The 144,179-nt window shown below is 46.2% G+C and overlaps 2 protein-coding genes across 8 annotated transcripts; one reads left to right on the top strand and one right to left on the bottom strand.

Moving 5' to 3' along the window:
* Positions 1–41,793: 41,793 nt before the first annotated feature.
* Positions 41,794–48,625, bottom strand: LOC141087566 (uncharacterized). The gene is made up of 4 exons (XM_073573152.1): positions 48,414–48,625; positions 44,044–44,170; positions 43,805–43,952; positions 41,794–43,460 (listed from the first exon to the last, which is right to left on the bottom strand). The coding sequence occupies exons 1-4, from the start codon at positions 48,453–48,455 to the stop codon at positions 42,674–42,676; spliced, it is 1,104 nt and encodes a 367-aa protein (XP_073429253.1). The 5' UTR covers positions 48,456–48,625; the 3' UTR covers positions 41,794–42,673.
* On the top strand, positions 48,593–104,578 carry GTF3C3 (general transcription factor IIIC subunit 3). 7 transcript variants are annotated; one of them, XM_073573144.1, is made up of 19 exons: positions 48,593–48,709; positions 49,413–49,564; positions 52,372–52,480; positions 53,036–53,226; positions 57,067–57,190; positions 58,556–58,747; positions 58,904–59,069; positions 67,501–67,648; positions 80,353–80,419; positions 82,899–82,993; positions 83,538–83,709; positions 83,933–84,135; positions 84,693–84,794; positions 88,357–88,492; positions 88,687–88,924; positions 97,475–97,665; positions 100,814–100,938; positions 104,085–104,237; positions 104,340–104,578. In XM_073573144.1, exons 2-19 carry the CDS (start codon positions 49,463–49,465, stop codon positions 104,460–104,462), a joined length of 2,637 nt encoding a protein of 878 aa, XP_073429245.1. In that variant the 5' UTR covers positions 48,593–48,709; positions 49,413–49,462; the 3' UTR covers positions 104,463–104,578. The 7 variants fall into 7 exon arrangements, with proteins under 7 accessions (XP_073429245.1, XP_073429251.1, XP_073429248.1 ...); XM_073573150.1 differs by having other exon boundaries at positions 48,638–48,656; XM_073573147.1 differs by lacking the exon at positions 48,593–48,709 and adding an exon at positions 48,738–48,920.
* Positions 104,579–144,179: the final 39,601 nt, after the last annotated feature.

Here is a 144,179-nt window from a genome sequence, read left to right as displayed (position 1 = left end):
CAGGTCATTCCCCTTTGACTATTGGGCCGCTAAACTGGACACCTGGCCTGAATTGGCCCAATATGCCTTACAGGAGCTCGCTTGCCCAGCTGCAAGTGTGCTATCGGAAAGAGTCTTCAGTGCAGCTGGATCAATCCTGACAGAAAAAAGGACCCATCTGTCAACCCAAAATGTGGATGATCTAACCTTCATTAAAATGAACCACGCATGGGTTTCCAAGGATTTTGTCCCACCTTCCCCTGATGACACATAGGGTGACAGAAAAATGGCTTGCTTTGGTCCACCTCTTCCTGGTACTTCACCTATTTCGCCTTTTGCATCAGCTGAATGTCCAACATCAACATATGCCACTTTCTAAAACTCCCTAACTGTGCTGCCTCCCCCCCCATGGCCGGGGTCACCACCTACCGCACGACACCGTGCGAGTGCCGTTGCCCTGGACAGGTGGGTAGGCCGACTCTTGGGCGCGGGCACTGGCACAGGGTCCCTCATAGTGCAATCAAGTGTCTCTGACGGTGGTGGTGCACACCCGCCGTCAGACACACCGCTGTACTATGAGGGGCCCAGTGCCAGTACCGACGCCCACGAGTGGGCCCCCCTTGCTTGGGCAGGGCCCCAGCATTTGCAATCTTTACCTCTCCCTGCTCCTCCGCTGTGTAATCTGGGCCGTCAAATCCATACTGTGCCTGACACCGTCTGAGCCTGCCTCCTGAGACATATATTTTGAATGTGTACGCTATCCATACATGTTATCCAGGGATACGGTACCCTTTCTAACCTTTGTGCAATCACGTGCAATCCATACTGGGCCTAACACCGTCTGAGCCTGCCTCATGCTGTATAGACATATATTTTGAATGTGTACGCTATCCATACATGTTATCCAGGGATACGGTACCCTTTCTAACCTTTGTGCAATCACGTGCAATCCATACTGGGCCTAACACCGTCTGAGCCTGCCTCATGCTGTATAGACATATATTTTGAATGTGTACGCTATCCATACATATTATCCAGGGATACGGTACCCTTTCTAACCTTTGTGCAATCACGTGCAATCCATACTGGGCCTAACACCGTCTGAGCCTGCCTCATGCTGTATAGACATATATTTTGAATGTGTACGCTATCCATACATATTATCCAGGGATACGGTACCCTTTCTAACCTTTGTGCAATCACGTGCAATCCATACTGGGCCTAACACCGTCTGAGCCTGCCTCATGCTGTATAGACATATATTTTGAATGTGTACGCTATCCATACATGTTATCCGGGGATACGGTACCCTTTCTAACCTTTGTGCAATCACGTGCAATCCATACTGGGCCTAACACCGTCTGAGCCTGCCTCCTGAGACATATATTTTGAATGTGTACGCTATCCATACATGGTATCCAGGGATACGGTACCCTTTCTAACCTTTGTGCAATCACGTGCAATCCATACTGGGCCTAACACCGTCTGAGCCTGCCTCATGCTGTATAGACATATATTTTGAATGTGTACGCTATCCATACATGTTATCCAGGGATACGGTACCCTTTCTAACCTTTGTGCAATCACGTGCAATCCATACTGGGCCTAACACCGTCTGAGCCTGCCTCATGCTGTATAGACATATATTTTGAATGTGTACGCTATCCATACATATTATCCAGGGATACGGTACCCTTTCTAACCTTTGTGCAATCACGTGCAATCCATACTGGGCCTAACACCGTCTGAGCCTGCCTCATGCTGTATAGACATATATTTTGAATGTGTACGCTATCCATACATGTTATCCGGGGATACGGTACCCTTTCTAACCTTTGTGCAATCACGTGCAATCCATACTGGGCCTAACACCGTCTGAGCCTGCCTCATGCTGTATAGACATATATTTTGAATGTGTACGCTATCCATACATGTTATCCAGGGATACGGTACCCTTTCTAACCTTTGTGCAATCACGTGCAATCCATACTGGGCCTAACACCGTCTGAGCCTGCCTCATGCTGTATAGACATATATTTTGAATGTGTACGCTATCCATACATGTTATCCAGGGATACGGTACCCTTTCTAACCTTTGTGCAATCACGTGCAATCCATACTGGGCCTAACACCGTCTGAGCCTGCCTCATGCTGTATAGACATATATTTTGAATGTGTACGCTATCCATACATATTATCCAGGGATACGGTACCCTTTCTAACCTTTGTGCAATCACGTGCAATCCATACTGGGCCTAACACCGTCTGAGCCTGCCTCATGCTGTATAGACATATATTTTGAATGTGTACGCTATCCATACATGTTATCCGGGGATACGGTACCCTTTCTAACCTTTGTGCAATCACGTGCAATCCATACTGGGCCTAACACCGTCTGAGCCTGCCTCCTGAGACATATATTTTGAATGTGTACGCTATCCATACATGGTATCCAGGGATACGGTACCCTTTCTAACCTTTGTGCAATCACGTGCAATCCATACTGGGCCTAACACCGTCTGAGCCTGCCTCATGCTGTATAGACATATATTTTGAATGTGTACGCTATCCATACATATTATCCAGGGATACGGTACCCTTTCTAACCTTTGTGCAATCACGTGCAATCCATACTGGGCCTAACACCGTCTGAGCCTGCCTCATGCTGTATAGACATATATTTTGAATGTGTACGCTATCCATACATGTTATCCGGGGATACGGTACCCTTTCTAACCTTTGTGCAATCACGTGCAATCCATACTGGGCCTAACACCGTCTGAGCCTGCCTCCTGAGACATATATTTTGAATGTGTACGCTATCCATACATGTTATCCAGGGATACGGTACCCTTTCTAACCTTTGTGCAATCACGTGCAATCCATACTGGGCCTAACACCGTCTGAGCCTGCCTCCTGAGACATATATTTTGAATGTGTACGCTATCCATACTTGTTATCCAGGGATACGGTACCCTTTCTAACCTTTGTGCAATCACGTGCGATCCATACTGGGCCTAACACCGTCTGAGCCTGCCTCCTGAGACATATATTTTGAATGTGTACGCTATCCATACATGTTATCCAGGGATACGGTACCCTTTCTAACCTTTGTGCAATCACGTGCAATCCATACTGGGCCTAACACCGTCTGAGCCTGCCTCATGCTGTATAGACATATATTTTGAATGTGTACGCTATCCATACATGTTATCCAGGGATACGGTACCCTTTCTAACCTTTGTGCAATCACGTGCAATCCATACTGGGCCTAACACCGTCTGAGCCTGCCTCCTGAGACATATATTTTGAATGTGTACGCTATCCATACATGTTATCCAGGGATATGGTACCCTTTCTAACCTTTGTGCAATCACGTGCAATCCATACTGGGCCTAACACCGTCTGAGCCTGCCTCATGCTGTATAGACATATATTTTGAATGTGTACGCTATCCATACATGTTATCCAGGGATACGGTACCCTTTCTAACCTTTGTGCAATCACGTGCAATCCATACTGGGCCTAACACCGTCTGAGCCTGCCTCATGCTGTATAGACATATATTTTGAATGTGTACGCTATCCATACATGTTATCCGGGGATACGGTACCCTTTCTAACCTTTGTGCAATCACGTGCAATCCATACTGGGCCTAACACCGTCTGAGCCTGCCTCCTGAGACATATATTTTGAATGTGTACGCTATCCATACATGTTATCCAGGGATACGGTACCCTTTCTAACCTTTGTGCAATCACGTGCAATCCATACTGGGCCTAACACCGTCTGAGCCTGCCTCATGCTGTATAGACATATATTTTGAATGTGTACGCTATCCATACATGTTATCCGGGGATACGGTACCCTTTCTAACCTTTGTGCAATCACGTGCAATCCATACTGGGCCTAACACCGTCTGAGCCTGCCTCCTGAGACATATATTTTGAATGTGTACGCTATCCATACTTGTTATCCAGGGATACGGTACCCTTTCTAACCTTTGTGCAATCACGTGCGATCCATACTGGGCCTAACACCGTCTGAGCCTGCCTCCTGAGACATATATTTTGAATGTGTACGCTATCCATACATGTTATCCAGGGATACGGTACCCTTTCTAACCTTTGTGCAATCACGTGCAATCCATACTGGGCCTAACACCGTCTGAGCCTGCCTCATGCTGTATAGACATATATTTTGAATGTGTACGCTATCCATACATGTTATCCGGGGATACGGTACCCTTTCTAACCTTTGTGCAATCACGTGCAATCCATACTGGGCCTAACACCGTCTGAGCCTGCCTCCTGAGACATATATTTTGAATGTGTACGCTATCCATACATGTTATCCAGGGATATGGTACCCTTTCTAACCTTTGTGCAATCACGTGCAATCCATACTGGGCCTAACACCGTCTGAGCCTGCCTCATGCTGTATAGACATATATTTTGAATGTGTACGCTATCCATACATGTTATCCAGGGATACGGTACCCTTTCTAACCTTTGTGCAATCACGTGCAATCCATACTGGGCCTAACACCGTCTGAGCCTGCCTCATGCTGTATAGACATATATTTTGAATGTGTACGCTATCCATACATGTTATCCGGGGATACGGTACCCTTTCTAACCTTTGTGCAATCACGTGCAATCCATACTGGGCCTAACACCGTCTGAGCCTGCCTCATGCTGTATAGACATATATTTTGAATGTGTACGCTATCCATACATGTTATCCGGGGATACGGTACCCTTTCTAACCTTTGTGCAATCACGTGCAATCCATACTGGGCCTAACACCGTCTGAGCCTGCCTCCTGAGACATATATTTTGAATGTGTACGCTATCCATACATGTTATCTGGGGATACGGTACCCTTTCTCACCTTTGTGCAATCACGTGTAATCCATACTGGGCGTGAGAACGGCTGGCGAGCTGTTAAGCAAGCTACAGCACCTGTCCAGACAAGTACAGGGATTACCTAGCGAGGAGACTTATTTGATTGTTTTCAATGTTGGGACAGCAATTTTTGGGGAGCACTATACTCTGGAGAATGATAGATGGGGCCCACCATACACTGGAACATTCCAAAGGTGGACATCAGACACTGGAGCAGCATTTACAGGGCCCATTATACACTAGAGCATTAGAAATGGGGCCCATTATGTTTGGAGCATTATTTGGGCCCATAAGACAGTGGAGCTTCATCCATGGGGACCAACATATACTGTAGCATTATGTGGAGCTCATCATATACTGTTTCAAACATTATATGGGACCAATGATTCTGTATGGAGAAATAGATGGGCCTCGTCATGAGATGTAAAAAGTGAGGTATTTTTCATTGTACTATACCGCTATTTCTCTGCCGTATCGGAGCATGATGAGTTGTGGTATGTGTTAAAGGGGCGCTCTTTCGCCCAGGGCACATGAAAACCTGCAGCCAGCCCTCCCCCCCCCACAACTTTAGCTAAATAACCCCCATTTTTCAGTGCGTAACTTGTATTATGAAGTTAATTAAGGTTGACAAGCTTAAGAAAGAAGAATTGATGCTTTTGGCATTCAAATGGGCAATGTAGGTGTGTTTCCTGTCCTCCTCTCACTGCCGACTTTTATTCCCCATTGACTTACATTGGGTTTCGTGTTTCGGGACGACCCCGACTTTTCCCTATAATCGGACGATCTTGCTCGACCCGACTTTTGGAAAAGTCGGGTTTCACGAAACGAAACGCGACCCTAAAAAAACAAAAGTCGCTCAACTCTAGTTGGTACACATGCAGAACATAAACACATGTTCACATTGGCCACAAAACATATAAAACCTACATCGGAAAAAGTGGGCAAAAACGCTGCTGTAACTAAGTAAATAAAAAAAAGTCCTTTTGTCTGCCCATATTCAGACACTGATGTCAACATTGACACATGGTAAGGATTTAATATTAGACAGTGTAGGCCTATCCTGATCAGAGTTACCTTGTCGTGGTAGGATGGCTTTTACACAATTTTTTTTCATCAAAAAAAGTAATACTAAAAGCTCTCTATTATTTAAATACACTTTTTGCTTTTTTTAATTTACTTAGTTACAGCAGGGTTTTTGCTCACTTTTTCTCTTGTAGGTTTTATATGCTTTGTGGCCAATGTGAACATGCGTTTATGTTCTGCATGTGGACAAACTCAAACCAAGCTCAATTTTTGTGCTTTTTTCTTTGTATTGTTGCATTCTGTGCAACCGGGGTGTGGCCTCCCTCTTCTGAGCTGGAAATTGTATATAAGGCTTCACCAGACTGGTGTCCACTGGTTGGACCCAGTCCTTTGATCTGCCCTTATTCACACACATTTTTAATATTAGACAGTGTAGAACCTTGTGGTGGTGGGATGGCTTTTATGCTATTTTTTATTTAAAAAATAGTATTACTAAAAACTCTGTATTATTTAATTGCACTTTTTGCTTTTTTTAATTTACTTAGTTATAGCAGGGTTTTTGCTCACTTTTTCTCTTGTAGGTTTTATATGTTTTGTGGCCAATGGGAACATGCGTTTATGTTCTGCACTTATAAAAGCATGACTTTGTTACTCAAATTTAGTTGTTTTCTATAAAGTAGATTCTCCATATCCATAACATGTAAGGGAGATTATGTTTTTTGTTAACCTCCACATCTCTGTGATATAGGGGCCCGGATTGGGGGGTGGTCCACTGCTTACCACGACCAGACGATGCAAAAACGAGACGTAGGCAGATTCCAATTGTAACAGGCCCGAGTTTATTGGCCGTCCTCCTGACGACCGTAGCCATACACCGCAGCACGTTTACAGCTCTCCGTTTCCAGGCCCGGGTACCTTCACCTTTCCTTCAGTCGTGATGACGTCCCTCGCGGATCTTTCGCTGGGGCTGTCCTAGACCAATCTACCGCCAGCGCTTCACCTGCTTGAGGTCGTCGTTCAATCGGTACCCCCGGGGCCTCGTCTGTCCTGCGGTCCATTGTGTCAGGGCCACCACCCTGACTGTTTCTTCCTGTCAGTCCCCTGGTCGAGCTCTTCCACCGTTCTCAGTCTTCTGTCCTGAGTCTTCTCCTCCTGAGCTCCTCCCGGGACTAGCCTAGCCTAGGACCCTACCCTGTCCTATTTATCCCCTCTCTCACTGGGAATTTCCCTCCTGGGTTCCTAACTCCCCGCCCCCCCATGACTAAGCAGTTTCTATAGCTGTAAGCTGATGTCAAGTCCAAAACTACACGCCCCCTGCCATCTTGTGGTCAAATCTCGCTACTGCACTCCCTTTTCTGTCTTTCCCTGCTGTTACATTTCTGTCATTGCCAATCTCCGTCTGTAGCGCACAAATCGTCCCCTCCTACTTCCAGTCAAGTCTGTCCGTTAAGTCACCTTCCCCACATCTGTTTGGGGTGTGTGCTCTATGTATGTTATGCAGGGTTGGACTGGGGTGCCTAGGGCCCACCAGGGGAATTGACTCTAGGGCTACCATAAACGGTTTTATTACGTGTTCATTTTTTGGCCTCTCCCACTAAAATGTGTGCCTTTTAGTAAACTATACAGTGTGCAAAAGAGAACGCTCTCAGCCTCCTATATATCATACAGACCACACTCTCAGCCTCCTATATATCGTACAGACCGCACTCTCAGCCTCCTATATATCATACAGACCGCACTCTCAGCCTCCTATATATCGTACAGACCGCGCTCTCAGCCTCCTATATATCGTACAGACCGCGCTCTCAGCCTCCTATATATCGTACAGACCGTACTCTCAGCCTCCTATATATCGTACAGACCGCATTCTCAGCCTCCGATATATTATACAAACTGTACTCTCAGCCTCCTATAACATACTTTCTATAAGAGGTTGAGAGTGTGGTATGTACAGTATATAGGATGCCGATATTGCGGTATGTACGGCATATTGGCCTCGTATATGACATACAGGCTGTCGGCCTCCTATAAGACATACAGACTGTCGGCCTCCTATTAGGCCTCCTATAAGACATACAGACTGTCGACCTCTTATTAGGCCTCCTATAAGACCTACAAAGTGTCGGCCTCCTATGAGACACACAGACTGTCGGCCTCCTATGAGACATACAGACTGTTGGCCTACTATTAGGCCCCCTATAAGACATACAGACTGTCGGCCTACTATTAGGCCCCCTATAAGACATACAGACTGTCGGCCTACTATTAGGCCCCCTATAAGACATACTAAGTGTCGGCCTCCTATTAGGCCTCCTATAAGACATACTAAATGTCGGCCTCCTATTGGTCTCCTATAAGACATACAGAGTGTCGGCCTCCTATAAGACATACAGACTGTCTCCCTCTTAGATACTGTACAGACCGCACTCTCTGCTTATGTACGGCATACAGGAGGATAATAGTGCGATCTGTACGGTCGATATACAGGCATCATATGACATATTAGGCCATATAAGAGTGTGGTGTGTGTATCTTATATAGGAGGCAAAAATGGGGCCCCAAATGCGAACATATTGCACATCACACAGAAGCATTCGGTTGTAGTTAAATGCACTGAGTTCAGGACGCTAAATGAGTGCGATCGACAATATTGAAGTTGTTTCCCGGTCTCTTTCCACCGTCTGAGAAAGAATGATGGGGACAGAACAATCACTAATGGATCAATCTGTCCCCATACAGTATCATGTTATCAGCAGCACATCTAAAGTTTACACCCCATAGTCCTCCATATAATATAATGTGCCCCATAGTTCTCCATATAGTATAATACACTCCCCTTAGTCCTCCATATAGTATAAAACACTCCTCATAGCCCTCCATATATTAAAATACACTCAGTCCTCCATATAATATAATACACTACTCCATATATTAAAATACACTGCTCAGTCCTCCATATAGTATAATACACTCCTCATAGTGCTACATATAGTATAATACACCGCCAGTCATCCATGTAGTACAATTCACTTCCCATAGTATAATGCATCCCATAGTTCTTCATATAGTATAATGTATTCCCCATAGTCCTCGATACAGTATAATGCAGCCCACATATAGTATAATGCAGCCACCCCATAGAGCATAATGCAGCCACCCCACAGAGCATAATGCAGCCCCGCCATACAATATAATGTAACCCCTATAGAATATAATGCAGCCCCCCTCATATAGTATAATGCAGCCCCTCCATAGAATATATGGCAGCCCTTTATATAGTATAATGTAGCCCCTCCATAGAATACAATGTAGCCCTCCTCATATAGTATAATGCAGCCCCAATAGAATATAATGTAGCCCCCTCATAAAGTATAATAAAGCCCCCATACAATATAACCTAGCCCCCCATAAAATATAATGCAGCCCCCCATAGAATACAATGTAGCCTCCTCATATAGTATAATGTAGCCCCTTCACAGAGTATGATGCGATCACCTCCCATAGAATATAATAAAGATAATACAGCCCCCCCATAGAATATAATATAGCCACAAATAGAATATAATACAGCCCACCTCCCCATAGAATATGATGTAGCCCCCCATATTACATAAAACAGCCTCCCCAAAATAATATAATGCATAATGTACCCCCCATGGTATATAGCACAGCCACATAGTATATAGCATAGCCACAAAGTATATAACACAGCCCACATAATATATAACACAGCCCCACATGGCATATAACACAGCCCCACATGGTATATAGCACAGCACCACATGGTATACAGCATAGCATCAAGGTATACAGCATAGCCTCACATGATATACAGCACAGGCCCATGGTATACAGCACAGCCCCACATGGTATACAGTCATGACCAAAAGTATTGACACCCCTGCAATTCTGTCAGATAATACTCAGTTTCTTCCTGAAAATGATTGCAAACACAAATTCTTTGGTATTATTATCTTCATTTAATTTGTCTTAAATGAAAAAACACAAAAGAGAATGAAGCAAAAAGCAAAACATTGATCATTTCACACAAAACTCCAAAAATGGGCCGGACAAAAGTATTGGCACCCTCAGCCTAATACTTGGTTGCACAACCTTTAGCCAAAATAACTGCGACCAACTGCTTCCGGTAACCATCAATGAGTTTCTTACAATGCTCTGCTGGAATTTTAGACCATTCTTCTTTGGCAAACTACTCCAGGTCCCTGATATTTGAAGGGTGCCTTCTCCAAACTGCCATTTTTAGATCTCTCCACAGGTGTTCTATGGGATTCAGGTCTGGACTCATTGCTGGCCACCTTAGAAGTCTCCAGTGCTTTCTCTCAAACCATTTTCTAGTGCTTTTTGAAGTGTGTTTTGGGTCATTGTCCTGCTGGAAGACCCATGACCTCTGAGGTAGACCCAGCTTTCTCACACTGGGCCCTATATTATGCTGCAAAATTTGTTGGTAATCTTCTGACTTCATAATGCCAAGCACACGGTCAAGCAGTCCAGTGCCAGAGGCAGCAAAGCAACCCCAAAACATTAGGGAACCTCCGCCATGTTTGACTGTAGGGACCGTGTACTTTTCTTTGAATGCCTCTTTTTTCTCCTGTAAACTCTATGTTGATGCTTTTGCCCTAAAAGCTCTACTTTTGTCTCATCTGACCAGAGAACATTCTTCCAAAATGTTTTAGGCTTTTTCAGGTAAGTTTTGGCAAACTCCAGCCTGGCTTTTTTATGTCTCGGGGTAAGAAGTGGAGTCTTCCTGGGTCTCCTACCATACAGTCCCTTTTCATTCAGATGCCGACGGATAGTACGGGTTGACACCGTTGTACCCTCGGACTGCAGGGCAGCTTGAACTTGTTTGGATGTTAGTGGAGGTTCTTTATCCAACATTCGCACAATCTTGCATTGAAATCTCTTGTCAATTTTTCTTTTCCGGCCACATCTAGAGAGGTTAGCCACAGTGCCATGGGCTTTAAACTTCTTGATGACACTGCGCACGGTGACGGTAGACACAGGAACATTCAGGTCTTTGGAGATGGACTTGTAGTCTTGATATTGCTCATGCTTCCTCACAATTTGGTTTCTCAAGTCCTCAGACAGTTCTTTGGTCTTCTTTCTTTTCTCCATGCTCAATGTGGTACACACAAGGACACAGGACAGAGGTTGAGTCAACTTTAATCCATGTCAACTGGCTGCAAGTGTGATTTAGTTATTGCCAACACCTGTTAGGTGCCACAGGTAAGTTACAGGAGCTGTTAATTACACAAATTAGAGAAGCATCACATGATTTTTCGAACAGTGCCAATACTTTTGTCCACCCTCTTTGTTATGTTTGGTGTGGAATTATATCCAATTTGGCTTTAGGACAATTCTTTTTGTGTTTTTTCATTTAAGACAAATTAAATGAAGATAATAATACCAAAGAATTTGTGTTTGCAATCATTTTCAGGAAGAAACTGAGTATTATCTGACAGAATTGCAGGGGTGTCAATACTTTTGGCCATGACTGTATAGCACAGCCCCACATGGTATACAGCACCATGGTATACAGCACAGCCCCACATGATATAGAGCACAGGCCCATGGTATACAGGATGTAACGGGGTCTTCTGTGCTGTAATACCTCTTACATTACCACCCCATGTTTCAGGAGGTCCACTCTGCTTTTCCTCACTTCTGGATGAAGGACGCTGGCTTGAAAGGCTTTGTAACATGGGAACTTATAAAAGATCACTGCTTCTCCACGTATTTCCAGTGTGACAACATTTTACTCACCGGTCTCAGAATATATATACATACAGAGGACAGGATAATCAATATGTGGCAGGCCAGTAGATAACAGGCTCCAATTAAGACGCCAGACGAACATTACCATAGCCGCAGGTGGCCGGCAACCCCCGATCATTTACCATGGGATTTACAAAGGTGGGGGGAGGTCAGAAGTGGGATATTTCGTTTACCTCTGCCCAGGGGTCGCAGCAGGTCGGTTGCTGCATTAGGGGTATGCATCTCACATTGCACCTATCATACATGCATCTCCTATTCGGGGTGCTGGGGGGTCTGTAACACGGCTCCCCCTTTTCAGCGACGCGATCGGCATACACAGTCTGATCGGCTTGGGGATGACCGAAGTCTATGGGGTTGGTACAAGTTCCGTTTGTCGACATAGTCCATCGGCATTACCATTTTGTTTGCCGGGTCTGTAGTGGATGGTGAAGTCTAGAGGTTGTAGGGCTAAACTCCACCGCAGTAATCAGGCGTTGTCTCCAGAGACCCGATTAAGCCACACTAGGGGATTATGGTCCATTAGGAGGGAAAACTGTCATCCATACAAATATGATTGTAACTTCTTGAGTGCCCATATTACTGTCAGGCACTCCTTCTCAATGGCCGCATAGCTTACTTCGCGGGGCAGTAGTTTCCGACTCAGGTAAGTGTTATGAGCTCATTTTCTGCTCCAGCAGCTGGGAGTTCTCCTTCCGTTCTCCCTCTGGTAGTGACAGGAGGTAGTGAGGTTAGTTTAATTGATAATGGTCTGCCACCTGACGAGGAAGATAGTGATTGGATCTCCGGAGTATCAGACTGAATATAAGACAGCCAACGCCCTATCCTGTTGCTGGTGATTCAGTCTGTTTCTCAGGTCTTGGACTTCAGCTCTGCTCCAGTCATTTCAAGTTAAGTTTGTTTTTTGCTAATGTTCACACTTGCTCTTGTTGGTCAACTCAGTTTTTGTGTGGTCAGCCAGCCCGGCTGGGCTGTGCTGAATTTCCACTCTTATTTATCTGTGTTTGCCCATTTGCCTTTTTGTCCTTTTTATAGATTAGCCTCTTTTTGCTCTGTCTCAGAATATTCCAGAGTGCTGATATAGTGGGAGAAGTCTAGTGACTTTAGGGTTAATTTTGTTATCAGAAGCGTTGGACATTATTTTTGGTAGGGTTTTTTGGCAGATTGCAGATAGTATCTTTCCTTTCCTGTCCTTTCAAGTTAGTTTGGCCCCATCGTTTGCTCAGCCTATTTTTCTGCCTTTGTTTGTGTTTTCATCTTGCTTCACCGTCAATACATGTGGGGGGCTGTCTTTCCTTTGGGGTCTGCTCTGGGGAGTAAGTTTTCCTCTTTTCTTACTTTAGGCTTATTTAGCTCTCCGGTTGTGACGAGGCGTCCAGGACCACCATAGGCATGCTCCACGACTGCTTCTAGTTGTGTGTTAAGATCAGGGCTCTGCAGTCTGCATAGTTACCAACCTCTCTGGTTTTCTGAGACTTAGCGTGTTTTGCTTTTTTCCTCCTCGGTGACCCTTTCATAACAGGTAAGCTACCGGGTGGTCTTGACCGTCCGGCCTGACTTGGCTCAACACTGCCCTCAGTCCATACATAGAAACGTCTGTGTGAACAAGGAAACGTTTAGTTGGATTGTGTGCGGCCAATACCGGGGTATTTATGAGGGCGTCCGTTAGCTGGCGGAAGGCTTCCTCACACTAGGGGGTCCAGGTTACCTGGCGGGGGAGGTTCTCACAGGTCAGATCAGTGAGGGGTTTGGCTATGCTGCTGTAATTGGGGACACATTTCCTATAATACCCTGCTGTCCCTAGAAACGCCATGACCTGGGTTTTAGTACGTGGGGTGGGCCATTTGGCTATGGCCTCAATCTTGGCTGGGTCTGTTCGCTGTTTCCCACTTCCCACCTAATGTCCTAAATACTGAACCTCTGCTTTGCCCACGTGACACTTGATGGGGTTCAAGGTGATTCCGGCCTTGTGGATCCTGTCCAATACTGTCTCTATATGATTTAGGTGCTCATCCCATGTCGCGCTGTAGATGGCGATGTCATCCAGGTAGGCACAAGCATAATCCTGGAGACCATTCAGAAGCCGGTCAGCCAGCCTCTGGAAGGTCGCAGGGGCATTCTTCATCCCGAGTGGCATAACTCGAAACTGGAATAAGCCGAACGGGGTGACAAATGCAGACTTGGAAATAGAGTCAGGACTAAGGGGGATCTGCCAATAGCCTTTGCATAGATCGATGGTGGTCAAATACTTTGCCCCCGCCAGCCGGTCTAACAACTCATCCACACGCGGCATGGGATACGCATCCGTCACCGTTTTCTCATTTAGCTTGCGATAGTCTACACAAGACCGGGTAGTCCTATCCTTCTTGGATACTAACACTACGGGGGATGTCCAGGGACTGACTCTTCAATGACCCCTAAACGCAACATCTCTTGTATCTCTTGTCGCATCCCTTCTCGTACAGACTCAGGGACGCGGAAGGGGCAGTTGTCTCAGGGGGGTCTGATCCTGGGTCTCAACCTTGTGTTGTGCCAGGCGGGTGTACCTCCGGTTTCTCTGAAAACATCCTCTGTCGCTGCCTCAACAACGCCGGCCTGCTGTCTCTCCCGGGGTCCTAGGTTTTCTCCCAAGTGTACCTGGTCCCATGTTTTAGACTGAGTCCTCTCCCCTAAGACATCAGGCAAGGGGAGTCCTGCTAACTCTTCTGCTTTGGGTGCACAGATGGCCACTACCTCTTCAGGGCGCTCCCGGTAGGGCTTCAGCATATTCACGTGGAACACGCGGATAACCCTGGGGTCGTCACAATCGGCGACATTGTAGGTGGTGTCGGCTATTTTCCCCACTACCTGGTAGGGCCCCTGCCATTGAGCTTTGAACTTGTTCTGCCTAGTTGGTTCTAACACCAGGACCTTCTGTCCTATCTCAAAGGTGCGTGTTATGATGAGTCACCGAAGGAGGAAAAAACAAAATACCAGCTAAGTCCAGAAAAACCAGAGAGGTTGGCAGCTATCGGATTGCAGACCCCTGAACCTATCCACAACAACTAGCAGTAGCAGTGGGGGGTTCCTACGGTGCCCTAGACCCCTCCATCACAGCCGGAGAGCTACATAGCCTAAAGACAGAAAGGGGAAAAACTAAACTGCCCCAGAGCAGACCCCAAAGCAATAGGCAGCCCCCAACATATAATGACGGTGAAGCAAGATGAAAACACTAACACAGATAGAAAGATAGGTTGAGCAAATGATTGGGACCAAGCTAACTACATAGGACAGGATAGGAAAGCTGCTGTCTGCCATCCGCAAAAACCCTATCAAAATGAGCCAACCGACTGATAGGAAAAACAGGCCCTGAAGTCGCTAGGCTTCAAAAGACTATATCAGCACTCAGGTATATTCTGAAGACAGAGCAAAAGATCAACAGATCAGAGACAAAAATGGAATTCAGCTCACCTCCGGCCGGGGATGGCAGAACTCCCAAAAAAACAAGGCAAACAAAAAGAAAACTGAAGAGTACAAAGCAGAGCAGAAAAACTTAGCTTTGAGACGCAGGAATCAGACTGGTCTCCAAGAATCCAGCAGGAAAATCACCAGCCAGGAAGAAGGGCGTCGGCAGCCTTATATCCAGTCCTCAATTCCAGCCACCCAGTTATCATCTAGCTGCCCAGGTGTTTGGTAATCAGTCTCACTAACTTCCTTCACCAGAGGAGGGAGTTCATCAGACCTCTATGGTGAAGGGAAAAATGAACTCACAACAGGTGCGTTCTCTAGCCCTCCGATCATACCACATGTGCTGGGGCCGTTGGGCCGCCTTCATGTTCCCACGTACAGCCTGAGTCAGTTCCTGTAGGTGGCCCCGGAATTACAGCACATAGGGCACAATAGGTATCCCTTCTATGGTTCCCTCCCCAGTGTTCTCGCACTAAGTCTAGGGGTCCCCTTACCCACCTCCCATATAACAGTTCGAACGGGGAGAACCCCGTGGATTCTTGAGGCACCTCCCGATAGGCAAATAGGAGGTGTGGCAAGAATTTCTCCCAGTCCCCAGTAAAAACGTTCACACAACCCATTGGTTTGCGGGTGGTACGGGGCGCTTCTTATGGACTTTATGTCGCACAGCTTCCACAGTTGGTTGGTCACCTCTGCTGTAAACTGGGTACCCTTGTCTGAGATAACCTCCCGGGGAAATCCAACCCGTGAGAAAACCTGGAGCAGTGCAGCCGCCACCGTCTCTGCCAGTTTGATAGGTAATGCAACCGCCTCTGGATACCGTGTGGCATAATCTACCACTGTCAATATATACTTTTTCCCTGACGGACTGGGTTTGGCTAACGGCCCTCTCAGATCGACCGCTACTCAGCTAAATGGCTCCTCCACAATGGGGAGGGGGTGTAGTTTGGCCTTGCAGCGATCTCCCCTCTTGCCAATGCGCTGGCAACTGTCACAGGTCTGGCAGTACTGACGAACATCATAGGTTACCCCCGGCCAAAAGAAGTTTTGTGTCAGATGATGCCTGATGCAACTGACGCCGAGGTGCCCGGCAAAGGGTATGTCATGAGAGATTCGCAGTAGCTCCTGCCTATACTTCTTGGGCACTACCAGCTATCATTTTATAGTGGGGCTCGTCCCTGTGTGGCGCTGCTCTGTAACCCAGTAGAGGAGTCCCTGATGCCATACAAACTGTTCCCCTTCCAGTATTCCTCTCCCCTCCTGTGCCTTCCCATGATACCCCTGTAATGAGGGATCCTCAAGTACCTCCCTTTTAAACTCAGCTGGGGTGGCCCAAGAAATGTGTCTGGCTATGGGAATACGTGTAGGGCTGGGGTGTCTGGGCCTCCTCTGAGTGAATCCGCCTCCGCAGCTTCAGCTCGTCTCCGGGTGGTCACAGGATAGGTCTCAGCCAGAGGGGCAACCGAGAATGCAGACAACATGGGCCCCAAGTAATTTCCCAGCAAGACGTCCGCAGGCAAATCCTCCATCAGGCCGACCTCAACAAGGCCATCCCTGACTCCCCAATTCAGGTGAATCCTGGCAGTGGGCAGTCGATGTATGGCTCCCTCAGCTACACGGACCTCCACTGTCCGGTCCATTTTCTCTTGGTCCCGGACGAGATGAGGCTTCACAAGGGTCAAAGTTGCTCCAGAACCTCTTCTTCCCTGCATACGTTTCCCATTAACCCACACCGCCTGTCGATGCTGTTGTCAATTATCTGTGCCGGCTGCCTGCACGGGGTCTACTTCATGCAGCACTTCCTCCATCTCTTGCATCCCCGGATTAGTCCTAGCCCCCAATGCCGGGTGAGCTTCGCCTTGGTAGTAGTGTACAGCGGCCCGGTTGACGGTAGCCGTTCCCGCCTTTGGCCACTGGGTACGCTGAGTCCAGTTGGGACATTGTCTTTGCAGGTGCCCCAGCTGATGGCAGGTGTAGCATCGCACCCAAGGAGGACTCTGGTAGGCCGGGGTTTTAGCTGGTCCCCTGACAATCTTCTGTGGTTTAGGGGCCTCCAGACCCATGGAAGGACCCCTAGCGACAGTCTTTGATCCTGGCAACTGAGACCTCTTGGCATCATGATGTTCATCGGCCAGACGAGCGGCCTCCTCAAGAGTCATTGGCCATCTGTCCCGAAGCCATTCTTGTGTCTCGGGGTTTAGTCCAGTAAAGAATCGCTCTAACAAGAAGAGCTGGAGGACGTCCTCCTTAGTGGTTGCTTGGCTCCCTTGTACCCACTGTAGCAGTGACCGCCATAGTTTACAGGCCCATTCAGCGTGGGTATCTGTTACCTGTTTTATAAGTGCGCAGAACTTTTGGCGGTATGCCTCTGGTGTCAGCGCATACCGGGCCAAGATCACTTCTTTGACCCGCTCATAGTCCATGCAGTTCTCATCAGGTACCGTGCGATAGGCGTCCACTGCCCGTCCTGTCAGCTTGCTGGCCAGAACCTGAACCCAATCCTCCGGCTTCACTTGATGAAGGGCACACTGCCGCTCAAAGTCCTACAGAAAGCCATCAATGTCTTCCTCTGCCTCCCCCAACTGTCGGAAGGCGTTATACTGGATTTTTTGTGGCTTACTGCTGACGGTACCTGGGCGGAGGCCAGAGCTCCCCCTGCTCGCTGACTCTCCTCTCTCCGCTCTGCCATCTCCATCTTGGCTAGCTCTATTTTGGTCCGCTCTGCCATTTCCATCTTGCTAGCTCTATCCTGGTCTGCTCTGCCATCTCCATCTTGGCTAGCTCTATCCTGGTCCGCTCTGCCATCTTTTCCTTCAGATCAGTACACACATCAGCCATCACCTCTCATACGATCTCTACTTCAGGGTTTGGGCTTAGAACACCAGTCTGCTCTTTACCTCCCTCTGGATTTCAGTCTCTTCCACATTCACATTGGGAGGCGCTGCACTGTCGTGTTCCATGATGGCTACTATCAAATCTGCTTTTGTTTTGTTGCTGGCGATTAACCCTCGAGCTTCCACCAGGTCTTTTAATGTATTCCTCATTAACTTCTGGTAGTTGTTTTCCATTCAGTCCTTTACTCCTATAGACGGGGTATCATATCCTGCTGCTGCCACCAGTGTAACGGGGTCTTCTGTGCTGTAATACCTCTTACATTACCACCCCGTGTTTCAGGAGGCCCACTCTGCTTTTCCTCACTTCTGGATGAAGGACGCTGGCTCGAAAGGCTTTGTAACATGGGAACAACATTTTACTCACCGGTCTCAGAATATATATACATACAGAGGACAGGACAATCAATATGTGTCGGGCCAGTAGATAACAGGCTCCAATTAAGACGTCAGACGTACATTACAATAGCCGCAGGTGGCTGGCGACCCCCGATCATTTACCGTGGGATTTACAAAGGTGGGGGGAGGTCAGAAGTGGGATATTTCGTTTACCTCTGCCCAGGGGTCGCAGCCGGTCGGTTGCTGCATTAGGAGTATGCATCTCACATTGCACCTATCATACATGCATCTCCTATTTGGGGTGCTGGGGGGGTTCTGTAACACAGCACAGCCCCACATGGAATATAGCACAGCACCATGGTATATAGCACAGCCCCGCAGGGTATACAGCACAGCACCACAGGGTATACAGCACAGCCCTACATGGTATACAGCACAGCCCCACATGCAGTGGCGTAACTACAAAGTTAGAGCCCTGGTGCAAACTTTCAAATGGGCCCCCTCCATGCCAAAATACACGCACATCTCTGCTACATACACCTTGTACACGCGCGGTTCTGCTCCATACACCTTGTAAAGGGGTCTACCAAGCTGGGGTACCTCTTTCAGTACCACCCCGTGTTTTCGGAGGTCGGCTCTGCGTTGGCTGGAGTCTGAATGAATGACGCTTGCTGGAATCCCTGGGTTACATGGGAGCATATAAAAGATCACTGCTTCTCCATGTATTTCCAGTCTGACAACACTTTACTCACAGGACGCAGAATATATCACACAGATACAGAGGGCAGGCCAATAGAAAAGCGGCAGGCCAGACATGCATTACAAAAGCCGCAGGTGGCCGGAGCCTGCCAATGTTTATTGTGGAAATTACAAATGTGGGGGGAGGTCGGACAAAAGGGAATGCTGATGCATTAGGGACATGCATCTCACATAGAACCTATTATCCATACATATAACTGCACAACATATTCTGGGTGCTAAGTGGTTCTGTAACACGTAACACACCTCGTACACATGCGGCTTCGCTCCGCACACACGCGGCTCCGCACACTTCGTACACATGCGGCTCCGCTCCGCACACTTAGTACACACGCGGCTCCGCTCCGCACACTTTGTACACACGCGGCTCCGCTCCGCACACTTCGGACACACGTGGCTCCGCTCACTTCATACACACGCGGCTCCGCACACTTCGTACACACGCGGCTCCGCTCACTTCGTACACACGCGGCTCCGCTCACTTCGTACACACGCGGCTCCGCTCCGCACACTTCGTACACACATGGCTCCGCTCTGCACACTTCGTACACACATGGCTCCGCTCCGAACATCTCGTACACAGGGTTCGAGGCAGGGTGCGTGCTAGGAGACACGCCAGGGTTCAAGGCAGGGTGCGTGCTAGGAGCCACACCAGGGTTCAAGGCAGGGTGCGTGCTAGGAGCCCCGCCAGGGTTTGAGGCAGGGTGCATGCTAGGAGCCACGCCAGGGTTCTTCGAGGCAGGGTGCATGCTAGGAGCCACGCCAGGGTTCAAGGCAGGGTGCATGCTAGGAGCCACGCCAGGGTTCGAGGCAGGGTGCATGCTAGGAGCCACGCCAGGGTTCGAGGCAGGGTGAGCGCTAGGAGCCACGCCAGGGTTCGAGGCAGGGTGAGCGCTAGGAGCCACGCCAGGGTTCGAGGCAGGGTGCGTGCAAGGAGCCACGCCAGGGTTCGAGGCAGGAGACATGCCTCACTGGCCAGTGCACCCGGCTGAGACAAAAGCACGCGGCACGACTAAGGCACAGGAGGCAGGCAAGGGGCACAAACAGGAGACTAGGAAGGTCAGGCGCAAAGGGCACACGAAGCAACAAGACAAGGCAAAGCAAGAAACAAGGCAACGCAGGGAGTGCAACACGGAGAGGAACGTAGAGGCAAGTCAAGGCAGGGAGCGGAACACGGAGAGGAACATAGGCAGAAACACAGAGTGAGGTCAGAGAGAGAACAGGGCTAGCAGCAGAGCGTAGGCCGAAGCCCAGAGCCAGGCCAAGGCAGAGCCTTGGGACTAGCCAGGAAACGAGACATAGAACTAGCAGCGGAGCGTAGGCCAAAGCCCAGAGCCGGGCCAAGGCAGAGCCTTGGGACTAGACATAGAAATGTGCAAGAGAGCACAAAAGGTCAGAGAGGAGGAATGGTGCGTGTGCCAGGAGACACTACAAAACAACACAGAAATAGAGCGAGGCAGAACAAGCAAAGACTGAGTACAATAGGATGGAACACAAGGCAGAGCATAGCGAAGGCAAGACATGGCAGACACAGGCAAAGCAGAGAAACAGCGGAAGTACTACAAGGAAAAGCAAGGCAAGGACAAACATGGCACGAGAGACAATACAAGACTTGGCTCAAGACAAAAGACGGAGTACAAGCACGGAGCGTGTGCAGAGGCACGCGACAGGGCAGAGTGCAGGGGCACAGAATACAGGGAGTGACCCAGCAGGCCAAGCAGCCATGCATGGAAGCAACACAATAATCAGGCCCTGACCATAGGGAGGGGCGGTCTGATATAGCACCATAGCACCAGTACTTCCGGGAGGGACTTTGGGTTCAGATCCTCCAGGATCATAAAGAGCATCGCTAGAACAGCCTGGGTAGAACCATAGAGCAGGTCACATGATCAGAAGTTCCTGGAATACAGCGGATTGCAGAACCAGAGCAGGGCTGGAACAAAGGAAAGGTCACATGATCAGGGGTTTCAGGAGTACAGCGGATTGCAGAGTCAGACAGAGACGGATGGTTACCCAGCAACAGCATGCAGCCATGAGGTAAGGCGCACGTGCACACTGCTCCAGGCAACTTGCGGCATAACAGACATGGCGGACGTGACAGTTACAATGTGCTAAGGAAAAGCAATTGTGGACTGTGGATGACTGGATGAAAGTCATATTCAGTGATGAATCGCGAATCTGCATTGGGCAAGATGATGATGCTGGAACTTTTGTTTGGTGCCGTTCCAATGAGATTTATAAAGATGACTTCCTGAAGAGAACATGCAAATTTCCACAGTCATTGATGATATGAGGCTGCATGTCAGGTAAAGGCACTGAGGAGATGGCTGTCATTACATCTTCAATAAATGCACAAGTTTATGTTGATGTTTTGGACACTTATCCCATCAATTGAAAGGATGTTTGGGGATGATGAAATCATTTTTCAAAATGATAATACATCCTGCCATGGTGCAAAAACTGTGAAAACATTCCTTGAAAAAAGACACATAAGGTCAATGTCATGGCCTGCAAATAGTCCAGATCTCAATCCAATTGAAAATCTTTTGTGGAAGTTGAAGAAAATGGTCCATGACAAGGTTCCAACCTGCAAAGCTGATCTGGCAACAGCAATCAGAGAAAGTTGGAGCCAGATTGATGAAGAGTACTGTTTGACAGAGCCACTGCCTCCGAATACAGGGTAGCATAGTCTACCACAGTAAGGATGTACTGCTTTTCAGAGCTGCTGGGTATGGCCAGTGGTCCCACAATGTCCACTGCAATCCTCTGGAAAGGCTCCTCTGGAAAGGCTCCTCTATCACTGGCAAAAAGATCTGGGGAGCCTTGGGAACAGGCCCTGACTTCACCACTCTTTTACAGGTGGTACAGGAGCGGCAGTAGTTTGTCACATCTGTCCCCAATTTGGGCCAATAGAAATGTTGAGACAGCCAGGCCTTAGTTTTGCTGATCCCCCAAGTGTCCAGTGAGTGGAATCTCATTGGCAATCCGTAACAACTCACCCCTAAATTGGTAGGGGACGACCAGTTGTCTTTCTCTCAACCAGTCGTTTTGGGATTTGCAAGGAATTGTCTCCCGGTACAACCTCCCTCGCTCCCAGAACACCCTCTCCTTATCAGTCTCGGAGGTGGGCTGCTCGGCGAGGTGTCCCAAGGTTTCCAGGCTCGAATCTGAGTGCAGAGCTGCCTGAAACTCCTGGCTGGAGGCAGCCAGAAGTGACATCAAGATCCCTTCCTCACGAGAACCCTCTGGGACCTGCTCTGGGTCCATCTCTGGTTCAGTCATCCCTCTGACTGAGGAGGGTCCAGAAGGCAGGGCATTACCTACATTCTGGGCACTCTAACTGCGGGTAACAGCGGCTACGTAGGCTGTCTCCCCAGGGATTTACACAGTCCCATCAGCTGGCACTGCTGTGGGTACTACCTCCCCATCCACCCCCAATACCTCAGAAGCAGTGCTATATATGGGGCAGATACCTTCCTCATGATTCCGTGCCTCTCCTCATTTCCGTTAGCACTGTCGCTTGCTCCTGTTAGGGGTTCCTCAGCCATCTCACCCCGCAGCGTGACGTGGCTGAGGAATCCTGTACCTTCAGATACATAATCATTATCAGATAAAGCATTATCGGGTAGATCACTGTCAGGTAAAGCATTGTCAGGTAAATCACTGTCAGGTAAAGCATGCATATTCACATCATTATCATTATCCTCAGCATCAAACTGGGGAGGGGTGTCAGGGACATAATACACGAACATCCTCCCCAAATTAGTCCCTAACAAAATGTCAGCGGGCAAATTTTCGGACACCCCCCCTTACTTCACCCCGCTCCCGGTACCCCAATCTATAAAAACCTGGGCCACCGGCAAGGGACAGTGGATGCCCCAAATCACAGTGACAGTCAGGGTTTTCCCCGTAATAATCTCTTCAGGGGCCGCCTGCCCAGGTCGGATGAGGGTTCGTTTGGCCCCGGTGTACTTGAGGCCTATAGCGCCCTTGCTCCCCACGGTGACGCGCTACAAATTTTTACAGATCCTCCCAACCGTGCCACCCACACAAAGAACTGCTGCCTTACGCCCTGAGGTCTTGGCTGGGGGGTTCTTCTTCTGCTTCTTCAGACAGGTGGTGCTGAGATGTCCAGTTCGATTGCAGAAATAACACTTGCGGGAATCGGTTGTAGGCCTGTTGTTGGCAAAGGGGACAGGGCTTCCGGTGAGTCGGCTGGCAAGGGTACTGGGGTTGGTTGCTGGCTTATCCCCTTTCCAGCTGGTGGTAACTGGCTTCTGCACTTCCGGTTTACGGTTGGCCTTGTAGGTGTCGGCGATCTGCGCTTCTTTATCCGTGTCTTTTGGCTCCCGGTCCATCACGAACTGTCGCACTTCAGTTGGGCAAAGATGTAGGAACTGGTCTTTTATCATCAGGTCCCGCAGCATCTCAAAGGTGTCCACTGACAGTCCTTGGATCCACTGGTCAAAGTGGGTTCTGAGTCCATGTGTCACATCACTGTAGCTGTCGTGTGGGCCCTGTTGGAAGTTTCGGAACTTTTTATGGTAAACCTCAGGAGTCTGTTGGTATTTATTTATCAGGGCCTGCTTGATGGCCTCATAGTCTCTATCATGGAGGGAGAGAAGCAAATGCCTCCAGAGCTTTTCCTTTGAGCCCTGGGGTTTGATATCGGGCCCATTGGTCCCCTGGTACTGTCTGCAGGCTTTCTCAAATCCCAACAGAAAAATGTCCAAGTCCCCGACCTTTTCCATCACAGGAAAGTGCTCTGACCAGGATTTAGGGAACGGAGCATTGCTGGCCTTACTACTGGGCTGGGACGAATTCTGCCCCTGGATTCGGGCTAACTCCAGCTGGTACAGTCTCTCTTCCCGCTCCCTCTGTGCTCGGTCCTCTCGTTTTGCTTGGCCCTGTGCTCGGCTCATGGCCTCTTGCTCGGCTTGGGCCTCTCGCTCGGCTCTCTCCTGTTATTGCTGGATTAGCTGCAGATGTATCTCCTTATCGTCTGCGTGTAGTTCCAAGGCCATCTGGACGTGGGGGTCCACACTACCCTGGTTGTGAGTAGGGCTGGCAGTCTACCTGCGCTTGGGCCAACTTCTGGGTCACCAGGGCTCTGGTGACAGACTGGCTCTGCGGCACATTGCATCAGTGCAGCAACCAGCTGGGCCCTGGTTTTGCCCGTGGAGGCAATCGACTACAATGTGCAAAGGGCAATAAGAGTGTCCTTGGAATGCTGCCTATACCAGCCTCTCCCAGCATAGCCATAATTGCCAAATAAAAGATAGGACAGAAAAACCAAGAAAAGGGAGGGGGTAACCGCTATATACACAGTATTGTCTCAGCACTAATAAACACTAAGTTCGTTCTCCAAAACTTTTTGCACAGGGTCCTCCCAAGAACCGTGCAAGTTTTTAGTGAGAGGAATGATTGCTCAAACCAGATCACTAATGCAGTGTTAGGAGTCAGATTTCTGTCCTGACTATGCAGGAATCTAGACCCTCACATTCTGCAGTCTCCTGCGCTCTGTCCACTGCAGAAGAGATTGCAGAGAAGATTGCTTTGCAGCAACTCTCTCCGGAGGCTAAGTCCTTCATCTCATCCTCTGAGCATGCTCGTAGGACGATCTCCCATTGGAGCTCAGGAGTCAGCTGCTCAGGTCCTGCTCCTGATTCCATTGGTCCAGCTCAGGGTTCTGGAGACTTCCGGAAGGTCCCGTTGTCTATAAAAAGTGCGCATGGCTGTTCCGCCATGCGCTAGTATAGTCATACTTGCTGCTGTGTGTTTGCAGATGGGTGCATGATCTGGTGAATGACTCATTGGAAACCCCTACCCTCTGATAATACGAATGTGTGAGGGAATGTGTTAGAGCCAGTATTAGCGCCGGCGCGCCATAGCTCCACAGCAACACCTGCTAGCGCCTGACATCACGCCTGCGTTTGTAGCGGTTTCTCTCTGCGGCATCTTCCTCGCCGCGCTGCAGTTGCAGCCTATTTGTGCGTCCGCAGTTGCGACGCTCCGCACACAAGTGCTACGGTAGGTCCTTCGGAGATAGTGCCATTATATTTAACTACTCCGGTGACCATCTACTGTGTGTGTGCAGCCGAGTCTCTGTGCTGCTAACAGGCTCAGCGTTTCCATATCCATTATTTGTTATAGCAGCTCTGTGCCTACAACAGAGACTGCTTGTTGCACCTGGGTGATATTAAACCCTGTGCACATTACCGCCATAGTGCTCTGCTACCATCTAGCAGCGGTTTCTACAACTACAGCACGGTGGACCCCGAGCGGCGAACACGCTTTATTTATATTTTTATTTAGCGTGTGCCGCTGTTCATAACAGGGTGGATACTCCCTTTTTGAAAGTTACTAAAAACTTATGAGAGCCATAACTCTGGCTGCGAGGCTTCCAGAGTGACAACAGAAGTATTATATGTCTTCTTACAAAATTAGCTTTCATTTAAGACCAAGCATCATATATCTAGGTATTACCAGAAGGCAGAAAACATTTACTCGCTTTCTGGCGGGCGGAGACATCGCCAAATGCTGTGGTGAATAGCTTTAATGATGTAGATCTCAAAAATATAAGTTTCCTGCCTCTATCAATATTCCGTGTTATTATATTTGATCCAGAATGAACAAAGGGACTTCCAAAAGCATGTGCTGCAGACAGACCGGATTTGCCTTTTCAAAAGCCATATTCCCGAGGGAGGGGAAAGAGTGGGGCAGAATTACACAGTGCCGGCAGAGAGACCTGCAGCTGTGTGCCTGGAGAACAGAAAAGGGAGGGGGAAGGGCAGCATGTCCTCTTACAAACCAAGGAGATGCAGCAAAAAGCATGGTATGTGTAATCAAAATCATGAAAAATGAGTCATATTTGACTGACAACCACCATGCAGTGTCTGTATAACACCACCATACAGTGACCAGATAACACCACCAAACAGTGACTGGATAACAGCATACAGTGACAGGATAACAGCTCCATACAGAGAATGGATAACAGAACCATATAGTGACCGGATAACACCACCGTACAGTGACCAGATAACAATGATAACACCACCATGCAGTGTCTGTATAACACCACCATGCAGTGTCTGTATAACACCACCATGGATTGTCTGTATAACACCACCATACAGTGACCGGATAAGAGCTCCATACAGAAACCGGATAACACCAACATACAGTGACTGGATAACTGCTCCATACAGACACAGGATAATACCACTATACAGTGACTGAATAAGAACTCCATACAGAGACCGGATAACACCAGCATACAGTAACCAGATAACACTGATAACACCACCATGCAGTGTCTGTATAACACCACTATACAGTGACTGGATAACATCACCATACAATGACTGGATAACACCGATAAAACCAGCATACCATGTATGCATAGCAACACCACACAGTGATTGGATAACACCACCATACAGTGACCAGTTAAAACCACCATACAGCAGAATGGATAACACCACCATACAGTGACTGGATAACAGTTCCATACAGAGACTGGATAACACCACCATACAGAGACCAGATAACACTAATAATATCACCATGCATTGTCTGTATAAAACCACCATACAGTGACTGCATAACAGCTCGATACAGAGACTGGATAACACCACCATACAGTGAGCAGATAACACCACTATGCAGTGACCAGATAACAGCTTAATACAGAGAGCGGATAACACCACCATATAGTGACTGGAAAACAGCTCCATACAGAGACCAGATAACCCCACTATACAGTGATTGGATAACACCACCATACTGTGATTGGATAACACCACCATGCAGTGATTGCATAACACCACCATTATGTGACTGGATAACACCACCATATAGTGACCACATAACATCACCATATAGTGACCAGATAACACCACCATACAGTGACCAGATAATACCGCCATACAGTGACCAAACACCACCAGTAACCAGATAACACCACCACTCTGTGACTGGATTACACCGCTATACAGTATAGTGACCTGATAATGCCACCATGCAGTGATGGAATAACACCACCATACAGTGATTGGATAACACCACCATATAGTGACCAGATAACACCACCACACAGTGACCAGATAACACCACCATACAGTGATTGGATAACACCACTATGTGACTGGATAACAACACCATATAGTGGCTAGATAACACCACCATATAGTGACCAGATAACACCACCATATAGTGACCAGATACCACCATACCGTGATCGAATAATGCCACCATACAGTGACCAGACAACCTCATCTGTGGACGTCGGGCACTCAGATCATCCTCATGGAGTTGGTTTCTAACCGTTTGTGCAGACTCATGCACATTTGTGGCCTGCTGGAGGTCATTTTGCAGGGCTCTGGCAGTGCTCCTCCTGTTCCTCCTTGCACAAAGGCTGAGGTAGGGGTCCTGCTGCTGGGTTGTTGCTTTCCTACAGCCCCCTCCACGTCTCCTGGTGTACTGGCCTGTCTCCTGGTAGCCCCTCCAGCCTCTGGACACTACGCTGACAGACACAGCAAACCTTCTTGCCACAGCTCACATTGATGTGCCATCCTGGATGAGCTGCACTACCTGAGCCACTTGTGTGGGTTGTAGAGTCCATCTCATGCTACTACGAGTGTGAAAGCACAACCAACATTCAAAAGTGACCAAAATATCAGCCAGAAAGCATTGGTACTGAGATGTGTGTCTGTGGTCCCCACCTGCAGAACCACTCCTTTATTGAGGGTGTCTTGATAATTGCCAATAATTTCCATCTGTTTTCTATTCCATTTGCACAACAGCATGTGAAATTGATTGTCAATCAGTGTTGCTTCCTAAGTGGACAGTTTGATTTTACAGAAGTTTGATTCATTTGGAGTTATATTATGTTGTTTAAGTGTTCCCTTTATTTATTTTTTGAGCAGTGTATTATGCAATTGTTGTCCCCAGTGCTGCCCCCCTTTTTGTATTTTGTTACCACCCTTCCTTATGGTTGTTTTTTCACCAGTAAACTTTTTCTTACATTTATCATAGGACATTTTTTTGGTTCTTTCTTCGTATGTTTATTATGTGCTTATGCAGTGTACACACAGAAATCATTGGGGAGTGGTGTTATACAGAGGTTATGAATTTGGAGGACTACCTGGCAACAGGGTTACTTGTCCTCTAGCAATAAATTCCTGCTAATAACAGTGATTTTTATCAAAACTACAGCAAGCAGCCCAGTAAGTGACACATCACTGGAATCAGGGTCTTTGTATCTACATTATGCTGCTCTCAGATTTGATAAGTGGAAGATTCCCTTTGAGATTAGCATTTTATGAGCCCAGCTTGAGATGGACTCTTATAATTCTTAATGTAACATTAGGCTGGATAATTTTCAAAAAGGATTATACAGCCGTCCTGCATGAATTCTCCAGATAAGATCACCCACCTCATCAGGTCTAACAGATCTATTTATTAATGAACACAGTTTGTAGTGTGAAATCTGGTGGTAAATCCACTTAACAGTTGTGCCACCAGGTGGCGGTGTTCACCCACAGAATTCGCTCACATCCTGTCTGTGACTCTGAACACTGACAGGCAGCACAACACCACTGAGTCACATCATAAATGCCACAATGTGAAATAACAGGTAGAAGTAATGAGTCAGAAAATATTAACATGTATATTATTTAAAATAATTAAGACTTAGCAGAATAAATGTTATGCATTCTCCATCAATGAATACATAAAATGTTCTGCAAATAGATTTATTATTTACCGTATGACATATAAAGATTAGATTATAAATAGTTGCTGTATTGTGGTAGATCGGCTCACTTGGCTGCACAGAAAGGTAGACACTGGAATGCTGTCTCTTTAAGGCCGGCGTCACACTAGCGAATAAATCGGACGAATGCAGTGCGATTAAAAAATTGCATTGCATTCATCCCAATGTTATTCTATGGGGCAGCTCCCAGCATCCGAGTTTTTTTTTGGAACGTTTCGTCGGACCGAAGGGGTTAATTCGTTGAAAAAAATTGCAGACCCAGTGACGTCAGCGGGAGTCCTCGCAATTTTTTACAATGAATTAACTCCTTAAATTAACCCCTACAACTCCAACATTTTACACACAAACCCTCATCTAATTACTAGTGATAGACATATAAAAGAAAACATGAAATTAAATGGTTAACTGTATGTAAACCATGTGTCATTTCATGTCGGGTTGGGGAATGATTTTACAAATTGATTTAGTGGCTATTCTGCTATGAAGAACTCTGTGAAATATAAATATATATATATATATATGTGTGTCTCAATGACATGTAAATATATATATATATATGTATTCTATGTGTCTATATCTATTCTTTCGTTTATTTATTTAACCTGTCAGTGTGATTTTACTGTATTGCTAAATGATTTGCCGGCTTTTTGTAAAGGACACCGGGTACGATTTTATCGCAAGTCACACATGAAATGGTTAACTGTATGTAAACCATGTGTCATGTCGGGTTGGGGAATTATTTTACAAAAGCCGGCAATTGTTTCAGCGGCTATTCTGCTATGAAGAGCTGTATGAATTAGAATGTATATATATATATATATATATATATATATATGTGTCTCTATGACATGTATGTATGTATATTTATATATATATACTATATATATATGTTCATTCTATGTGTCTATATCTATTCTTTGGTTTCTGTTAGAAACCCTGTCATAGGGCTCCATTATATGTCCATTTTGCAAGCCTGCGAGAAAATCTCGCCATACGGATGCCTAGATGCAATTAAAATCGCATCATCACAGGAAATTCGGATGACAGACGGATCACTGGTCAAGAAACCTTTCTGCGATTTCGGACCGTAAAAATTGGACCAATTTTTTTTATCGTTGTGTGTGACTCCAGCCTAAATCTTCACCCTGGTTTACTAAAAGTGCTATATAAACCAGTGCAATGTTAGGAAAACAAACATGGCCTTTCTGGCCAAACAAAAAAAAAACAAATTAATGGCACAGTCTGTATTTCTGCGGTGATCCGCTCGCTCGGGAACAAACAACACAAAGTTCTGTTTTCCTGATCATGAAAACACAGGGATGACGACTTTTTTCCTATGTAAACAAAAACATGGGAGCAGCCTGCACTGGTTCCCGGCAAGTGCCGGTAGGTGAATATAGTTTTGCTTGTTTTTTCTGAATACATCATGTCACTGCTAAAATGTTACCCCTTGGCAAGCTGCCAAACAGCGGTGGAGGCATGGTTACACAGAAAATGTGAACTAAAAGGCACGTGACACCTAGTCCTGCAGTGATAATCTCCTGCTGATAAAACACTGATTGTATTGAAACTATAACAAGTTGCTGAACAAGTAACACATTTCTGTATTCAGGGTCTCTGACTCTACATCATGCTCTTCTCAGATTGAATAGTAAAACCTGGTGACAGATTCCCTTTAAAGAGATTGTTTCAAAGTAAAAAAGCTGCAGTCAAGCACCAATACATCTAAAATGATAAAATATAAACTTCATGTAACATTACTATTACGAGTATATATACTCGAACATCACTACAGTCCCCCTGCCCACCCCCCGGTATAATTTCTAGAGTTTTCAACTTACTGTATCACATTTTTGTGATTTTTTTAATTGAAAGGATTTGAGACTTTTGGTGCTAAAAAGTCACAAAAACTGATGAAAGACAAAAAATGAAGAGCAGTTTTGATTTAGCACCAAATTCATGAGCCTCAGGCACCACTTTGAAGAATTTGGCATAAAAAACATCAGTGAATTATGAGACAGTGATGGGAATTATATGCTATGGCAGTTGTGTATACCCCAGAATGTGTTAGAAGCATGCTGAACCCGCTGGAGAGCATTGTAATCACAGTCACGGCTGTGGGTCCCGTGCAAAAAAAAAAAGTAAGTGTGGACTGGGTCAAGTTATTTAACCAAATCTGTTTAGGAAAACCTGTCTTGGGCTTTTAATTTTGGAGTGATCTGGATCTCTCCCCCCAGTCCGGGTTTTGCAAGTGGCCCATGGCCACTATTTTTTATGACCTGCAGTAAAGGTTAGGATGGGTCAGTTTTTGTGTTTGGTTTCACATGTAGCAGAGCCGAAGGTGCTGTGGTTGTATGCCTGGCTGTCTGAAGCTAACACAGGCCAGAGTTAGCGACGTGGACATACACGGTAGCGCTGGAGAACCTTACGGGGATCCAAGTGCCAGTGACACAGACCTTTATTTTTCATATTCCCCGCTGCGATTCACAGATGAGCCATTGCATGTATGCATCATTTGGATAATAAAGGATGTTTACGTAACTTGCTTGGGTCACTGTCTCACTAAAATTCACTGGCAGAAATGCTTTACATAATACAAGACAAGAAAAGTAATGTGACTCTGACTAATCACTTTTCACGGACAAGTTGTGAGACAGGGAAGAAAAAGAGTCCTGGATAAAAGAATAGGAGTGTACATCAAACGTAGAGGGTAAGACAATCGAACAGTCAAATGGCAAAGTCCAAGGTCAGGCAGCAAAGATCAGAGTACGTCATAGACAAAGGGGCAATACACAAGAACAGTCAAATGGCAACATCGAGGTCAGGCAGCAAAGATCAAAGTAAATCAAAGACTAAAGGTCCCGTTACATTTAGCGATGCACCAGCGATCCCGACAACGATACGACCCAGTCAGGATCGCTGGTGCATCCCTAAATGGTCGCTAGTGAGCTGCCAAACAGGCAGATCTCACCAGCGATGCAGCAGCAGTCAGCGGTCGTCACTTACCTGTCACAAGCAGCGAGGGTGACGTCTTCCGCCCGGGTCCATGAAGTCACTCGTCGGCGCCAGCAGGAAGCCGACGACGAGAAATGGACCAGGACGATCTTGCACGATCAGCGATATCCAGCAGGCAGCCGGGTCGGAGATGAGTGTCACATGTAGCGAGATCACTAGCAATATTGCTGTTGCGTCACAAAATCGGTGACGCTTTAGCGATATCGCTAGCGATCTCGCTATGTGTGAAGGGGGCTTAAGCGGCAATACTTACAAAATGGTCAAAAGGCAAAGTCCAAGGTCAGGCAGCAAAGATCAGAACAGCAGAATACAGAGAACAAAGAAAACACACCATCGAGCAAAGCTACAACTGGTAATGGTCTGACCATTGTCGGCCAGCTAAATAGCCAGGCAATCACCTAGAATGGGTGACACCTGGAGGAAACTCAGCAGGCCCAGACTGATCTGGCTGCTGGACAATCCTTAATTTGCGTGGGGATAGCCCAGCACACCCCAGCCCTTGATTGGGTGGCCAGGCTAGTCCTTTCACAAAATGGACAGCACAGCACGGCCATGAAATCCATAGAGCTGTCACTCTCTGCGTCCCTAGGACACAGTTAGTGCGGAATCATGACAAGTAACTTCAATAACTTTGATAAATCAGGCCCATAGTCCCTAAATTCATCATTTTTTGCGTTATTGAAGTCACTTTTCTTTTCTTGTGTTATTCGCTGACGTTCTTTCACTGCAAATTCTTCAAAATGATGTTCACTAATTCAAAAATGCTCTTTACTTTTGCTATATAACCGAGGATAGAATAGAAGAAATTGAATAGAAGAAATTCAGCTTCCCGTTCCTGGAGAAATGTCCTTTATTGGACAACATATATAAAATCCAACTTCATATCAGCATATTGTCACTGCCGAAGGTGGGACAGAACAGACGCGTTTCGATCTTAGCAGCTCTTAATCATTGTAATGATTAATGATTGCATCTGTTCTGTCCTACCTTTGGTGGTGACAACATTCTGATATGAAGTTGGATTTTATATATGTTGTCCAATTAAGGAAATTTCTGCAGGAACGAGAAGCTAGATTTCTTGTATTCATTTGGACATTGATCCTGCTGCACTGCAGGTTTCCGTGTTTGCGCTCCTCGATTACCAGAGGGGTGAGCCCGGAAGAGGAAGAGCTGATCTGTTGATGTGGAGCAGCTGAATGGCCGGCAGGCTAGGTTGGACAAACAGGCAGGAAGCAACTACCTGCCTGTTTTTAGGCTCATAGTAGAAAATAAAAAGTCCTGTATAAACCCTTTAAGCCACTAATAATGGGCAAATTTCACCATAAAAGTGGAGAAACAGCAATGATGAATCAGGACCATTGTCTGAGCAGCATACTGAACAGGAGGGGTGACGCTGCAGTTTATTTCTTTTTTTCTGAGACTGCATGCAGTGAGAGGGGAGAGGGAGCTGCAGGGTAGAGAGATATCGTCTTTCTCTGGTGCTCACTATAGTAATGTCATGAAAGAGAAAAGACTTCCTACATTTTAATAAAAGCAAGCAAGAATATGGGAAAAGTCCACAAACAAAAAACTAAAGAGAACGATTCCCCTCTCTGAAGCTAAGTTGCCCTAATAGGGTAAATGCAAAGGAGTTTCAAAGCGGACAGACCCAATCTAGTTTTGTCAAAATTTTTATATGTTACTTCAAATAATAATAGTAATAATAATATATGTTGGATGCATTGATAGCATGGAAGTACAGCAAGCATTGCCAACCAAAATAGATTGGAAGCCGGAGAAAGGCATTATATGAAGCCAGTAACATGTGCAGGGATCACATCGTGTTTGTTTAGAGCAGAGAGAATATACAAGATGACAGCTAATATACACAATTATTAAGGGATATTTATTGCAGATTGCATTTTCTCGGTATGTATAAACATTTCTGATCTGGAGATTGTGCAGCTGGAGCCAGCGTTCCCGATGCAGCCCTCCCAGCACCGGCCCATCCAGAACACTTATATGCTGATTCTGGCTTCATATGTTGTTCCAATTACCTTGTTTTTTTTAAGGCACACTAGCTCCACTTAAAACAATAGTTTGGAGAATAAGGGGAACCTGTTACCTGACATCTTGCCCAGGTCTCCCAAACCGAGACCATGTATTTCTTGCTATGTGAGCACCCCGCCTAATATGCTTCATTTATTGTCTGATTATTGCATATTGCAAAAAAACGGTAATACTCTTTTATAGAGTCCACGACAGCACCCACTGAGAGAGGGGATCCGCCCCTAGGAACAAGAAACCTACAGAGAGATAAAAGGAGCGGTCCCCCTCGCTCCCTCAGTTGGATTGCAGAGAACAAGAGGAACCGCCATGCATGTGTTAGTCAATAGTTAAGTAAGCGACTCAAATCTACATATCTTATAAGTTTGCTACACATATTTACATAATAACTTATAACTCAACTCTCCACCACAAGAGAGAACCATGTGTCAATTAAGGGAGGGAAGTGAGCGGGTGCTGTCGTGGACTCTATCAAAAGAGTATTACTGGTAAGTAATCCGTTTTTTTCTCTTCGCCACGACAGCACCCACTGAGAGAATTTCGGAGATAATCACTTGGGCGGGCACACCGTGTTAAGGACAGATCTACCAAAGGCCAAATCCTCGGAAGAGGATAAATCTAGTCTATAGTGACTATAAAAGGTAGATGGAGAAGACCAGGTTGCAGCCTTACATATTAGCTCAATTGGGACGTTCGCCCTCTCAGCCCAGGAGGATAATATGGCTCGAGTAGAGTGTGCCTTTATACCCTGTGGAGGGTCTTCTCCTTTTGCCAAATATGCCATCGTGATCGCATCCCTGGTCCACCGGGAAAGTGTGCCTCTCGTAACAATAGACCCCTTCTTGTTACCCTGGAAGAAGACAAAAAGAGCCCTGCTCTGCCTCCAGGGACTGGTCCTATCTAAGTAGGCTATGACTGCTCTCTTCACGTCTAATGTGTGATATCTATCCTCCTCTGGTGTTGCTGGGCTCTCATAGAAGGAGGGTAGGCAGATCTCTTGGGACCTATGAAACTTAGTAGCCCGTTTGGGAAGATAAGATGGGTCCGTTTTTAACACTAGTCTATCCTGGACTACTGACAGGAAGGGGGGATCTACCGATAGGGCTTGTAGTTCACTTACTCTCCTTGCTGAAACTAGCGCTACCAGTAGAGCCGTTTTCAATGAAAGGCATTTTATTGATGCTGAGTGTATGGGCTCAAAAGGGGCCTGAGTGAAGGCATCAAAGACCAAACTAAGGTCCCATGTCGGAAGCTGAGGAATGCGGACTGGATTTGCTCGCTGACGAGCTGAAATAAACCAGGCCACCCACTTATTACCTGCCACATCGTAATTATATAAGGCCCCTAGAGCTGATACATGGACCTTCAGAGTGTTAACTGAGAGCTTTAACTCTTGGCCTTCTGCAGGAATTCTAAAATGGCTGCAATAGGCACTTCGCTGGCGAGTGTTGCTGGGTGAAAAGCCAAGAATTTTTTCCACACTCTAGTATAAATTCTCGTCGTGGATTCCTTCCTACTCTGTAGAAGGGTGTCAATCAGATTATTTGAGAACCCCCTCAGCTTTAATAACCCCCTTTCAAATTCCATGCCGCTAGGCACAGGGCTTTGACTTGAGGATGGTAACAGGGTCCTTGTGAGAGAAGGTCCCGATGTAGTGGGAGAATTCATGGGTCGGTTATCGACATGGCCCTCAGCCATGAGAACCACGGCTTCTTTGGCCAAAATGGGGCTATTAAGATGACCTTTGCACCTTCTTCCCTTATTTTCCTGACCACCGTTGGCAACAGTACCATTGGAGGAAAGGCGTAGGCCTGCCGGAATGTCCAGGGTGCTTGGAGGGCATCGAGCAAGTCTGGATTGTCCGCTCTGTATAGAGAAGTGAACCTTTCTACACGCCTGTTGGCTCTTGTTGCGAACAGATCTATTTCTGGTCTGCCCCATCTGGCCGCTATCATCTCGAAGATGTGCCGGCTGAGCACCCACTCCCCTTGATGCAACGTCTGGCGGCTGAGAAAGTCCGCTCTGGAATTGTCCACTCCTCTGATGTGGAGCGCAGACAAGGAGTGGACATGCGATTCGGCCATCTCCAAAATTTTTTCCGTGATATACATGAGCGGCCCTGATCGCGTGCCTCCTTGCCGGTTTATGTAAGCCACTGAGGTTGTGTTGTCTAATTGGATTCTCGTATGGGTTCCCTGTAGCTGTGGGAGAAATTTAGATATAGCATAATATATCGCTGTTAGTTCTCTCATATTGGATGAATTCCCCATTTCGGACTCGGACCATTGGCCTTGCACCATATTTTCCTCTAGGTGGGCCCCCCACCATGAGGTACTAGCGTCTGTAGTGACCCTCACCGGTGAGGTTGCCTGCGTCCAACCACCACTCTAAGGAATCGATCACTTCTGATGATAGTGATATTCTGCCTTCCAACTGCCCGTGCAGTCTATCTGCTTCTTGTAAAACGGCCCACTGAAAATTTTCTGGAATGAAATTGAGCCCACTGGACGGCCAGGATGCATGATATTAGGGACCCGAACAAGGACATGCCTTCTCTTAAGGACATCGTGGGTTTATCCACTGCTGTCTGTACCTTATTAATTATGGCTCATGATTTTGTTTCTGGCAGGAAGCATTTTTGACTTACAGAGTCTATTTGAAGGCCCAGGAACGTCTGACGGGTTACTGGTTGTAGTTTGGACTTTTCCCAGTTGATCAGCCAGCCTAGTGTCCGCAGGGATGAAATAATATCAGCTATCCTGCTTTTGCATTGGGAAACAGAATTTCCTACTATGAGCAGGTCGTCCAAGTACGGACTATTAAGGTATCCTTCAGCCTTACATATGACATCACCTCTAGCATTAGCTTGGTAAATACGCGGGGTGCCATGGATAATCTGAACGGCATTGCCGTAAACTGGAGACGTCGTATTCGGCCCTCTAACATGACTGCCACTCATAGGACTTGCTGGTGCTCTTTGCATATAGGGAGATGGTAATAGGCATCTTTTAGGTCCAAGACTGCCATATGGCACCTAGGAAACAATAGTTTTATTGCCGAACGTACAGACTCCATTTTAAAGGATCGCACCCTCAATAACGTATTAAGCTTTCTTAAATTAATTATGGTCCTGAAAGAACCATCCAGCTTTGGGACCAGAAACAGGGGAGAATAAAACCCCCTCCCAATCTCTTGGAACGTCTACCAGAACGTTCTTAGATAAGAGGTCTGTAATCTCCAATTGCAAAGCTTCCTGTTGCGCCAGAGACATCAAAGAAGTCAATAGGAAGGAGTCCGGGGGTACCGAACGAATTCTAGTCTTAGGCCCGACATAACAATATTAATGGCCCATGGGTTAGATGTTATTTTTTCCCATTGGCTGCTGAATTTTAGTAGCCTGCCACCTACCAGTGAATTGGTGCTACCGGAATCTGTCCCCAGATCTGAAGAGACGTTTCCCAAATAGGTTGCCTCTTTGCTTGGGATCTTTATTTCCCCAGCGGTCCTGAGGCTTGAAGTCCTTCTTTTTGCCGAATGGAGGCTTTCTGAAGGCCCTCCTGTTGAAGGGAACATACGGGTTAGGGAATCCTTTCTTTCTCTCACCCGCTTTTGTCAGGATCTCATCAAGCTCAGCGCCGAACAAGTACTTACCCTGACATGGCATGGTGCAGCGTTTGGTTTTTGTCTGCGTATCGCCTCTCCACCCCTTCAACCACAAGGCCCGCCAGGCTGCGTTGATTAATCCTGCCGCTCTGGCAGATAGACGGAGGGAGTCAGCTGAGGCGTCAGATAGGAAGGCTGCTGCGCCTTTAATCAGGGGGATAGAGGAATGGAGCTTGTCTCTAGATGCTCCACTTTTTATTTTCTCCTCCAGCTCATCCAACCATATTATCATGGACCTCCCTGTGCATGTGGCCAATATTGCCGGCTTAAAGGCCCCCGTGCATGCCTCCCAAGATCGTTTGAGGAAGGTATCCGCCTTGCGATCTAAGGGTTCAGATAATGTTCCCGAGTCCTCCACCGGCAGGGACGACCGGCAAGAAGTGGAGGCCACTGCCGCATCCACCTTGGGGGCTTTCGACCAAGATGCTAATTCGTCATCATCGTACGGATATTTTCGTTTTGATGTTAAAGGGAGAAAGGTCCTTTGCCCTTGCTTCTCCCACTCTTTTTTCACCAGCTCTTTTATTGCTGGGACTACTGGAAAGGCCTGGACTTTCTTTTGGGAGGTGCCCGCAAACATTATTTCCTGCGGGGTTTTAGGGTCTTTAGAATCGGATAACCCCATCGTATTGCGCACAGACTTGACCAAATTATTAACTGTCCGTGGGGAAGCAAGCCTGCTCCGCCTCCTCTGAGGATATGTATTCCTGGGATATATCTCAGTCTATTTCCCCATTTTCTGAAGGCGATCTAGACGCCGGTGAGATTAACCCCTTGCTGGAGGTTTGTCTCCCTAGACTACTGGAACCACCTGAGGCCCGTAGTTCCTCTCTAATAATTGTACGTTATCCTCCGTTTTCCCCGAGGATTCTTCCCGTAGGTACAGCTTTGACACAACCTCTTAGGGTAACTATCCGGGAGAGGTTGGGAACACAAGGCACATTCTCTGTGTTTAGACTTATCTGTTCTTTTGGCCTAAGGAATACATAAGGGGAGAAAAAACAGAAAGGGGACGCCATCAGCTAGAAGCATGCCTAAAAACAATCACCCGTGAATTTCGTCAGCATAGTACCAGCTGCGGGGTTTGAGACTCAGGCTGAGGCGAGGCGTGAGATGGTTTCTTCTCCGTGGGCTCGTTCTGCCTAGAGCGCCCGCTAGTATTCCTCTTGGAGCTGCTACTCCTCCTGGTGCCTTCGCTTCTCCTCGTGCTGCCACTTCTCTGAGTACTGCCATGGGGGGATTCCTCTGGCCGTTCTATTTGAAGCGAAACCGGGTCGTTTGTGGAGGTCATAGCTGCGCACCAGTATGCCTCTTGCCAGTGTTTTTATGCAGCTTCCTGGTTTTGCCTTTTTTTTTCTCTTCTTCCCCTACTGCAGATGCGCGGCCGCCTGTCAGCGATACCGCGATCTTTCGCCTGCCTCCCCCGGAAGTTGTTGGTCTCCACTTCCGGGTCGCCTTGCAGCAGAGGAACACTGGTCTCCACCGAGCATCTTCTGCCCACTGCCCCTGCGAGCATATCGCTGACCGCGTCAGGTATGCCATTCTCTCCTTCAGCGCTGTGGCACTCCATTGCGTCCGCGCGAGCTCCCGGGGCCTCCATTATTACCAGCCTCGCCCTTATCTGGGGGGGAAGCACTACAATAGTAGCCCCGACGCTGTGCCACGCTCTGTAATGCGGCGTCCCTAGAGTAGCCCAGTGCCGGCTCTCGTCGCCACATGCACCCATAAGTGAGCCCCGTACATATCGCCAAGGCCTCACCCGCATTACCAGCTGAGGGGAAGTTGATCTGGTGATCCTCCCGACACTGCTTCCAGCTCTGGGGCCCCGCTGCTCATATAGTGCTACACGGGCAGCTACCAGGCCAGGAATCCTCTTCTATGTATGGATTCCTCAGGAATAGGAAACCAACTAAGGGAGCGAGGGGGACCGCCCCTTTTATCTCTCTGTAGGTTTCCTGTTCCTAGAGGCGGATCCCCTCGTTGCAGAGAAAAAATCTAATTAGTGGGTGACTAGTTGTGGGGACGTTGTTTTCCCCAGACTAATCATCACGCCCCTGAGGGAGCGAGTAACATGATTTGCAAGAGTGGCGTCACCGGACATTGAGCTTGCCCAAGGAGGCAGTGGTGACATAGGATTCCAACAGCTGTCACCGGCATGTCATTGGCATGCACAGAACGACGGTGAATCTAGGGTATGTACACCCTGCTTGTATTGCATTGTAAGGGAGGCAGAAAGTTGCAGAGAGCCGGCGTTGAAGCCGCTTTTGTAAATCATGTTACGATTAGTGGAATGATGCATCTGGGGAAGTTAACGCTCCCACAACTGGTCACCCACTAATTAGTATATTGCCACCACAGTTATACAATAGTTTTATTGTAATTTGCAGTAATATGTAAGACAATAAAAAGGGCTGGCAATGAGGTTGTTTCCACTGCTCGAGACCAGTGGGGGTGTATTTTACACCAGTCCATCAGACGCTTGCCATTGTGCTTGGTGATGTAAGGCTTACAGCTTGCTGCGCGGCCATGGAAACCAGTCTTGAATCTGTTGATGCATAGTTTTTGTGATGATGCCGAATCAAGACAGTGTGCAGTGCACACGATATTCCGATTCCCTGGTATTACTGGTGCAAGCGGGTGATCAAGTAACCGCAATATATGTACTGTGCAGACTTGCAGTCAGATGGGATCACTACAGACCTGTAATGACGACGCTGGGCACTACAGCCCTGTAATGACAGCACTGGTCATCTCCCCCCTGTATCAGTCTGTGATTGAATGTTTACTTTAAGTGACATCTGTAGTTTATATGTAACCCCTTCTCACGTGCCAGCACCATGGAATCAATAGTGCTATATAAATAAATAGTAATAATAACGTACCTGATGTGGATGAAGGGGGGGGGCGTGAATTGGCAGCGGTGCAGGTCACAGGAGCCGACTGCTGCAGCTAACACCATGTCCACTGTTAGAGAGAAATGAATATTCACTGCACCCCACGCCCATAATCCCTCCCAAATCTATGCACTGAAGCCAGTGCTGAGAGGTGTGAGGGATTCTGGGAGTGGAAAGCAGTGACTATTCTTTCTCTTTAGTGGCGGACAGATGTGATCGTCCAGCTGCTGCAGGAAGCTGGCAGCTAACAGTTTGCCTGCTATTAAACAAGACGAATATTCACTGCTCCACATGACCATAGTCCCGGGCGTGGGGAGCAGAGTATTCCGGCAGCTGTTCTCTGCTTGGAAGCAGCGCATGTTGTCACTTCCATGCGCTTCTTACAAGCAAAATCAGCTGCTGGCATCAGAACAGGACGCTACGAGGGCACGCAAGTAGAATCGTTTGTTTTTGTGTGAGCAGCGTGATGGCATTCCATATAAACCAGGATGGTGACGAGGGGGCCCATGTATACCAGGATGGAGGACATATGTGGGGGCTCATACTGTATATAGGGTTATGTCAACATACTTAATTTTGCTCAATAAATTATGCAAATATAAAAAAAATAATCACAATTAATGTTAATATTGAGCAGAATTATTATCAGCCAGTTGTTTTGGCCTTCACAATAGTCACGGTCTCTAATATGGCCCCGTGAGATAATGAATGTCCCACCCCTGTATAGTGATGAATAACAGAAAAATGTACGGGCCACGTAGCGTGCTATCTCAGTGGCTTTCCATCTACAGATCTGCTGCATGTGTGTGTGGCCTTTTAAACTTTCCAGGGCTCTGGCTACTTTCTCTTAATCTGCCCTTGCATCTGATAATCACAGAAGATAGCTTGACATGGTTACTGTCCATGGCAGTAGATGACCAGAGGCTGCTAAAGCAAAGGATTAAAGAAGTCCTTTATTCTGGGATCAGAGTACCTCCAGTGAGGTGCCGGACAGACTCAGTTGTAGAGGAACAAAAACCTTTGTTGTGGTAGTGGAGGGGCAGTTGGTAATAAACCAGTTGTTCCACTCTGTCCTATCAGCAGAGATATCAAAGGTACATCATAGCTCTCTGCCAAGAATGGGGGTGTGTAAACTTAGTAAGTGGAGAAAAATAATCATCCCCTACACCTGTAATGCACACAACCACAATGCTGGGCTTCAATTTAACGAAAGGTACAAAAAACAACAAAGTTTTTTTCTGACAAAAATAAACAGACTCGTGCAAGGGCAAAACAGTTTTTTTTAAATTATGGAGGCTACAAATAACATTCTTGAAAGCAAAATACCAAAAGGCCTCTTCATCCAAACATTGGAATAAAAAAAATATAATCACTCGACATACAATAAAACCTCAAAACATGAACAATATAGCGGTTGGCCCGTGAAAAGACTTTAGTTCTTCACAAGATAGGGGTTCAAGTGGCCATCTTTGGGTTTCCTACAAGTCAGACCCACAACTATCAGCAGAATCAAGAACTTTTATCCCTATTGTAATGGCGAATCTGTGATCCATTCATCCTCCATAGGCCTTCTGAGGACTGTGCTTGACTTCTTACAGCAGCAGCCACACAGAGAATGAAGGTCCAACCTGACACACCATTTCATAACCACGGTTCCAAAACGCAGTCTAGGAATCTGGTTACATCAGTGTGCCATGCTCCCAGTTTGGGGCGTGATGCAAGATTTTTTTCACCCAGACTTGAAACCTTCATATATAATAATTAGGGTGTGAATCTGGGGTCTGGAGACCTGCAGACACTACATGTTTCATGGTCTATTCCCTCCACATTCCCCTTTAATCCAAGGGCTTACATGAGGTTGTTGTGGTCACGTGAGCTCCGCATCTAACACTGGACACTGCTGGAATGGCGCCATCACCTGAGGTGATGGCGCCATTCATAAGGGAAAACGTGGATGGAGAAGACCATGAGGCATGGAGTGTCTACAGGTCTCCCGACCTCAGCTTCACACCCTCATTGTCAAACCAGGCTGTCCATTTCAAGACCGGATAACCTTTTATAACTCTGGCAAAGCAAGACACACACATGTAACCCCATGCCTTGCATCCATGTACAATGTAGCCACAAATGTACCAACAACCTTTAATGAAATGTATGGAATTGTGGAGGTGATTGGTGAGATTGGTTTGGGTACGTAGTTGTGGCTGTAGTGTAGCCGACGGCGTTGGAGGGACTTGCCAAGTTTCCTAAAAAATTATATTGGGCACTGGAATCAGTAGATAAAGGGAAGTGAACAGAGGAAATGAAATTAGAAGGATGTTCAAAAGAAGAAGTTGAATGAGGAGCGGGAGCAGAACACATAGGATATGAACTTGTAGGATGGCTGTTGGTCTGTTGGCTTGAATTTCTGACTCTGAGGTCATATGGTGAGACTGGTGGGTGGCCTTGTGCTGCATCGTAAATTGTCCTCAGAAAATCTGATAGATTCAGGGGGCACTGTGCTCTGGTAAAGATGTCCAAGACTCCAAAGATCACAGTAGCACAAGGTGTTTGTCTGTCATGTGGCAGTTTACGTATACCTTCAGCAATGGCTGCGCAAAAATAGTCCCATTGGTCTCTGCTGTTTAGACGTCTTATTAGAGCGAGTGCCTCCTCAGCCATAGTCTGAATGGTTTCCCTTTGGCGATCAGCTCTTCGTAACCCATGTGTGTGAATTGCTGAGTCGCCATGGGCTGCGGGTCTGGAATCTATGAGGGCCATTGACTGCTGGTGGTCTGGGATAGACTCTTCACTTGAGGCTGCGCTAGAGGTGTCTCCTTCTACTGGCTGTGAATCAGAGGCATAACTCTGATAAGTGTCACTTTCTGCTTCAGTCTCTTCTTGGCTTTCAATGTTTCCATTGCTTGTGGGTGAAATGTTGCCTTTGATTCTAGGGGGAAAAAAAAAAAAGGGTTCATACATTACAAAGTGTTTCCAATTCAAAGCATTCCTAATCCAAGAAGATCTCAGAGATTTGAAAAATCCACTACGAGGTGATAAAGCTAAACTTTATCACAATGTTCTTGAGAGCAACTGATCACACTTCGCTATCTGCCAAGTCATTGACAAGACTCGCTACATATAAAAAAAATCTGATCCCATCCATTTACTGATCACTGTGGAAGAAAGAAATATGTCACCATCAATGTGTATGTCAACAGCGCAACAAAAATTTGTTTATTCCCTATGTTTTGTTTTTTTAAATATGATGTTAATTTTTTTTTTTTAACTTACTGTCTTAACTCGGGGGTTTTGAGCAGAAACTGTAGCTCCTTGTAATAGGGACATTTCTTCGCCTTGGGTGAGAGGGCACTTTGCTTATCTTCGAGCATACGTTTTTTACAGTGATCCTGAACTGGCTGCTCAGTTTTCACATTGTTCGCTAAAAAGTAAAGACAAAATTTTTTTTTTTAAAATGTTTCTAAAGTTACATATGTGTCCTTGAAGGGCCAAAAAACCCCCAAACAACTTACAGACTGTTTTTTGATCTTGAGTGTCGACTCCATACCAGTGAGGGTACATTAGATTTACAACTTCCACCCACGCACCCGTTCTTTTGTTTCGTTCAGCTTGATCACAAAGAACGGGTCGGTCATGAACCTATAGACGTAAAACATGAATATTTATTTAAATCGACGAGCTGTTTTAAAATGTTGCATGAATGTACTGTATATTTTTTTATGATATATTTGTAAATAATAAATATATGCAATGATCTGATCCCTTGAGATATATTGTGAGCCCTCGCAGGCAGGGTCCTATCTTCTATTGTGTCAGTCGGTGACCTGTTTTGTTAAAGATTAGTGTATTTTTTTTTTTTATTATGTATAGCCCTTTTCACATGTAAAGCACCATGGAATAAATGGCGCAATAATAATATACAACAAGCGGTCAGACCATTGCAGGTTTAGCTCCCAAAGGGTTAAATGCAGTAAAAACTTAAAAAAAAAGTTTGGAAAACGGAAAAAAAAATAAACTAAACAAAGGCTCACTCAAATTTGCGTATATATAAAAAAAAATTGTTCCGACGATGCTCCAGAAAAGTTGAATCTGTATGGCTGAGCTTATGTCAAGAGTGCAATGTGAGCGTGTGGTTATTTTCTCACCTAGTGTCCATAGGACATGCAAATGCAATGAGTTTTTAACATCATATTTACATACTATAGCCAGTTGTGAAAACTAATAAAGCAATCATATAAAGATAGATGATAGAAAGATATTAGGTATATGATATACAAGACAGATAGAAGTCCTGTAAATACATACAGTAATTTCACAAGGCCCACTACATATAATAATCTAACACTTTTTAGTGCCTTTCATAGGTCACTAAAGGGTGTTTAGTCTTATTTAACTTGATAAATAAAAAAAAACCAAAACATTAAAGAAGAACTCACACAGACATGCTTTCCCCACCAACTTTTGATAACCAGCAAAGGTAAAGCTGACAGTGGTGGGCTTATATTATTGGGCTGGGAAGGTCCCTAGTTATTAGGCCCATCCAAGCCTAAAAGTACTAGACGCCCCAGAAGGTGCACATCACATTAGATGCTCCAATTCTAGCAGGTTTACAGAGTCAGCGAGTTTCGAGGTTAACGCAGGACCCCTTCATCAGGACAAAAACCTAGGTTTTTGTCCTGATGAGATCCTGCATTGACCTCAAAATGCATTGACTCTAAACCTGCTAAAATAAAGTTTTCAAGGAAAATATTCGTTGGATATATTTACCAGCAGCGCATCAAGTGACACTTCACACTGATATGATCTCACTCGAATTCCTTAGGATTCGTGTTCTGCAGCAGCTGATACATGTGATCGATCCATGTTGATTAGGTGCAACACCACCAGGTGAGCAGATTCATATTGGTTTCTGTGCCTGTTTTACAGTTAAAACTATTTTGCGCTCTTCTACTCCCCAGTTTTCCAAATTACTATGCTTCAATTCTGGCACTTCACTTTCGCTCTTCCCGATTGCCCTGTTGCAATGGCAATCGGGGTAATGGTAGTTGATGTCAGCTGCGATTTATCAAAAATCACAAGTTCATCAAGTCCTGGGGTTAGAAATTGAGAGGTTATCAGACACCCCCCCCCCCATTATTAACTAGGTAACGCAAAATATGAACACACACAAAAAATTGTTTATTTCAACAAAGATTCCCTCACAATATCCCTGGTTCACCAATTTATTGAAAAACAAACAAAAAATAAAAACCCATGTAAGTGCGTTATAGTTCTCTAAATCCGACAGTCCACAAGTGAAAACATAAAAACAATACACTGTCCCTCGTTCACCAATGTATTCCACAAAAATTGTTCCCATACAGATCAGGCATAGTCCAGTGTTCCCTGAATCCGTCTCCGGTGAGTGAAAAAAGTAAGTAACGTTACTGCTATTCACAGGCGTCGGGTACTAACATCACCGCCAGACAAGGTGGCTCTGAACAGATAGTGACGTCAGTAACTACACCGCTCAACAGAGTGGCAGAGTCACATTGCCCTCTATGAGACTTGGCGACTGATGAACGGTGTGGTTACCGATGTCACCGCTATTCAGAGCAGCCAGGTCTCGAGGAGCGGTGATGTCTGTACCCGGCCCCTGAGAACAGCAGTAACGTTACTTTCTGCTTTTACAGTCGCCGGATTTGTGGAATGTTGGACTACAGCAGACCAGAGATGCATGGGAATATTATTGTTTAAATAAATTGGTGAATGAGGGACAATGTCTTGTTTTCATTTTCTCTATGTCTTTCAAGTTTCCATTTGTGGACTACAGCGGACTTGCATGCTTTAGTTTTTTTTTTTTTCGTTTACAATAAATTGGTGATTTTTGACTGATTTAACTACCATTACCCCAATTCCCACCACTCCAGGGCAATCGGGAAGAGCGAAGGCGAAGCGCCAGACTTGGAGCATCTAGTGTGAGGCTCCACTTCTGGGGCGGCTAGTATTTTTAGTCTGGGAAGGGCACAGTAACCAGAGACCTTCCCAGCCTGATAATATAAGCCCATAGCTGTCTGCTTGACCACGGCTGGTTATCAAAAATAGGGGGGACCCTAGGTCATTTTCTTTTATTTATTAGGTTATACACCCTTTAGTGCCACATGAAAGGCACTAAAAGGTGCAGATGTATTACATGTAGGGGGGTTGTGAAATGATATACCTACAGGATATCTATATATCCTATTTGACGGAAAAATACCAAAGTTAAGGCTATTGAAAAAAAAGGCAAAAAGTAAACAGCCTGACCATAAAGAGGTTAAATAACCTTGCAGAAACAACTATAAACATATATAAACTCACACACACAGCTAGACAAAGACTTATAATAATTTACAGAGATTAAATATTTGCTTCCTCGAAAAAAATAATATACAATTTCCAGCATAATGAGCCTATTTACCTTAAAGGGATTGTCGGGTCCAAATCGATAAGTCTGCAGTCACTCTGTGTGACTGCAGACTTATGAATCCCTCCAGAGCACGCACTGTGTGCAGCGAAGATTCGCCGGTCACTCGACATTCCTGTACCCAATGTACAAGGGGCGAAATATCATTGGTGCAACCTGTGCAGCTGCACAAGAGGTAAGGAGGCCCATTTCTACCTCCAAAGCAGGTGCAATTTAGCTTTTTAGGATCTCTTGGGCTGCAAAGGGCCCATATATTGTTCTTGCACAGGGGCTCCCCTTTTCTGTCTGTGTCAGCCAGTGCAATGTATTATATATTTTAGGAGTCAGAGTCGGTCCATTTTATACCGACTCCATAGCCATGATTATAAGACTCAGTTTTCCTTCAAATACATTTTAGTATTCTGTATACCATGGGTGGCAAGCTTATTTTTGCAAGCGGCCACATGAGACTGTTGTGGAGGCTGAACCAATAGGCTGAAAGCAATTCTGCCCAATATTAATAGTTTGTATTATTTGTATCACTTAATACGTAATCCGCTGACTCACTGATACATGTTACATAGTGGTCATAGGAACTTGCATTCTTAGGCTAGTTTCACACTAGCGTTTATTCGACGCAGCGCACGGCACCGCCAAGCCCCGCCCCCTGCCGGCTCCCTGCCCGCCCCATCCGGTCATCGCCGCCTACTATCGCACATGGACGCTTGCTATCTGCGCACCCTATCTTTAGCATAGGGTGCGCAGATCGTGCGCTGGCCGTGCGCTAGTAGGATTTTGGCGTGCGCTGGGCACTTTTGCAGCGCACGCCAAAATCCTACTAGCGCACGCCCAGCGCACCCTATGCTAAAAATAGGGTGCGCAGATCGCAAGCGTCCATGTGCGATAGTAGGCGGCGATGACCGGATGGGGCGGGCAGGGAGCCAGCAGGGGGCGGGGCTTAGCAGCACCGCGTCGAATAAACGCTAGTGTGAAACTAGCCTTACCTGCAGCAGTGAGTGGGCACCACATAATTCACGGCTTTGTTTATTAATCATTTTCTCCCGTTATTCAGCCATTGTACCTTGATAAACAGTATGATGACCCCACCGTCCTCCCATCCCGAGATCTCTGCCCAGAGTATGAGTGATCTCACAGCCCCCCACACAGTGATGGCACGCTCAACATGAAGCCCCATGCGAGTAACATCACTCTAATCACCAGCATCACTCCCCCTTCTCGCCCCCCATCTTCTCCGCACAGCCCCTCATCCCTCCTTTTCTCCGCACAGCTCCATTCAAGTAACATGAACCCTTTTCCTGTGCCCCCTCCTTACCCCAATAAGGAGCCTCTTACAAGGAGCAGCGGCCATTTCCTTGTAGACCCCTCCAACACGCAGCCCCCGTATAGTAACAGCGTTCATCTTTCATTGCCCCCAAAGTACACCCTCAGAGCACTCACACGGAGTCCTGTGTCCTCACTGCCAACGTTACGCGGCTCCATGGTGCAGAACTCCGTCTCTTAGGGTCTTCTCGTCCTCGCCTCACTCTCCCGCTTCACACACTGCCTCAGCAGCACGCTGCTTCCTGTTACCGGGTCAGCAGCACAGGAACTGGCGGAGACCCCGCCCCTTCCGGTGACGTCATTCCCTCACACTAGCTGCTCCTCGTTGCACGTGACGCTGCAGTGTAATTGGTGCTGGAGGTGGGAGCGTGTACAGTGACCGTGTACCCGGGGGTCATTATACCTCAGGATATGTACGTATGGCTGTGGTGTTAGTGTGCACAGAGGCCTGGCTGCTGCGGTTATTGTCCTCTCCCCGGTGTCTGCTTGTAGTATACACTCAGCAGTGTGCTCGCAGCACCGGGAAGGACAGGGCGGGGCTTTATGTTAATCACGTGATGGACGGACCTGAAAATAATGAAAGCATGGAATATTTTCCAAACGTCTGGATTTCTTCAGTCTGGAGTATGTGAGCGCCCCCTGCAGGAATCCTCAGCTGCTATCAGTGAGGTCATTAATGGTCGCGTGAGGAAGGTTCTGCTGCGCTGAACGCACTTGGGCAAATCATCAAGATCCGCTGCTGGCAGCTTCTTTTGCAATTGCTGACTAATGACGTCCCAGATTTGCTGGATGGGAGACACTGCAGCTGCAGGAGCAGGTTTGGGCCACCCAGTTGCTCACAGCACAAGCAACATGTGGCCTGGAATGTTCTGAAATAGTAATTTCCAACATTAGCAGATTAGTTATGGCGTGACCACGGGATGCACGGACACGCTACGGGGCTTTCATATTGCATTCTGTGTCCCCATCGGGGCATGCATCCCAAATACCAAGTAAAACGGGCATGTCTGGCTGCTGTGCAGGATGTGATTTGTTTCTGTATTGCACTGGCATAATCCTTTATGTTCATGCTGGTACTGTACGCATTAATCAGATCTGTATCTTTACATTTTCAAGGTGAAAGTCATGAATATTTCTAAAAACACTTGTCGTTGAAAACCAACGAAATGTCAGGCTTCAGTCCGGAGCTCATTGATTACCTGGACGGTAAAATATCTTTTGAAGAATTTGAGACACGCCGTGAGGAGAGGCAGGCACGTGAGAAGAAGGTACGGGAGAAGAGACGTGCTGGAATAAAATGCTCCACTCCCCGCCGCTGTATGTTATACAACCCCTGCATGTGTCCAACAGCCGCAGGGACTCGATCATACTTTTCGAGCATGACGAAGTCACTCGGCACCCGAGCATGCTCAGATAACACCTTATCCGACCACACTCACTCATCACTAATTAATAAGTATTAATATCAAGTTATATCTATACCTGCCCAGCTAATAAAGGGTTATTACTAGAATTGCATCATTTTTCACAAATCGTAGTAAATGTAAACAGGTTGTTAGTATACCGATGACATTTCTTTTTCTTTGTTCCTTTGTGTCTTTTTTTTCATCTGTCTGCCCCTCTGTGTATCTAGATTCTCGTAGCAGAATGGACAGTCCTATTCTTACGCCTCTAAAATTATAGGACAAAATAACTGAGAACTTCAGTATGCATAACTATTCACCCCCCTAAAGTCAGTACTTTGTAGAGCCTCCTTTTGCAGTACTTACAGCTGCAAGTCAGTTTGGATAAGCCTCTATGACCTTTCCACATCTGCCCACTGGGATTTTTGCCCATTCCTCAATGCAAACCTGCTCTAGCTCCTTCAAGTTAGATGGTTTCCTCTGTTGAACAGCAATCTTCAAGTCTGACCACACATTCTCCATTGGATTAATGTCTGGGCTGTGACTAGGCCACTCTAAAACATTTGCACATTTCCCCATAACCCACTCGAGTGTTGCTTTAGCAGTATGCTTTGGATCATTGTCTTGTTGGAAGGGGAACCTCCGTCTCAGTCTTAAATCGCTGACAGACTGAAACAGGTTTTGATCAAGAATATCCCTGTATTTCACACCATCCATCTTCCCCCCGACTCGGACTATTTTGCCTGTTCCTGCTGACAAAAACATCCCCATAGCATGATGCTGCCAACACCATTTTTCACTGTGGGGATGGTGTTCTTGGGGTGATGAGATGTGCTGGTTTGGTGCCCAGATATAGCATATACCTTGGTGGCTAAAAAGTTCAGTTTTGGGGAGTCTCCCACATGTCTTTTAGCAAACTCAAAACAAACTTTACCATTTTTGTGGGTAAATAAAGGTTTTTTCTGCCCATTCCACAAAGGCCTTTTATATAGAGTGTACGGCTTATTGTGGTTGTATGGACAAGATACTCCTGTCTGTGCTTGGTACCATGTTCTTTCCATTTGATGATAATGCATTTGATGGTGCTCCGGGGGATCATCAGAGAATGGGAGATTATTTATAATCCAACCCTGACTTGTACTTCTCAACAAATTTGTCCCTGACTTGTTTGGAGATCTTCTTGGTCTTTGTGGTGGTGTTTGGTGATCTCCTTGATCTTCATGGTGTAGTTTGGAGATCTCCCTTGTCTTCATGGTGATGTTTGGATTTCTCCCTTGTCTTAATGGTGTTGTTTGGAGATTTCCTTGGTCTTCGTGGTGGTGTTTGGAGATCTCCTTGGTTTTCGTGGTGGTGTTTTGAAATCTCCTTGGTCTTCGTGGTGTTGTTTGGAGATCTCCTTGGTCTTTGTAGTGGTGTTTGGAGATCTCCTTGGTATTCATGGTGTTGTTTGGAGATCTCCTTGGTCTTCGTGGTGGTGTTTGGAGATCTCCTTGGTTTTCGTGGTGGTGTTTTGAAATCTCCTTGGTCTTCGTGGTGTTGTTTGGAGATCTCCTTGGTCTTTGTGGTGGTGTTTGGAGATCTCCTTGGTCTTTGTGGTGGTGTTTGGAGTTCTCATTGGTGTTCATGGTGTAGTTTGGAGATCTCCTTGGTCTTCATGGTGTAGTTTGGAGATCTCCCTTGTCTTCATGGTGATGTTTGGAGATCTCCCTTGTCTTAATGGTGTTTGGAGATCTCCTTGGTCTTCGTGGTGGTGTTTGGAGATCTCCTTGGTCTTCGTGGTGTTGTTTGGAGAGCTCCTTGGTCTTCGTGGTGGTGTTTGGAGATCTCCTTGGTCTTCGTGGTGTTGTTTGGAGATCACCTTGGTCTTCATGAGGGTGTTTGGAGATTTCCTTGGTCTTCATGGTGTTTGGTTAGTGGCGTCTCTTGATAATGGTGTTGCAACCTCTGTGGCCTGTCAGAGAAGGTAAAGTGTATATACTGACATATATATCACACTTAGATTGCACACAGGGGGATGTCCTGTCACTAAACGTGACTTATGTAATTGCTTGCACCAGAAATTTTTAGGAACTTCATAGCAAAAGAGGTGAATACTTATGCACATTCCAATTTTAGTTTTTTGATCCCATAAATTTAATTTATGCCTATATTTTTCTGACTTCACTTCACCAACTTAGACTATTTCGTGATGATGCATCACACACAAATCACATTACAAAAATATTTAAACACAGGTGGTAATGTAACAAAATAAGTAAGAAGCCAAGGGGGATGACTATTTTCACAAGCCTCTGTACACTTCCTGTCAGCACCCTGCTTCTCCTCAGTGCTGCAGACCTCTTTTTCTCTCCTGTGAGTCCTGCAGATCAATTCTAATGTACAATATACAAGCTACTTGTAGCACATCACTGTATGTACATAGGACGTGTTGCCGAAAACAATGATATTCTGTGCGCACAGAACGATCATATTAATAATTGTATTTCATTTGGATAGATTCCTAATTCTATTTTTACAATCAAGATGCACCAATGTCTGGCCTACCTATTTTCTTTAGCATTCAGACCAGGGTATCTTTCGGAGGGTCTTCCACACAATTAACATGTCCCTGTTACTGTGTTGGCGTGTTGCATTGCACATTTTTCCCAAATCTGTATTATGTTTTCATTTAGGATTCTTCAAATCTAGGATTTTCAGAAAACACAGAATGTGAGATAGACGATCCTAATATTCCATCCACATCTTCAAAACTCCTCTCAAAATCTCATGACGACATTGAGGGTAAAGGTGTTGTAATTTCATAGCATCGTTTACTAGTTGCTGTGAGTGATTCAAGTTAATGGGGACGATTCAACAAAGCTTCTACACTAGAAAACTGGCATAAAAGCTTTGAAAAGTTGCAAAAATTTTGACTTTCTTTGCGTTTTCATACCACTTACAATCAGTTCTGCCAAAATGGGCAGAGCAGAGATGTAACCGTCTCCCATACATCGCACAGACAAATAGGGATTCCTTTTCTTCTTTGTCTGTAGCACATGAGATAGACACAGCACCGGCTTGGAGGATATTATACAGTAGCACTGAGCGGTGCGGCTGTGAGTTCAGCCCTGAAGTGAGCTAAAACAGTTACTTGTAGCTGCAGCTTCATCTGTCTGTCTCTCATAAGGGTGAAAAAAAGCACATTTGTCCACTAAAATATATTACAAAGTTTCTTATATTCATCTGAGTTGATTTTCACAAAATTTGTTGAAAAAACAGCAACTATGTAAGTAGAAAAAAAAAGTTCCAAAAAAAGTTTTGGATTTTCATGAATGTTTTACGTTGTGTTTTTGGAAGATGAAACCTCAGATGGTGTCAGCAAGTCGGTCCAAAGAGTATTTGCATCAATGATCGGAGAAGATGAGAATGATGATGGAGAGGATGAAGATGAGGATGATGATGGAGAGGAAATTTCTGAACATCCGTCTGTCGGAGATGTTTTTGCCCTGGAAATGGAAATTAACAGAGAAAACAGAAAGATGATGAAGGTATTTTACAGATCAAACAATTACAACTCAAACTTGCCAATGTGCTCCTAACATGGTCAACATTACTGGCACCATTGATGATTTATGCAAAAAAAAAATAAAGCTTAACTTTGTTGTCTTTTAAAATTACGCTGATATATACGGTCAATTTTTACCTTTAAAAGGCTTGTCCAGGCCTTTTACATTGGTGGTCCTTCCTTAGGATGGTGTCACGATTGGTCTAGTGAGTAAACCGGGACCAGGGGCACCTTTCCTGGCACTGACCCTAAGGGGCACCCTAATTCCCCCTGTTGCAGAGGATACATTTTGTGAGGTAAAATATTGTTTAAAAACAGTCAGTGAAATTTTTTACCTCACAAAATGAATCCTGTGTTTTTTTTAATCTATATATACAGTACCTACACGTAGGTATGTTTCTATGGATTTAAATGTGTCTATGACATATATGTGAAAGAGATAATTAGTGTATGATATATCTGCTTAGAATATATATACAACATATATCAAGCTATGTATAGAAGTCTTAGAAGTCTATTATATATATCTATTGAGAATGTAACTATCATTGCAATGGTGTTTTTCCTCAGGAGTCTCATTAGCACGGCGTTGTTTTTGACGTAGTGCTAAAGCTGCCTTCCTTTCACTGGCATTGGCATACTTTTTGGTATGACTCATGTTGGCACAGGTAAAGGAGTCTATTTGGCAGTTATCTGACAGTGAAGAAGGCATCCTGGAGTATTGTAGTGTAAACAGATACTTATAGTACTTATAGTCTTCTTATAGAAGTGGGGTACAGCAAAACGGCATATAAATGGCGTGAGATAAATGACTTATTAACTGGTGTAATTATGCAGAAGACTTAAACTGGGGTCCTCCTGTAGTTATGCTTAACGTTTGAAGAAACTGGTGTCCTCCTAGTCGAGGCAAAATTGGCCCTGTAATTGCCCAGCAGTAGTTATGAAGTGGTAGTGGGAAATTGGCCCTGTAATTAGACACCAGCAGTGAACAGGCAGAGGAGCAATGCAACACGTCCGCACAGCAAGTCAGTGTGAGGTACATGCCGAAATTCCGCGGGATCCAAGATGGCGTCGGCGAAATCTTGAGTATCGCGGGATTTCGTTGATCCAAGATGGCGTCGCCGCAAGAACATGTCGCCGGCATAGATGACGTCTGGATCCAGGATGGCGCCGGCAGAAGAAGATGTTGGGGATCGTGCCGATGCCGACGGCGATCGTGGAGCAGCGGCGATGACGGTGTGAGTATGAGAGACGGAGTGAGAGAAAGGGTCGTATGTGGAGTGAAAGAGGGGGGGGGGACGTGAGTGGAGATGGTGAAAGGTGAGAGGAGTATATGTTGAGGAGGTGTGTGTGTTGAGGAGGTGTGTGTGTGTTGAGGGTTAACATGGCAAGAGGTGTGTGGTGACGGCTGGCATGGTGAGGAAGGTGTGTGTTAGGAAGGTATATGGTGTCAGGAAGTGTGCGGGGGGGCAGAAGAGGCACAGTGCTACCGCCAAAGGCAGCTTCTGTCTGGATGTGACGTCACCAAGTTACAACCGGACAGAAGCTGCTTAGCGCAATTATTATTATAGATGAGCCCCCACACAGCCTACTATATACAGTAAGCACCCCCGCACAGGTTCCTACAGTGGCATGTCAAAGTTTGGGCACCCTTGGTCAAAATTACTGTTATTGTGAACAGTTAGGCAAGTTGAAGATTAAATGATCTTTAAAAGGCCTGAAGTTAAAGATGACACATTTCCTTTGTGTTTTAGGCAAAAAGGAAAAACCATCTATATATATATATCTCTCTCTATCTCTGTTACTATCACCCTCTTTTGCAAGTATCACAGCTTGTAAATGCTTTTTGTAGTCAGCCAAGTGTCTTGCAATTCTTGTTTGAGGGATTTTCATCCATTCTTCCTTGGAGATTCCTCCAGTTCTTTGAGATTCCTGGGGCGTTTTGGATCCTCTGCTATTTTCAGGTCTTGCCACAGATTTTCAATGATGTTCTGATCAGGGGACTGTGAGGGCCATTGTAAAACCTTCAGATTGCGTCTTTTGAGGTCTATTGTGGATTTTGACACATATTTAGGATCAATATCCATTTGTAGAAGCCATCCTCTTTTCAACTTCAGCTTTTTACAGATGGTGTTATGTTTGCATCAAAAATTGTTGAAATTTCATTGAATCCATGCTTCCCTCTACCCAGGAATTGTTCCCTGTTCCATTGGCTGCAACACAACCCCATTGCATGATGGATCCACCCCCATGCTTAAAGGTTGTTGAGGTGTTCTTTTCCGGAAATTTTGTGACTTTTTCTCCACACATACCTTTTGATAATTGTGGCCAAAGGGTTCTATTTAGATCTCATCAGTCCACATGACTTGTTTCCAAAATGCATTAGCTTGTTTAGATGTTCTTTGCATACCTCTGACGCTGAATTTTATGGTGAGAACACAGGAGAGGTTTTCTTCTGATGACTCTTCCATGAAGGCCATATTTGTGCAGGTGTCTCTGAACAGTAGAACAATACCACAACTCCAGAATCTGCTAAATTTTTCTGAAGGTCTTCTGCAATCAAGTTGGGGTTCTGATTTTCCTCTCTAGAAATCCTACAAGCAGCTCTCACTGAAACTTTGATTGGTCTTCCAGACCTTATCTTGACCTCTACTGTTCCTGGTAACTGCCATTTCTTAATTACATTTCGAACTGAGGATAGAGCAACTTCGAAATGCTTTACTATCTTCTTACAGCTTTCTACAGTATGAGCCCCCCACACAGGCTCCTATGTACAGTATGAGCCCCCACACACAGGCTCTTATGTACAGTATGACCCCCACACAGGCTCCTATATACAGTATGAGCCCCCACAAAGGCTCCTATGTACAGTATGACCCCCCACAGGCTTCTTTGTACAGTAAGGAGCCTGTGTTTGGGGGGCTCATACTGTAAATATGAGCCTGTGTGGGGGGGCTCAATGTACAGTATGACCTCCCCCACACACAGGCTTCTATATACATCCCATACACATGAAAAAAACTCACATACTTACCTTGCTCCAATTTCTCCGGTGCTCTGGTATGGTGCACTGACTGTCCGTAAGCAGTCGCGATGTAATGACATAATCATGTCTGCTGTCTCACACGCTGATTGGTGGAAGAAGGAACCGGTGTCCCCGTCCTCCATATGTGTCTACACCCTGACGAAGGGATAGCATTGACAGTGGGTGGTGGCAGACACGTGAGGGCCTGGGGTGGTCCACAGGCTACTGTTTTCAGCCCTTCGGCTGTCTTGGTCCGTGGGCTGGACTAGAACAGCCAAAGGGCCAGATGTTGTCTGCGGGCCTCACTTTGCCCAGCTCTGCTCTAGACTGCTTGTGCTTGGTGATCATAGCAATTCTGGCCAGCTCACACAACTCTTTGCCACTTTGAACAAGGAAGAGAGAATAAAACGACATCATTGCCACTGTTCACAGGCTATTTAACGCTAAATGAGCACTGACAAGGTGCAGACAGGTGAGTCATTTCTGATTAATCACATATATATGAGTTTACATAAATTTGAGACATTTTATTTTAGGAAATATTTTGGAGTGCCAATAATGTTGACTGCAACTGTGTACATGGGAATATTAAGCAAAACATTTGTTCTTGTCTGATTAGTTCTGTCACTACGCATACATGATTTGTCATCCACATTATGGTTTGGTTTGAGGGTAGTCTGTGGACACGGAGCTTCTGTTTATGCCTTTAATCACGAGTGCGTTTCATCACTGTAATAACATTGATGGACTCTGAGGACTCTGCAATGTAACCAATCCCTTGTGCACTTTTCTGTCCAGGCAAAAAGACCTCGCAGTAAGCTCCCGAGAGCGCTCAGAGGTCTCATGGGAGAGGCCAACATCCGTTTTGCCCGAGGCGAGGCAGAGGAAGCCATATTAATGTGTATGGAAATCATTAGACAAGGTATGCAGTCATAGTAGGAATGTGAAGTCTGTGATGTCTGTGTTTTCCAGCACTACAGTGAAAGTGCCCATATGTAGTCGCATTGTGACTCCTGGAGTAGATCTAAATTATATATCCATTTATCCTATCTGTAATAAAGTTTGAAGCTGTGTTATTAAAACTAAAAACTCCAGCAAAGTTTCCAAAGTAATCCTGAAAACCTTATCTGTTGGGGGACGTGATGACGGGAGTTTGGGTTTAACTCCTGCTGTATTGTTATACACCTATGATACAAAAATTAGTGGATTGTTTTCTTTCTTTTTAAAATTACTATTTTATTAAAAAAAAATCCTAAAATCTTGTAATTCTTGCCATAGCCACGAAGCCGAATATTAGTTTATCACTTGCTTTTCTGTAGAGATCACTTTTCAGTAGTCATCTTATTATGATTATACAGAAAGGCTGTTATCTATGTGTAGATGGCACAAAATCTACCATTCCCAATGAGTGATGGCGGCAGCTCTCACCGTTCCTCTCCCCTCTTTGTACAATGACCTCTGCAGAGGTCACAGAGCATGTCTACAAAACTCTCCCACAGAAATCAGATCCTTTGAATTGCTGCTTATGGTCCATGTGGTTTTCTAGGAAACAGGAAATTAAAAAAAAAATCTACAGTCAAGATAAAAATATGTATCACAAGGGGGCTTTAGTAATTAAAATATGGGTCATATGTAATGGTTTTTGGTATATAAAAAAAAATCTGACCTTTTTAAGAATAAGAAAAGATTTATTATAGAAAAATAAAAAGTTTTGGCTCACATAGTATGGCCATCAAAAATAAATATATAAAAAAATATATATTTTGCTCAAAAGTAGTAAAACTAAAATGATTTGCAATGATGTAATGTTCTTGTCTGTTCCTTGTTCAAAGAGGCAAAGACGAGAGTTGTGTGAGCTGGCCAGAATTGCTATTATCACCAAGCACAAGCAGTCTAGAGCAAACCTGGACAAAGTCAGGCTTGAGTTAAACAGATGTGGCCCGTGGGATGCACTTTACACGCATCTGCTCTAGACTTCTTGTGCTTAATGATAATAGCAATTCTGGCTCTAGACTGCTTGTGCTTGGTGATAATAGCAATTCTGGCTAAATTACTTGGACAGTAGTTTTTGTTGTCATACACCATTTAAGGGGTTGTCCAAGTAGCGGACAACTCTTTTAAGCTCACTGAGAATGGCCCCGACTGTATACAGTTATATCCGCTTCTCCGAAAGGAGCAGACAAGCCAGAAGGGATCATATAAGGAGAAGATTAAACATCCTTGTTTTTCAGTTCCTTGGAAGGCATGTCCCCAGGTGTTGCAGAACTGATCTCAATTTTATTTTCAGCTCCACTGGCCTACGAACCATTCTCAACTCTTGCAATGATATATGAAGACCAAGGAGACATGGAAAAGTCCCTGCAGTTTGAGCTGATCGCTGCTCACCTGAACCCCAGTGACACAGAAGAATGGGTCCGGCTGGCGGAGATGTCTCTAGAGCAGGACAACATCAAACAAGCCATATTTTGCTATTCCAAAGGTTTGTTCACTGTCTTAGAAAATGAGTTCAGTTGATCTAAACCCCCATTTATATGACTACGTCGTTTCAATAGCAGAAAGCAGCGCAGCCGCTAGATATTGCTACGATCCCGCTGACACGGACATCTGTGAAGACCCGGTTTGTGATCTCTTCCAGCTCTGAAGTATAATGCCACCAATGTTCGATATTTGTGGGAGAGATCCAGTCTGTATGAACAAGTCGGGGATCATAAAATGGCCATGGATGGATATCGGCGGATCTTGAATTTATTATCTCCGGCTGATGGGGACCGTTTTATGCAGCTGGCAAGAGACATGGCAAAGTAAGTTGTATTTTACCACTCTTTGCTCATCTTTGATCATCCCTCCATAGAAAGACGTGGTTTAATATGATGACCTTTATTACTGATAGCAGTTCAGTTTCAGTCACAGTAGACCAGAGGTGGCCTGGTAATTTTCCCAGGGGCCACATGTGAGACTGTGACTATTGTGGAGGCCAAATGAATAGGCTGAAATTATTATATTAACTATAATTAGTTATATTAATATTGATTGTATCACTTTGTATTGAGCAGAATTATGCTGACATCCCCCTATATACCGTATGAGTCTCCACACAGCCCCTATATACAGTACGGGTTTTCACATAGCCCCTGTATATAGTATGATCCCACAAACCGCACCCCTATATGCAGTATGAGCCCCCACACAGCCTTCCTATATATAACATGAGCCCTCACCTAGCCTTCACACAGGTCCCCCTTATATACAGTATGATTCATCAAACAGCACCCCATATATACAGTATGAGTACACACATAGCCCCGATATACAGTATTATTTCACACACAGCCCCCTATATATAGCAGGAGCCCCCAAACAGTCCCGCCATATAAAGTATGATCTCAGACACAGCCTCCTTTATACAGTATAATCCCACAAACAGCACCCCTATATACAGTATGAGCCCCCACACAGCCTCCCTATATTCAACATGAGCCCCCACATACAGGTACCTCCCCTTATATACAGTATGATCCCACACCCATCCCCCTTTATACATTATGATCCCACACCCATCCCCCTTTATACAGTATGATCCCACACTCATGCCCCTTTATACAGTATGCTCCCATACCCATCTCCCTTTATACAGTATGATCCCACACCCTTCCTCCTTTATACAGTATGTTCCTACACTCATCCCTCTTTATACAGTATGATCCCACACCCTTCCTGCTTTATACAGTATGTTCCTACACTCATCCCTCTTTATACAGTATGATCCCACACCCATCCCCTTTATACAGTGTAGTTCCACACCCATCCCACTTTAGACAGTATGATTCCAAAAAACAACACCCCCTATATACAGTATGAGCCCTCCCACAGCCTCCCTATACTCAGCATGTGCCCCCACATACAGGTACCCCCCTTATATAGAGTATGATCCCACACCCATCCCCCTTTATACATTATGATCCCACACCCATCCCCCTTTATGCAGTATGTTCCCACACCCATCTCCCTTTATACAGTATGATCCCACACCCTTCCCCTTTATACAGTATGTTCCCATACCCATCTCCCTTTATACAGTATGTTCCCACACCCATCCCCCTTTATACAGTATGATCCCACACCCTTCCCCTTTATACAGTATGTTCCCATACCCATCTCCCTTTATACAGTATGTTCCCACACCCATCTCCCTTTATACAGTATGATCCCACACCCTTCCCCTTTATACAGTATGTTCCCACACCCATCTCCCTTTATACAGTATGATCCCACACCCTTCCCCTTTATACAGTATGTTCCCACTCCCATCCCCCTTTATACATTATGTTCCCACACCCATCCCCCTTTATACAGTATGTTCCCACACCCATCTCCCTTTATACAGTATGATCCCACACCCTTCCCATTTATACAGTATGTTCCCACACCCATCTCCCTTTATACAGTATGATCCCACACCCATCTCCCTTTATACAGTATGATCCCACACCCATCCCCCTTTATACAGTATGATCCCACACCCATCCCCCTTTATACAGTATGTTCCCACACCCATCCCCCTTTATACAGTATGTTCCCACACCCATCCCCCTTTATACAGTATAATCCCACACCCATCCCCCTTTATACAGTATGATCCCACACCCATCCCCCTTTATACAGTATGATCCCACACCCATCCCCCTTTATACAGTATGATCCCACACCCATCCCTCTTTATACAGTATGTTCCCACACCCATCACCCTTTATACAGTATGATCCCACACCCATCCCCCTTTATACAGTATGTTCCCACACTCATGCCCCTTTATACAGTATGTTCCCACACTTATCCCCCTTTATACAGTATGCACCCATACTCATCCCCCTTTATACAGTATGATCCCACACCCTTCCTCCTTTATACAGTATGTTCCCACACCCATCTCCCTTTATACAGTATGATCCCACACCCTTCCTCCTTTATACAGTATGTTCCCACACCCATCTCCCTTTATACAGTATGATCCCACACCCATCCCCCTTTATACAGTATGTTCCCACACCCATCCCCCTTTATACAGTATGTTCCCACACCCATCCCCCTTTATACAGTATGATCCCACACCCATCCCCCTTTATACAGTATGATCCCACACCCATCCCCCTTTATACAGTATGTTCCCACACCCATCCCCCTTTATACAGTATGATCCCACACCCATCCCCTTTATACAGTATGATCCCACACCCATCCCCTTTATACAGTATGATCCCACACCCATCCCCCTTTATACAGTATGTTCCCACACTCATGCCCCTTTATACAGTATGTTCCCACACTCATCCCCCTTTATACAGTATGCTCCCATACCCATCCCTCTTTATACAGTATGATCCCACACCCTTCCTCCTTTATACAGTATGTTCCTACACTCATCCCTCTTTATACAGTATGATCCCACACCCTTCCTGCTTTATACAGTATGTTCCTACACTCATCCCTCTTTATACAGTATGATCCCACACCCATCCCCTTTATACAGTGTAGTTCCACACCCATCCCACTTTAGACAGTATGATTCCAAAAAACAACACCCCCTATATACAGTATGAGCCCTCCCACAGCCTCCCTATACTCAGCATGTGCCCCCACATACAGGTACCCCCCTTATATAGAGTATGATCCCACACCCATCCCCCTTTATACATTATGATCCCACACCCATCCCCCTTTATGCAGTATGTTCCCACACCCATCTCCCTTTATACAGTATGATCCCACACCCTTCCCCTTTATACAGTATGTTCCCATACCCATCTCCCTTTATACAGTATGTTCCCACACCCATCTCCCTTTATACAGTATGATCCCACACCCTTCCCCTTTATACAGTATGTTCCCACACCCATCTCCCTTTATACAGTATGATCCCACACCCTTCCCCTTTATACAGTATGTTCCCACTCCCATCCCCCTTTATACATTATGTTCCCACACCCATCCCCCTTTATACAGTATGTTCCCACACCCATCTCCCTTTATACAGTATGATCCCACACCCTTCCCCTTTATACAGTATGATCCCACACCCATCTCCCTTTATACAGTATGTTCCCACACCCATCTCCCTTTATACAGTATGATCCCACACCCATCTCCCTTTATACAGTATGATCCCACACCCATCCCCCTTTATACAGTATGATCCCACACCCATCCCCCTTTATACAGTATGTTCCCACACCCATCCCCCTTTATACAGTATAATCCCACACCCATCCCCCTTTATACAGTATGATCCCACACCCATCCCCCTTTATACAGTATGATCCCACACCCATCCCCCTTTATACAGTATGATCCCACACCCATCCCTCTTTATACAGTATGATCCCACACCCATCCCCCTTTATACAGTATGTTCCCACACTCATGCCCCTTTATACAGTATGTTCCCACACTTATCCCCCTTTATACAGTATGCACCCATACCCATCCCCCTTTATACAGTATGATCCCACACCCTTCCTCCTTTATACAGTATGTTCCCACACCCATCTCCCTTTATACAGTATGATCCCACACCCTTCCTCCTTTATACAGTATGTTCCCACACCCATCTCCCTTTATACAGTATGATCCCACACCCATCCCCCTTTATACAGTATGATCCCACACCCATCCCCCTTTATACAGTATGTTCCCACACCCATCCCCCTTTATACAGTATGATCCCACACCCATCCCCCTTTATACAGTATGATCCCACACCCATCCCCCTTTATACAGTATGTTCCCACACCCATCCCCCTTTATACAGTATGATCCCACACCCATCCCCTTTATACAGTATGATCCCACACCCATCCCCTTTATACAGTATGATCCCACACCCATCCCCCTTTATACAGTATGTTCCCACACTCATGCCCCTTTATACAGTATGTTCCCACACTCATCCCCCTTTATACAGTATGCTCCCATACCCATCCCTCTTTATACAGTATGATCCCACACCCTTCCTCCTTTATACAGTATGTTCCTACACTCATCCCTCTTTATACAGTATGATCCCACACCCTTCCTGCTTTATACAGTATGTTCCTACACTCATCCCTCTTTATACAGTATGATCCCACACCCATCCCCTTTATACAGTGTAGTTCCACACCCATCCCACTTTAGACAGTATGATTCCAAAAAACAACACCCCCTATATACAGTATGAGCCCTCCCACAGCCTCCCTATACTCAGCATGTGCCCCCACATACAGGTACCCCCCTTATATAGAGTATGATCCCACACCCATCCCCCTTTATACATTATGATCCCACACCCATCCCCCTTTATGCAGTATGTTCCCACACCCATCTCCCTTTATACAGTATGATCCCACACCCTTCCCCTTTATACAGTATGTTCCCATACCCATCTCCCTTTATACAGTATGTTCCCACACCCATCTCCCTTTATACAGTATGATCCCACACCCTTCCCCTTTATACAGTATGTTCCCACACCCATCTCCCTTTATACAGTATGATCCCACACCCTTCCCCTTTATACAGTATGTTCCCACTCCCATCCCCCTTTATACATTATGTTCCCACACCCATCCCCCTTTATACAGTATGTTCCCACACCCATCTCCCTTTATACAGTATGATCCCACACCCTTCCCATTTATACAGTATGTTCCCACACCCATCTCCCTTTATACAGTATGATCCCACACCCATCCCCCTTTATACAGTATGATCCCACACCCATCCCCCTTTATACAGTATGTTCCCACACCCATCCCCCTTTATACAGTATGTTCCCACACCCATCCCCCTTTATACAGTATAATCCCACACCCATCCCCCTTTATACAGTATGATCCCACACCCATCCCCCTTTATACAGTATGTTCCCACACCCATCCCCCTTTATACAGTATGATCCCACACCCATCCCCCTTTATACAGTATGATCCCACACCCATCCCCCTTTATACAGTATGTTCCCACACCCATCCCCCTTTATACAGTATGATCCCACACCCATCCCCTTTATACAGTATGATCCCACACCCATCCCCCTTTATACAGTATGATCCCACACCCATCCCCCTTTATACAGTATGTTCCCACACTCATGCCCCTTTATACAGTATGTTCCCACACTCATCCCCCTTTATACAGTATGCTCCCATACCCATCCCTCTTTATACAGTATGATCCCACACCCTTCCTCCTTTATACAGTATGTTCCTACACTCATCCCTCTTTATACAGTATGATCCCACACCCTTCCTGCTTTATACAGTATGTTCCTACACTCATCCCTCTTTATACAGTATGATCCCACACCCATCCCCTTTATACAGTATAGTTCCACACCCATCCCACTTTAGACAGTATGTTCCCACACCCATCCCCCTTTATACAGTATAATCCCACACCCATCCCCCTTTATACAGTATGTTCCCACACCCATCCCCCTTTATACAGTATGATCCCACACCCATCCCCCTTTATACATTATGATCCCACACCCATCCCCCTTTATACAGTATGATCCCACACCCATCCCCCTTTATACAGTATGATCCCACACCCATCCCTCTTTATACATTATGTTCCCACACCCATCACCCTTTATACAGTATGATCCCACACCCATCCCCCTTTATACAGTATGTTCCCACACTCATGCCCCTTTATACAGTATGTTCCCACACTTATCCCCCTTTATACAGTATGCACCCATACCCATCCCCCTTTATACAGTATGATCCCACACCCTTCCTCCTTTATACAGTATGTTCCCACACCCATCTCCCTTTATACAGTATGATCCCACACCCTTCCTCCTTTATACAGTATGTTCCCACACCCATCTCCCTTTATACAGTATGATCCCACACCCATCCCCCTTTATACAGTATGTTCCCACACCCATCCCCCTTTATACAGTATGATCCCACACCCATCCCCCTTTATACAGTATGTTCCCACACCCATCCCCCTTTATACAGTATGATCCCACACCCATCCCCTTTATACAGTATGATCCCACACCCATCCCCTTTATACAGTATGATCCCACACCCATCCCCCTTTATACAGTATGTTCCCACACTCATGCCCCTTTATACAGTATGTTCCCACACTCATCCCCCTTTATACAGTATGCTCCCATACCCATCCCTCTTTATACAGTATGATCCCACACCCATCCCCCTTTATACAGTATGATCCCACACCCATCCCTCTTTATACATTATGTTCCCACACCCATCACCCTTTATACAGTATGATCCCACACCCTTCCTGCTTTATACAGTATGTTCCTACACTCATCCCTCTTTATACAGTATGATCCCACACCCATCCCCCTTTATACAGTATGATCCCACACCCATCCCCCTTTATACAGTATGTTCCCACACTCATGCCCCTTTATACAGTATGTTCCCACACTCATCCCCCTTTATACAGTATGCTCCCATACCCATCCCTCTTTATACAGTATGATCCCACACCCTTCCTCCTTTATACAGTATGTTCCCACACCCATCTCCCTTTATACAGTATGATCCCACACCCATCCCCCTTTATACAGTATGTTCCCACACCCATCCCCCTTTATACAGTATGTTCCCACACCCATCCCCCTTTATACAGTATGATCCCACACCCATCCCCCTTTATACAGTATGATCCCACACCCATCCCCCTTTATACAGTATGTTCCCACACCCATCCCCCTTTATACAGTATGATCCCACACCCATCCCCTTTATACAGTATGATCCCACACCCATCCCCTTTATACAGTATGATCCCACACCCATCCCCCTTTATACAGTATGTTCCCACACTCATGCCCCTTTATACAGTATGTTCCCACACTCATCCCCCTTTATACAGTATGCTCCCATACCCATCCCTCTTTATACAGTATGATCCCACACCCTTCCTCCTTTATACAGTATGTTCCTACACTCATCCCTCTTTATACAGTATGATCCCACACCCTTCCTGCTTTATACAGTATGTTCCTACACTCATCCCTCTTTATACAGTATGATCCCACACCCATCCCCTTTATACAGTATAGTTCCACACCCATCCCACTTTAGACAGTATGATTCCAAAAAACAACACCCTCTATATACAGTATGAGCCCTCCCACAGCCTCCCTATACTCAGCATGTGCCCCCACATAGCCCACTTACAGGTCCCCTTTATGTACAGTATAATCCCACTCACATTCACACATATAAATAAACATAATCCCACAAACATACTCTCCTCGCTCGCTTCCTCTCTCTGCTTCGGTCTTTGCCGTGTGCACTGACTCTGCACAGCAGACGTAGTAATGTTATCTGATTGCTGTCTCAGTCACGCGTTGCATGGTGAAGAAGGAGGTGGTGGTTGCAGTGGGGACTTATTGTGACATTCTGGGAGACATCGGGCACAGGTCATGTGTGCAATGTATGCAATGTGATCTGATGCAGGAACAGTAGCGAGCTGTGGGTGTCAGAACGTATAAACATTTTTGACATTTTTAGAGTGGCATTAACACTTTTTTTTATAAAAAAAGTTATTTGTAGAAATCCTCTTTATAGGAAACCTGCCATCACAATCCCACTGCCCGTGCTTCAGAATCATGCTCCAAGTGCGCGAGTGCAGCCGGGTTTGTTGTACTCTGCAATGGTCCCTGGTGTCTCCCTGTGCACAAACATGGGGAGAGACCTGTCGATCATCTGGAACGTGGTGGGGAGACGCCAGTGTTGGACTCGTCAGGTCTCTCCCTATAGACCTCTTTCTGCTTTGCAAGCTACGTTTACTCTGAGACACTGGGGCATTTCAGAGTGAAAAAACATACATGGCTGTAATCTTGCCGGTGGTCAGGGCAGCATGAATCTCATGTCAGGTTCCCTTTTAAAGGACTTCCTTGGCTGAGCTGGGAGTTACTCCGACCATTGGAGGTAGAGCTTTGGAATCAATCAGGAGAGGGTCAGCTGCCCTGCATACACGAGTCACATTTATTTCTATTGAGATTCCGAATATGACGTAGCTGAGCGGCCCTCGGCTGTCTGTGTATCGCCACCTCCGGTGGTAGTAGCCTGGAGAACCTGATGCTTTCTGGTCAGTCTGCAGATTGCAGGAGAACAGCACAGACGATATTCTGAACATCGTCTGCATCCATACATATGCGGTGTGACATAGTCTTTCCTATTTTTTATTTTTTAGGATTTATTATGAAACCAATGATATTTCCTCGGCCATCGTCATAATAGAAGAAGCATTTTCCAAACATCAGAATCTGGTGGCGATAGAAGATGTTAATATCGCTGCGGAGCTGTACATCTCCAACAAACAGCATGAAAAAGCACTCGAGGTATTCATGTATTGTACGCATGGTTCACCTTTTTGGTTTTCTATAAGAAATTGATATGGTTACAATTGTCGTTAGTGTCTTTAGAGAGAATCCATAAAGCAATTTCCGATTACCCAGATTATATTATTGGCAATGACGGTGCTTATAGGATGTGTACATGGGACAATCAGGATGAATGATTTCCCAATGCACATGCCAAATGCAAGTGGGATTCATCCTTAAAGTAGTACCTTTTAAAGGCGTTTTAATACCTTACATATATGGGGAACTTAACTGGCATCGCTGGTCAAGGAACAGTAGTTGACCCTGGATATGACAGTCTTTTTTGAAGGAAGAGCCAAAATCTGTGCACTCGCGCAAATGCACTGTGCCACCTCGCTGCTGGTAGGAACTCAGAAGTGGATAAAAGGAAGGTCTGCTTCGAATCAATTTGCAGTAGTCGGTCCAGCAGCCATGCCAGTAATCTTTGGATGCTGGATTGGAACCCTGAGAACCACCTCCTACCTCCCGGTATCAGCAGCTCCTCTTTTGATTAGCTGACTTGGCACAAAATCATCATTGAGGTGACGTTGCACCTGGCCGGCTAGCAGCCGCTTCTGTCTTGGACATCATGGTCTTGGCTAATGGCTGGAAGCAGATTGTCTTTACAGGATTGGCTGTGGCTTGGAGACCGCGAAGGGTGACGCAGGACCTCAGGAAGGATACATGGAGATTAGGGCAACCCATTTGGGCAAGTTTTTGGATGGAAAACAGTTTGGCTCCTTCTCTGAAGAAAGCTTGGTTCTCCAAGACCAGACAGCTAAATGCTGATTTATGGAGGAGGGCGCTTTTCTGTGCTGGAAATGTATAGGTTTAATGTCCTGTTAACCTTGGTGGGGTCAATGCTGGGGGTCTACTGTGGTTCTGGAGATAATGTCATACTGGAGGGAAGGGTGAGTGATGCAGAGATTAACTCGGTAAGTTGGGTCAAGTGAGAGGTGTTTGGTAGGAATAGGCAGGGTCTGTAGTGGATGTGACCTAACAATGTGGTCTGCTGTGTAAGACCGAATGAAGGGGATCTTAGTAATGTAGGGTCTGGTTGAAGATGTGTAACAACCCTTTAAAGTGAAGGGTCCGAACAAGCAGGAATATGGCTCTTGAAGAGAGTCAGGGCCCATAAAGTCAGGAATTGGGCAAAGAGAAGCTCTGACCGTGGAGGGTAGGGCTGAAGAAGAGATGAATCTGGTCTCTTAAAGGGGTTCTCCCGTCTTAGGGTACAAATAGAGTGACTGCAGACTTGGGAATCCTAACAGCACATACAGTGCGAGCTGTCAGGATTCTCCGGCGCTAGGAGCAAGTGATCACAAGTATGCGATTTGTATACTTCTGGCCACGTTCTGACTAGACATGTCCGGCCACATTCAATTCACTTCTATTGATAGAAACTGCACACATTGCACGCTGTGAGGATTCACAAGTCTGCAGTCACATAGTCATAGTCACATAGTCTGGCTGCTGATTTGAATCCTAAACCTGGATAACCAGGGTCATAGTGAGAGAACAAAGGCTAAGCCTATTGTGAGGTTCAATGCTGGACTAATAGGAGCGTAGGAGCTGGTCTGTGTACTACTTAACCACTTGAAGTTAACTGGGATGTGATTAGCAGATTGCGGCTCTGGGAAGTAACTCAGTCCTCAACCGTTTCTCCTGCAGAGTCCACACGAGTTTGAGACACGGGTCATGCAGTTGTTCAGAGTTTGCTTTATTTTTTTCTATTTTCCATAATCAGACCCCCATGCCAACTCGTGTGTTGACACCACCAATATGCTGTACCTCCTGTGAGAGTGGTGAAACCATTAAGCATCCTGCGCCTCAAAAAGTGACAGGAGCCAAAAAAGCTTCTTGTGCCACTGCATGGGAAATTGTGTTCAGCAAAGTTGATCAGTAGGACTTACCTTTACCTGTGATTGCCTTCTTTAAAGGACGAATCCCTCTGAGAGTGCTCCAGTCATGCTCTATGCACAATGTATTTGTGGCGTGTGATGCCATGGAGATAAAGTCTAGTTCATAGTCTTCTGACTCAATGTCTACCTTTACACATGATGCAGATCCTAGACCTAGATCTTTCATTCTGTGTGGAATTTCCTAATATATCTTGATGGGGGGTGGAGCTCTTTTTCTTGACACAAAGCTTCAAATTGTCTACATAGGCGTAAAATTAAGCTAAAATTCTGTCTGCAGCGGTTAATAACCGGAACTGATGAGCTTTCTGTACACTGTGTTATTATTGAGTTGAAAGGGAAACTGTCAGGTTTTAGTCATTTAATCTGAGAGCAGCATATAATGTAGGGTCAGAGACAATAGTTCCAGGGTTGTTTTACTTGCTCAGCAGCTTGCCATAGTTTCAGTACATTCAGTGTGTTTTATAAGCAAGAGATTATCACTGCGGAACTAGGTGTCACGTGCCAGGCAGTCAGGCTAATCTGTGTAACCCTGTCCCTACTACTGATTGGCAGTGTGCTGACAGTGTGAACAGGAAGATGCCAATCAGAGGTATGGGTGGAGTTTTACACAATTTAGCATTCTGACCATTGCTACACCTACAGCAGAGAAAACAAGGATTTTATCAAAACTTCAGCTAGCAGCTCAGTAAGTGATACATCGCTGGAATCAGGGTCTCTTAACCACAAAATTATGCTGCTCTCGGATTATATAGCAAAAACCTGCTTACAGATTCTCTTCAATGAATAAACACTATGCAGCATGCTCCCCCTACTGGTGGCAGCAGGAATATAGCATTTTTTTGTCTAATGGTATCAGGCCCTTTATATCTAGAAAATTATAATATGCATATGGGAAACTTGTAATCACTCACATTCTGTATTAATATTGGATGTAGAGTATAAACTTCCGCCATAGTTTATAATCTACATGTTCTATTTATTCAGAGCACCACATGTTATACGGTTGAGCACCCCTTTTTCCCTTTATTGTATTAATACTGGGTCATAATGTGAATTATATATATATTATAGTATACAGTGTGTCTGATACAGATGCAGCTTATATTCTGTTCTCTTTATTTTTATGCACCTTTTGTGGTTGGTTGTCAGTGACATAACTATAGTCCGGTGGGCCCCGATGCAAAATTTGGAACTGGTACTCCCCCTGCAAATTTGATCAGATGTATGAGCCCTGTGAGGTAGCGCTGTCATTCGGGTAGGGGATACTAGCTTGGCAGCCAATAAATCTCATCCAGCACAGGTTTTCCATAAAACAATCACGGTCCAAGCGGTTTATTTACGCAACATAAACCATGACCAGCAACATAAAGTTCATATCAAACGGCATAGCGTCCATGACAGAGCTCCACTCTGATTATCCTGTACTCACACAGTTTATGCAATGTCCATTGCGCAGGCTTTCTAGCCTCGCAGTTCTCACCCCGTCAGGGTTTTACCTCATGGCTGCTTCTCCATGCTGCAGACGTCCATTCCCTCTACGAATTCTCAGACACGTGCAGCCATTACACACAGGCACTTCAGGGAGGCAGACACATCTCCCAGCGAGACCTTCCAAATGGACCAACCAGGTCCCTGCATTCACCCCATGTGACCTACCCTGGCCACCTTATATGGTCCATAGCCACGCCCACTGGGTCACATGGCTATGACCTCACCACAGGTCCTTGAACCATTCTCACACACTTTACAATATCGTTCTCAACCACTACCCTGGGTGGATTTGTAGGTAACTAGTTCCGCCCGTCTCCCCAGCTACCTGGAGACTTCTCCCGGACACATTGAAACAGCACCTCAGCAGTATCACTGCTGATCAACACACACATAAGTCTCTATCTCAAGGCCACCCCCTTTGAGATACTCAACAGTCATTCAGTATTCTGCCATTCATCCTCTCTCCTAGGACATCCACACAGCTCCCCCTAGCGGACACAGTGGTCATTACACCACAGCCCTTGTAGCATTCTAAATCCTATAAGGATATACTTGTTGACCCCTCCCCATTATGTAGTAATGTCCCTCATACTGGGCCCATTCTGCTATACATGTCCCCCATCCTGGTGTGTGTGTGTGTGTGTGTGTGTGTGTGTGTGTGTGTGTGTGTGTATATATATATATATATATATATATATATATATATATATATATCCCCCATTCTGGTATATACAGTATATCCCTCATGATGGGGGTTATGATTACTGAAATTTATTTCATACTTAGTACAAAAGCCTTTGTTGGTGATGAAGCTTCAAAACGCTGCCTGTATGGAGAAACTAGTCGCATTCATTGCTTGGATGTGATTTTGGCCCATTCTTCCACACAAATACTCTTCACATCCTGAATCTCTTGTGGGCTCCTGCTATGGACTCTGAAATTTAGCTCCTTTCATACGTTTTCTATTTGATTCAGGTCCAGTGATTGACTGGGCCGTTCTAGCAGATTTATTTTCCTTCCCTGAAACCAATTGAGAGTTTGTTTTGCAACAATAAGGTTGTGAAGGTCTTGACACATCTCACTGGTTTTACCCTTCATGATATGTTTCTTGTGTAGCATCTTGGTAATGAGACACCTTTTTATAATCCATCAGTTGAATCTGTTGATATTATTTGGCACCAAGTGTCACAGTTGCTTTCTAATTACTAATAGATTTCAGCTGGTGTCATTTCTCCTTATTATACATAATTTATGGACAATCTGTGGTTTGATTTCTTTGCCTGTGTGTGTTTGGATGGGTTATTACCGACATATGGTGACAATTTCATGTCAATAGCACCTTTAGAAATACATTTATTTAGAAAATTGGTGACGTTTTCAGTACTTATTTCACCCACTATGTCCCTCATCCTGGTATATATGCCCCCCATGTCTGACAGCCAATGAAAACCCAAAAGTCGTTATCTTAGTAAATGAGAATAATTAATAAAAAACACCTGCAAACACTTCATAAGCTTTTAAAAAGGTCCCTTAGTCTGTTTCAGGAGGCGCCACAATCATGGGGAAGACTGCTGACTTGACAGATGTCCAGAAGGCAGTCATTGACACACTCCACAAGGAGGGTAAGCCACAAAAGGTCATTGCTAAAGAAGCTGGCTGTTCACAGAGTGCTGTATCCAAGCATATTAATGGAAAGTTGAGTGGAAGGAAAAAGTGTGGGAGAAAAAGCTGCACAAGCAACCAAGATAACCATAGCCTTGAAAGGATTGTTAAGAAAAAGCCATTCAAAAATTTGGGGGAGATTCACAAGGAGTGGACTACTGCTGGAGTCATTGCTTCAAGAGCCACCACACACAGACGTGTCCAGGACATGGGCTACAAGTGTCGCATTCCTTGTGTCAAGCCACTCAGGACCAATAGACAATGCCAGAAGCGTCTTACCTGGGCCAAGGAGAAAAAGAGCTGGACTGTTGCTCAGTGGTCCAAGGTGTTGTTTTCAGATTAAAGTAAATTTTGCATTTCATTTGGTAATCCAAGGTCCCAGAGTCTGGAGGAAGATTGGAGAGGCCACAATCCAAGCTGCTTGAGGTCTAGTGTGACGTTTCCACAATCAGTGATGGTTTGGGGAGCCATGTCATCTGCTGGTGTAGGCCCACTGTATTTTATCAAGACCAAAGTCAGCGCAGGTATCTACCAGGAAATTTTAGGGCACGTCATGCTTCCCTCTGCCGACAAGCTTTTTAGAGATGGATATGGCATTTTCCAGCAGGACTTGGCACCTGTCCACACTGCCAAAAGTACCAGTACCTGGTTCAAAAACAACAGTATCACTGTGCTTGATTAGCCAGCAAACTCGCCTGACCTTTACCCCAGAGAGAATCTATGGGGTTTTGTCAAGATGAAGATGAGACACCAGAACCAACAATGCAGACGAGCTGAAGGCTGCTCTCAAAGCAACCTGGGCTTCTATAACACCTCAGCAGTGCCACAGGCTGATCGCCTCCATGCTACTCCGCATTGATGCAGTAATTGATGCCAAAGGAGCCCCAACCAAGTATTGAGTGCATTTACATTTCAGTAGGCCAATAATCTGGATTTTACAATCATTTTTCAGGCTGGTGTTAAAAGGTATTCTAATTTACTGAGATAATGACTTTTGAGTTTTCATTGTCTGTAAGCCATAATCATCAACATTAACAGAAATAAACACGTGAAATAGATCACTCTGTGTGTAATGACTCTATATAATATATGAGTTTCACTTTTTGTATTGAAGAACTGAAATAAGTTAACTTTACTCTGTCGCCTAATTGGGGGACACAGAACCTTGGGTGTTATGCTGCTGTCCACTAGGAGGCGACACTATGCATAATCTGATAAAGATTAACTTTGGCTCCTCCTCTGCAGTATACACCCCTGGACGGCGTCAGCCTTCTCCAGTTTTTGCTTAGTGTCGCAAGGAGGCACACCTTTTTTCTTCCGTTTTTTTCCTTTTTTTCACGGAAATACAGATGAAGAAAAGTGGGTCTCCAGCGAGACTCCCGGCATGGCTCCCTCCTCGGTCCCCTATTAGGGGTACCCGGTTGAGGTCGAGGTGGTTTTTTCCCCATGTCGCTCCCTCCCCAGTCCCTCGGGTCCTGGTTCGAGGTCGAGACCCCCCTCCTTCCCCAACCCCTTTAAGGGGTCTGGGTTGAGGTTGAGGCGAGGATGAAGACCCCCTGACGGTGACAGACGCACCCTCCCTAATCCCCCGCAGGGGGTATTAGGTTGAGACGCCTCAGGTAGGGTCGGAGATCAGGCAGCATTCCGCAGCTTCCAGGGACCCCAGGCCGGCTGAGGGATCCTGTGGGGGTCGGGGGAGGGTGCGGACTGGATGGCACAGCAGAAACAGGGCTTTTGCTGCGTCCCTGTCTCTGCAGCAGCAGCGGCTCCATAGCCCTTCAGGGGCCCCCCATACAAAAACCGCTACCCCTGCTACCCCCACCGCTATCCAGTCGACCGTTCTGGGGGGGTCTGGTACAAATCCGCCCCCCCCGGACTACCGCGCCGCTCTGGAGCCCTCCTGGGCATCAGGCTTCAAATTTAGACCGCGGCTTCGGCCTAGCTGAAGCCACCGCCTTTTCCCCGCCCCCCGGATGACCAAAATGACACACTGGAGTGTCATAGAAGGGGCGGATTGAGGCAGAAAGGGGGCGTTTTTACACAGCCCAGCGCGCCCTTTTCAGCTCTCCGCCCCCTCCTCCCTCTCCTCAGAGCCCCGGTGGCCATTTTTTCTGGATGAGATCCAGGAGAGAAGCATCACAGCGGTCTCCGGGGGGCACAGAACTAGGATCTGTTGGCGCTGGACCTAGGGACACAACGGTGGGGTAAGCTCACAGCTGGGTTTTCATTACTCAGCTGTGAATCTATACTTCCTATAAGGCTCTCTGTGGGTTCCCTCTGCGTAGCCACCCCTGTACGATCCCTTATAGCCAGCCTCTGTGCACTATGCCGGGCTCAAGGAAGAGAACCAGGCAGGAATGTTTCTATGCATTCTGCACATCCTGCAAAGCCACGCTCCCTAGTGGCAGCACGTATCAGCACTGCCGGGACTGCATCCAGAACTCTGGGTCAGAACCCCAGGGAGTCCCTACTGACGCTTCAGTGTCACAGGCCACGCCGGAATGGGCAACTCAGATGTCTCAGTCTATGTCACAGTCCATAGACAACCTAACTGCTACATTGCTGCAAGCTCTGCAGAGTCGGGCCCCGGCTATGGACGGTACACAGCAAACGGACAGCTTGTCTCAGGAACATGCTGCTTCCGACTCTCACAGACGTTAGCGGACTCACAGGTTTCGATCACCTGAGTCGCACTATAGCACAAGGTCGTCCCCCTCTAGGGAGAGACAGCGTCATTCCAGGTCTCCTGGGCAGTCCCCTGCCACAGACAGACAGTGCAATTTACCACAGGGATCCCCCACCACAGAAGACCCCCGCCCCAGGTCGCCCTCCAGGGATCACCTTAGCGAGGCACAGGATTCGGAGGGCATCTGTGACTCCGACTCAGATAATGAAACGGTCAGGTCCGTGGTACCTTCTCCCCCTAGCAATACAGCGCTAGTTGAGGACATAATTTCTTCTATTCATCGGGTGCTAAAAATTCCAGAGTCGCCCCCGGAATTCCCAAAACATAGGATTTGCTTCGAAAATGTTCAAAAACCACCTAAGGTCTTCCCTAATCACGATGAGTTTGAGAAAATACTTACCAAACAGTTTGCGCAGCCTGACAAAAAATTCGCTAATCGCAAATATCTGGAAGCGAAGTACCCCTTCCCACAGGAAGACACCAAACAATGGGCAGATCCCCTGAAGTGGACCCTCCGGTTTCTAGGCTAGCAGCGCAGACTTTACTCTCTCTGCCGGATAGCTCAACCCTCAGGGACGCAGCAGACCGGCAAGTAGAACGCATGGCTCGTTCTATTTTCGAAGCGGCAGGCGCCTCTCTGGGCCCTGCGTTTGCTTCAGTTTGGGCAGCCAAGGCCATCCTAGCTTGGGCCAAAAGACTACAGGAGGGTCTTCAGGCTTCAAATCCTGAACTCTCGGACCAAGCGGTCCAGATGGCAGTGGTAGCAGACTACATGATTCATGCAGCCCTGGATTCCGCCAGAGGTGTAGTGGGAATAGCATCAAACGCCATCACGATCCGACGCATCCTCTGGCTGCGAGAATGGAAAGCGGATGCGGCCTCAAAGAAGTCCCTCACGCGACTTCCGTATTCTACTGGTAGACTTTTCGGCGAAAAGTTGGACACCATGATAGCCAATGCCACCGGGGGTAAGAGTACCTCTCTCCCTCAACTAAAACCGAAACGCACGTTTAAACGAAGAAACCAGACGCGATTCCGATCCTTTCGGAATTCCTCGGGCTGGTCCGTTTCGCGCCCAGTGCAAAACCGCAACCGTTCTCCACGCAGAGACAACCCACGGACGCAGCAGCGACCGGACAGGGCTTGGCAGTCGAAAGCAGGCCAAGCGAAACCCAAGGGAGGAAAACCTCAGAACTTCACTTCATCATGACTCGAGACCTCCGGAAGACACCCCACCAGTAGGCGGCCGACTTTTACTCTTTCAGCAAGTCTGGCTGCCTATAACAGACAGGTGGGTCAGGGAAATAGTGTCTTCCGGATTCAAGATAGAGTTCACTTCCGTTCCACCGAACCGGTTCTTCCTTTCTGTTCCTCCAACACCACCAGAAAAGGCTCGTGTTTTCCACCAAGCGGTTTCCTCTTTCCTTCAATCAGGAGTTGTGGTGCCGGTTCCAGCGAACGAGAGATTCCGAGGATTCTACTCAAATTTGTTCGTAGTCCCCAAGAAAGGAGGCGGCGTCCGACCCATACTGGACCTAAAACAGCTCAACAATTACGTACGGGTCCGTCATTTCCGCATGGAGTCCCTCCGGTCCATCATTGCATCCATGGAGCAGGGAGAATACCTCGCCTCCATAGACATACAGGATGCGTATCTCCACATACCAATTGCTCCCGCCCACCAAAGGTTTCTCAGGTTTGCGGTCAACCAAAACCACTACCAGTTTGTCGCCCTTCCGTTCGGACTCGCCACGGCTCCAAGAACGTTCACCAAAGTCATGGCGGCCACCATGGACGTCCTGCACTCAAGAGGCATTCTAGTCGTCCCGTACCTGGACGACCTCCTCGTCAAGTCTCCCACTTTCAAAGACTGCGAGGTCAGTGTCTCAATCACTCTAGGCACTCTGAGTCGCCTGGGATGGCTAGTCAACCTACAGAAATCGTCGACCATCCCAACTCGGACTCTAACATTCCTGGGAATGGTATTCGACACCACCAGGGGCCTGGTGCTCCTTCCCAAGGACAAGACACTGGCCATCCGTCTGGGAGTTCGCACACTCCTTCGCAGTCCTCCTCGATCTCTCCGGTTTGCCATGAGAATCCTCGGCAGGATGGCAGCAGCAATAGAGGCAGTGCCATTTGCCCAGTTTCACCTCAGGGTCCTTCAACTAGCCATACTCAGATCTTGGGACAGGAACCCCTTCTCCCTCGACAGGGAGTTCAGGTTGACGTCATCAACCAGGAGGTCCCTGCATTGGTGGCTCAAACCAACCTCGCTTACACGAGGGAAGCCATTCCTCTCAGGACAATGGAAGATCCTGACTACCGATGCAAGCCTGACAGGCTGGGGGGCGGTGCACCTACATCACAGGGCACAGGGCAAGTGGTCACCGAGGGAAGTGACATTGCCCATCAATGTTCTGGAAATCAGGGCCATTCTCTTGGCACTGAGAGCCTTTCATCACTTGCTTGCAGCCTCGCACATACGGATACAGTCGGACAATGCCACGGCTGTGGCATACGTGAATCACCAAGGCGGGACCCGCAGCGCCCAGGCGATGAGAGAAGTGGCTCATATCCTCCGCTGGGCGGAAGACACAAGGTCGGTACTTTCTGCGGTACACATTCCGGGTGTAGAAAACTGGGAAGCCGACTTCCTCAGCAGGCAAGGAATGGACTCGGGGGAGTGGTCTCTCCATCCCGAGATTTTTTACCAGATCTGTCAACGCTGGGGAACCCCGGATGTGGACCTAATGGCATCCCATCTCAATACCAAGGTTCCCAATTTCATGGCCAGGACACACGACCCGCGGTCGCTCGGAGCGGATGCCCTGGTCCAGGACTGGTCCCAGTTCCGACTCTTGTACATTTTTCCACCCCTCCCCCTAATCGCCAGGGTCGTGAGGAAGATCAAGCAAGAGGGAGTTCCGACCATCCTCATCGCGCCAGACTGGCCCAGACGTACTTGGTACGCCGACATCGTCCAACTTACGGCAGACGCCCCCTGGCGTCTACCCGACCGCCACGACCTTCTGTCTCAAGGTCCGTTCTTCCACCAGAATTCAGGGGCCCTCAATTTGACAGCATAGCCCTTGAAACCTGGATTCTAACCCAGGCAGGTTTTTCACCGGCAGTCATTGCAACTATGATCAGGGCAAGGAAGCCTGCCTCCGCCAAGCTCTATTATCGTACCTGGAGAGCCTTCTTTTCTTGGTGCGAATCTCATGGACAAGTCCCACTCCCTTATTCCCTCCCGAAGGTACTAGGTTTTCTTCAATCGGGCCTAGATGCCAAGCTATACTTAAGTTCGCTTAAGAGTCAGGTGTCGGCGCTTTCAGTCCTTTTTCAAAAGCGCATTGCTATTAAACCGCAAGTAAGGACTTTCATCCAGGGAGTTTCCCGATTGGTTCCTCCCTACACACGTCCGATGGATACGTGGGACCTCAATCTGGTCCTGACAGCATTGCAAGCTCCACCCTTCGAACCTCTTAGAGGAGTTCCACTCTCCATTCTGTCTCAGAAAGTGGTTTTTCTAGTGGCTATCACCTCGTTACGCAGAGTGTCGGAATTGTCAGAACTTTCCTGCAGACGACCTTTCCTAGCCTTTCACCAGGACAAGGTGGTTCTCCGCACGGTACCATCCTTCCTTCCGAAGGTTGTGTCCAACTTTCACCTTAACGAAGAGATTTCACTGCCTTCCCTTTGCCCGGTTCCGGTCCATAGAGTGGAGAAGGCTCTGCATACGCTTGACCTAGTCAGAGCATTGCGGATTTACGTGTCCAGGACTGCACCTTTCCGGAAATCCGATTCCCTCTTCATTCTTCCGCAAGGGGTTGCCGGATTCCAAGGCTACCCTTGCCAGGTGGATCAAGTCCACCATACATGAGGCCTACCGACTTAACAGTTCCCCTCTTCCGGCCGGTATCACGGCACACTCTACACGGGCAGTAGGGGCCTCCTGGGCCATTCGGCATCAGGCTTCGGCACAACAAGTGTGCAAGGCGGCCACTTGGACTAGCCTACACACGTTTACGAAACACTACAGTGTTCATACCCAGTCCTCAGCGGATGCGAGCCTGGGTAGACTGGTTCTGCAGGCGGCAGTACCCCAAGTCTAGGGGACTGTCAGCACAATATTCGTCCACTGCTTCCCACCCAGCGACTGCTTTGGGACGTCCCAAGGTTCTGTGTCCCCCAATTAGGCGACAGAGTAAAGGAGATTTTTGTGTACTCACCGTAAAATCTCTTTCTCTTAGCCTTTAATTGGGGGACACAGCTCCCACCCTGTTGCCCTTACGGGCCGTTGTTTCCTGTTGAGTTCTCATATTGTTCTTGAGCTCGTACATAGTAGCCTTCTTACAGGCATGGTTATGTTATTTGGTTACGTTCCTCCTTATGCTTTGGCACAAAACTGGAGAAGGCTGATGCCGTCCAGGGGTGTATACTGCAGAGGAGGAGCCAAAGTTAATCTTTTTCAGATTATGCATAGTGTCGCCTCCTAGTGGACAGCAGCAGAACACCCAAGGTTCTGTGTCCCCCAATTAAAGGCTAAGAGAAAGAGATTTTACGGTGAGTACACAAAAATCTCCTTTTTGATGATATTCTAATTTAGTGATAAGCACTTGTATGTCTCCCATCCTGGTATATATGTCAACTGTTCTTACACTGTTCTTTAGCACATAACATAAAAAAATCGTCTGGCAGCGCATGACGTCACTGCTATGCACCCCCAGTCATGGACACGCCAAAGTCAGCTGCTGGTCTCTGATTGGGCCCCCCTCCACCTCCGGGTCCAGTCACGACTGTGATCATTACAACCCCGCTGGTTATGTATATAGACATAAGTGTGAAATGTCCTAGGTTTTCTGTATTCAGACCACACATCAGACCCAGTGGTTTTACTTATCCTTTTTTATTTTAAGGTGATTACTCAGTTTTCTGGAATTACACTGAATAGAAAAGAAGGCTCCATTCCTGAAGATAGTTCAGGTAAATTAACCATTTAAAGGGGGTTGTCTCAAGTTTATAAGAGGCTAACATTGCAAAGTGCGTGCAGAAACAAGCTACTGTGCAATTTACCTCCCATCATAAATCGTCCTTCTTCTCTTGAATGGAGGGACTTTTCATTTCATAGTGGGCACCTCTTTCCCTAGGTTACTGGCCACCCTCTAGCAGTCTCAGAGTGGCGGGTCACCTAGTTAAGGAGTGCATGTCACTAGCACTCTCTATGCTTTACAGCTTGTCCGGATCTCAGTTACCCTGCGCATCTCCCTTACTATAACTATAGAGTCATAATTGTCTGTGCTGGCAGCATAGAAGAGAGTAGAGAATGGACCAGCGGTGCAACCGTGCAGTACTTCCGGAATAGCAAGTAGCTTTTTAACGGTGACGTAACTAGAGTCCGTTTGGCCCGGTACAAAATTTGGACCTGGTTCCCTCCACCCCTCCACATGTTGGTCATATGTATGGGCCCTTGCAGCATCCTAAATCCTATAAGGACATATGTTGTGAGTTCATTTTCCCCTTCACCATTGAGGTCTGATGAACTCCCTCTTCTGGTGAAGGAGGGTAGTGAGGCTGATTACCAAGCACCTGAGCAGGATGATGATGACTGGGTGACTGGAATTGCTGACTGGATATAAGGCAGCCGACGCCCTTCTGCCTTGCTGGTGATCTCTCTGAGGGATTCTAGGAGACCAGTCTGATTCCTGCTCCTCAAAAGCTAAGTTTTCTGCTCTGCTTTTTGCTTTTGTGTTTTGGTTTTGTTTTGCCTTGTTTTTCTGGATTTCTGCCATTCCCTGCTGGGGTGAGCTGAATTCCTTTTTGCTCTGTCTTCAGAAAATACCTGAGTACTGATATAGTCTTTTTTGAAGCCTAACGTCTTCAGGGCTTTTTTCCCTATCAGTCTGTTGGCTCTTGTTTTGATAGGGTTTTGGCGGATTGCAGACAGCAGCTTTTCTATCCTGTTCTATTTAGTTAGCTTGGGCCCCATCATTTGCTCAGCCTATCTTTCTATCTGTGTGAGTGTTTTTTCATCTTCCTTCACTGTCATTATATGTTGGGGGCTGCCTATTGCTTTGGGGTCTGCTCTGGGGCAGTTTAGATTTCCCTTTCTGTCTTTAGGCTACTTAGTTCTCCGGCTGTGATCGAGGGGTCTAGGGCACCGTAGGAACCCCCCACGGCTACTGCTAGTTGTTGTTGATAGGTTCAGGGGTCTGCAATCCGATAGCTGCCAACTTCTCTGGTTTTCTGGACTTAGCTAGTATTTCAGTTTTTGCCTCCTACGGTGACTCATTCATAACAGACATACATGTTGCACCCCTCCCCCGTTATGTAGTAATGACCTCCCCATCATGGGCTCCTTCGTGGTATATATGTCCACCATACTGGGCCCATCCTGGTTTATATGTCCCTATCATGGGCTCCTTCCTGGTATACATGTCCCCTACCTGCTATACATGTCCCCTACCTGCTATACCTGTCCCCCATCCTGGTATACATGTCCCCCATCCCACTCTCACACTGACACACTCACGCAGCCTCTTGCGCAGTACCACCAGTGGAACACTGTCGCACTGTGCCGGCGCGAATTCCGCGCAGGCGCAGTGAATCATTCGGCTTATCCCAACGGCAGATGCGCGACGTGTCTACAGGCACAGGAAGCCGGTCACATTAAAGGGGTTTTTCCCACGAACGAAAGTTAATTTTAAAAATTGTCTGTGTCTGACCATGTAGGGAGCATACCACATCTGGGCAGGGGAGGAAGCAAAAGACAATACTGACATTACAGCAGGGGATCACAGAGGATTCATTTTGTGAGGTAAAATATTTCACTGATTGTTATTAAACAATATTTTACCTCACAAAATGTATCCTCTGCGATCTCCTGCTGTAATGTCAGTATTGTCATTTGCTTCCTCTCCTGCCCAGGAGCTGTGGTATGTTCTGTACACGGTCAGACACAGGGGTGAGACAGACAGAGCACAGGGGGGAGGCAGCTCAAATGGGACAGCACATGAGGGGAGAACACAGCACAGGAAGGAGAGAGACAGCAGACAAGGGGGATAGCACATGGGGTAGACAGGTCAAAAAAGAGAGCACAGACGGGAGAAGTCAGCACATGGGGAAAGAGAGAGTGGATAGGTGGGTGAGCACATGGGGGGAGATTCTCAACGCTGCAAAGCCTGCCCCCACTGTGACATTACCGCCCTCCCAATGCGATAGCATCGAGTCTCCATCTAGTATTACATAATTACGGAGTAGACTAGTGAGACTGTGTCTGTACTGTGAGATGCCAACTTAATACTGCGGACGTTGTTCTCTGGAAGGCTGACATGGCTACCGACATCCCAGAATTTTTATTGTCTTGTTGTTAAGTGTGAAGTTAGATATTTAACGACATATTTGGGGCATAGATCAGCATCTTGCTTCTACATGTAATAATTGCTTATTTTTTTCCCTTCCATAGAAGTCTTGTGTCATGTGCCGGAGGGCGTTCCAATAGATATCACTGTGAAAATGATGCTTTGCCTCATCCATCTAAATATTCTGGAACCTGTCAATGTGAGTGACCATTACTACAAGACTACAAGATTATTATGCTGTTTGCATGTTGTTACACCTCTGTTGGCAAGATAACATGATTTGCAAGAACCGGCGTCATCATCAGACCCCTGCAAACCTCGCGCATGCGTGCAGCTCTATGCGATAGCGTCATTGAGCCTCTTGTTCCTGCTGTTCGCTTCCCGGCTTTAGAGGTGGACTGCACATGAATGGAAATGCAGAAGAATTACGTGAGCCGGGTGCCCTTGAAGAAAAGAGTGGGCAACCCCCAGACTGGTGATTTTTCTGAATATCACCTATTAACAAAAACTGGTCATAGTGTGCCCCCTCCCCTGTAAAGAACCAGATTTTCTTGATAAAAGTTGTGTCTGAACTTGAGTTGTGTCATCCCGGCATTCGGAGAGCAAGATCCCACAACCCTCCTCGCTGTGAAAGTGCAAGATCTCGTTCTCTGCATTTACCCAGCGCTTGCTGCATTGTTTGCCAAGCTGATACCGAACGGGAACCCCTGTAATATTCACTACTTTGTGTCTCGCTTCTTTAGCCAATGCTGACATCTTTAATGGAGCAAAACCCAGAGGAAATGGGAGACTTGTATCTAGACGTCGCAGAAGCTTTCATGGACGTTGGCGAATATAATTCAGCCTTGCCCCTGTTGAGTGCATTAGTATGCTCTGAAAAATACAATATGGCTGTGGTCTGGCTGCGACACGCAGGTAAACCCAGGGACTGACTTCTGTTATGGTCATAAACGAGGGTATTTGATAATGGACCTGCAAGGACAATAAGGGCACTGCAATGATGATGGGGTGATGTAACGCCAGAGCTTTACTGCTGACGACAAACACAAAGAACATGATCGATTTATCTGTTATCCGTTCAGCTTAACGTCCCCATTCGAATATATATGATGTGACCTGACTTTTTTTTTATTAATAGATTGTTTAAAAGCTCTGGGACACATGGAGAAAGCTGCGGAAAGTTACTGTAAGGTGGTAGACATGGCTCCTTTACACCTGGATGCAAGGATCTCTCTGTCAACACTTCAGCAGCAACTTGGCCACCCAGAAAAAGCGTTGGAGGCATTGGAGCCCATGTATGATCCGGATACTTTGGCACAGGATGCAAATGCTGCCCAGCAGGTAGCATTTGTCCGAGCATGCCTGCGTCAAGTTGGGAGAAGGATAATAATCTGCAGTTTGACACTTTAGGTGGTGGCTTATCATTCGCAGGGTGTGACGCCAGTTTCACGTGTCGACATTCACAGTCCGAGGACGGATGGGAGCACCTGTGGATTTGATCTGCACTCTACAGCTGTTGATTTAGGGTCAGGAGACCTGTGGCCGGTCCAGACATCGCGGTCCATACTCGGACTATGAATGTCCGACATGTGAAGTCTGTAGATTAGCTGTGGACCACAGCTGAGATTATCTTCATCTGCTCATACCTTGCCACACGGCAGCATCTTGAGACTTGCACTGGAAGTCTACGTTTGCAGAGCTACAGGGACAATGGTGCTTGGTTTCTCTAATTCATGATTTCTGAACTTTTTTTTTACCATTTCCAATCATATTTCTTATTAATTTTTTTAAAATGATGTTCCTGGTCAGGGGAGGAATCAGTGGTTGGCTGAAGAAGACAAAAAATGTACCTTTCCAACTATTAAAATTTTTTTCCCCCCATCATTTTTGTCCTGCAGGAACTGAAGCTTTTGCTCCACCGATCAACCCTCCTTTTCTCTCAAGGAAAAATGTTTGACTATGTGGACACCTTGCTTACGATGCTTGCCATGTTACTAAAGGTAAGTGTTCAGTTCATGTTGTCTTAAGACCCCCAAACACATTAGGTAAGTCCTCCGGTTTCCATGGAGTTTGACGACAGTTTATGGGGTCCCCAGACTTTCACTTGACAGATCCTTAAAAGTCAGAGTTCATAATATCAGTGCTTCTTGCGTCATTCATTTTTTTGACATTTCGACTCTACCCAGTCTTTTTTGCTCCAGTTTTTTGGTTCAGTGCCCTCAAGCCAATGTACCGTTTTGCGCTGCATTGCTCCATTGCAGAGATATTCACATTTGTTTCGTGTGGAGCACAGCATGGGAAATTTCTGCTTGTAATTCAACTTGGCATTTCTTCTGAGGCTTCTCGGTGGGGGTGCAATTTCATTTCTCCTTTCAGAAGTTGCCAAATATGGCAGCTAATCTGGCAATCTCTGACGATACTGAGCTGTGATCGGCAGTGTCTGGGAGGAGCACGTCCCAAGAGAAGGCTCTGAAGAAACGCCTAGTTGGTCTACAAACAGAGATTTCACATACACTGTGTTCCAAATTATTATGCAAAAAATATTTCCTCCTATTTTCTCTAAATTACCTATATGAATTGCAGTCATTGTTATTTTCCAGTCATCTAATATTCTAGTATAATTGCAATGTTTTTGAACAAACTGCCTATGAAAACAGTATATTTTTAAAAATAAGAAACACTCAAAATGCATGTTCCAAATTATTATGCACAGCAGAGTTTTCAACCTTTTTATTTTTATTTTGAACAAAAAAATGGTCAATTGTGAAATTATAAGCATTATCAGCTTATTACAAAATGAAATCAAACAGTTTTCAAGTCAAAACTTTATTCTAGGTGATGTTACATTTGCACATAGGACCCCTTGTTCGAAAGAAGGTTCTGAACTCTCTCGTCCATTGAATTTGTCAGTTTTTGGATGGTTTGTGCTTTAATTGTTTTGTATGTGGACAGAATACCCTCCCAGAGCTGTTGCTTAGATGTGAACTGCCTCCCGCCATCATAGACACTCCTTTTGATGATGCTCCAGAGGTTCTCAATGGGGTTGAGGTCAGGGGAAGATGGTGGCCACACCATAAGTTTGTCCTCTTTTATGCCCATAGCAACCAGAGATGCAGATGTGTTATTTGCAGTATGAGACGGTGCAAATCATGCATGAAAATGATCTTGCTGCGGAAAGCACGGTTCTTCCTCTTGAACCATGGCAGGAAGTGCTGTTTTAGAAACTCCACATAGATTATGGAGTTCATCTTTACCCCTTCAGGGATCCTAAAGGGGCCGACAATCTCTCTCCCCATGATTCTAGCCCAAAACATTAATCCGCCTCCTCCTTGTTGGCGCCTTAGCTGTGTTTTCATGGGGTGTCCATCAACCAGCCATCCTCCACTCCATCCATCTGGACCATCGAGCGTTGCACGGCACTCATCGGTGAACAAAACAGTTTGGAAGTCAATCTTCATGTATCGTTTGGCCCACTGGAGCCATTTCTGCTTGTGTGCAGTGGATAGAGGTGGTCGATAGGATGGCTTACTCACAGCTGCAAACCTCTGAAGGACCCTGCATCTTGTTCAGGGGACATTGGAGGCACCAGCAGCTTCAAAAACTTGTCTGCTGCTATGACAAGGCATTTTTGCAGCTGCTCTTTTAACCTGACGCAATTGCCTGTTGGAAAGAGTCCTCAATTTTTCCTTATCAGCACGCACACGTGTGTGCTGGGAATCAGCTACATACTTCTTGATTGTGCGATGATCAGGATGAAGTGTCTTGGCAATGTTGATTGTAGTCATGCCTTGACCTAAATACTCCACAATTTGTTGCTTCTCAGCAGCCGACACATCCTTTTTCTTTCCCATTTTGGCAAAAAACGTAGGCTGCTTAATAATGTGGAACAGCCTTCTTAAGTAGTCTTGCCTTTATTTGGACACACCTGCCAAACTAATTTGCACTGGTTTCTGCAATTGCTTTCAGTGATATAAAGAGCCCTGACACACATCACCATCAATGAGTTTAAATGACAAACAAAAAAATTCTAACCTTATCACTCCTAAACTCTTTTTGCATAATAATTTGGAACACAGTTTAGTGCACTCCAGAAGAAACAAATGTGACGATCTCTGCAATGGAGTGACGCAGCGCAAAATGGAAAAGAGCGACAGAATTACGGGAGCTCAGGGATTTTTATAGGATATTTAACTACATTTTTGGAACATATGACATTCTATTCCAGGACCATTTCTTTTTTTTTTTTTTTTACTTTGCGCCTAAAAACTACCTGCCTGTTCTACTCGGCGCTGGATCAAAGCAGTCACCAACCACTCCTGCTGGCGATTCAGCTTCATGTCAAGAGCAGCTCTTTTTCTTCTACTCTGTCGACGTAGCGTGACTGCCAACCTCACGCTGATTGACAGCTGTCTTCTCGCAGTCTGGCGGCGGGGAGACGACTGTCAATTGGCATGCCCCATCAACAGAGCAGGGTGGAAGAGAAGCCGATGTGATGTTGGTGAAAGCTGCTGAATCGCTGGCAGGAGCGGTCTGTGACTTTTCTATGCCTGAGAGATTGGCGCCGGGCTCAACAGGTAGGTATGTAGTGTGGGAGTAACGTCCCACACTATCTGTGGACGGGAATTACTCACTATGCTGGTCGTAAAGGCATACGCTGGGACACTCAGGGTTTAAAAAAAGTTCTTTTGGTTTATTAGAGTACAGCATAAACCGCTCATCAGGAACTTGGTAGCATGCAGCAGCCAGTACACTGTCCGTTACACATTCGGCTCTATTGAACAAACACAGTCTCTCACTGACCCCGGTCAGCATAACACGGATTCCTGTCCGTTACCTGTTGGTGTTGGCCACACAGGTTCCTGGATCCCTCTTCTCCTCAGAGGTATCCCACAAACAGTTCTCACTGACCCCGGTCAGTATCACTCACGGTTGTCAGACCATCCACTCCGTAGTTTCCAGCCTGGACACATGGAAATCTGTCCACACTGACAGACTCCCAAACACTCACTGCCATGTGCCAAACACCCCTCCATTACATAGCTGTAACCAAACCCAGATACCTATCACATGGCTAGTCAAGTGATTGTGACATCACCACAGATCCTCAGACACACAACCACACAGGCTTCTGCAGGGAAAAAGGGTTACAGTAAGCACCCTCACCTCGTGGTGAGGTATATGGGTAGCCTGACCCTCCCATCTCTCAGAGCTACCCGTAACCCGGACCCAAGTGTGAATAACAACCACTTAGGGTTTACGTGTACTAAAGAAAAAATACTCAGGGTTACATCACAGGGAGTAGCCATCCCTGTGACACATACCTCGCATTAATTATGCAGCCATAAGTCACATTACAGTAGCAACTACCTGCCTGATTAGTTCTTAGACCCATAGTAAAAAAAAATTACATCGTTTTGGATAAGCCCTTTATGGACCACTGTTGGTTGAGGCTGAATGCTTACACCTGCACATTGGTCATGGATGTTTTATCCTTATGCTATAATCACTGAAACTTGTAATAGTTTTTTTTCAGTTTTTACTAATCTTGTTACTTGGTTACAGATTGCAATGAATCGAGCACAAGTCTGTTTGATTTCCAGTTCCAAATCCGGAGAAAGACATTTATATCTGATTAAAGTCTCGAGAGACAAAATCTCCGACACTGACGAGCAGGAGACGGCAAACTCTGATGCAAAAGGTAAAAACGATTTTGCATAAAAATTTTTAAAATTTACTTTAAAGATGACTTTACACAAGTATAAAAAAAAGTTAATATTCCACAGAGTGAGACTAAACAGGGGTGTCTTGTTTTTAATTCATCTGTGTAAAGATCTGTTTTATTCTGTTTGAAAGTCCTCTTCTGTAATTATCCAGATTTCTTTTACTTCACAGCCATTTTTGCGATACTCACCAGTGTCCTATCCAAAGACGATTGGTGGAACCTCCTCTTAAAGGCGATCTATGCCTTATGTGACCTGTCCCGGTATAAAGAGGGCGAGCTGCTGGTAGACTCCTCTTTGGAGTATTATTCATTTTATGACGACCGCCAGAAGCGGAAGGAGTTGGAACATTTTGGACTCTCCACAGCTATTCTGGATAAGAACTTCAGAAAAGCCTACAATTACATAAGGTATCTTCTTGTAGATATGATTTAGACCCAGGTTTTGTATCCTGTTCCCTAATACATAACGGAGCAGGAGACATGAATCTGCCAGACTGTTCTGTTCATGGCTGATCCCCCCAACAAACAAAAGGATCAGTGATTGCAATTCAGCAGGTCAGATCCTTCTCTCCCCTGACATCATCTGTCATGGGACAGTTGGGCCGTCCCTGCCGAAAGCCGTGGGTTCAATAGACTTTACTCTAAGGACTTATTCAGATTTCCATGCAAATCGATCTGATCTCGGATCACGATGCACGGACCCCTCGCGGCTTTCCCGACCATGACAGCCTCAGAGAAATACATGAAGCTGTCATGCTCTGGCCATGAGACAGTGGGCCGCTCCATACATTGCATTCTGAGATCAGACCGTTTTGCAAAGGGGAACTTCTGTGTAAATAAATTTAGGCAGCTGAGTAGTAGAGCTGGTAGTCTATTAATTTTCCCACAAAGCATTGCTAGAAGGCTCATCTCCTCAATGAGCGCCAGTCCTCACCACAAAGGTTTCATTGTGTCTCAGCCTTCGAAACCCTTCTCTACACTAAGGAGCCCCACGTAAAAGCTGTCTGTAGTCAAGATAAAATCAATCACAAGTCGACTCCCACCTGACTCAGGAGCGTTGGAGAGATCTCACAGTGCTTAGTGCCTATTAGGCTTCTTAAAGCATAGATTTACAGGATAGCGTCCTTATTTAAAGAAGTTGTCCACTACTATAACTTTTTTTTTTTTCATAAATCTTGCTATTATGTGCCACTAAAATCATCCACTGTGTTCATTTTAGCAATATTACCTTTTATCAACCTCTCGCAGCACATTTTCAGTGCTGGCTCCAGCTTTCATGGGGTTAATCAACAACTTCCTTTTTCCTGACTTATTGTGCTCTAATACTACAAGTTCCATGATGCATTGCACTGCTGGCTTACATGCAATAACCACACCCACTCCTAAACACACCCAAACCCCTCCCTCCTCTATCTTCAATCTGAAGCATCTTATTATAAGGGTCTGTGCACACGTTGTGTGGATTCTGCTGCGGATCTGCAGCATATTCTCCTGCGTTCAATGTAAAACAAAAAACGCTGTGCACATGCTGCAGAAAAATCCGCAGTATAAACGCTGCGGGTTCATTTCTGCAGCATGTCAATTGTTTGTGCAGATTCCGCAGGTGAAATCTGCACAAAATCTGCAGGAAATCCGCAGCATAAGGCTATGTGTACACGTAGTTGAAGGGCCTGCGGATTTTTCCGTACAAAAAACGCAGCTCTTGGCAGAAAACGCAGGTGTGTTTTTTATGTGGTTTTGATGCATTTTTTGCCGCGGATTTGATGCGGTTTTTCAGTGCGGTTTTGCCAGCGGATTTGTATGTGTTTATGTAAGCTAAATGAAGATATGTTATTTAACAAAAAAAAAAAGATTTGTGATGTCATTTCTGTCCAACCTCCTCTTTAACATTTGTCCAACCCACACTCCATTACACACACAGATAGATAGATGGATGGACAGATAGAAAGATAGATAGAGATAGATGGAAGGATAGATAGATGGAAGGATAGATGGATGGAAGGATAGATGGATGGATAGATAGATGGAAGGATAGATAGATGGAAGGATAGATAGTGTGACGCTTCAAGGGTTTCGGCAGCGTCCGAGAGTGGACCCTCTGTGTCGTGGAACTGAGGCCCCCGGGACGAGCACACCAGGTGGAACCGACCCCTATACAGGGACCGTTTGGGGCAGGCCCGCGGGAGATCAGACACCGCGACAGCTGGAACCAAGAGGGGCGGCTCGAAGGACCGGAGAGACCACAGGCAGGGCTGAGAGGCCGCATCGGGACCAAAGTACGGGACGAGGTGATATACAAGGCAACCAGTACCAGAGGATAAGAGGGAGACAGATAGACGGCAGGCAAGGGAACTGGGCAGGGATGGTGCCAGACACAAGGAGCGGATCAGAACCGAAGACTAGGAAAGACTAGGAAACACGGACCAGGCAGGACGGAGGGCATACAGGGAGAACAGGCAGAGACGGAAAGGCTGGGTCAAGTATAGAACAGATGGAGAACCTATAGGACCCAATAGGCGGCCAAACTAGTGCAAGGACTTCACACAATAACCAGGCGTCCTCCCCTTATGGGAAACGCCAGATATATCCCCTGCTGGCAGGCGATTGGCTAACCGCTAATCGGCCGCCACTCACCGCAGGGTTAAACATAATGACGGGCCCGCGCCCTAGTGTGCATGTGCAGGCGGGGAGCTGCCCGGAGGCCAGGAAGAGAAGACGCGCGTGAGCAGGAGGGAGCGTGCGCGCGCCGCCGGGTAAGTGAAACCCGCGGGGGGAGCCGATGCCCGTGGGACGGCGGCGGCCATGGCCACTGTTGTCACAGATAGATGGAAGGATAGATAGATGGAAGGATAGATAGATGGAAGGCTAGATGGATGGAAGGATAGATAGATACAGTTGTGGCCAAAAGTATTGACACCCCTGCAATTTTGTCAGATAATACTCAGTTTCTTCCTGAAAATGATTGCAAACACAAATTCTTTGGTATTATTATCTTCATTTAATTTGTCTTAAATGAAAAAACACAAAAAGAATTGTCCTAAAGCCAAATTGGATATAATTCCACACCAAACATAAAAAAGAGGGTGGACAAAAGTATTGGCACTGTTCGAAAAATCATGTGATGCTTCTCTAATTTGTGTAATTAACAGCACCTGTAACTTACCTGTGGCACCTAACAGGTGTTGGCAATAACTAAATCACACTTGCAGCCAGTTGACATGGATTAAAGTTGACTCAACCTCTGTCCTGTGTCCTTGTGTGTACCACATTGAGCATGGAGAAAAGAAAGAACTGTCTGAGGACTTGAGAAACCAAATTGTGAGGAAGCATGAGCAATCTCAAGGCTGCAAGTCCATCTCCAAAGACCTGAATGTTCCTGTGTCTACCGTGCGCAGTGTCATCAAGAAGTTTAAAGCCCATGGCACTGTGGCTAACCTCCCTAGATGTGGATGGAAAAGAAAAATTGACAAGAGATTTCAAAGCAAGATTGTGCAGATGTTGGATAAAGATCCTCGACTAACATCCAAACAAGTTCAAGCTGCCCTGCAGTCCGAGGGTACAACAGTGTCAACCCGTACTATCCGTCGGCGTCTGAATGAAAAGGGACTGTATGGTAGGAGACCCAGGAAGACCCCACTTCTTACCCCGAGAAATAAAAAAGCCAGGCTAGAGTTTGCCAAAACTTACCTGAAAAAGCCTAAAACGTTTTGGAAGAATGTTCTCTGGTCAGATGAGACAAAAGTAGAGCTTTTTGGGGCAAAGGCATCAACATAGAGTTTACAGGAGAAAAAAAGAGGCATTCAAAGAAAAAAACACGGTCCCTACAGTCAAACATGGCGGAGGTTCCCTGATGTTTTGGGGTTGCTTTGCTGCCTCTGGCACTGGACTGCTTGACCGTGTGCATGGCATTATGAAGTCTGAAGACTACCAACAAATTTTGCAGCATAATGTAGGGCCCAGTGTGAGAATGCTGGGTCTCCCTCAGAGGTCATGGGTCTTCCAGCAGGACAATGAACCAAAACACACTTCAAAAAGCACTAGAAAATGGTTTGAGAGAAAGCACTGGAGACTTCTAAGGTGGCCAGCAATGAGTCCAGACCTGAATCCTATAGAACACCTGTGGAGAGATCTAAAAATGGCAGTTTGGAGAAGGCACCCTTCAAATATCAGGGACCTGGAGCAGTTTGCCAAAGAAGAATGGTCTAAAATTCCAGCAGAGCATTGTAAGAAGCTCATTGATGGTTACCGGAAGCGGTTGGTCGCAGTTATTTTGGCTAAAGGTTGTGCAACCAAGTATTAGGCTGAGGGTGCTAATACTTTTGTCTGGCCCATTTTTGGAGTTTTGTGTGAAATGATCAATGTTTTGCTTTTTGCTTCACTCTCTTTTGTGTTTTTTCATTTAAGACAAATTAAATGAAGATAATACCAAAGAATTTGTGTGTGCAATCATTTTCAGGAAGAAACTGAGTATTATCTGACAGAATTGCACGGGTGTCAATACTTTTGGCCACAACTAGGGCTAGGTTAGGGTTACAGGACCTCTTTTCCGGCGGAGGGATATACATCGCGGAGGAATACCTCCGCCGGTCATTTCAGTGCTGGAGCCCCTGGAGAGCAGTCGCATCAGCTGATGCGACTGTTCTCCACGGGAAATCGTTGTGGGACCCTCGATATTAATTGGACGACGACGGACAGGTAAATATAGGTTGGTTTATTATTTTATATTTATTACAGTAGATCGATGGCTTCGGGGACTTAGGTGTGTGCAGTGAGTACGTACTCTGTTATGTGTTGTATGTTATATGTTGTATTTTCTGTATGTTATATGTATGTTCTGTTTGTTATATTCTCTGTATGTTACATGTATGTTATGTATGTTGTATGTTCTGTATGTTATATTTATGCTCTGTATGTTGTATGTTATATGTATGTTCTGTATATGTTCTGTATGTTATGTATGTTCTGTATGTTATATGTTCTGTATGTTATATGTTCTGTATGTTATATGTATGTTCGGTATGTTATATCTTCTGTATGTTATATGTGTGTTCGGTGTGTTATATGTATGTTCTGTGTGTTATATGTATGTTCTGTTATATGTTCTGTATGTTATATGTATGTTCTGTATGTTATATGTTCTGTATGTTTTATGTATGTTCTGTATGTTATTTGTATGTTCTGTATATGTTCTGTATGTTATATGTATGTTCTGTATGTTTTATGTATGTTCTGTATATTATATGTATGGTCTGTATATGTTCTGTATGCTATATGTACTGTATGTTGTATGTTCTATGTTATATGTTGTGTATGTTGTATGTTCTGTATGTTATATGTTGTATGTTCTGTATGTTATATGTTCTGTATGTTATATGTTGTGTTATATGTTGTATGTTATGTATGTTGTATGTTATGTACAGTATATGTTGTATGTTATGTATATGTTGTATGTTCTGTATGTTGTATGTTCTGTATGTTGTATGTTCTGTATGTTGTATGTTGTATGTTCTGTATGTTGTATGTTCTGTATGTTGTATGTTCTGTATGTTGTATGTTCTGTATGTTATATGTTCTGTATCTGTTTTTTTTTTACATTAAACACATTAGCCAGACGATGGGACTACTATTGTCCCATCATTGGCTAATGTGTCACTCACTGTCAGGGTAGCAGGCATCGCCGGATGGGACTTGTAGTCCCATCGGACGATGCCTGCATAAAGACACACACACAGACAGCCCTGCACAGACCAGCAGACAGCCCACACAGCCAGCAGAGCCCCCCCCCTCGCAGACAGCACAGCTACCCCGCAAACACACAGCCGCCCTGCCTGCAAACACACAGCCCCCGGCACGCAGCCCCCCTCCCCTGCCCACACACACAGCTCCGTCACTCTGGATGGGAGAGATGAGGCGAGGCAGAGCGACGGGGCTGCCTGTGACATCCGGTGCAGCTCCGCCCACACACTGCTGACACTCTTGATGCGTGACAGCAGTATGCAGAGGCTGGGGCACACCTGCTCATACGTCACGTCAATTTTCAGAGTTGGCATATTGACATGACGTAGGAGGATGTTAGCGGCGGCTGCAGCCTGGTGGTCACGTGACCCGAATTCAGCTGCCTGCATAGCGCCGCTCATAGGCAGTATTGGCAGCGCAAGGTAATTACAAACTTCATCAGTGGCCCCGGGGGGATACAATGGGGGGTTACTATAAAGTAGTGGACAACCCCTTTAATATCCTATACGGGGTCTTTCAGGGTTAGAAGGGAGCGTCGACGTTGAGCATGGGAAACATGTACACAGGAATAACGTTTCAACCTCCACTGGTAGGTAGGGTCGTACAGCAATAGAGCAGGGGTAGGCACCCCCTTTGCCTCTCTATTTAGTGTCTCTTTTGCATATTTTCTCTTATGGTGGTGGTACTTTGTTAATTTCACTTTTTGGTGTTTATTATATTGTTAAATAAACGTTACATTTTATATGATAGTAAATTATTGAGAGTCTCTTCTGTGAGTTTGTAACAATTGTGAACTTCTAAAGCAATCTTTCAAATCTGTGAATTTATGGAATCTGAGAGCAACATGTTGCAGGGGAAGAGATCCTGATTCCAGCGACGTATAACTTTCTGGGCTGCTTGCTGTTTAAGTAAAATCAGTGTTTTATCAGGAGGAAATTATTACTACAGGACTATTTGTCTTGTGCTGCTTAGTCCTCCTGTAACTCCCCCAATCACTGATTGGTAGCTTTCTGGATATGCACATTGTACACAGAAAGCAGCCAATCAGTGTTGTGGGCGGGGTTATACAGAGATCAGCTTTCCGAAAACTGCTAGATCTGCAGCAGATAAAACAAATAATTGGCACACAAAAAGCTAATGGGGTGGAAAAACCTCATAATACCAATGGTTAGATACCATATTCCTAAAAGGCCACATCCATAGCTCAAGTTGTTGGACAATGCAGGACACGTTGCAAAATTCAATAAGACCAAACCACAAAGAAAATTACATATCACAGGTCATTAACAAACAGGGCTAAAAGTGACTAACTACATCAGCATACACTATACAGACGCTGAGACAAGCAAGGAGTCTTGGAGCATATTAGGTGCTATAAATAGGCATGTTTATGAGTACACCATAGCATATATCATATATCCCACGTGCAGGTAAAAGTACACATGATGAAGGCAAAATAGTGTTGCCCAGTCCACACAGGTGTTCATTGTGTCAAATAGCTGCAAATCTATCAAACATGATTAAGATATAGTACAGTGAACATAGCAGATAGTAAAACTCCAGTCACCACGCTGTCTCCCACCCACCCTGACGTGCATTTCACCGCCTGTATAGTGTATGCTGTTGTAGTCAGTAATTTTTACCCCTGTTTGTTAATGACTTGTGATATGTAATAAAGAATTTTTGATTTTTTCGACTAGTCTTTGCGTTTTTTTCTTTGTGGTTAGAGCTGCAGCAGAGAAAACTGGGATTTTAACAAAATACTTGTAGAAAGGAAGGATCCAGCTTCATCCGATAAAATAAAAAAAATCTTTATTTTACATATAAAAGAATGGGTGCTGTGACATATTGAGCTGGAATTAACCAGTGGGAGGGGTGTCACAAAAGGACTGGACGAGTTTCGAACACGGCGTTGCGTTCTTAATCTCAGTCTGATGTGTGAAAGCAGTAACGGAAATATAAAAGCAAAAACCAGTCCAGTCCTTTCCGTGACACCCTCCCTCTGGTTAATTCCAGCTGAATATGTCACAGCAGCCATTCTTTTATATGTAAAATAAATAAAGATTTTTTTTTTTATTTTATCGGATGAAGCTGGATCCTTCCTTTCTACAAGTGTTCACTTTGGCATCTGGCAGAGATGCGATTGGTGCTTCTCAAGTTCATCAAGAACGCATTAAGGGTGAGCTGAAACAATTTTTTATATTTATGTATTTTAACAAAATGACAGCTCAAAAGTGATACAAAGCTGGAATCAGGATCTTGGCTCCTACGTCATGCTGCTCTCAGATTACCTAGCAAAAACCTGGTGACAGATTCCCTTTAAAGGGAATCTGTCACCTAATTTTCGTCATACCAGCTGCGGCCACAGCCATCAGGGGCTTATTACAGCATTCGGTAATGCTGTAGATAAGCCCCTGATGAAACCTGAAAGATAAGAAAAACACATTAGATTATACTCACTGGGGGGGTGGGGTCCGGTGCGGTGGGTGTTGCGGTCCTGTCCGGCGCCTCCCATCTTCATACGATGAGACCTCCTCCTCCTTGCTTCTCTCTCGGCTCCTGCGCAGGCGTACTTTCTCTGCATTGTATAGGGCAGAGAAAGTACGCTTGCGCAGGAGCCGAGGGAGAAGCAAGGAATAGGACATCATCGTATGAAGATGGGAGGCGCCGGATCGGACGGCGACACCCATCGGACCGGACCGAACGCCGGGGTGAGTATAATCTAACTCTTTTTTCTTATCTTTCAGGTTTCATCGGGGGCTTATCTACAGCCTTACCAAATGCTGTAATAAGCCCCTGATGGCTGTGGCCTCAGCTGATAGTCGAAAAATGGGGTGACAGATCCCCTTTAAGGAGAACCAGCCGTTCTAAGTAATAAAAAAACCAAAAACAAAACAAATATCCAGGAATAAAAAAGTAAAAAAATATATTGATCAAAATTATGTTAACTAAATACCCATATTATTACTATTATTACTACCTTCATGCAATTTTTGCAATATATTTTTTTACTTTTTTATTCCTGGATATTTGTTTTGTTTTTGGTTTTTTCTCTGTGTAAAGGTCATGTGTTCATATGCAATTACATTTTGCATGCACATTAATTTACTTTTTCTACTTTTTCTGCTCAGACCCAGTTTCTTCTAAGTAATAGCCCAGTAGCAGGAAATTTGCTCTTGGCTTAATCCAAGTATTATAATATATCCTTGTTTTCTTTCCCAGAATAATGTTGATGGAAAATGTGAACAAACCTCAGCTATGGAATATCTTCAATCAAGTGACAATGCATTCCCAAGACGTGAGGCATCACCGTTTCTGTCTGCGGTTAATGCTCAAAAATCCAGAGAACCTCGCACTGTGTGTTCTGAGTGGTCATAATGCTTTTGTATCTGGGAGCTTCAAACACGCACTTGGTAAATGGTCGCTCTTTCCAATACGGTGTTAAAGATCACAACAGATCTGCTAAATAATGCTGTTAGAGGGGCATAAAATCATCAGAAGATCGCCGCTTGTACAGTGAGAAAGTTTCACGGTGCAGAGGCGAGGTCACCGCAGTTCAAATTCACCGCAGTGAAATTCTCCCAGTGAACTACGGGCCTCTTACCAGCCTGAGAATACCAGCCCCCAGCTGTCTGCTTTAGCTTGGTTGGTTGTAAGAAATGGGGGAAACCCCACACTGCTTTTTAAAATTATTTATTTAAATTCTTCAAAAATACGGCATGGGCACCCTTCTATTCTTGTTAACCAGCCTTGCTGAAGCTGATAGAGGCAAGAATACAGGGGAACCCACGCTGTTTTTTTTACTCATTTAAAACAATGGCACCGGCTAATGAATACTCCCATCAGGCGCTCCTGCTCTTCCTGTTATTAGCGGCAACAGGCGTTGGCTGATGGGAGCTGTAGTCCCATCAACTGACACCAGTGACCGGAGGTAAACTTTATACCTCCGATCACAGCTGCGCGATCATGCTATCTTTTGACCCATGACAGTGTGGCAAATAAATGTTCGGGCCCCCCATTCAAGTGAATGGGGTTCGGATACGCATACTGTTCTGGTACTCAAACTTTTTGTAACTCTTCAGCGGACCCTGCGGGGACCCAAACATCCAGGTGTCCACCCATCTCTACTCGTGAGCTAAGTTCTTCCTACACATGGTAGATGCCATCTATATTATATAGCAAACATCTGTTTTTAACAACAGCAGCTGGGGCTGAGCTCCGATCACTGTTGTTAACCATTTAGATCAAAGGTCTCAAACACTCGGCCTCTGAGGCAAGCATTAGCAGCCCATGGTGCGCCAGAGGTGTCAGGCTAACAGAGAAGAGGAGCACACCGTTCCTTCATGACATTGCTCCGTCGCTCCTTAACGACAATGCTCTGGCGCTCCTTAATGACATTGCTGTGGCGCTCCTTAATGACATTGCTCCGTCACTCCTTAATGACATTGCTCCGGCGCTCTTTAATGACAATGCTCTAGCGCTCTTTAATGACAATGCTCTAGCGCTCCTTAATGAAATTGCTCCGGCTCTCCTTAATGACAATGATACGGCGCTCCTTAATGACATTGATCCGGCGCTCCTTAATGACATTGCTCAGGCGCTCCTTAATGACATTACTCCGACTCTCTTTAATGACATTGCATCAGCGCTCCTTAATGACATTGCTCCGGCGCTCCTTAATGACAATGATCCGGTGCTCCCTTAATGACAGTGATCCGGTGCTCCCTTAATGACATTGCTCTGTCACTCCTTAAAGACAATGCTCCGGCGCTCGTTAATGTCATTGCATCAGTGCTCCTAAATGACAATGCTCCGGCGTTCCTTAATGACAATGCTCCGGCTCTCCTTAACGACAGTGCTCCGGCGCTCCTCAATGACATTGCTCTGGTTCTCCTTAATGACATTGCATCAGCGCTCCTTAATGACATTACATCAGAACTTCTTAATGACCTTGCTGATGTATGATAGCATAATTTGCATGCGCCGGCGTCATGGACAGTTCATGTAAATCTCGTGTAGGTGTGTTTCTCATTTCAGCTGCCCCACTGCGTTTCTGTAGCCAGGTGTATGCTTCCCGGCTGCAAAGGCGCAATGTTCATGACTGGACGTTTAGAAGAGCTGTTTTTTGCCAAAAACACTATTAAAGAGAACCTGTCACCTTGGAAAATGCTATTTATCTGCAGGTATGGAGATAAACAGCTGGTAAATAGTGTTACTTCTGAGAGAAACTGAGCTTATATTTCTTTCGAGAGCCTCCGGTTTTCAGTCATTTCAGGAGTGGCTTAAGCCTGCTTACTAAACTATGAGCAGTTGCTGTAAGCTCTCCCCGCCACTTGGATTGATAACTCGGTGTGCAGCGCATCTATGCAGAGCTAACGATCAAAGTTCCTGGGTGTGCTTACAGCTGCATGGTATAGCGAGCAGTGCCGTGAGCGATGACTGAAAGCCAACGGCGCCCAGGAGGCAATAAGTTAATTATGTCCTGGTACCCACACTTTCAGTAAGGTGTCCAGGGAGCATTGTAATGCCATAAACCTTTTATTTTTCACTTTTTACTATTTGTTAGTCCCCTTAGGCTGGTTTCACACTAACGTTTTTTAGCGCAGCGCATCGTGCGTGTACATGCGCATGCGTCCTGACCCCCATCTTTAACATGGGTGCGCATGGTCTAGCGTTTGTATGCTTTTTTGGGCACATGCGTTTTTTTGTAGTGTGCGCCTAGGCGCGCCGGACGCACCCTGTTGCATTTTTTGTGCGTCCAACCTGTGTCAAAAAAACGCATGCACACAAATGCGCACGGAATGCGCAAAAAAAAATCACATTACAGTCTATGGGAATGCTGGCGTGCGTATGGAGATGCGCACGCCTGCGTTTAAAATCGCATGCGTTTTAAGAGTTAACATGGCTGGTTAAAACGCATGGGCATAATATAAGCACACGTATGCAAAACGCATGATGCGTTTTTTACATGCGTTTCTAATGCGCACGATGCGCAGCGCTAATAAATGCTAGTGTGAAAGTAGCCTTAGGGAACTTGCAGCTGCAATCATTTGATTGCTTGCACTATACATAGCTAGGCCTCAGCACTGCTATGTATAGAGAAAATTAGGATCTGTTATGAACACCAGCTGATTTTCACAGGTGGATCGTAATGACAGACACTGAGGTCTTCACCAGACCCTCCGCTGTCATGAAATCCCATTGGCGCCCCATGATCACGTTACGGGTGCGCCGATGGGCCGTTGGAATGACAGAGTTTGACAGCGGCATTTAACATTTTGACAGGCACATGATGGCTGATTAAATCAGCCGGGAAAGATGCAGGCTCTGCATGTGAGCCCGCAATAAAGGCATCGACCTGGCACATGACATAAGTTTACGTTGTGTGTTTAAAGGGGTTAAAAATACTTTTCCTTTGCTTTTCTCCTATTTTATACAAAGTACAAAATACTGTTCACGAAGTTGGTCTGACTCGAAGAGATATACGTCAGTTTTGTTTTCTTATTTAGTCTTGCAGTTGTCCTCAGCTAATAGAACGACATTGCCTTTAATACTTTGCAGCGCAGTATGTGCAGGCCTATCGAATGAAGTCTGATGACCCCATGTACAGCCTCTGCATCGGATTAACATTTGTGCACATGGCATCACAGAAGTTTGTGCTGAAAAGACATGCCCTGCTGGTTCAGGTAAGATAGCAGAATATAGCACGCGCCGGCAGGGGGGTGCGTTGTTCCGTGCGCCTGTGACGTGATCGCGGGGTGCCATCACAGCCATGGGTCTGCTGATGACCTGCGTGCCTGTCATGATTCTCCAGCCCGTGGCTGGCGTTCAAAGGAGATCGTGATTTAATCTAACCATAGCAGTGTTGATTCCCTGCATCTGTATTTATAGCACAGGTGATAGGACGATTGCAGCTTCAAGTCACTAAGGGGACTATCAAATACAATAACAAGTAAAAAGAAAAAATTAAATATGAAAAAAAAAAAAGCAAGTTCAAATCTCCCCCCCTTTAAAAACACATATTTGGTATCTCTGCATACGTAAAAGTCCGATCTATCAAAATGTAAAATATATTAATCCGATCGGTAAACGGCAGAAAGAAAAAAAAAAAGAAATCAAAACTCCAGAATTAAGGTTTTTTCTTTTTGTGGCCACCATAACATTACAAAAACTGGCGATAAAACATCGTATCTACCCCAAAATGGTATCAAATATCAGCTCAGGGTGCAAAAAATAAGTCCCCACTTACCCATACCCTGAAAAATAGAGATGTCACTGGAGTCATAAAATGGGGACACAAGGAATAAAAAATCTATTTTTTTTTTTTCCACAAATTTCCAAATTTATTTTCATTAGTTAATAGGAAAATACCTAGACATGTTTGGTATCTGTGAACTCGTACTGACCTGGAGAATCATAATGGCGGGTCAGTGTTACCATTTAGTGAACATGGTGAATGAAAAATCCTAAAAACCATTGGGAAATGTTATATTTTTTTTGCAATTTCAACGCACTTGGATGTTTTTACGGCTTTCCAGTGCACCACATAATAAAATGAATGGTGTCATTCAAAAATACAACTTGTCCCATAAGAAGCAAGCCCTTAAACGGGTATGCGGACAGAAAAATGAAAAAGTTATGGGTCTTGGAAGAAGAGGAAAATATGGAAAATCGCCCGGTCATGAACTGGTTGTAGAGGAAATGTCACCAACTCAAAAGTGACCAGGTTTTGATCTAATTTTGTTCATTCTTTACCCCAAGTATTCTGAGTTGTTTTTTTTTATTAAATGTGCCATACTGTTCCTGAGCTCTGGAGCTTCTTGTTTAGGGCTAAGTTTTATGGTCTTTATAAAGCACCAACAATGCAGTGATGGGGCATTCAGATAACTGAGCTTAATGGGAGGATCATCATGGCATTGATGATGTTCTACAGCACGGCCCCAGGTGCACTAGTAACCCACCCGTAACCCACAGGCACCCCGCAATTGTGTCGGAGGCACAAGAAATCCAGCCAATTTAAGGTCACCGTCTGTGATCGTCAGCAGCATCTACATAGTTAAACAGCAGTGGCTGTCTGTGTACATATGTTTATGTAAGAGGGTAGGGATTAAAGGGGTTGTCCACCTTTTTGAGGTCATTTTTTATTAATTTAGATGCATATGTTTGAGGTTTCTAAAAATAAACACATTTTCAATTTGGTTTCATTAAAAGCTTAGCACCTTTTGGGTTTTTACAGGATGTTCCTTTTCCAGCAGATTCAAATTTGATGTTATCTCTGGTCAGAAATCAGCTGAGAGAAGCGCAGAAAACTGCAGAAAAAAGCGTTACAAACTCCCCACCAGACAGTCATAGCAGACTCACTGACTGATCCTCTGTTAGCTCATTCTGCAGCCAGCAATAGACAGTGCATCACAGAGGCTGTAGAAGATAAGACAGTGAAAATATATAGTAAAGCTCAAATTCAAAATGTTTGTTAGCAATTAAGAAAAAAAATGGCCCCCCCCAAAGGTGGAAAACCCCTATTTGATCTCCAAGAGCAGTATGATTTAGGCTGGTTTCACACTTGCGTTTTTTGCGCTGTATTTTAGCGCTAAAAACGCGTGCGCTTTTTTTCCCTATATTTTGCATGGGATGCGCTTATGTGCGCATACACATGCGTTTTTACGCGCATGCGGTTTTTTGTGGTGTGCACTCCTGTTGCATTTTTTGGGAGTCCGACTTGCCTAAAAAAAACGCATGCGCACGCAATGCGTTTTTTTACAGCAAGACACCCATTGTAAGTCTATGGGTGCGCATACGTGCGCATTGGCATGCTCATGTATGCGTTTTTTTGCGCATGCGTTTTTTTGTTGACCATTGGTTAGACAATGGAAATTAGGGGTTTGGGTTAGAGTTAGGGTTAGTTAAGGGGGGTTAGGGTTTGGGTTAGGGTTAGTATGGTTTGGTTAAGGGTTTGGGTTTAGGGTTAGTTAGGGTTTGGGTTAGGGTTAGTAGGGTTTGGTTAAGGGTTAGGGTTAGTAAGGTTTTGTTAAGGGTTAGGGTTAGTATGGTTTGGTTAAGTGTTAGGGTTAGTATAGTTTGGGTTAGGGTTAGTAAAGTCATGGTTTGGGTTAGTGTTAATCCTAACCCTATCTTGATTTTTTTGGTGAGGCCAACTAATGTTGGAAAAAAACGCAAACGCGGTAAAAACGCACTAAAAACACATACAAACGCATAAAAACGCTGCGTTTTTTTCATGCACGCGCATAAAAATGCTTGAAAAAAACGCAGCGTTTGTATGCGATTTTTCCATGCGTTTTTTTGCGGGAAAAACGCGATGCAAAAAAAAGCAAGTGTGAAAGTAGCCTTAGAGGCAGAGAACCTGATTACAGGGTTGTCACTTATTAGGCTGTGTTCTGTAGTGCTAAATACAATCAGTGTTTTATCTGCTGATTATTACCACAGGACTAGGTGTTGTGTGCCTGACAGTCCAGCTAATCAGTGTAACCCCGCCCCACCACTGATTGGCAGCTTGCTGACAGTGTACACAAGAAACTGCCAATCAGAGGTGTGGGTGGTGTTATACACAGCCCAGCATTTGAGCTCTGCTACATCTAAAGCAGAGAAATCAAGAATTCTATCAATACTACAGCAAGCTGCCCAGTAAGTGACACATCACTGGAATCATGGTCTCTGCCCCTACATTATGCTGCTGACAGATTCCATTTAATGTGCTCCTTAAAAACTAAACAGCTGATGGCTCATACCATATAACTGTATCATTTTTTTTGCAGAGTAATCTATCCAAATTACGATAATCACATTTTGCACATTTTATAATTTCTCTTTTTAGGGTTTTTCATTTTTGAATAAATACATTGATTTACGTGGCTCTTGCCAGGAGACTTTCTACAACCTGGGACGGGCCTTGCACCAGATAGGCCTGACACACCTGGCATTACACTATTATCAGCAGGCACTGCAGCTGCCACCACTTCACTTAACGGTACACCCATCGATTTACGGTTTGAGTTTTTCCATTAACCGAGCTGGAAATATGTTTTATGTTACAAACCAGAGTAATATTTTGTGTTTTTATTTTTTCCAGGGAATTGATGAGGACCAGGTTGATCTTCGGAGAGACATTGCTTTCAATTTATCTCTTATTTACCAGGGCAGCGGTAACATAGAGATGGCTCGGAGGCTCTTGTACACTTATTGTGTTATTTAATGTTATTTTTCATTGTTTTCTTTACAAAATTACATTAAAAGTTTCTACAACCATAGTTTTTTGTGGAAGTCTCCAGATTAGGAAAAAAACACAAAATAAATTTGGTCACAATTTCACAGCATTGCTTCTGTTTCCATCTTTCTGATGCTGGAGATAGAGCAACCATTCCATTTTTAGGAAACCAGGAATCAAACCAATCATTTTACAATTTTCATGAGCATCAAACATATAAATAAATGGTCACTGTCATTTCAACAAATGTTTCAGAAACCAATAGAATAGTATCGGCAATTATAAGAAAGTTGTAATATGTTTTATGAGAAAAACATGCTTCTTTCTCCGCTTATGAGCCACTTCTTTTAACTCTGATTTTTGAACTGAGAATTCAAAAATGCATCCAAAATCCATCATGCCCAAGATAAGATGGCCTGTCAGCTCACTGAGGGATCAGATTACCGCTGCCTATTAAAGTCTATAGAGAGCGGAGGAAGAGTGAGAGAGAGCAGCAGAGAGACACACCTAGATTCTGCTGCTGCTTTCCAGTAAGTGTTTTATCTCACCCCAGAGCCATACTGCTGTATAGCATCCTCCTTGCTGTTTCTGAACATGTGCTACATAGAGACAGGAGAGCGGGAATGCCTGCCCTTGTCTGTGTATATACAGGGAAATATCATAGCAGCTAGTCTACACCCACTAGCTCAAAGAAAAATGAAAATTGAAGAGAACTCATGCAGAGGGAAAGTTAGGGAAAATGCGTCATATAAACCAAAGTCATATAAACCAAAAATAGTGTTATTCCTAATGTGCACACCATGAATGCTTATTGAAATGACTTATCGTTTTAGGGGTCAAATGGAAAAAAATCTGGGGACGGTGCATTTGAATTATATTTACAGTTTTCCTTGGAAATATATATTTTTTCCTGCTCTATGGGGTCGTTACTCACCTGTCCCGGCTCCAGCTTTGGGCTGTCTCGCCTTCCTCCCCGAGCGGCCATCTCTGCCTGCTTCTGTGGGTGTTGGGTTACAATGAGGACACTGCTTGCACCTCTGAAGTCAAGCTCTTAGGCTGGCTAATGCAGCAGCACGCCACCTGAATATTCAGGTCGGTTGGTCTCCATGCTGCAAACGGTCCACTGGGCTCTGCTAATTGATTCATGTGAGTCTCCTAACAAACCCAGTTCTGTTATGCTGAGCTCTGGGTCCTGCTACATTCACTCAAGTGAGTCTTCTGACTAATCCAGCTCCGCTGTTCCACACTGACCTTTTGCTTTCCAGCTTATAAAGCTCTTTTGTTTCAAGGTTCTCCAGAGTACTACAAAGACGGTTACAGGCTTACTGTGACAAAGAGCTGCCAGAAGAACAAGTATTATTCAGAAAAGGCAGATGAACAAGAGATGTGATTGCTAACATTAGATGGAGAATTTAGAAGGCCAAAGAATGCTACCAGGAGATCTATTCTTGCTCCATCCACTACAGCGAAGCCTTCGACTGTGTTGAGCACCAGAAACTTTGGAATACCATGAAGGATATGGGTGTGCCGAACCATCTGATCAGCCTCGTTAGAAACCTTTACATCAACCATGAAGCAACAGTCCGAACGGACCATGGTGACTCAGCATGGTGCAAAGTAGAGCAAGGAGTCGACAAGGCTGCGTGCCGTCACTATATCTCTTCAATTTATATGCAGAAGCTATTTTCAGGAAGGCTGGACATGCCGGAAAAGAAGGAACCAAAATTGCTGAACAAATCATCAGCTATCTTGAATACACAGACAATACAACATTGATAGCAACAAGTGTAGGTGGATTGAAAGAATTATTACGAAGTGTCAAATGGAAAGCTCGAACTGGGACTGGTGTTCAACGCAAAGGAGACAAAGATGTTGACTACTGCCACTTACGACCGGAACACATCTGAGATGATCGGCGACAAAGTAAAAGTTGTAAAGGACTTCAGCCTACTCGGATCTATGATCACTGAAAATGCAGCGACAACACTGAAAGTCAATAGGAGAATAGCTATGGGCAAAGGAACTATGAAGTCACTGAACAAGGTCTTTAAATCGAGGAACAGTTCACACGGCTTGTACATAGTCTGTTCTCTTCTGTGGTGACATACAGATGCAAAACCTGGCGATAAAGAATCAAGACAAGAAGAATTGACGCCTTCTATATGTGCTGGAGAAGGATGTTATCAATACCATGGATGGCAAGAAGAACAAACAAATCAATTCTGAAACCAACCAGGCCAGACATGTCACTCTAAGCAAGGATCACCAAGCTACGACTTATCTACTTTGCTCTCTTCGTATGAGGTGTCCAATCACTGGAGAAGGACATCATGGTCGGAAGAATAGAAAGAACAAGGAGAAGAGGACCAGCAACCCGATGGCTTGATACTATCAAGATAATGGGGAAGACCCTGGTGGACATATGTAGGCTTGCACAAGATTGATTTTTCTACAGAAAATAATATTTAAAAATGTAAAAATAAAGATAATTTTGATTTTAAGCTGAATTTTCTTTAACTGCGTCCTGGTCTAAATAAACATACACATGAGAAAGAAACGGACTGGCTCTTATTGTATGGCTCTGTGAAATTATTAGAAAGCCAACAATGCTAAGGGTCGGGTCACAAAGCCGATGTAATGCAGGAAGATAGGATACAGCTGTGAACACAATACAACTGTGAACACAGCCAAACGGATAATACTCGAGACAGCCATTGAAAACTTATCAAAAGCGAGAACTTTAGCAGCCAACAGCAGCTACTGCTACTTTCCTGGGAACTAAAACTAACAATATATTGTTGAGAGATTTACAAAGTCCACCATGTGTGATCACAAAAATGACCTATTTATGTGACGCATATTTTTAAGCATTTTTGAGGGGTTATATTTTTTTCTGTGTCACTGTTTGTTTGAATAAATATTCCTGAACTTTTGCAGTTTTCACTCTGACGAGGGAGTCTACCAAGAGACCAGTAGAGATCACTTTGCAGCAGTCTTCTCATTATCATCACATTATAGGTCACCAAGGAGAACATCTGCAAGGAGTTTGTATGTTCTCCCCATGTTTGCGTGGGTTTCCTCCGGGTTCTCCGGTTTCCTCCCACACTCTAAAGATATACTTATAGGGGATCTAGATTGTGAGCCCCAATGGTGACAGCAAGGATGGCTGTAAAATGCTGCAGAATATGATGGCGCTATATAAGCAACATGTAATAAATATAATATATATGGGAAAAAAAACATGCCTCAACAAGGTCAGTAACTGGTCATGTAACATTACCCTCACCGTCTCGTCTCCGGCTTTCCAGGATTGGTACCAAGACCCATCATAGGAAGGGGCTGGCATATAAAAGTTTTTGAACACAAAGCCTTTTGTTCATGATTTGGAAAAGATTAGTATGATGGTTTTGGTAGTTTGATTGCATCTCTCTGCCGATGTACTCCACTGGACCGCCACAACAAATTGAGCCTTTGGTCCTCTTTGGTAGAGTCTCTGCAGTCACTTTCTTTTGCAAAACAGCTTTCCCCACACATACGCCATACCGTATATTTTCTGGCTGGGCCATAGATCTCAGTGAAGTTATCTTGCTGCTAGTTTGTTGCTATGACTTCATTTTTCGGCATTTATTTGCATGACACCTTGTATTGTATTGTGGACGAGGTCACTGTTATTGAAAAGTAAATTATTGAGCCCACTACACTAGAAGAACCACAATCCACACAGCGGATGAGAATAGGACATGCTCAGAGTCTCATGGGCTGGAGAAACGAATCCATTGTTAAAACGTTTATTTGTATGGATCATTGATTCAAAATTCTGCAGGATTTAGCCTCCTTTATGACCCATTATTTCAAAACCGCAAGTTAACTTGACATGAAACGAAACACATACTGTGCCTTGAAAAAGCATTCCTACCCCATGAACTTTTCCACATTTTTTCATGTTACCCCTCAAAAAAATAGCCCAAGCTCTGAACATCTCACGAAGCACTGTGAGTTGTGCCATACACCTTCCAAAAATGGAAGGTGTATGGCACAACTGCAAACCTACCAAGACGTGGCCATCCACTATAACTGATATCCTAAGCAAGGAGAGCACTAATAAGAGAAGCAGCCAAGAGGCCCATGTGGTCTGTCTGGAGGAGCTATAGTGAACCACAGCTCATGTGGGAGGATCTGTCCACAGGACAACTCAGTCATACTCCACAAATCTGGCCTTTATAAAAGTGGCAAGAAGAAAGTCATTTTGAAAGCCAGCCATAAGAAGTCCTGTTTGTAGTTGCAAAAAGTAATCTAGGGGACACAGTGAGCATGTGGAAGAAGGTGCTCAGATCAGATGAGATCAAAGGAGAACTTTTTGGGCTAAATACAGAACGCTATGTGTGGTGAAAAAATTAACAGTGCACATCGCCCTGAAAATACCATCACACAAGGTGGTGGCAGCATCATGCTGTGGAGGGGCTTTTCTTCAGCAGGGGCAGGGAAGCTTATCAGCATTGATGGGGAGATGGATAGAGTTAAATACAGGGCAATCCTGGAGGGAAACCTGTTAGAGGCTGCAAAAGACTTGAGACTTGGGCGTAGGTTCACCTTCTAGCAGGACAACATCTCTAAACATCCTGCCAGAGCTACAAAGGATAGTTTACATGTCTGATGGGGTGAGACAGAAGGGGTGCAGCTTGAAGGGGAGAAGACAGAGAACCGCCTTAGTCAAATGGTGCCCTGACTTCTCTACAAGAGAGCCCTTTCCTTCATTGTCAAGTAAAAAAAAACATTGGAATAGGGCACAGAAAGTGGTCAAATCACGCTGAATTTTTTTTTTGTAAATTGACAAAATATTACCCCGAGAAAAATGTTTTCTATTCTCCGAAAACCCACAAGTAAAAAAGGGCACAATATCAACAACTATTTCCATGTTGCTATTAACATTTGTAATGAATTTTTTTCACACACCACTTTCTATAAAATTTTGCAGATATACTTTTTGTTGAATTAGAGATGCCCTTTATATTTATTTTTTGTAGGCAATTTAGCCTTTGGAGTTACAATAGGTTTGTAAATGTTGCGTAGTTACGTCTATTGCCAAGGAAGATTAAAAAAAAAATAAAGACCATTGTGTTTCTCGTGTAGCAGGCAATGAGACCCCAGTGACTTTGGCATTTTGTTATAACAAATTTCACTTTACTCTTATTTCCTGAACGTTTCACGGGCGCGTCTATCAATTTCTGGCACATAGCAAGCAGTTCATTAAATGTATTTTTGACACATTTGTGTTTTACTTCCTATTCCCATCTAATATATAAAGCTCAATGTGGGTGTGTATGTATGTATGTATGTATGTCCGTCCGGGATTGGCATCCGCACCGTCGCAGCTACAGCCACAAAATTTGGCACAGTCACACGTCTGGACCCCGAGAGCGTCATAGGCTATGTTGTGGGGCGAAATTTTAACCCCGTGCGTTCCAATTCACGAAACAATTTTACCCCTATCTACATAATGGGGAAAAAGTGAAAGGAAAAGTGTTGGAGGCAAATTGACAGCTGCCAGATGTGAACAAGGGGGACCTAAAGAATGAGAGCGATGGCGCCAAGAGTATATACCGTACAGTTACTAAGGTGGGGCCCTGACATCGGATACTCACCACACACGGGGATATGAACACACACACAAAATGCGCCACACACTACCACGTGCTTCAACACATATACCACCCTCAGCACACATTTCACCACACATACACCAACCTCGCCACATAAAAGTCGAAACACAAAAGTCGCCACTCAAAACTCGCACGCTGTCCCAGAGCTGTTTAAAAGATGAAAAATGAGCTGTGATTGGTTGCTATCAGCAACAGTTTTCTTTGTAGACAGTTGTGGTGACTGAGGCCTATTATTCTTATCATTTCTATGGTGTTATCGTCCTTCTGTAAAGCTGGAAATAACACAATTTATTACCGTGCCAACACAGACCACCCTCTGACACAGACTGCAGGGGGAGCCCAGTATCACACAGGATAGGATTAGATACACTGCTCAGCAGACAGTATCACACAGGATAGGATTAGATACACAGCTCAGCAGTCAGTATCACACAGGATAGGAATAGATACATGGCTCAGCAGTCAGTATCACACAGGATAGGATTAGATACACTGCTCAGCAGTCCGTATCACACAGAATAGGATTAGATACACAGCTCAGCAGTCAGTATCACACAGGATAGGAATAGATACATGGCTCAGCAGTCAGTATCACACAGGATAGGATTAGATACACTGCTCAGCAGTCCGTATCACACAGAATAGGATTAGATACACTGCTCAGCAGTCAGTATCGCACAGGATAGGATTAGATACACGGCTCAGCAGACAGTATCACACGAGAGGATTAGACACATGGCTCAGCAGACTATCACACAGAATAGTATTAGATACACGGCTCAGCAGACAGTATCACACAGGATAGGATTAGATACACTGCTCAGCAGTCAGTATCACACAGGACAGGATTAGATACCTGGCTCAGCAGTCAGTATCACACAGGATAGGTTTAGATACACGGCTCAGCAGACAGTATCACACAGGATAGGATTAGATACGCAGCTCAGCACACAGTATCACACAGAATAGTATTAGATACACGGCTCAGCAGACAGTACCACACAGAATAGGATTAGATGCTCGGATTTTATGCAATATAATCATTATAATTTGTTATAACTAACCACAGTTGCTTACTATGCCCAGGCAACGCCGGGCTATTCAGCTAGTATATTATATAAAGACACTCGGTTACCAAAATTGAAGCGGAGTGTTGCGGCCATGGCTGGGCTGAGCAGACTGTTACGCCCAGCTGTGGAGCATGTGAATTTGTGGACCCACTGTGCCACAGGGTCGGGACTATCCAGGAAGGAGCGTAACTAAGTGGCTACCTTGGTGTTCACTGGAGCCTCTAGTGGTGAGTTCAGGCTTGTATGACAGATAGCCGCCACACATCACTCATGAGAAGAGCCCGGTACTACAACTGCTAGGGGATTTCTGGAACAGTACTGGCTGCTCTAGGGTCAGCAAACAATGTTCAAGCACTGGCTGCTCAGAGGACAAGGTTCAAGCACTGGCCGATTCGGGACCAGGGGACAAGGTTCAGGCCCTGGCCATTCTGGGACCAGGGGACGAGGTTCAGGCATTGACCGCTCCGGAACCAGAGGATGAGGTGTAAGCACTGGCCGTTCCAGGACCAGGGGCCTACGGAAACAGGACTGGCCACACCAGGACCAGGGGATAATGTTAAGACTCTGGCCATATCAGGACTAGAGGAATTCACAACTCACTAGCAGTATACCTTACTAACTAATGATTTAATATGCTGCCTGGTGATTCAATAGGGGCAAGGGAGTCTTTTATACAAGATGCTTCCCAGCTATTGCCTGGGAGCCATCTAGCAGGTGTACTTATGCTATATGCCTCTCAGCAACAGACTGAAGGCATTTAGCATAATGCGCACGCTACCCTTTCAAGAATGAGGAAGCAGCACATACACAAAGACCAGGAGAGCAGGAGAACGCCGGGGACCATGCTGTGGGGCTGGGGCAGTAAGCAGACGGACATGCATGTGTAGGGAAGGTGACCTGACGGACGGTTAGATTTCAGAAGGGAAAACAGCTAGGAAAGTGTAGGTGACGTGCAGTACCTTGAGTTGACCATTAGAGGGCAGGGAGGAGTGTGAGCATAGGACTTGAGATCAGCTCCGGAAAACCTGTCTGCCCCTATGCGCCAACCGGCCCCAGCGGCTGCTGGGCCGCTGACATCATCTGCCATCTCTGCCCTGTTTTTACCCCCGGCCAAGTCCCGCCCACCGGACTCCCGGGCTCACACCAGACCCTCCATTTGGGTCGCAGAAGTGGTGAAAAAGAAGAAAGCCAGGGAGCAGGAGGTATGGAACCTACTCCATGCAAAGGGGGAGGCTGGCACGGTGGCTACACGATCTTTGAGACGGCTCATGTACACGAATATACGAATATACCCAAGGGGTATGGGTTCATACGCGATCTGGCTACCGGCCAGAAGGTTTATATTAATGTGGCCTCTATTCACCACGGTCGGGCTCTACAGGAGGGGGACTTGGTGTCTTATTATAAGGAGTATTGCCCCCGCGGCTATTATGCGGTAGCCGTGCTCGCCCAGTCAGAGGACCACGAGCCCCCGTAGCAAAGACGCATAGGACACTCCTTACATCCTGGGAACTCCACGGCTGTGGGACCCCTCGCTACCGGCCACTAGGAAGTGACTTGAACTTTCGAGACTCCGTTGCACCATTGTGCAGACCACAAGGACAGTTTGCGTCCAAGTTAATGAAAAAAAAGTTTAATGTAAAAATTGAAGTTTTTTGTGTGTTAAGCCTGGCAAAGTGGGGATGTAAGGAAAGCGGAATTGTCCATGTTAAAGGAAGGGGGAGAAGGAAAAAATCTGTTATGTTTTATTGTTTTGTGTGTGATGGTTTTAAAACAATAGTAAAAGAAAAAAAATAAGAAAATGGGGTACTTGTGATATTATAGAGTTGTCCTGATATACGAGTTGCACAAGAAAATGCAACCGGTCCGGGTAAGGGAAGGTCTGTGTGACCAAAGGAAACGTGAGACCGAAGGGGTCCATGAGTGAGAGGGTCTGGGAGACCAAGACGCCAATCATGACTGGTAACCAAGAGAAAGACAAATAGATGGAAGATTTGAACCGGACAGGGGTCCCAGGTCAGGTCCCTAACACCACAGACACCCCAGAAAGAAGAAGAAGGGCGCTGGCAATGATCTGGTAGATGTAAGGCCTCGATCATGGCGTACCGGATTGTGGAAGGTGACAGAAAGGGAGAGTAGGGGAAGGTACACGCTGGAGGGAAAGAATTCAGGTGTACCTAGCCCAGTTTCGAAAGACGTCATGTGGCATGCGCGCTGGCGAGTGGCAGTCGGCCGCTCGGAGCATGGTGCTCCCGGTTTGGTTTGGCCCCCCGCGGATAGTGGGTTTGGCCCAACAACTGGTCCAACAACAGATGGTAGTAGAAGCTTCAGAACGACTAAGGCAGGGATGACAATTGTCGAGGACGACAATAGACAAAGGAAGGAGAGTGTAGGGAAGGTGACCTGACGGACGGACTGACTGGTTAGATTTCAGAAGGGAAAACAGCTAGGAAAGTGTAGGTGATGTGCAGTACCTTGAGTTGACTATTAGAGGGCAGGGAGGAGTGTGAGCATAGGACTTGACATCAGCTTAGGGCTAAGAAACCATTGGTAATGGGGGGGCGGGGTTACAGGGAACCGGGAAAGCTATAAATTTGACAGGAGGGTTCCAGAAAGTTCCAGTCCCCAGGGGGAGCACAAGTGGCAAGAAGACTGTGACAGTTGGTGCACTGTGAGGAAAACCTAACCAGGGGACTGAGGAGAAGGAAAGACCAGGGGGGTGGTCCTGACACGAGGTACCGCAGTATAGACGAGGCTCCGGGTGTGGGACACCGTATTGGAACGACGCTTGACCGGTGAAATTACTGTTGGTGTATAGGCCTAAGGCAGCCACAGTGACGGAGCTGTCAGAGCGTCACTGAGTGTAGAGGGGACAGTACGTATATATACGTCCCTGGAGAAAGTACAGTGTCACAATGTGTTCTGTAACCGGAGAGCTGTCAAGAAAAGTGCGGTGTACTGTGAGGCCGTCTGGCGGACAGCGAGAGGAAAAATAAACTTGGACCTGTTGCACCCGAAACTTGCCTCCAGCTTGTGTCTGTACGTTACTGCGCGGTATCCAGAGGGACCACCCCCCAGCCCGGCCCACCGACCCTACACTTGGAGGGTGAAATAAACACCATGCAGGGGCGTTGACAACAGCATTACAGTACGCCCTCTCTTCTTCAAGCCCGCGAGGACTCTCTGCAGAGAAGTTGTAGACCGACACCTCGTCACCATCTTCACGAATAAGATGCTTCTCTACATCAAGCCATCCTCCGCACAGGAGGAAACGGGCATAGTACCATGAACTGGGCATTGGAAAGTCTCTTTCTGTACGATGAGATCAGCTACAACCATAGAGTGGATTTAAGCACCGACTGGAGTTCCTCCTCCTGGTTAGTGAGATGCAGAGACTTGGAAGACTGAATTTGCATTGAATGTTTGCAAAAACCTTTTCTTTAAGCGCCTCAACTGATGTAACCTTGTAGCAAAAGTTGCTTGGAAATATGATCTGTCCAGTGGTTGACTTTATTAGTGCCTTGTCATCTCTAATAGTCAACAGCTGGCTTGAGAACATTCCAGTAGAAACATCGGCTGTCATGTGGGCCCTCATGTTTGTGTTCAGCGACATTTTCTTCTCTTGTCTCCAAAGGTATGATGCTATTAGGCAGGCATTGTCAGGAACACCGCACTGAACTTGCTCACTGAGCCAGTGCGCGTGTCCTGAGTAAAGCGAACAGTGCTCAAAGATACCTGTGGAGCGGGAAGCAGCCGAGTAGATGCGTACTTCAGAGCCGCAGGACCTGAAGCACGTGACTGCTAGGGGCGTGGCCTAAACTCCACAGAGCTAGGAGCTGCAAGATAACTCCTAGCAGGGTAACTGCGAGACAAAGTTACCAGGGGGCATAGACAGGGAGAATAGTCAAGACGTAGCCAATGAGTCACACACAGAGATAGCTGCAAAGGAACAAGAGGGGCGAGCAGAGCGTAGTCAGGTCACAGGCAATGAGTCATACACAGAGATAATAACGCAGTACAAAATCAACAGGCAAACTCACAACGGGAAACAGAACTGGGTCAGAACCATATAAACAGGCTATAGTAACAAACAGGCACATAGGGGTCAGCACACTAGGCCAAAGGCAAAAGTATAACTGGCAGGGATTGAAGCTTCCCAGGGGTTTAAGAAGCTCTCCCAGAACCAGAAAGAGGCCACAATCATTAACCCCAGGTGTGCAGGTCAAAACCTGCACCGAGCTCCAGACATTAACCCCAGGTGTGCAGCTCAAAAACCTGCACTGCGATCATGACAGTACCCCCCTCTCAACGGGGGGCCTCTGGACCCCCAGGCTTCCCCGGGTACTTGGCATGGAAAGCCCGAACCAGGCGATCTGCATGTTCTGAGCGAGCATGGACCCATGAGCACTCCTCTGGTCCATATCCCTTCCAGTGGACCAGGTACTGCAAAGAGCGGCGCACCCGCCGAGAGTCCACAATATGTCCGACCTCATACTCCAATTGACCCTCCACCAGCACTGGAGGAACAACAGACTCAGAGTTCTCTTTGACAGATCCTGCGGGTTTCAACAGAGATTTATGGAACACATTGGATATTTTTAAGGAGGCGGTAGATGCAACCTATATGCCACTGGGTTGACTATCTCCATAATCTCGTACGGACCAATGAACTTTGGTCCCAACTTAGCTGATTGTACCTTCAAGTTGATGTTATGTGTGGAGAGCCAAACCTTCTCTCCCATCTGAAACATGTCTCCCGAGACTCTCTTTTTGTCAGCAAATTATTTTTATCTCCCCTGGGCCCAAGAGATATTACGCTGGACTTCAGCCTAGAGGTTTTTTAACCGTTGAACGGACCCCTCTGCCCCTGGACAACCAGAATCCACCCGAGAAAACTCCCCAAAATGCGGATTAAACCCATAGTTAATCAGGAATGGGGACATGTTGGTGGACTGACTCACCCGGTTGTTAAAAGCGAATTCAGCCAACGGTAACGCATCACACCAATCCTTCTGTCTGGCGGAGGTCAGACACCTGAGAATTTGTTCCAGGGATTGGTGCGTTCTGTCTGACCGTTACTCTCCGGGTGATATGCCGACGAGAAGGAGAGTGAGATGCCCAATTTCATACAGAACGCCCTCCAAAATTTGGCCACAAACTGCACACCTCTGTCAGACACAACATTCAGGGGTACCCCATGCAATCGGACCACATGCTGCACAAACAACCTTGACAATGTTTCTGCTGAAGGTAATGCTGCCAAGGGAATGAAATGGGCCTGTTTAGAAAACCTATCCACCACCACCCAGATCACGGTATTGCCCCTGGAAGGTGGAAGGCCGCTAATAAAATCCATGGAAAGATGAGTCCATGACCTATCAGGAACTGGTAAAGGTATGAGTTCCCCAGCCGGTCGGTTATGCGAGCTTTTGGAACGGGCACACATGCCACAAGCAGAAACAAATTCCTTGACATCGGACCTTAATGAAGGCCACCAAAAACCCCTGGCTACTGCCTCTCTAGTGGCCGTGATACCTGGATGAGCACTCAGCCTAGACTCATGAAACTCCTGCAGAAGTCTAGGCTGCAATGAATCTGGAACAAACAGTTTATCCCCTGGCCTGGTTGCCGGAGCTAGGGCCTGAGCCCTTAGAATTTCTTGTTTCAACTCAGTTGAGACCCCCGCCACTACCACCCCTGGGGGAAGAATGGAGAACGGCGGCTCAGGGGGAGACACTGGATCAAAACTTCTGGACAGGGCATCCGCTTTAATATTTTTGGACCCCAATCGAAAAGTAATGGAGAACTGAAATCGTGAAAAAGAAAGTGACCAACGGGCTTGTCTAGGAGTAAGCCTCTTAGCAGATTCAAGGTATGCCAAATTTTTGTGATCCATGACAACCGTGATAGGGTGAGCCGCCCCTTCCAAAAAGTGCCTCCATTCCTCAAACGCCAGCTTGACCGCAAGAAGTTCCCTATTGCCTACATCATAGTTTTTCTCAGCTGAAGAGAACTTCTTGGAGAAGAAGGCACAGGGTTTGAGATTGGTAAGGGTGGCCGGACCCTGGGACAGCACAGCCCCCACCCCCACTTCAGAACCATCCACCTCCACAATGAATGGTATGGATGGGTCAGGTTGTGCCAATACCGCGGCAGACATGAAACATTTCTTAATCGCTGAGAAGGATTCCTTAGCGAGTACAGACCAATTTTTTACATCAGCGCCCTTCTGGGTAAGATCCGTGAGTGGTTTAACCACTTGTGAGAAACCTTTAATGAACCTCCGGTAATAGTTCGCAAATCCTAAGAAGCGCTAGAGCCCCTTGAGATCTCGAGGCTGAACCCAGTCAGCGATCGCCAGCACCTTCTTAGGATCCAACGAAACCCCTCACAGGACAAAATCAACCCCAAAAAAGACAGCTCCTGTACAAAAAATGAACATTTTTCCAATTTAGCGAACAATTGGTTCTCCCTAAGTCTCTGGAGAACTGTTTTTAGATGTCGCAAGTGAGATTGACTGTCCGGGAATACACCAAAATGTCATCCAAATAAATGATAACAAAACGGCCTATCAGATCAGAAAACACAGCATTGATGAAATTTTGGAAAATAGCGGGTGCATTAGTTAACCCACACGGCATTACCAGGTTCTCAAAGAGTCCTTCTGATGTGAGGAATGCCGTTTTCCACTCGTCCCCTTCCCAAACCCTTATCAGATTGTAGGCCCCCCCCCGCAGATCTAACTTGGAGAACCATTGGGCCCCAGCTAACTGGTTACATAAGTCTGGGATGAGGGGAAGCGGGTAAGAGTTCCTAACCGTTATCTTGTTCAGTTCCCGAAAGTCGAGGCAAGGCCGCAAAACATCATCTTTTTTCTTCACAAAGAAGAACCCTGCTGCCACAGGTGAAACAGAAGGCCTGATATGCCCTTTGTGGAGGCTCTCAGCTATGTACTCCTTCATGGCTTGGCGCTCGGCCCAGATAAATTGAACAATCGAGCCTTAGGTAACTTGGCTCCGGGTACTAAATCAATGGCACAATCGTGGGGTCTATGTGGTGGCAGCACCTCAGCCTCACTTTCGGAAAAAACGTCTTCAAAATCCTTCAGGTACTCCGGAATACCTTCCAGACCGACAGACGACACAGACACGGATTTAACAGCGTTAACAAGATGTCCCAGGTTACCACATTTATTATTGCATCCCCATTGAGTGATTTCCCCTGTAACCCAATCAAGGGTAGGATTATGGTGTTGAAGCAAGGCATCCCCAGTACCAGTCCTGCAGGCCAGTTAAAATGTCAGGAACACCGCACTGAACTTGCTCACTGAGCCAGTGTGCGTGTCCTGAGTAAAGCGAACAGTGCTCAAAGATACCTGTGGAGCGGGCAGTAGCTGAGTAGATGCGCACTTCAGAGCCGCAGGACCTGAAGCACGTGACTGCTAGGGGCGTGGCCTAAACTCCACAGAGCTTGGAGCTGCAAGATAACTCCTAGCAGGGTAACTGCGAGACAAAGTTACCAGGGGGCATAGACAGGGAGAATAGTCAAGACGTAGCCAATGAGTCACACACAGAGATAGCTGCAAAGGTACAAGAGGGGCGAGCAGAGAGTAGTCAGGTCATAGGCAATGAGTCATACACAGAGATAATAACGCAGTACAAAATCAACAGGCAAACTCACAACGGGAAACAGAACCAGGTCAGAACCATATAAACAAGCTATAGCAACAAACAGGCACACAGGGGTCAGCACACTAGGCCAAAGGCAAAAGTATAACTGGCAGGGATTGAAGCTTCCCAGGGGTTTGAGGCTGTGTGCACACGATGCAGATTTGCAGCGGATTTTACCGCGCAGAAACATTGCATATCCGCATTGTGATGTACAGTAGCCTTAAAATCAATGTAAAAAAAAAACCACTGTGCAGACGCTGCGGATTTTTCCGCGCGGTTTTCCCACGGTACAAAATCCGCAGCATGTTACTTCTTTTGTGCGGTTTTCCATCTCCCCTGTCACCAAATCTGCAGGGGGAAAATCGCGATGGAAAACCACACAAAAACTGCATGAAAACCGCATGAAAAATGGAAGAAATCCAAAGGAAAAATGCAGGTCATTTGACCTGCTGATTTCTTCCATTCTGCGCAGAAAAATCCGCAGGGCCAAAAAGTACATCTGCACTCAGCCTAAGAAGCTCTCCCAGAACCAGAAAGAGGCCACAATCATTAACCCCAGGTGTGCAGGTCAAAACCTGCACCGAGCTCCAGACATTAACCCCAGGTGTGCAGCTCAAAAACCTGCCCTGGGATCATGACAGGCATTGAGTTCATCTGCAGGGGTTGATCTTGGTATAATGGCTAGTGTTTGTCGAAAGTGACCTGACAAAACAACAACTCCCATGATAGAATTGTTTCCATGCAAGTCTTGTAGCAGTCTGTCCACTGCTTTCAGAGCCCTCTTGTGTGATATTGTGCATTAATCCCAAATGATGGCACTGCACTTTTGAAGCAGTTTGGCCTGTCCTGATCCTTCAACAATGTTGCAAACTGGGCTGTCACTGTTAGACAGGTTAAGTGGTAGCTTGAATGTCGAATGTGCCGTCCTACCACCAGTTAAAAGTGTAGCTGCAATTCCAGAAGATGCCACTGCTAGTGCAATCTTTTGTTGCCGAAATTTTGCTAGGAGCAAGTTGATTAAAAATGCCTTTCCTGTTCCACCTGGAGCATCTAGGAAGACAATCGCACTTTGGTTGGTTGCAATGAAACTTAAAATTTGGCTTTAGGCATTTCTTTGGTCTGGTACCCACAGTGGCTCATTGTGAGAGACAAATGCTGTGAGTTCATCAGTGTTGTAGATTGTTTCTCTGAAAATCTCCCTGCACATTTGTTTAGCTTCCTGATTTTTTGTTGGAGTAGGCAAGTCAAGTAGGTGTAATGTTTTTCCAGACATTTTCATGCAGTTGTCATCAAGGAGAATTGAGGTTTTGTTAAAAGTGCATTCCGTGAAGTTGATAAGTTGCTGAGGATTTTTCTTTTTAACCTGCATGAGGATGTACTAACTGAGATCAGTTTTGAACTTTGTCCAAATGTCAAGGGGGTTTTGAAATGTTACATATTGTTACAAGAATAACATAGAGGTGTCTTAGTTGCTTTGGGGTTTGTGTGGCTGCTGCTTCTTATGTCTACAAGTCTTGCTTCTCCCTGCTGAGACATTTCAGTAGCCCTTGAGGAAGCTGCTCTTCCATTTCTGTGCTCATTTTTGTAAGTCTTAGCTCTCTTTCTTCTTTCTGTAAGTCTTACTCATTGAGGCGTAATACAGCTTTTCTCTTAGAGAAAGCAGATTTCAACCTTGTGGGAGTGTAATACCATTTAGTTAGAAATTTTAAAGAAGGACTAATTTAGAGTGGCATTAGTTGTAGCTGTATAAATAAGTTTAAAGCAAACCAGGCATTGTCATGTTGGCGCTGTTACACAGATCAAAAATGATACCTGGGTTGTAAAAATCCGTCTTGTGTTTCTTTTATAATCTGTGTTTGAATTTTTAAGTTAATAAGATGCTTCATGCCAGACAAAGAGAAGTTCCTGATTCTGGGCTCCCCCAGCAGTCTGTGTCAGAGGGTGGTCTGTGTCGGCACGATAATAAATAGTGTTATTTACAGCTTTACAGAAGGATGATAACACCATAGAAATGATAAGAAAAATAGGTCTCAGTTACCACAACTGTCTACAAGGAAAACTGTTGCTCATAGCAACCAATCACAGCTCAGCTTTCATCTTTCAAGCAGCCCTGGTGAAATGAAAGATGCTTAGTGATTGGTTGCTATGGGCAACACAGGCAGTGCATCCTGTTGTGGGCAAGAAGATGTGTCTATGAAATATATATTAGATATTTATTTTATATATATACACTGCTCAAAAAAATAAAGGGAACACTTAAACAACATAATATAACTCCAAGTAAATCAAACTTCTGTGAAATCAAACTGTCCACTTAGGAAGCAACACTGATTGACAATCAATTTCACATGCTGTTGTGCAAATGGAATAGACAACAGATGGAAATTATTGGCAATTATCAAGACACCCTCAATAAAGGAGTGGTTCTGCAGGTGGGGACCACAGATCACATCTCAGTACCAATGCTTTCTGGCTGATGTTTTTGTCACTTTTGAATGTTGATTGTGCTTTCACACTCGTGGTAGCATGAGAAGGACTCTACAACCCACACGAGTGGCTCAGGTAGTGCACCTCATCCAGGATGGCACATCAATGCGAGCTATGGCAAGAAGGTTTGCTGTATCTTTCAGCATAGTGACCAGAGGCTGGAGACGCTACCAGGAGACAGGCCAGTACACCAGGAGACGTGGAAGGGGCCGTAGGAGGGCAACAACCCAGCAGCAGGACCACTACCTCAGCCAAAGAGGAAAAGGAGAAGCACTGCCAGAGCCCAGTAAAATGACCTCCAGCAGGCCACAAATGTGCATGTGTCAGCACAAATGGTGAGAAACCGACTCCATGAGGATAGTCTGAGTGCCCGACGTCCAAGTTTTTTTCCGTCGGCCATTTTGCTTTCTGTCCTGCTGCAGCTATCTTGCCCTCAGTTAGTATGGTGTTTCCAGCTTTTATGTTCCCTTTTTCGGAAAGGGTTGTCTCCTATGATTAATGATGAACTTGCTCGTGCCAACCCTCCCATGGCATTAGGTGACTTTATTAACTACTGCATCCTTATTGATACTCGTCTTACTGAACGCAGACAGGAGAGATGGTTCAAAAATAATCGCTCTAACCTTTTCCCACCTTCCTTCTCAGCTAAGGAACCTTTGAGTAGGATCACACGGGATCCAGAACCTGAACCCATGCAGGTGGACTCTGTACAGAGACAGGTTAGTGATGCACGCAAAGAACATTGCCTAAAAAAGAACCTATGTTTCTATTGCGGTAAGTCAGAGCACTTCATTATAAACTGCTCCAGCCATTCCTGCGGCAGTCATTCACTGTGAGTGTTGTTAGAGGAGATCTGTCATGTCTTTGCCTCAGGCTTCAGAAAGATCTGCAGCCATAGATATTGATTTCTCGGACTTAAATTCCGTTATTTCTGAGGCCGATGACTGTGTAAATGCTGCAATTTTTCAAGTTTCCTCAGCGGTGTCTCAGCTGAGCTGTAAGAAGAAGAATTCTTATTGCTTTCTTTCCATCAAGCTCTGGGTTGACTCGGTCTGGGTGTCTAGCTCTGCTATGATGGACTCAGGGGCAAGCAGCAATTTTATGGATATCTCCTTTGCTCAGAAACATGGGATACGTTCAGTGAAGAAGGCTACTCCAGTACAGATGGAGACCGTGGATGGCTCCCTGCTGACCTCTGGACCAGTGGACAGGAAACGGAGCCATTGAAGGTCCTTATGGGTAAAGATCATCAGGAAAAACTATCTTTTATGCTTATCGTTTCTCCCCACTTTCCCATTATTCTAGGGCTACCATGGCTGCAGGCTCAGAACCCTACAATTAACTGGGAGACCAAGGAGCTACACTTTCCAGAGAAACAGATGAGTTCAGAAGTTTCAGCTTGCTCTGTTCCTAAAAGGACCATGTCAGTCCCTGAGCTACCAGCTGTATACCAGGAATATGCGGACGTGCGTGACAAGAAGAACACTGACCTACTTCCCCCTCACCGTCCATACGATTGTCCAATTGAATTATTACCTGGAGCAGAGATACCCTTTGGTAAAATCTACTCCCTGGCAGGGCCTGAGCTAAAGGCTTTGAAGGACTATATAGATGAAAATCTAGCCAAGGGCTTCATACACCACTCTTCATCTCTGGCAGGTGCACTCATCTTTTTTGTGAAGAAGAAAGATGGATCTCTTAGACCCTGCATAGACTATTGGGAACTCAATAAGGTGACAATTAGAAACCGTTATCCATTGCCATTAATCGCTGAGTTATTGGAGAGAGTGCAGCTTGGCAAAATTTTCTCTAAGCTGGATCTCCGTTGGGCCTATAACTTAGTTTGTATTAGACCTGGGGATGAATGGAAGACTGCATTCAGGTCACGCTACGGACACTTTGAATATCTAGTCATGCCATTTGGTCTGTGTAATGCCCCAGCCCCTTTCCAACACTTAGTGAATTACATTTTCAGGGATCTCTTAGATACTTCCGTGGTGTTTTATCTGGATGATATTTTAATTTTTTCTAATTCCACAGAGGAACATCATGGACATGTGAGAATGATCTTAGAACACCTAAGTGTAACAACCCTGCTGGCATCACTGCATGGCCTTCCATTCCCCGCAAACCAACTTACCTTCTGCTTCAAGCCATGCTGTGAACTCTGTCTGTTGCCAGCCCTGAGCTCCAGGTGCTATGCCTCTTGTTTTCCTGCTTGCTCTCCATGTTTCCTGACTGTGTGTATAGGGGGCGGCGCCTAAACTCTCTGGTTCTTATGCAGTCAGGGTGCACCTGTGTAATGTGTCCCTTACCAATCACCTAGATCCCTTGACTATTTAGTTTCGCCACAAACACTGACCTCTGCCTGAGCAATGTCTAAACTCAGTTTGCTTCTTGCTGCTGAGCCAGCCAGGCCCTGTCCTATGTCTTGCCTTCTCTGAAGGCTCTTACTGCGTATTCCTGTGTCTTGGTACCTTGCCTAGCATTTCTCGGTCTGCCTGCCAGGAGGCTGAATATCCTGGTCCTTGTGTCTTTGTCCCTGTGTCTCTGTCTGAACTCAGTCTTACCTCTGTCTGTCAGTCTCCTTGTCTGTGGTTCCTTCTCTGCAGTGTCTTTCCTTGTGTCCTCCCTATCTGTGTGTCTGCTCCCTGACCGCTCTGTCTGCACGGCTCCCTCGCCTCTCTGTCTGCACGGCTCCCTCGCCGCTCTGTCTGCACGGCTCCCTCGCCGCTCTGTCTGCACGGCTCCCTCGCCGCTCTGTCTGCACGGCTCCCTCGCCGCTCTGTCTGCACGGCTCCCTAGCCGCTCTGCCTGCTGGGCTCCCTAGCCGCTCTGCCTGCTCGGCACCTTAGCCGCTCTGCCTGCTGGGCTCCTTAGCCGCTCTGCCTGCTCGGCTCCTTAGCTGCTCTGCCTGCTCAGCTCCTCAGCCGCTCTGCCTGCTCGGCTCTCTAGCCGCTCTGGCTGCTCGGCACCTTAGCCGCTCTGCCTGCTCGGCACCTTAGCCGCTCTGCCTGCTTGGCTCCTCAGCCGCTCTGCCTGCTCGGCTCTCTAGCCGCTCTGCCTGCTCAGCTCTCTAGCCGCTCTGCCTGCTCGGCACCTTAGCCGCTCTGCCTGCTCGGCTCCTCAGCAGGTCTGCCTGCTCGGCTCCTCAGCCGCTCTGCCTGCTCGGCTCCTCAGCCGCTCTGCTCCTCAGCCGCTCTGCATGCTCGGCTCCTCAGCCGCTCTGCCTGCTCGGCTCTCTAGCCGCTCTGCCTGCTCGGCTCCCTAGCCGCTCTGCCTGCTCGGCTCCTCAGCCGCTCTGCCTGCTCGGCTCCTCAGCCGCTCTGCCTGCTCGGCTCTCTAGCCGCTCTGCCTGCTAGGCTCTTTAGCCGCTCTGCCTGCTCGACTCCTTAGCCGCTCTGCCTGCTCGGCTCTCTAGCCGCTCTGCCTGCTCGACTCCTTAGCCGCTCTGCCTGCTCGGCTCTCTAGCCGCTCTGCCTGCTCGGCTCTCTAGCCGCTCTGCCTGCACGGCTCTTTAGCCGCTCCGCCTGCCCGGCTCCCTTGCCGCCCAGCCTACGCCGCACTCCTGCGGCTCAGCCTACTCCACACTCCTGCCTATATTCATACCTGCACCTCCTGTGTGAACAGGTCCAAATCCTGTTCCAGCATACACCACTCCCTCCTGCCTACACCTGCTGTGTGAACAGGTCCCTACCTGCTCCTTCTCATACCGCGCCAATCTGTCCTGTCTCCAAGCCGTGCCCGCCTGTCCTGTGTCTCCAAGCCGTGCCTGCCTGTCCTGTGTCTCCAAGCCGTGCCCGCCTGTCCTGTGTCTCCAAGCCGTGCCCGCCTGTCCTGTGTCTCCGAGCCGTGCCCGCCTGTCCTGCGTCTCTGAGCCGTGCCCGCCTGTCCTGTGTCTCCAAGCCGTGCCCGCCTGTCCTGTGTCTCCAAGCCATGCCCGCCTGTCCTGTGTCTCCAAGCCGTGCCCGCCTGCCTGTGTCTCCAAGCCGTGCCCGCCTGTGCTGTGTCTCCTAGCCACGCCTGCTTGCCCAGTGTCTCAGCCGTGCCTGTCTTGTCTACCTGCCTGCCCGTCTATAGCTTCTGTCAAAGTGACTTTTCCCCGAGTGGGACCAGCAGCCACAGCCAGACACCACCCTGGAGTGGCACCCGACAGCTATCTGCCGCACAAGCCTGACCTCACCATCAGAGGCTCCAGTGAAGACTGAGGTAGCTGTCGTAGTCACGCCCCTTCCAGGGTAGTCTGGTTTGTGGCACAGTGGGGCCACAAACCCCCAGCTCGCGCCGTTCAGCCAAGGCGTGAGCGTGACAGTTTGCTCAGGCCATGGTCCCCGCTGAGTCCCATGTCCTTCTGCTTGCAGAGCATGAGGGACTTTCTCTCTGCCAGTATGAGCATCTGGAAGATTTTGTTCCGCCCTGTGTGGTTCTGATTGTTGAGGCTTCTGAACCCATCATTGTCTCCAATGCCATCTACAACCAGCTCCTGGCTTATGAGAGGCACGACCCTGAAGATCCTCCAAGGTTCTATGGAGATCATAAGGAGTGCCAAGGGTTCCTGGAGCAGTGCCTGCATTGAGTGGAATTCAGCCTGTATTCCCTCTGATTGGGTCAAAGTGGGATATATAATGTCCTACTTAGCAGGAGAAGCTTTGATGTGGATCTGTCCCCTCTGGGAAGCAGGGGATCCTATCATCACGGACCTAGAGGCCTTCCTAGTGGCCTTCCGTAAAGCCTTCAAAGAACCCAGTCCAGCTACGTCTGCCAAGTCTTCCCTTTCCAGATCTGAGAGGCGCGCCAACCGGGCGAAACCATTGAAGAAACCGCCTCATCGGACCACGACTGCCGTCCGAAACCCTCTAGTTCCTACACCTGTTAAAGCAGCTACTCGAGTTGAACCCAAGAAGACTGTTAAGAGTGGGCTGGCAAAGCAGCAGCCTGAAACCAGTCGTAAGATGGGCATACAGTATTGCTGCGGTTGTGTGGAACACCCGAACGGCTTCTGTCCGTAGGAGCGCAAGCTCCAAAACCTTGGGTCAGTGGGAGAGGCTGCCCTTGGTAATAGTCCCTCCTCCTCACTAAGATCGGTGACTGTTCATGTGCCTTGTGGGAGCTTCGGCCCTGCAGATGTGTTAAAGGAGCAAGCCAGATGGAGTCTGTGTAGGGTTCCTGTTCCACAGCTCCAGAATCCGGTGACGGTGTTTGGTGATGGTCGTGCCCTACTTATGAACAGTCGAGTGTCGAAGGGACAACTACAGCTCCAAATCGGAGCATTATATTTGGAGAAGTTCATTTTACACTTGATGACCAGTTTGCTCATCGGTCCTTCTGAGCCGGATACTCTACTGCCCGTTCCGGTCTGAAGACCCAGGGTGGTACCGCACTTGGAGCTACCTAGTCACCAAAGCTTTCTAGTTCCAATGTTACAAGGTCAGGCTACAGTGTTACCTTCCCCATCTGTTCTGCTGGCTATTGGGTCATGGTGTGCTGATGTCACTGAAGAAAAGGAAGCAGTGGGGCCCTCTCCACACACCTCCTGTGACCAGTTCCCAGAAGCATCCCTGTCGCTTGAACATTTTTCTTTAGGTCATGGGCAGAAGATGGATCCTGTACAGATGCCTTCAGATTCCATGTGGCAGGTGGATGAAGAAGTTGGAGCAGAAGCTCTTGTACATCTGCTTTTTACCAACCCAGAGGAACAGGTCCAGTTCTCTTCTGATAATGGGCGAAGGATGGATCCAGTGTGGGTACCCTCAACTTCTAGTTGGCCGGCTAATGAAGATACTAAGGAGAAGGCCCAATTTACTTGGGATATCAGGCTGAAGTTGGTCTCAGTGAAGGTCTCTTCTATTTCCAGCTGGCCGGCTGATGTAGGGATCAAGTCTGACGCTTCCAGGCCCCTACTTTCAGACAATCAGGAGGAAGAAGTCTTTGTACCCTCTGTGTGGGAAGCTGTTGGGCACCAAGAAACTTGGCACTCGGTGATTCCAGATGGCACACCTACTTCATCTTACCAGAAGGGTGCCCTGTCAGCCTGGACTGTGTGTGGTCCCGTACTCCTTCTGCAGGTCATTCTGGCAGGCTTGAGGAAGAGGGACCGTAAAGGGGGGGTACTGTAACAACCCTGCTGGCATCACTGCATGACCTTCCATTCCCCGCAAACCAACTTACCTTCTGCTTCAAGCCATGCTGTGAACTCTGTCTGTTGCCAGCCCTGAGCTCCAGGTGCTATGCCTCTTGTTTTCCTGCTTGCTCTCCATGTTTCCTGACTGTGTGTATAGGGGGGTGGCACCTGAACTCTCTGGTTCTTATGCAGTCAGGGTGCACCTGTGTAATGTGTCCCTTACCAATCACTTAGAGCCCTTGACTATTTAGTTTCGCCACACCCACTGACCTTTGCCTGAGCAATGTCTAAACTCAGTTAGATCCTTGCTGCTGAGCCAGCCAGGCCCTGTCCTATGTCTTGCCTTCTCTGAAGGCTCTTACTGCGTATTCCTGTGTCTTGGTACCTTGCCTAGCATTTCTCGGTCCGCCTGCCAGGAGGCTGAATATCCTGGTCCTTGTGTCTTTGTCCCTGTGTCTCTGTCTGAACTCAGTCTTACCTCTGTCTGTCAGTTTCCTTGTCTGTGGTTCCTTCTCTGCCGTGTCTTTCCTTGTGTCCTCCCTATCTGTGTGTCTGCTCCCTGACAGCTCTGTCTGCACGGCTCCCTGGCCGCTCTGTCTGCACGTCTCCCTAGCCGCTCTGTCTGCACAGCTCCCTCGCCGCTCTGTCTGCACGGCTCCCTAGCCTCTCTGCCTGCTCGGCTCCTTAGCCGCTCTGCCTGCTCGGCTCCTCAGCCGCTCTGCCTGCTCGGCTCCTTAGCCGCTCTGCCTGCTTGGCTCCTCAGCCGCTCTGCCTGCTCAGCTCCTCAGCCGCTCTGCCTGCTCGGCTCTCTAGCCGCTCCTCAGCCGCTCTGCCTGCTCGGCTCCTCAGCCGCTCTGCCTGCTCGGCTCTCTAGCCGCTCTGCCTGCACGGCTCTTTAGCCGCTCCGCCTGCCCGGCTCCCTTGCCGCCCAGCCTACGCCGCACTCCTGCGGCTCAGCCTACTCCACACTCCTGCCTATATTCATACCTGCACCTCCTGTGTGAACAGGTCCAAATCCTGTTCCAGCATACTCCACTCCCTCCTGCCTACACCTGCTGTGTGAACAGGTCCCTACCTGCTCTTTCTCATACCACACCAATCTGTCCTGTCTCCAAGCCGTGCCCGCATGTCCTGTGTCTCCAAGCCGTGCCCGCCTGTCCTGTGTCTCCAAGCCGTGCCTGCCTGTCCTGTGTCTCCAAGCCGTGCCCGCCTGTCCTGTGTCTCCAAGCCGTTCCCGCCTGTCCTGTGTCTCCAAGCCGTGCCCGCCTGTCCTGTGTCTCCAAGCCGTGCCTGCCTGTCCTTTGTCTCCAAGCCGTGCCCGCCTATCCTGTGTCTCCAAGCCGTGCCCGCCTGTCCTGTGTCTCCAAGCCGTGCCCGCCTGTCCTGTGTCTCCTAGCCACGACTGCTTGCCCAGTGTCTCAGCCGTGCCTGTCTTGTCTACCTGCCTGACCGTCTATAGCTTCTGTCAAAGTGACTTTTCCCCGAGTGGGACCAGCAGCCACAGCCAGACACCACCCTGGAGTGGCACCCGACAGCTATCTGCCGCACAAGCCTGACCTCACCATCAGAGGCTCCAGTGAAGACCGAGGTAGCTGTCGTAGTCACGCCCCTTCCAGGGTAGTCTGGTTTGTGGCACAGTGAGGCCACAAACCCCCAGCTTGCGCCATTCAGCCAAGGCGTGAGCGTGACACTAAGACAGAACCATCTTTACAACAAACTTGAAATGCGTGAATTTCACAGGACCGAGATTCAATTTCTGGGGTATGTAATGTCTACACAAGGAATTAGTATGGATAGAAGCAAGACCTAAGCCATCAAGAATTGGTCAGTTCCTAGGAATGTGAAGGAGGTGCAGTGCTTCATCGGGTTTGCCAATTTCTATAGGCATTTTATTAGGAATTTCTCTGAGGTAGTGTCACCTATCACACAACTTACCCGGAAGGAGTCTAGCTTCACTTGGACCCCTCAAGTCCAAGAAGCATTTTCCCGTCTAAAGGATAAACTTACCACAGCACCTATCCTAGTGCATCCCAACCCCAAACTTGCCTTCATAATAGAGGTGGATGCTTCAGACTGTGCCATCGGAGCTATACTCTCTCAGAGAACAGGTGAGAAGAATGTCTTGCATCCCTGTGCTTTCTTTTCCCAGCGGTTGTCTGCGGCTGAGAGGAACTACGATGTGGGCAATAGAGAATTGTTGGCCATTATTGCCGCCTTCAAGGAATGGAGACATCTTCTTCAGGGAGCTGCACAGCAAATAGTCGTCCTGACAGACCACTGTAACCTTGAATTTATCAGGTCGGCTAAGTGCCTGACTCCTTGCCAGGCTCGTTGGAATCTTTTTCTAAACCAGTTTAATTTTGTAATCTCTCATAGGCCAGGATCGCGCAATGGAAAGGCAGATGCACTTTCTAGGATTCATGCAACGGAGACCCCTCCACTTACTCCTCCTAAAGGGGGTTTTACACATAGCGATATCGTTAGCAATATCGCTAAAACGTCACTGATTTTGTGACGTTATAGCGATATCGCTAGCGATATCGCTATGTGTGATACTTACCTCCGACCGGCTCCCCCGCTGTCCATCTCTGACCGCGCGAGATCGGGCAGCTCCATTTCTCGTCGTCAGTTTCCTGCTGGGCTTCCTGCTGTGACAACGAGCGACGCTGGACGCGGGCGGGAGGACGTCAGGATCGCTGTGTGTGAAAGGTGAGTATCGTGCGCTGCGTCGCTGCTGCATCGCTGTGAGGTCTGCCTGTGTGACAGCTCACTAGCGATCGTTTAGCGATGCACCAGCGATCCTGACCGGGTCGTATCGCTGGTCGGATTGCTGGTGCATCGCTAAATGTAAAAGGGCCTTAAGACTATTCTTCCTGACTCTAGATTCCTGGGAGTGATTCATAATCAAGACCTACTTAAGGACATCAAGGAAGCATACCCTTCGGATTCTTTGCTGGCACAACCTCCAAGGGACGTAAGTCTTGTCTATAAGAATGGAGTGTGGATTCAGGGGCAACGCCTGTATATACCTGAAACGGTCAGATTAAGAGTATTGCAACTCATCCACGATTCTAAGATAGCTGGGCATAGAGGAGTTCTAAAGATACAAGAATTTCTTTCTCATTTCTTTTGGTGGCCCACTTACAGAAAGGACGTTCTAAATTACGTCACTTCATGCGAAGTCTGTGCAAGATGCAAAACACCACGCTCCTCGCCAACGGGTCTATTGCAACCCCTTCCCACCCCGTCCCGCCTGTGGGGATCCATTTCTATGGACTTCATTGTGGAGTTACCAACCTCTCAAGGGAAGAACACCATTCTAGTGGTGGTGGATCGGTTAACAAAAGCAGCTCATTTTTTTCCCTGTGTCGGCTTACCCACTGCAAAACAGACATCAGATTTAATGATTCAGAATGTGTATCACTTGCATGGAGTACCGGATGAGGTCATTTCAGATCGAGGGGTGCAATTCACTTCAAGGTTTTGGCAGAATTTCTGTGCCGCATTGGACATTAAAGTAAACCTTTCTTCTGCTTTTCATCCCCAGACTAATGGACAGACAGAACAGACCAATCAGACCCTGGAGCAGTATCTCCACTGCTTTATCTGCCACCTACAGGATGATTGGGTGGATCTACTTCCACTGGCTGAGTTCTCCTATAACAACTCTCAGAGCGCTTCCACTAAGCAGTTTTTATGCCAATCTAGGTTATCATCCTAACATTCTTCCTCAATTTCCCATAGATGCGCCCTTGCCGGCTGTGGCTGAAAGAATCACGTCTTTACAAAAGAATATTGATCTTTTAAAGGAAAATATGGAATTGGCTCAAGAAAGGTATAAGGAAGCAGCAGATAAATTTCGTAAACCTGCAACAGCTTTCAAGGTAGGAGACTTGGTCTGGCTGTCAACCAGAAATCTTAAGTTAAAAATCCCATCATCCAAATTGGGACATAAGTACATTGGACCCTATAAAATCAGTAAAATTATAACTGCCGTTGCTTGTCGTCTTCAACTACCCAGAACTATGAGAATCCACCCTGTCTTTCATGTTTCCCTACTAAAGGCAGCAACACCCAACACGTTTCCTGGAGGTTCTTCTCCCCGCCCTGACCCAGTGCTGGTCGATGGTCAGGAGGAATTTGTGGTGGAAAGGATTTTGGATTCCAGGTTGTACAGAAATCAGTTACAATACCTGATTAAATGGCAGGGCTACCCAGTTGAAGACACTCATGGGAACCAGCCAATAACATTAATGCTCCTCGCTTACTCCGCCAGTTTCACCAGAGGTACCCAGACAAGCCTGGTCTGAGGTCATCCGGAGGCTGTCCCTAAGAGGGGAGTAATGTAAGGTTCTCAGTCTCTTTGGACGGGTTTTTGAAACTTAAGTTTTTTCGGTCGGCCATTTTGCTTTCTTTCCTGCTGCAGCTATCTTGCCCTCAGTTTGTATGGAGTTTCCAGCTTTTATGTTCCCGCCCTGATTCTCTCCCTCTTGCCTTTTAAGCAGCCTCAGCTGATCAATCTATGCTTCAGAATCAAGTCTGCTGTTAGCCTGTGACCTGGCTCCTGGAAGCATTGGACTTGGTACTCCAGCCACCTCTGCTGATGAACTTGGGAACACTTGTGGACACTGGAAACCTGCTGTCTGCTAAATCCACAGTTACAAGGGAAGTAACAGAGAGAAACCCTGAACCTGTTGTGGAAGTTCTGCTGTGCTAAAAGTTTACTCTGGCCTGCTGTGTCTCCTGCCTTGTATCTGCAAACTGTGTGAACCCTTTTGCTTACTTGTATGAAGTAATACAAGTCCTTCCTAATCACACCTGTCTCCTATGTATTCCTCGCACCCAAGCACAAGACGCTATATGAACTGTACGCTATACATCACACTGTGAAGAGCACAGGATGCCAGCGGCGAATTTGCCAATCCTGGTGTTCTGTGGCACATGCCAAGCGTCCTGCACGGTGTTGGGCTGTGAGCACAACCCCTATCTGTGGACGTCGGGCCCTCAGACCATCTTCATGGAGTCGGTTTCTAACCATTTGTGCAGACACATGCAATCAGATAGTTATCAGATACCCTGCTGGCATACTGTGCTGGCCAAAAGAAGAGATGGAAGTTGCAGATGTGAAGACACAAAAGCTCCTCGCAATGCATGGAGGTCTCCATCCTAAGTCTAGTACCCAAAGATTGTATACCAACAGAAAGGAGGGTGGTCGAGGCTTGATAAGCATCCAAGCCACCATCATGGATGAAACAAGAAGTATCCAGGAATACATGAGAAGAAAGTTTCTAGAAGATGAGATGCTGCGAGAAAGCCTAAGGCAGCAATAACAACAGATCTGGAAGGAAGAACAGGAGCATGAAGCGCCATGGCAAGACAAGCCGCTGCATGGGATGTATCACCGACAGATAATGGAAGTGGCTGACATGGAGAAATCCTACCAATGGCTGGAGAAAGCTGGACTATGAGACAGCACAGAGGCACTAATCATAGCGGCACAAGAGCAAGCACTGAGTACAAGATCCATAGAAGCAGGAATCTACCACACAAGACATGACCCAAGGTGCAGACTATGCAAAGAAACCTCAGAAACAGTCCAACACATAATGGCAGGATGCAAAATGCAAGCAGGAACAGCATATGCTGAACACCACAACCAAGTAGCGGGAATTGTATACAGGAACATCTGTGCAGTCTATGGGCTAAGCCCCCCCTAAGTCCAGGTGGGAGACCCCAGAAAAAGTGGTGGAGAATAAAAGGGCTGAAATCCTGTGGGACTTCTAGATTCAGACGGATAAGCAGGTGTTGGCTAACCAACCAGACATTGTGATAGTAGACAAGGATCAGAAGACAGCAATGATAATAGATGTGGCAGTGCCAACTAGTGACAGCAACATCAGAAAGAAGGAATATGAGAAGCTGGAGAAATACCAGGGCCTCAAAGGAGAACTGGAGAAGATGTGGAAGATGAAGGCAACAGTGATTCCAGTGGTGATAGGAGCTCTTAGAGCAATGACCCCTATGTTGGGAAAATGGCCACAACAGATCCCAGGAGCAACATCTCAGCTCACTGTCCAGAAAAGCGCAATGCTGGGACAACTAAGATCCTGCGCAGAACTCTCAAACTCCCTGGCCTCTGGTAGAGAACCCGAGAATGAGAAAGGACAACAAAAATCTCCCCCATTGAGGGGTGAGAAGGACGTTTTTTTTTGCTTTTTTTTAATATATATATACTATTACACTATTACTGCAACTTGTAGTTTACACTTTTTAACATTAATATAGTTGTACTGGCCCATGCAGCCAGGTTTTGCATGCATTTCTTTAAGATTTTATAATCAAGTTTTGAGTATTCTGCAACATCAAAAACTTCAATCCACAAAATCATTAACAAAAAAAATTGTGCATAAATCTTTTTGATACCCGGTTGCTTACATTTGCCCATTACATGTCATTATCTATAAGTAATAATATTTAATCCTACTTTATATTCTTGGCTCATTGTGTTATCACATTGCACACAAAAAAACAAATTGACATGTATTGGTGACTGAGTTACATCAGTATTGGCTGCCTTGCTGGGGCAAAGTCATTAATGTATTTTAGTCCTGTATCGTGAATAGCCATAGAATGATTTTCCCAGGGATTTTCAGACATGAAATAGATGGATTGAGAGACACATTTGACCACAATAAATAAACATGTTTTTATTTTTGCATTGTCTATGGTTACCAACCAAGCAGCCGCCTTAAAACAATTGTTTCCACATCACGAAACACAAGGAAACGACTGATCACATAATAATATGGCTGAAAATAGCACAAACTAGTAAATTATAGTATGCAATAGAAACATTTTGCAGAATTGGCTCTAGAATAGATGGTAATAACCACTGAATATACCGTAAGATAGGAAAAAAAACCTATAGCTTGACGTTTCATAGTCACAGGTCAACTTATGTGATGTGTCAATTGGTGAAAGAGTTATCACAGTTTCCACAGTTTCCTGTAAGAGCAGAAGCACATTGTTTGGTCTGATAAAATAACTTCATAGAAAAGCTTATTTTAGGTTTCCTGCTATTTCACTGCTAAGTCACAAAATGGAATCATGAAAAGTGAACTTTTTATGAATGAGCAAAAAAAATAGGTCCCACATACAACAATAGGTTAACACCATATAATAAGTGATGTCTGTTGTCAACTAATTAAAATAATCTTAGAATGTTGCATTTACTATTCTATTCTTATTAAGCAAAATTATTCCTTTACACTGCAGCTGCTCTTCCCAACACCATATGCAGAATACAGGAGCTATTAGAATTGTCATGCTGGTGACTCGCTATGAAGTTCTACCAGCACCACTGCTCCTCCCAGTGTCGGGTCATCTCGGTGAGCTGCCTCTTGCCGCACTTCCAACCCTGCTGCATTCTCCTGTTGCTGGAGAGTCTCCACCGGGTTATATGGAGGTGCGGACAGTCTATACAGGAATTTAACCCGCTGTGTGCTGCATAGTTTTGCTTCCCTGGCCTGTCCCCAGCCAGCAGGGGGTATATTAGGCATCTCCTCCCTCCACATCTTTCCTGAACTTAGGTTCCTAGCTGTAGTTAATCCCTAGTGCCCTGTTTAGGTGCATTATTGTTTTGTCTCCCCTGCTACTGACCTTGTTTACTTGCTTGGTTTGACCTCTCCGCTCTTGACCATGGCTTTGTTTTTGATCGCATGCTGGCTCCACCGACCTCAGACTTCCTGAACACGTCTCTGTCTTTGCCCTCTGTGCTTTATGTTGTGCCTCTAACCTGCAGGTCAGTTTCTGAAGGTCTGGAGACTGCCCTGGAGTGGCACCTGGTGGTTACCCTAACGGCCCAACCCTTTCCTTACCATCTGAGGCTCTAGTGAAGACCAGGTAGTCACTTAGTCATGACCCTCCATGATAAGCCCAGTACGGGCCACAGAGGATTTACATCCACCGCTATCACAAGAATTAGAAATCTGCAGGATCAGTTAAACTTGGATTCTTAAAGAAATAATGATTGGAATATCAAATGTTTGGTATTATATATTTGGTTATAAATCAGTTTTCTAACTGGTAGGAGTGAGTAGCCTAAATTGCTGCCAGAAAAAAATACAGTATACAGTCTATTCCAAAGCTCCGTATAGTAAAAGTTATAAGCAGACAGAATTTTTATTATTTAACTCCATCTACACAGGGAATGTATTTGAAAATGATGTATCAAAACCAATAAATGGAAGGAAATTAAATCATAAGAGTGGACATATATTCCCTTAAAAACAACTTTTATTAATTCTATCTTAAAAAACACCTACCCAGTAAATAATTGGTTATATACCAAAATTAAACAATGACCACAAAAATCCTACAAAACCCTGCACTAGGCCTAATTTATAAACCTATAAAGCAAGACGGAAGAAAAGACCAGTGCATAGACGTCCAGAGATAAATAGAAAAATCACATATCTTTATTAGGAGACACAGGTTAAAAAAGGCTTAGTGGCATGACAAAAGTGACATAAAAGGTAGCAGAACGATAGGTGTACAGTGTCCATATAAAATGGTACTCAAGTCTATATTACATAGCATCTGGTAGTGAGACAGGTATAATAAAAAATTGAATAGGTTAAATAGTCCTAGTAAACATGTAAGGGTGCAATGGAGAGCCAGCCAGTCAATGAAGAGTTAAGGGTATAATCCCCGACCGACCAGCTAACCAGAGCACAAACAGGTAAACAGGACTTGGAATAATAAACTACATACCAGGGAATGGGACAATGGACACCCCGTGCTGCAAGAGCCCCGACGTACGTTTCGGAAGCAAATCTTCCTTCCTCAGGGGGTGTGTCCGATGGGCGCTGTGTGCGCTTTATATAAGGATCCAAAAAACAACCGCCAATCAAGCAGGAAGACGGCGCACATCCCCCCAATCTCCCAAGCTGCCTAGGCTGGTATATTTGTGGAGGAATAATGTAGCCCAGTATTCACTTTCCGTTTCATCTTTGAGTGGACGCTCTGATCTATCTTCTGTGTCCTCTACTGCGACCAATGAGATCTCGAGGCTACGTGAATACACATTTCATCTGTATAAGAGAAATGTGACCTCTTCAACTTTAAAGCGGGACAATAAGGTGATTAATCTTAGCGGTATGAGTCTATCTGATGCTGACTTACGTCTTCTTGGTAGGGGTCTCTCCTTTAGCCCGGCGTCTCAATTTGACCTCTTTGACACCAGTAAAGATGTACATCTATTTGCTTGGACATTGTTGTTTAAGAGATATTTTGCTAATGATGAAATTCAATCACTTTTTCCCACAGAGGAAGAACAGGAGGCTCTGAACATACTTGAGGAACTATTCGCTGAAAATTGCCCTGATGGAGGTAAGATTCCTCCTTCTATCCGTCCACATTCGACCAAATTTCCACCGTTATCTTCGTGTGCCAACATTGATATGTTTGTCCGGGTGGTCACAGAGGAGTTGTATAAAATCCCCAGTTTTATTATTGGGGATAACCTTACACGGGAGGAAAGATGTAGACTTGAATCATTACAGGATTTGCCAGGTGTGCTTATTAAACCAGCTGATAAGAGTGGTAATGTCGTCCTGTGGCCAGTTGAGATCTATGAGAGAGGGGCATTCCGTCAGCTGAATGATAATACCTGTTATAGAAAGTTGACATATAACCCTCTCTCTGCGTACTCTTCTCAGCTGGAGATTATTCTGAAAAGATCTCTACAGGACGGCATTATCACCAAGCCACTTTTTTCGGCATTATTGGTCTCTGAACCTAATATCCCAACACTATATCTACTCCCTAAGATACATAAGAACTCCTCTGAGCCACATGAGCGACCTATTGTGTCTGGACGGGGCAATTTTCTCGAAAATATCAACAGATGGATAGATTATTATTTGCAGCCTCTTGTGATGAGCCTCCCCTCCTTTCTCCGTGATACTGGGGACTTGCTGCGCAGGGTCGACGGGCTTTGCCTAGAGGGTGATACTCTTTTAGTTTCAGCTGATGTAGAGTCCCTCTATACCAATATTCGACACTCTGATGGCCTGAGAGCCGTGAGATTTTTTCTCAATACATCTAATTTGGCTGTGGGTTTGAGGGACCTACTGCTGGAACTATTGGAGTTCACCCTCACACACATTTTTTTTGTGTTTAAGGGGTCCTTCTACCTACAGCTCCAGGGGACCGCAATAGGAGCGGCCTTTGCGCCCACCTATGCTGGTCTTTTTCTGGGGCTGTGGGAGAGGGACCTCTTGTTGTCAGATGAAGGTGTGTCAATGTGCCGTGTCCCCCTTTGGATGTGGTACATTGATGACATATTCTTCGTTTGGTAAGGCACGCCCGCCGATCTTGAGGAGCTTGTCTCTGGTCTAAACAACAATGACCATAACATCCGTCTTACATTTGTGTACAATTCAAATGAACTGGACTTTTTGGATGTCACGGTTAGGAGGGACCCTGCCGGGTTGTTACAGACGGATTATACCCTTAACTCTTCATTGACTGGCTGGCTCTCCATTGCACCCTTACATGTTTACTAGGACTATTTATCCTATTCAGTTTTGTATTATACCTGTCTCACTACCAGATGCTATGTAATATAGACTTGAGTACCATTTTATATGGACACTGTACGCCTATCGTTCTGCTACCTTTTATGTCACTTTTGTCATGCCACTAAGCCTTTTTTAACCTGTGTCTCCTAATAAAGATATGTGATTTTTCTATTTATCTCTGGACGTCTATGCACTGGTCTTTTCTTCCGTCTTGCTTTATATATATATTTACAGTGTGTCCTACACTGATTGGCTATGGGCTGTGTAAGATTTCTTTCATGACTTATATACAATAGATTTATGATACGCAATGCTATTTTATTTCAGCCCTATGTATTGTCATTTCTGCCTATTACTAATTTATAAAACTGCCTGGCTGTGAAGGTTGGCATCCTATAAGGATGATTTTTTGGCAACCCCACTCAGCGAGGACGGTCCCTGACTCCCCTAATTCCACCCTATAAACATAGGTGGGAAAACAATAACTTAGAGGAAAGAGAAAAAATATTTTAAACGCCTATAAAGATTCCCTGCAGGTATCTTGTAGAGAAAAGATAATCAAAAAAGATAACAATAATATCAACTATTACTATTCAACATCTTGACAAGCACTCTGTAAATTCTAGATGATATATAATAAACTTGCCCCACCTGATAAATTCAGGCCAAATATAGGATTATAGATGAATTGAATAATGTAATGGATCTAACAAAAGTAGAACTTATCATGAGTAGGATGCACCCCAACGCGTTTCCCCACTGTCACGGTTCATCAGGAGGTCAAAAATATGATATTGATGTTGAAAATGCAGGATGCCATGATGATAGATGACAGTCGGCGGTCAAATGGGTGGACTTAAATAACCCCCATTGAATAGTACTACCACAATTGGACCTGTCCATCGGATGGTTGGCGGTTTTCAATAACCGGGTCAATAAACCATTGTCCATAGATAATAGATGTGCCAGATCCTCACCCATTCGAGCGTGCATTCCAAAAGATCATTTCCAGACGTGATAATGAAAAAAAATCATCCTTATAGGGTGCCAGCCTCCACAGCCAGGCAGGTTTATAAATAAGGCCTAGTGCAGGGTTTTGTAGGTGTAAGGGGTGTACCGGGACAGTGTGCTGCTCACCCCTTTTACCATATGTATATATATATATATATATATATATATATATATATATATATATATATGTTGTCTAGTCTGTGTAATGTTGTATTTATAATTGTATGTTATCTACTGGATAGGGAAAGTGTGGTACCTATATTTAGCCACATAATGGGGTACATTATAGTTCTAGGTATATCACTATACATAGTAAGGTAGAAAATCAGCATAGGAGTTCCACATAGTAAATAGTTAATGTAGGAGGGGTCAGCTGCAGCTAAGGCTGGTTTCACATTTGCGTTTTTTTTCGTGGTAATTTAGCGCTAAATAGCGCATGCGTTTTTTTTTCCTATACTTTGCATGGGATGCGCTTATGTGCGCATACACATGCGTTTGTACGCGTTTTACAGCGCATGCGTTTTTTTGCGGTATGCGCTCGGGCGCACAAAATGCAACTTGTTGCATTTTTTGTGCGTCCGATTTGCCTCAAAAAAACGCATGCGCGCGCAATGCGTTTTTTTACAGCAAGACACCCAATATAAGTCTATGGGTGCGCATATGTGCGCATTGGCATGCTTATGTATGCGTTTTTTTGCACATGCGTTTTTTTTTTGTTAACCATGGAATTTAGGGGTTTGGGTTAGAGTTAGGGTTAGTTAAGGGGGTTTAGGGTTAGGGTTAGGGTCAGGGTTAGGGTTAGGGTTAGGGTCAGGGTTAGGGTTAAGTATGGTTTGGTTAAGGGTTAGGGTCAGGGTTAGGGTTAGGGTTAGGGTTAGGGTCAGGGTTAGGGTCAGGGTTAGGGTTAAGTATGGTTTGGTTAAGGGTTAGGGTCAGGGTTAGGGTTAGGGTTAGGGTCAGGGTTAGGGTTAGGGTTAAGGTTAGTTAGGGTTTGGGTTAGGGTTAAGTATGGTTTGGTTAAGGGTTAGGGTCAGGGTTAGGGTTAAGTATGGTTAGGGTCAGGGTTAGGGTTAGGGTTAGGGTCAGGGTTAGGGTTAGTAAAGTCATGGTTTGGGTTAGTGTGAGGGGCCACCTAATGTTGGAAAAAAACGCAAACGCGGTAAAAACGCACTAAAAACGCATACAAACGCATAAAAACGCTGCGTTTTTTTCATGCATGCTCATAAAAATGCTTGAAAAAAACGCAGCAGTTGTATGCTTTTGTATGCGTTTTTCAATGCGTTTTTTTGCGGGAAAAATGCGCTGCAAAAAAAAGCAAGTGTGAAACAGGCCTAAGAGAGGGAGAACTTCCTCAAAGGAGTAGTCGGGCCACAGTGCCTAAACCGCCTGCAAGGGTTTTAGTGCCCTGAATGATAGCAGTGACCACGCAATGTTTAAGGGAGAAGCCCAGCAGCAGACCAGTACAGCAAGGGGCCACAGCAGACTTGGAACAGAAGCTTAAGGCAGAAACAGTAGCCGTATGGGGACGCAGGTGGCTCCATAATGTGGCAACTTTTCGCATGGGCTGATGCCCTCAGATCCGGGGCGAAACGGCTGAGGGAACTCCCAGATGCAGTGAGTTTGGACCGGGAGGATGCTGTGTCACCGCAGGAGATAGTATAGAAGGGCAGGTTGCTCACCATGTGGCAACTGACTTCGGAGGCTGATTGTCACGATAATGTGAATATGATCTATGATTTCCCTTATTAGCACACCTTCCGGAATCTTCCACTCGCTACACTTTTCTAGAAATTTCTGCCCTCTTCATAGCTGCCAGCAACAAGCGACCCCCCCTCCTTCCCCCAGCAACTGCAGCTTTGTGTTTTCTTAGCCTGCATGTAATTCAATCCTTCCTCTCCCTCCTCACTCCTTCCCCCCAAAGGAATGGCCTTTGTCTCTTCAAACATGTGCTGGCTCTCTCATAGCCTATAATTAGAATCTAATCATTTGGTCATAACGCGACGTGAGTTTACGTTAGAAATATGAAAATTACATATCTGGGACGTGCGTTGACGAAGCTTCGTAGCCCGCGTTTTTCCCGGTTCCAGTGCCAGCAGAACCTGAGAAATGGATTTCTCCTGAACAGATTTGAATAGGCAGCCAGTGTTTGGTGTCAGAAGTAAGGTAAATTCAAGACCAGATGAGTGAGGCTTCTGCCATTATTCTGTTAGGTTCTCCAGCCAAGTTCTGATCATTGGAAGTTTTCAGAACCAAATTTGTAACTCTGGAATAGGGGAGGGTGTAGGTAAACCAGCCCCTTTAGTGATGTCACAAGCTCAGAAGTATAAGTTACTGCAACTAAGCCCAGCCTAGAGTTGCTGCCTGGAAGCTGTTGCATCAAGACCCTCTATGCATTTTGATGTGTCGCCCCTCCCCCCAACCTGGTTAGCCTAGAATGATCTAAGCAACACGTGAGTGGTTTTCTTCTTTAACCCTGTTTTATTTGTAATTGCTGTGTACATACTCTTAATTGTCTCATATTGTAAAATCTTTTTATACCTTCTGTAAATACTGCCTACCTTTTGGGAGTAAAATATAAAGTTATTAGTTTTGTTTCTCCATGTTCTGTACCGAATTTTCATGTGCCTAAAGTTGATTACGCTACTAATTTGGGTTGGCTTCGGACCCTCTTTATTAATTTAAATATTAATATAGAAATCGGAGCTAGTGGCAGCGAAGTGTGTTCTGGGTTAGGTCGGTACCGCTGGCAGAGACGGAATGGGTTTTATAAGCTATTGTTAGGCTGCGGCCAGAGCATTTATAATTCCCTCACTGCAGCGTGCCTAATAGCCAGTGCACAACAAGTGGCCCATCCGGCAACTAATTATCCTAGGTGCAGTTCCCTGATTGACTTGAGGATAAGGGGGTGCCGGAGAGATGCGAATTTCAAAGCAGAACTGAAAAGTGGGATATACATAAATCCCATGTCACGTCTCCACTGTATACTCACCCGGCCTCCGCTCCCGTGCCGCAGCCCCCCGCAGTCCAACATCCACGGCGTCCCCTTCTGACACATCCGCGGCCAATGGCGTCTCTGCATGCAATGCGCATGCACCATAGGCCGTGCCTCCCTCTTGTCACTTGTGCTCCGGCAATGCCCTGACCTGGAAGCACCGCTGGACCAATGGCAGATCAGACCTGGGCATATCAGGCCGTCCTCCTTTGAGGGAGGCGCCTGATCGTTGTGTTTGCTAGCACACTGGGCCCTGCTTCCTCGTGTTCCTGCCGCAGTCTCACAGTCCTGTACTCCGTGATTCCTGCCGCAGTCTCACAGTCCTGTACTCCGTGGTTCCTGCTACAGTCCTACTCCAGTCCTGCCTCCCGTGTTCCTGCTCCCTCCTGCTGTCTATGCTCCAGACCTGCAGTCCTAATCCAGTCCTGCCTCCCGTGTTCCTGCTTCCTCCTGCTGTCTATGCTCCAGTCCCTCAGTCCTACTTCAGTCCTGCCTCCCGTGTCCCTGCTATGTCCTGCTGTCTATGCTCCAGTCCCGCAGTCCTACTCCGGTCCTGTCTCCAGTGATCCTGCTATCCATGATCCGGCCCCTGCAATCCTACTCTGGTCCTACCTTCTACAGTCTCGTGCTCCTACTCCAGTCCATTCTGAGCCACCCCTCTAGGTACCGGCTATCGTGGTACCCGAACCCCTGGGCCTGCTCCTAACGATCCCTGTATTGGGGCCGGCTCCACCTGGCAGCTTGCCCGGGGCCCCTCGGTGCTACGGTCCAGAGGGTCCACTCCTGGAGATTTTCCTCACCTGACCAGCTGTGGTAACATCGCGGCTGTTTGTAACACAGTGTTGGCAGCAGTGGGATAACTAAAATAAGCCCCCCTCTGGTAAATTGATAGGTCAAGACTAGCTTGCTGTTTTCATCACATTGTGGCAGCAGTGGGATAACTAAGATAAGCCCCCCTGCACATGTGATAGCCGTGTACTGGCCAAAGGTGACCCCCCTTTTCATGACAGTTTGGTGGCTGAGCGGTGGGATCATAGAGTATTAGTGATCTGGTTTGAGCAATCATTCCTCTCACTAAAGACTTGCACAGTTCTTCCGAGGACCCTGCAGCAAAAGTTTTGGAGAATGAACTCAGTGTTTACTAGTCCTGAGACAGTTGTGCGTACTTGCGATTACCCCCTCCCTTCTCTTTGTTTTTCTATCCTATCTTTTATTTGGCAACCATGGCTGCGATGGGAGAAGAGTGGTATAAGCAGCAGACCAAGGACACTCTTATTGCCCTCTGCGGGTGGAGGCAGATTGACATCGCGGGGATAAAGAAAGGCCAACTTTTCGCAGCCCTGGTGTAACTGGAAATTGCCCAGAGCCCAGTGGATGCAGAAGCCGGCCCAAGCAGAGATGGTGCTGCAGCCGAGGTCCAACCACCGATTTCTGGCCCTACATGCAACCAGGGTGGGATGGACCCCTACCTGCAAGTGGCCTTGGATGAACTCTCTGCCGAAAACCGTGATGGACAACTGAGGCTGATCCAGCAAGTTCAGGAGAGAGCCCAGGCCCAGAGAGCCAAGCGAGAGGCTGAGAGAGCCGAGCACCAAGCTCAGAGAGCCCATGAGCTGGAGTTGCTCTGACAGAGGGGGATACCCTCCAAAGCCCGGAGCCGTGAGCCCAACAGCGCTCAGATTCCAAAGCCCTGGCCAGAGCAGATTCCTGTGATAGAAAAGGATGCGGACTTGGACACTTTTCTGCGGGCCTTTGAGATAGTCTGCAGACAGTACCAGCTGCCTGCGGACCAATGGGCCAGGTATTTGACCCCAGGCTAAAATGCAAAGCCCTGGAAGCGTTTGCATCTCTCCCACAAGACCAAGATGACAACTATGACACCAACAAGCAGGCCCTGATTGCCAAATACCTGCTGACCCCTGAAGTATACCGCAAGAAGTTCCGGAACCTCCAACGTGGCCCACAAAACAGTTATAACAATGTGGTGCAAGGACTCAGGTCCCACTTTGACCCGTGGATCCACGATTGTCAGCGAACACCTTTGAGCTGCTGAGGGACCTGATGATCAAAGATCAGTTCTTACATCTTTGCCCAGCGGAGGTCCGACAGTT

The sequence above is a fragment of the Dendrobates tinctorius genome, unplaced genomic scaffold (assembly GCF_039654945.1).
Source record: "Dendrobates tinctorius isolate UK_male_01 unplaced genomic scaffold, ASM3965494v1 ptg000034l, whole genome shotgun sequence".
NCBI classification, from domain to species: domain Eukaryota; kingdom Metazoa; phylum Chordata; class Amphibia; order Anura; family Dendrobatidae; genus Dendrobates; species Dendrobates tinctorius.
The sequence above is the reverse complement of the archived record's forward strand: the minus strand, read 5'-3'. Positions and strand labels throughout refer to the sequence as shown.

Bases quoted from the DNA above. Each gene is read 5' to 3' on its own strand.
- LOC141087566 (XM_073573152.1), bottom strand. From the start codon at position 48,455: ATGGAGCCGCGTAACGTTGGCAGTGAGGACACAGGACTCCGT. The intron at 44,171-48,413 runs GTGAGTGCTCTG...TTACGTCTATAG, and splicing joins GTGAGGACACAGGACTCCGT to GTTCATGACCGACCCGTTCT. The intron at 43,461-43,804 runs GTAAGTTAAAAA...TTTTCCCCCTAG, and splicing joins AAAACCCCCGAGTTAAGACA to AATCAAAGGCAACATTTCAC.
- GTF3C3 (XM_073573144.1), top strand. From the start codon at position 49,463: ATGTCAGGCTTCAGTCCGGAGCTCATTGATTACCTGGACGGTAAAATA. The intron at 52,481-53,035 runs GTAAAGGTGTTG...TGTTTTTGGAAG, and splicing joins ATCTCATGACGACATTGAGG to ATGAAACCTCAGATGGTGTC. The intron at 53,227-57,066 runs GTATTTTACAGA...TTTTCTGTCCAG, and splicing joins AAAACAGAAAGATGATGAAG to GCAAAAAGACCTCGCAGTAA.